The 121,896-nt window shown below is 40.2% G+C and overlaps 6 protein-coding genes across 6 annotated transcripts; 1 reads left to right on the plus strand and 5 right to left on the minus strand.

Annotated features, from left to right (window-relative positions):
* Nucleotides 1–15,946: 15,946 nt before the first annotated feature.
* On the minus strand, nt 15,947–16,876 carry LOC308350269 (olfactory receptor 4S1; the record flags this gene model as incomplete). The annotated part of the gene is made up of 1 exon (XM_080815406.1): nt 15,947–16,876. The coding sequence occupies one exon, from the start codon at nt 16,874–16,876 to the stop codon at nt 15,947–15,949; it is 930 nt and encodes a 309-aa protein (XP_080671532.1).
* Nucleotides 16,877–37,584: 20,708 nt separating this feature from the next.
* OR4X1 (olfactory receptor family 4 subfamily X member 1) lies at nt 37,585–38,514 on the minus strand (the record flags this gene model as incomplete). Its single annotated transcript, XM_080815401.1, has 1 exon — nt 37,585–38,514. The coding sequence occupies one exon, from the start codon at nt 38,512–38,514 to the stop codon at nt 37,585–37,587; it is 930 nt and encodes a 309-aa protein (XP_080671527.1).
* Nucleotides 38,515–48,498: 9,984 nt separating this feature from the next.
* LOC308350301 (olfactory receptor 4X2-like) lies at nt 48,499–49,431 on the minus strand (the record flags this gene model as incomplete). Its single annotated transcript, XM_080815438.1, has 1 exon — nt 48,499–49,431. Exon 1 carries the CDS (start codon nt 49,426–49,428, stop codon nt 48,499–48,501), a length of 930 nt encoding a protein of 309 aa, XP_080671564.1. The 5' UTR covers nt 49,429–49,431.
* A 7,784-nt stretch (nt 49,432–57,215) lies between these two features.
* On the minus strand, nt 57,216–58,127 carry LOC308350292 (olfactory receptor 4B1-like; the record flags this gene model as incomplete). The annotated part of the gene is made up of 1 exon (XM_080815428.1): nt 57,216–58,127. One exon carries the CDS (start codon nt 58,125–58,127, stop codon nt 57,216–57,218), a length of 912 nt encoding a protein of 303 aa, XP_080671554.1.
* A 16,115-nt stretch (nt 58,128–74,242) lies between these two features.
* On the minus strand, nt 74,243–75,172 carry OR4B1 (olfactory receptor family 4 subfamily B member 1; the record flags this gene model as incomplete). The annotated part of the gene is made up of 1 exon (XM_080815410.1): nt 74,243–75,172. One exon carries the CDS (start codon nt 75,170–75,172, stop codon nt 74,243–74,245), a length of 930 nt encoding a protein of 309 aa, XP_080671536.1.
* A 27,504-nt stretch (nt 75,173–102,676) lies between these two features.
* LOC308350791 (olfactory receptor 4S2-like) lies at nt 102,677–103,711 on the plus strand (the record flags this gene model as incomplete). The annotated part of the gene is made up of 1 exon (XM_080816281.1): nt 102,677–103,711. The coding sequence occupies exon 1, from the start codon at nt 102,728–102,730 to the stop codon at nt 103,709–103,711; it is 984 nt and encodes a 327-aa protein (XP_080672407.1). The 5' UTR covers nt 102,677–102,727.
* Between the last annotated feature and the right edge of the window lie 18,185 nt (nt 103,712–121,896).

A 121,896-nucleotide genomic window follows, 5' to 3' on the forward strand; every position in this document is an offset into this window, starting at 1 on the left:
CATGGAAAGAAAATGTGATGAGCATGTGAAAGCCTAAATCAGCAGGTGAGCATCCAGACTCCACATCAGGCAACCTACTGGACCCTAGACCAGAGCAGAATGACAGAATGCAGACAACACTCACAGATAAATGTGAGAGAGAGCTTGAGGTACTCAATGTGACTGATAGCAGATGATTTAATGAAATCTCCTTCCCAATCACACACTCCCACTTCCCACTTCACCATTCCAAAATGGTACCTCACAGAATCACAAAACTGTAAAGGACTTTAAAATCATCAAATTTTATGTTACATATATTTAATAATAAAAATGAATGAATACCCCAAAGATATAGGTGTAGTGAAAAGAAGGGGCACCTGTACCCCAAAGTTCATAGCAGGAATGTCCACAATAGCCAAATGGTGGAAGGAGCAGTGATGCCCTTCAACAGATGAAAGGATAAAGAAGACGTAGTTCATATATACAATGGAATATTACTCAGCCATCAGAAAGGATGAATACCTACCACTCACATCAGCATGGATGGAACTGGGGAGTATTATACCATATGAAATAAGTCAATCAGAGAAAGACAATTATATGGTTTCATTTATATGTGAATATAAGAAATAGAGCAAAGGCTCACAGGGGAAGGGAGGGAAAACTGAATGGGAAGAAATCAGAGAGGGAAACAAACTATGAGAGACTCTTGGCCCCAGGAAACAAACTGAGGGTTGTGGGAAGGGAGGTAGGTGAGGGGATGGGGTAACTGGGTTATGGGCATTAAGGAAGACATATGATGTGATGAGCACTGGGTGTCATACGCAACTAATGAATCACTGAACGCTACATCAAAAACTAATGATGTACTATATGTTGGCTAATTGAATTTAAATTTAAAAAATGAATAAATGTGATTCTTAGCCTCATCCTCTACTCACATTCCCCAAAATTTCTTCTAACCAAACCACCTCATTAACAAATGAAAACTCGTGGCTTAAAAAAAGGAACTGTCCTCCCCCAACATCCTACAGCTGACTTTGTACCAGCCATATCACCTACCTTTAGATCAGAACATCTGGTGTGGTTTTGTTCCACCTTAGAACAGGGAATTAGATCAGATGGATCTCAAAATACTCAAGTGCAAGTATGAAAGGAGTCACTCAGTTGGAATAGCTCATTCTCAAGGTGATGATCTGGTTGGGAAAACTAAAATAGGTTGGAGCATTGGATTCCTCTCTGGGAATCCTGGTCCCTGGACAAGTAAGGTGCTTTGGCTAATAGTCCCCACCCAGCTGATTTTTCACTGATAGGCCCAATGAGCAAAGTCTAGGTCACACTCAACTAAGCCCCTGAGAGTGGTGCCAAAAATATTTAGAGACCTTTTACTCTAACTTCCGTTATTCATAGTGAAGTGACAGAGGCTGAGAGGTTCATTGCTTCCCAAAGCCACACACTAGGTATTTCCCAAGCTACTAAATCAGAAATCAGTGTTCTTTTCATAACTCTAAGCTACCATTAGAACATGCCAGGTGGCTGTTACTGTGATTCAAGAATCAGATCTTGCTCCCAGTAAGAAAACACCATGTTCCAGGGAGCTTTTAGAAAATAAATAGGTGGCATCTATGATGAATCACAAAAGAGAAAATTTTAGAAGATCTGGGTCTGGGTTGATATTTGGATAATATCGAAGAAGTAAACAAAAGCCACATAAATCAGCAAGCTCAGAGAATTTAAGATGCTGTTTTTCATGCTGAAAACAAAGCTACCCACTGAGAGTCCAAGGGTTCTATTAAATGCTTAGATCCTTGAACTATTGAAAATAAATTAAGCCACACACTATAATCAAGGGAAAAACTCCCCCCATGGAATTTCTTTTCTCTTGGGTGAAACACTGCCAAACAAACTTTGATTAGGAAAATTTCAAAATCTGTTTCAATTAGTTTAGTGTGATTTCTGTAAAGTTTTTGTACCAAATAATTAGGCATAAAAGAGAATATAAATAATAATAAGGAGAAGAAAGTTGAAGGAAGGACATAAAGGGAACTTATTTCCAGACTGAACTACTAAGAATGGAAAGGAGAATGAATAGAGAGGAAAGCAAGGACTTGACAGGGCCAGGACAGCTGGGCACTAGCTCTGGTCATAACTGATTAACTAACTGATAATCTAACTTGAGTGCATTATTCACCTCTCCACTTCTCACTCTTAACTGGTTCTGCTTCTATATAAAATGACCGAGTTCAGCTGGATTATCCCCATCGTACCTTCCAATTCTAACAGATTTATGTATAAGTTGCTTAGATCCTAGTGCCTCACCCTCTATCAATGTCTGGCATATAATACATGCTCATTAAGTCTTGCTGACTTAGTCCATACTACCCAAAGCAATCTACTGATTCAATGCACTCCCTATCATAATTCCAATGGCATTTTGCACGGATGTATTTAAAAAGTCCCAAAATTTGTATGGAAATAAATAACAACCAACTGTTAGAATGGATAAATGAATTCAGTAAAGTTGCAAGATAAAAAAATATACAAAACTCAATTGTGCATCAATGCACTAAATAATGGAACTATCTGAAAGAGAAATCAAGAAAAAAAATTCCATGTATGATAGCATCCAAAAGAAAATAATACTTAGGAATAATTTTAACCAAACTGGTGAAAATCTGTGCACTGAAAACTATAAGACATTGATGAAAAACATTGGGGACACACAAAAATGAGAAGATACTCCATTCTCATTGATTGAAACAATAAATATTACTAAAATATCCATACTACTCAAAGCAATCTACAAATTTAATGCAATCCCCATCATAATTCCATGACATTTTGCACAAAAGTATAAAAATCAGTCCTAAAATTTGTATGGAAACAAATAAACCCTCTACAGCCAAAACAATCATCAGAAAGAACAAAGCCAGAAGCATCATTTTTATTTCAAACTTTATTACAGACACATAGATCAATGGAACAGAATAGAGAACCCAGGAATAAACTCATGCAGACATGGTATTTAATTTATGACAAGTCACCAAGAATAAACAATGAAGAAAGGAAAGTCTCCCTCAATAAACAGTGTTTGGAAATCTGGATAGCCACATAGAAAAAAATGAAACTGGGCCCCTTCCTATAATACATATATGTCAACTCAAACGTATTAAAAACTTAAACATAAGACCTGAAACCATAAAAATCCTAAAGGAAAACATAGGAGACTACTCCTTGACTTGGGTCTTGGCAATGTTTTTTTGGATCTGACACCAAAAAACAAAAAACAAACAAAAGAAGCAAGCAAAGACAAAAAAGCAAAAATAAACAAGTGGGACAATATGAAACTAAAATCTTATGTACAGTAAAGGAAACTAACAAAATGAAAAAGCAACCAACAGAATGAGAGAAAACATTTATAAATCCTACACCTGATAAAGAGTTAGTATCCAAAACATATAAAGAACTCATTCAACTCAATAGCTCAATAAATAAACACACAAATAAACAAATAAATAAATGTTGACAGAGAAATGAATAGACAGTTTTTCAAAGAAAACATACAAATAATCAACAGGTACATAAAGAGGTGTTCAACATCACTGATCACTGGAGAAATGCAAATCAAAACCACAAAGAGCTATGGCCTCACACCTATTACCAAAAAGACAAGAGATAACAAGTGTTGGCAAGGATGTAAAGGGAATCTTTATGTGCTGTTGGCAGGACTGTAAAATGGTACATGCCACTATGCAAAACAGTATGAACAATCCTTTAAAAAAATTAAAAACAGAATTACTATATGAACCAGAAATCTTCCTTCTGGGTATTCATCCAAAGAAAGGAAAACAGCCTATCAGGGAGATATCTGCATTCGTGTATTTATTGCAGCATTATTCCCAATAGCCAAATTACAGAAACAATCTAATGGCTGTTAACAGATGAATGGATGGAGAAGATGTGATAATATAATACACAATGGAATATTACTCAGCCATGAAAAAGAATGAAATCTTGTCATTTCATCAATATGGGTTGTTCTTAAGGACATTATGCTAAGTGAAATAAGTCAGAGAGTGGAAGACAAATAATGTGTCGTATCACTTACATGTAAATCTAAAAAAAAAAAACTCAGAAACCACAGAGCAGTGGGTATGAGGGGCTGGGGGATAAAGGAAATGGAAAGATATTTGTCAAAGTGTACAAACTTTCAGTTAGAAGATTAACAAGCTCTATAGATCAAATGCAGAGTATGTTGATACACTTAATGCTGTTTGATACACTTGAATGTTTCTAAGAGTAAATCTTAAATGTTCTTACACAAAAAGGAATTTAAATATATGACAATATGGAGGTTTTGGCTAATGCTATGATGGTAATCTATTTGCTTATAAATGTGTCTTACCAACACCTTGTACACCTTAAATTTACACAATGTTGTATGTAAGCTATATATAAATAAACCTGGAAAAAATAAAGATGTTATTTATTTACAATAGCAACAAAGCCGTAAGTGTCCTAAGAATACATCTAATCCAAGGAACTGGGTGCAGAAATTTATCAACTTGATTTAAAACATTAAAGAACACCAAAATAAAGAAGAGCATGGCAAAGAATGTCAAGGTCTGTCCATATCCTTGTCCATATCTCTTTCTATCCCTTTTTATTTTTAACCCATAACCTTTACGTACTTTCACTGCCAACAGTTGCCACATTGCCCCTGTTCTGGAGAAACTGAGAAATTCTTGCTAAGTTCACAATCCAGAGACAAAGACTCACTAAACACACTTACAATAGTGTCTTACATACTAGAATAATTCAGTCACTTTTATCACGCACATAAGCTTCAGGAGTGCAAGGCTTCTTTCCTTCCTTCCATCCTCCCTCCCTCACCTTCCCAGCCAGGTGGAGCGTTTGGTTCCTGGACTTCCATAGGAAGGACACAGGGGAGAAAGGACAAGGGGCTGGAGGTGGAAGCAAGCCCAGGACCTGTTCCTCGTGGACGCCTTCACTGCCTCCTCCCGCCCTGCAGCCTGCTGGAAACAGGGTCAGATGTGGGCAGCTAAGGCCGGGGGCCAGTGTCTCACATACACCTTCACCCCACCCCAGGCTCCATCCTAGTCCACACTCCCACCTCAGCGGCCTTTTTTCGTTCCCCAAGTTCAGCCACCTCTGTGAAGAGGGGCTGGGTGGCCTGCATTTGGCTAAACACAAACCCAGATGGAAAAAAACAAAAGAGCATACTTACCACATGCTACGTGATCAGTAAACACTGAAGGAGTGAATGTATCCATCTGGTATTTAGAAGAGTATTAAGGTATTCTGGGTTTTAAGAGAAAAGGCAGGAACACGGGAATAGGAAGACAAGAAGGAAGAGAAGACAAGGGCCTAAAGAAAGAGTTGGCAGCCACCTCACAACAGACCCTGACCCAGGACTTGACAAAGCAACCTTCCCAAGCTGGTATTCTTACTGTCTTCACTGGAAAACATGGAAATTGACACCCAACGGGGTCATTAACCATTAATGGTTAATGGTCAGTGGAGAAGGTCATTGAGGTTAATGGTCAGTGGAGAAGGTCCCTAAGAGGTCATGGTCACTGGTTGACCCTAAGGCTAGATTCAGGCAAGTGGAGTCTCCCCACCACCCCTCTCCTTGGAATGTCCGCTCTGCCCACCTTCCCACAGCCGCAGCCACTTCCAAGCACTCACCTTGAAGAGTAAGGAGTTAGTGAGGCCATCTGGACTGAACCCAGGTACAGCCTCTGTATAAACTTTTAAGATTCTGGCAGCGGGTGTAGAGATCTACTGGCCTGGGTGCCACTGAAGTCTGCCTCGTACATAACTTCCCTGGCTCGTTAAACCTACCATCTACTGATCTGGAGTGGCCTGTCTCTTTCTTCCGTCTCTCCTTGCCCTCCATCTACAAGGGTTGGTTTGTGAACCAACAATAATTAAGCAAGACATCCCGTGCAGCTCTCCTAATTCCACCCTGCATAAGCCTGGCTCCTTCTAGCAGCAAAAATGAAGGAAGACAGAGGGGGGTGATTGGGGACCACAGTCCCTGCTCTGCTGGAGAGAGAGAGAAGGGCTGAGAACTTAGCTTTCCCTGGCTCTGCTCTCCATTCCCACATCTCACCACCAATCCTCCCTCCTTCAAAACTTCCTGATCCCTCCTACTCAGTGTCCGTTCACTGTTAACCTTGAAAATAAAACTGCCAGTTATCATACCAGCAAGAGTGGGTTTACACCAGCATTTGAAAACTCTTTCATAGAGGAAGGGGTGGGGTGACTCCTGTAAACAGAAAGTTCATTAGAGTAAACTGAGAGTTTTAAGCATAGTGTCCTTTCATCGGCTGAGCTGTGACCTCGCTTATTGGCTGGGCTGCTGTCCTGGGAGAAGGAAAGCCTGTCTTTCTTCTTGGGGGATGGTGAAGTAGTATTGATGTGATTTGGAGTACTGTTGTTGGGGTCTGCAGCCACTAGCCAAGAAGGAATTCTTGAGAGGTCTTTGGTGCAAAAAAAAGTGATTTTAGTAAAGGAGGGGAACAGGACCCATGGGCAGCAAAAGCTGCAGCCAGTTTCTGCCCAGGATTGTGAGGGGCAATTGAATATACACTTTGGGGTTGGGGGAAGTAAAGATAAGGGAAGTTCCAAAAGTATTTTCATCTGCTAAAGAAGACTCGCAGAATACCAGAGACCTTCTATCTTCCCACCAAGGTTATTTTAATGCCTCTAGCAAGGCGTTAAAACAGTCGAGAAGTTAAAAATAGAGCTTCCCTATGACCCTGCAATTGCACTACTGGGTATTTACCCCAAAGATACAGATGTAGTGAAAAGAAGGGCCATCTATACCCCAATGTTTATAGCAGCAATGGCCACGGTCTCCAAACTGTGGAAAGAACCAAAGTGTCCTTCAACGGACGAATGGATAAGGAAGATGTGGTCCATATACACTATGGAGTATTATGCCTCCATCAGAAAGGACGAATACCCAACTTTTGTAGCAACATGGACGGGACTGGAAGAGATTATGCTGAGTGAAATAAGTCAAGCAGAGAGAGTCAAGTATCATATGGTTTCACTTATTTGTGGAGCATAACAAATAATATGGAGGACAAGGGTAGATGGAGAGAAGGGAGTTGAGGGAAATTGGAAGGGGAGGTGAACCATGAGGGACTATGGGCTCTGAAAAACAACCTGAGGGTTTTGAAGGGGCGGGGGGTGGGAGGTTGGGGGAACCAGGTGGTGGGTATTAGGGAGGGCACAGATTGCATGGAGCACTGGGTGTGGTGAAAAAACAATGAATACTGTTATGCTGAAAATAAATAAAATAAAAAAATAAAAAAAAACCAGTTGGGAGCTTCCTGGAGGAACTACACTGCCGCCTGCCTCAAGTATTTGTCAATGAGTTACAGGTTGTAAGGACAGTTACCTTATCTGCGTTTCTTTCTGCCTTTGTTTCCCACATTAGGGTAGCAGGAGAACTGGTCTTTTCCTGTGGGCTCTGCATTTGAGGACAGAGGTAGGTATGGCATGAACGCCCTGCCCCCAGCTGCCCTCCTGACTCCATTATAGTGAGGTCTCCCCTTCTTAATTTTCACACAATCTTTGTAGAGGAGTTGGGGTGGGGAGTGTGAGGCCCTACTTAGCCAGAGCGAGCCATTTTGTTGCTTATGCAGTAAACTTAGATTGACCCTGCCCCGCTCCCCCCCCAGAGGAACTTACTTAGAAACAAGTCTGGGAAACCAGTAAAATATGACTGACCAGCCCCTGATAACAGAGCACATATACCAGGATGTGTCAGGTCAGGAGGAGGTATCAGAGCCCAGAACGCAAGGATGAGTCAAGCCAGGTGGAGACATCCAATCAGGAAAGCACCTCCCTAACCACCCAAGAATGAGGGCCCTGCCTTTTGGGCACCTTTTGGGTGCCAATTCTGACCAGAGTGATAGGCTAGTTCAAATAGCTACTATAGGCTGAAATGTAATTCAATTGGCCACCTGTGTGTGGCCAGGCTCAACCACATGGCCTTTACTCTATAAAAGTTAGTCTGTGAGGCTGGGAGGGGTTGCCTCTTTGCAAGAGACAGCTCTGGCCTGTCAGTTTGATTCTCGATGCTTGGTGCAAAATAAAGCTTTGCTTGACCTTTGATTTGTATCAGTCTCACTCCTTTGACCATGGACCCAATATTGGGGGCTCGTCCATGATCAAATGACGAGAACAGAGCCAGCATCAGAATTTCTGGGAAAAGCTTCCAGAGGTAAGATCTCAAGACCCATTCTTTGAGACCCTGTCTGCTTGTCTGTCTGTATGGTTGCAGAGCTCCAGGGTAAAGCCCACTGGGGAGAAGATGGCTGCAGCACTGCTCTCCAGGGCTGGAGTGGATGCAGGGACACCTCATCCCTCCAGGGGGGGATCGCCAGTGGGTACAGGACCTCCCAGGTGGTTAGGGGACCTGCCAGGGGGTGCGAGTCCCACTAGGTGGTCAGGGGACCTGCCAGGGGGTTCAAGTCCCCCCAGGCAGTCAGGGGACCGAGAAAATCCCCACCAGCGGGTGTTTGCAGGGGACCAAGAAAATCCCCACTGGCCGCTGGGTCTGTGGCTGTCTTTGTCTCATCTTTTTGTTGTTTGTTGTGTTTAAAGAAATGGGGCAAGCAGAGAGTAAGGGGACTCTGACTTTTATCTCTCCGTTCCTCCTTATAGATGTGGGGCTTCTCCCTTACTCATTTCTTGTGTTAGTGGCTATAACTAGAGCCAACTGTGGTTAGTCTAACTTGAGACAGAGACTTTAAGGAATATTCCCAAGCAGCTGCCAAAACTCCCTTTGTTTCAGGGAAATTCCTTGCCTTCTCTGGCCCGATGTGGACTGCCTAGCCCCTCCCCCTTGCTGGCAGGAAAGCATGGTATCTGCTCCTCTCTTGGAGCTGATGAGCTCTAAAACTGGGAACCCTTTCTCTGCCTTTTGGCAGCACTTTGTTCTTCTTTCTCCCCGTTCTGTTTCTGCACCAACTTGGGTGTGACCTGCATAACTGGCCTCTAGACCATCCTCGGTGCTTCCTGCACCACAGCTCCTTCTCTCCTCACTGTTGGGAAACAAGAAGAGCACTCCCTGGACCTAACATCCCCCACTCCGGATCTTCCCACCCGTGTCTCAGGTAAACATTCGAAGTGGAGTGGGCCCAGGTGGAACGTAAATCAGTATTTGAACTAAGTTCAGTTTGTTGGTTTAATTAAGATAAACATGTCTTTGAAGTTACAGCAGTAAATATGAAACTTCAATCAAAGTTTACTTAAGGTCAAATAAGCTCGTGTTATTTGTGTTAAAATCTATGTTAAAATATGTTAAAATCTGTGTTAAAATCTATTAGCAAAGAGATGACTGAACTGGTGGTTAATTGTCTGTCTCAGAGTTTTAATGGGTAATTGTTAAAGTAGCTTTCAAAGTCTTTGGTAACCTAAAACTTTAAAATTTTGGTTGGATGACAAATGGAATTAAATTATGGACATCTAGGTCTTAACCAAACAGGATAAAATGCTAAGTCATTAATTACTGGATGTAGGTTTGTGCTTTTGACTTCTTACTGCAAAGAAACTAAGAATATTTAAATCTGTTGGTAAACATGTTTTCTGCTCAACTGATTCATAAATTTGCCATCTAAAGAATTCTGTTGTAACAGTACACAATTGGTTTATATTTAGTCTTCACTAGAGATTAAGGTGTTTCTGAGATTACAAAATTCTGCTAAGTATAACTAAGACTGATGGAAATAAGGGAAGCAACTCTGTATGTAGGAAGTAGGAGATATGTAAGAAAGAGATAAGGAATGGGAATACATTTTGTTAAAAGTAAGAGAAGTAAAAGTAAGGAATGGGAATACATTTTGTTAAAAGTAAAAGAATTTTGTCCTAAATGAAATGGTTGTTTGGAAGAAAATGACTTGGGACAAAACCTGAATGTAAAGGAAAATTATAGGTTTGTGAAGGAAAATCTTCAGGAGAAAAAAAGATTTTTAGATATGGTCAGGATGGACTAAGAAAAAAAAGAGAAAAAGACCAGGTGCCTGATCCTGTTTGAATAAGAAAAAAAAGAAAAACAGCCCCCAAGGTGATTTAGCACTCTCCTGACATACCTCCACATAGATCATACTTCCAAATGAAAGGGCCATTTGGCCTTGAGAGATTGGGAAAGCACCCCAGCCTTGAGAGACTGCAAAAACACCCTGTTACCATCCCCCATTGCCTGTAACCATAGAAACTCACTCTTAACCCTGTCGGGTACTCAGTCTTTGGGAACAACCCCACTGAGCCCACCAGCGTTAATAAAGCTGTGTTCTCCCATCTCTCCATGTGCCATTTGGGTTTCCTCGGTCACCTCGGATTTTCTACAACATTTGGTTCCCTGACTGGGAATCCCAACCGCGCTGGCCCATTGTATCACCGGTGTGGGACAGGAGATGGGCCGCAGAGGGCAAACGGAGCACCTGCCCTAGGGTTTAGGTTCGCCCCTCTGATTTCAGCGGACCCAAGCCTGGGGTCTCCTGGGCGGCAGTGGCTCGCCTCCGCCCTGCTGAACCAACAATAGGAGGTCAGGGACAACTGATTAGGTCCGCCCATTGAACCAGGAAAGCCCCGGGGCCACTGTCTGAGCCAGATCCATTTGTAAAGAATGGAAGGGGAGACTGCTCACCTCTCATTAGCCAGGGATACCCAGAGGGGGGTGTCCAACCTGTTTAAATCTGAAGAGTGCCTGACTGTGTGAATCTGTATGGCTCCACCGCTTTGGCTACAGAGTCTGAGTGGGCTGCACCCTGAGTCTCACAGGGCGTCATATGGCATAATGGTCACCTACTCCATGGAGTAGCCTAGTCCGGGGCTTATATGGACGGACTTAGCTAAGACGCTCCTAAGTTCCCGAGAGGGACTCAAGCAGGACAGCATCTGAAAGATCCCGCTCCCTTTTGTCTGCGACATCATTCACGAGGGGAGGGAAACCCAGCAAACCCACTATCTTAAGACTGCATGCTTAAGAAAAAAAAAAAAAGGAAAGACACTGGTATAGAAAAGCTGGTTTCCTCTCTGTTTAAAAGGGCAAAGTTTTCTTGGGTTAATTAATCTGTTAAAAAAAAAGTAAATGGTTTTCTCTTTGCCTGCCCAGAAAATTCAGTTTCTATGTTTTGTTTTATCAGGTGTTTAACATCCCTAACTATATTTAGGCATGTGCTTTAAAACTTTCTAAGGTTTTAGTAATTGTCGACATGATTTAAATTGTAAATAAGATCTCTTTGATTCATAATGCTTTTCCTTGGTATACTAAGTTACTCAGTAAGTACTGCTAAACCAATAACAAACCTTGGGTTACATTTGGGTAAATGCTGTAACTACTCTAGAGATTCTATACATTTCCTAAAGTTTTAATGTTTTGAGAGGGTCATCACCTGATAATTTAACCATATCTATTCTGAGTTCTTGTCATTTGTAATTGTTTTAATTCTCTTATAAAATAAATTCTGCCTTAAAAAAATTCGTATGGGAAACTTTCAGGACAAATACAGGTCTTTGATATGTTGAAATCCTGGAACTAAAATGGATAAGAATTTCCAGAAGTAAGAGCTGCATTCGGACTAAACCAAAATTAGTAACATGGGACTAGATGAACTGAAAGATTGTAATGTTGTGTCTCTTAATGTTTTGTCTTATTTTAAACAATTACTGGTTCTGTAATGTTTGCTCCTCCAGACTAGAGAAACTTTTTCTTAAGTTATCTGTAACTTACAGAGATATAAAAGTATTCATTTATAAACAAATCAAGGCATTCAACTTTTCTGTCTAAACCCTCTGAAACTCAAAAGGTCTCAGTAAGTATTCTTTCTTCCATGGCAATCAGTCATTTGCATAAGTTCAATAAGAATCTGTTCTCCTTGTAACAAGACACCATTGGAAACACTGGTTCTTTTACCAAGGCTTTGACTGGAATGTCATATTCGAGAAAGACATGCATAGACTCAGATATGACCAGACGGCTTAAAGAAACTAAGGTTGACTTTATAAAACCTGGAGCTGTAAAGCTCTTTGGAACTGTTGGCCTGATACCTTGCTTACAGAGTTCCCAGCAGCTTCACCAGGTGAGTAAAGAATGTCACTTCCTGGCAGGTACAGGAACCTCAGGATACTTTGGGGACCTCAGAAAGAGGAATTCGCCCAAATTAACAGGTATTGCAGACAAGTCTGATGGCGAGCACATGGCTTGGCTTCTGGCCTGGAGAGGCTACTAAAAGTTCAACCTAGAGATTCCTTATAAAAAGTTCCAGCAAAGCAGATTCTAAAAGATCTATATGATCACTCACTGTTCTTGCTGAACTTATGTAAATAATTAGGCCAAGTTTGTTAAAACTGGACTTGTTTTTCAAATGAATTAGTCCTGATTTGGCTATCTCTGGACATGAGGGTTATTTTAGAGAAAAAAATTATGCTTTAATAACACACCTTTATGGATGTTAAATTCTAGATTTGATAGTCTTTAAATGTTTCTTTACCTAAACTAGACAACTTGAGGTAAACTTCAGAGAAGTTGCACGATAGCTCGTTTAGATGATCCTGCCTTTGCCAGTCAGTCAGCCCCAGATATAAGGAGGGAACTCCAGAAAATTGAAGGATTTGAAGGGAAGAGTCTGACTGAGTTAGTGGGAATAGCAGAAATAGCTGCTGAGAACTATGAGTCATGCTTGCGGGGGACAAGAGCTCTCTTACAGACTCTGCAGGAAAAGGGTATTGGGTGTCAGCAAAGAAAGCACAGCTTTGTCAGAGCCACACTACTTATTTTGGCTTTGAACTCCATGAGGGAGTGTGTTCACTGTCTGAGTCCAGGAAACAGGTGATCACCCAATACCCCCTCCCCACCATGCCCCAACAAGTGAGGGAGTTTCTGGGGACGGTGGGCCACTACAGGCCGTGGATTCTGCGGTTCGCAGAGATTGCCTGACCTCTCTACAAACTAACTAAGGGAGGACTACTATGATAGAGTGGACAACCGAGGCAGAAGGAGCATTTCGGGAATTACAAACAGCCTTACTGAGTGCCCCAGCATTGGCCATCCCAGATGTTACCAAGCCCTTCCATTTGTATGTGGATGAAAGGGCAGGGGTGGCCAAACTCTAGGGCCTTGGCAAAGGCCAGTAGTCTATCTTAGCAAAAAACTAGATCCAGGAGTGGCTGGGTTCCCCCCTTGCCTCTGCATAATCGCTGCCACGGCCCTTCTGGTCAAGGATGCAAGTAAACTGACTTCAGGTCAAAATCTCATCTTGACCACCACTCACGCTATCGAGGACCTTCCCCAGACTCCACCAGACCGGTGGATGACAAATTCCTGAGTGGCGGGATATCAGGCCCTCCTCCTCAACAAACCGAAAGTGACTTTCTGGCCCCTGGCAGTGCTAAATCCAGCCACGTTGCTGCCAGAGGAGCTGGCTGACCACCCACACGACTGCGGGGAGGTCCTAACCCAGGTCACAGGAATAAGGCCGGATCTTAGACACCCTCCCCTCCCAGATGCAGAGATGACTCTGTTCACAGACGGGAGTAGCTACATGGTCGATGGAAAAAGGTATGCAGGGGCTGCGGTGGTTTCTCCTGAGCAGGATCTCTGGACGGCGGCCCTGCCACACGGAACCTCGGCGCAAAAAAAGGGGGAACTGATTACACTCACCAAGGCACGGCAGATGGCCAAGGGTAAGACCGCCAACATCTATATGGATGGTAGACTGGGTAGAGGCTTTTTCTGCCAAACATGAGATAGCAGGAGTAGTAGTCAAAAAGCTACTAGAGGTTTGGGTTACCTCTCAAGATGGGGTCAGACAACAGCCCTGCATTTTTTAGTTCAGTCTCACAGGCATTGGCCAAGGCCATGGGCACTAACTGGAAACTACATTGTGCCTACCATCCCCAGACTCCGGACAAGTAAAGAGAATGAACCAGACTCTTAAAGAGACTTTGACAAAGCTAATTCTGGAAACTGGCGGTGGATGGGAGGATCTTCTTCCATTCGCCCTCCTCAGGGCACGATGTACACCCTACTTACACAAGATGACCCCATTTAAAATAATGTTCGGGAGAACCCCCCTCCCCCCGCCGTTCTGGCCCTGGCTATGAGAGGTTGCCCTAGCAAAAATGACTGATCAGTCTGCACTCCAGTCACTGCAGGCATTACAGTCTGTCCAGCCCACGCAGGGATCCGAACTTCCCACACGGAGATGGAGACGGAGGTGGAACCACATCCTTACCAACCCAGGGACTTGGTTTGGATACACCACCACCAAGTGGGAAACTTGGAGCCTCACTGGAAGGGACCATTTACTGTCATCCTGACCACCCCCACGACAGTAAAAGTAGAAAGCATCAGGGCCTGGATTCATGTGGGTCACATCAAATGAGCTGAGGACAATGACGCCCCCCCCCCCCCCAGAGATGAAAGCCACTGCCAATGGACCCTGCTGACCGTGGACTAAAGCTAAGACTCAAAAGACTATGAGTTCATTGTCGCTTCTACTGTTACCTGTTTATGTAAAAGCTTCTAAGTCACCTCATAAGACAGAAAAGTATAGGTGAGAAATTAGACAAATGGAATTAGGAGAAGTGAAAAGGTTATGCAAAACAGTGAATGGCTAACTTATAAGCCAACTTGTGCACTAATGTTACTTTTTGGCCCCTGCATTACAAATGCCCTAATGTCATTTGTAAAAATAAAATAAAATAGAGCAATAAAAATGTTAGTCGTACGTGCTCAATATAACCCCTTACAACAGAAGAACATAGAACTGGCTGAAGTCAACTATTTGACTAATCTCCAAAGAAAAGGGGGGACTGTAAGGGCCTACTTAGCCAGAGCGAGCCATTTTGTTGCTTATACAGTAAACTTAAATTGACCCCGCCCCCCCCCAGAGGAACTTACTTAGAAACAAGTCTGGGAAACCAGTAAAATATGACTGACCAGCCCCTGATAACAGAGCCCATAGACCAGGACGTGTCAGGTCAGGGGGAGGTAACAGAGCCCAGAATACAAGGATGAGTCAAGCCAGGTGGAGACATCCAATCAGGAAAGCACCTCCCTAACCACCCAAGAATATAGGCCCTGCCTTTTGGGTGCTTTTTGGGTGCCAATTCTGACCAGAGTGATAGGCTAGTTCAAATAGCTACTATAGGGTGAATTGTAATTCAATTGGTCACCTGTGTGTGGCCAGGCTCAACCACATGGCCTTTACTCTATAAAAGTTAGTCTGTGAGGCTGGGAGAAGTCACCTCTTTGCAAGAGACGGCCCTGGCCGGTCAGTTTGATTCTCGATGCTTGGTGCAAAATAAAGCTTTGCTTGACCTTCGATTTGTATCAGTCTCACTCCTTTGACCCTGGACCCAACAGGGAGAGCCCTGAAAGCCGACTTAGGGGACCTGGATTCTGGCCTTCACCCGGCTCAGGAATTATTTCATGACTTAAATCCTGTAACCTCTTTACACTTACTTATTCACTTGCCTGCTGAGAGCTTGAAATGCAGAACTTTGAGTAAAAAGCCTTGAGTATCATGAGCGAAGAGAATAAATGTCATTGAGCACTGTGTTAGCCACAATAAAGGAATTATCTAGTACTATTGTCCATGGCGTAGATGAGATACTCAACCTTCCTAGACATTCCCTCATTGGTAAACCTCACGGGCTTCCTGAATGAGCCCTTAAGTATCACCCTAAGTACATCCTGGACTGTGACCCCCTTGAGGGTAAAGACTACATCTTGCTCTTATTTGTATCCCCAGTGCCTCACTCATTGCAGACAATCAATTAATATTTAATGAATGGAGGCTTAAAGGAGTATGTGGGATTATCATTATTATTATACAGTTGTCATTACAAGCATTAAATTGGAGATGCTACAAAATGGGAAGTTTCCCAGGTTCCAGGCTGGATGAGATTCCTTGGACTGTCACTTCTCCCCCATGCTCCCCTCTACTCTAAACAGCTTCCTCATGGCATTTTTCACTTCATTGTTCCTCAACGTGTAGATCAGAGGGTTCAGCAAAGGTGGCATGACAATGTTAAAGAGGATGACAAGCTTGTCAGCAGCCAGGGTAGTGGAGGGACGAATGTACATGAACATGGGGGGCACAAGGACCAAAAGGACAGTGATGATGTGTGAGCCACATGTGGACAGAGCCTTGCGCCGGCCCTCAGATGACCGGCTTCTCAGGTTCAATAAGATGACCACATAGGAGATAATAAGGATAATAAAGGACACCAAGGAGATCATGCCACTGTTGGCCACCACAATGAGCCCCACCACGTAAGTGTCTGCACAGGCCAGTTTCAGCAAGGGATGAACATCACAGAAGAAGTTGTCGATCTCATTGGGCCCACAAAAGGGCAGTTGGACTGTGAGGAGGGTCTGTAAGATGGAATGCCCGAAGCCAGCCACCCAGGAGGCCCCAGCCAGCAGGCCACACTTCCACCGATCCATGATGGTCATGTAGTGCAGGGGCCTACAGATCGCCACATAGCGGTCATAGGCCATAGCTGTAAGGAGGAAGATCTCAGTGCCACCAAAGAAGTGAGCAGAAAAGAGCTGGGTCATGCAGCCATTGAAGGAGATGGTCTTGCGCACCACAAAAGTGTCAGCAATCATCTTGGGTGTGGTAGCAGATGGATAGCACATGTCGGCAAAAGACAGGTGGCTGAGGAAGAAATACATGGGAGCGTTGAGGGTCTTGCTGGCATTGATGGTGATGATGACCAGAATGTTCCCCAGGACAGTGAGCATGTGGAAGAGGGAGAATACCACAAAGCACACGTGCTGCATCTCCCTGCTCTGGAAAAGGCCGAACAACACAAACTCAGTCACGTTGTTCTTGAGTCCCATGGCTTCTCTGCCCTGAGCACCAACAAAGTACTTAGCTCTGCAAGGACACAAATTGTGTGACATAAGAAAGTTTCCCAAATCCAGAGAATCAGAAAACTATATTCAGGTCTAATAATGATTCTGACACCAAATTGCAATGCAGGGAGAAGAGTTCCCCACACCTACAAGCAATTCTCAGAAACCAGATGGCTGTCCTACAACTCAATTCAATTCTGACACTATGTGTCTGGAGATAGTTTCAAATCCCACAGGTTAAGAGTTCAGGCCGAAAAGATTGGACCCTGCCCCGCACTGCAAATGTCAGTTGCAACCCAGGTTATCACCTGGGCTTCTGACCTAATGGCTATAGATCAAAGACTCCAATGACCACGTTCTTTGGGTTAGGTTAATTTGCTAGAACAGCTCACAGAATTCAGAAAAAGATGTATTATAAAAGGTTATAACTCAGGAATTGCCAGATGGAAGAGATCCATAAGGCAAGGTTTATGGTAAGGGCATGGAGATTCCATGCTCTCTGAGTTCACTGTCCCCAAATCTCCCCCTGTTCACCAACCTAGAAGCTCTCCAAACCCCATCCTTTGGGGTTTTTTATGAAGGCTTCCTTACTTAGGCATGAGTGATTCATTGGCCATCGGCCATCATTCAAATATTAGTCCCTCTTCCTTCCCCCACGTTCCAGGGAGGGAATTGAAAGTACCAACCTTGCTGTCACAGAGTTGGTTCCCCAGGCAACCAGCCCGGATCCTTAGATGACCTATGGGCATTCCAAAGGTCACCTCATTAACATAATGAAAGACACCTTACCTCTCACCACTCAGGAAATTCAAGGGTTTTAGAAGCTGTGTGCTACAAACCAACCACACTGTCGCTAGGTCCCAGCTGTGCTATATACTAACTGTGAACTTTGGCAAATCAATTAACTTTTCAGGACCTCAGTTTCAAAGTTTAAAAAAGAGGCAGACTTCCATGGTGGCCTAGGAAGACTGAACCCACATCCTCTGCCAAACGCACCAAATTATAACTATTAATAGAACTATTCCAGAAGAGCTGGGGGCTGACTGAACAGCTACTAAACAAGCAAAGGTAGCATGGCAAGAGGACAGCAAGAGAGACGGAGATGTGGTTACAAAGAGAATCCCACCCCTGATGCTATAAGTAGGAGAGGGGAGGAATAGTTCTAAGGGCCTTGGAACAAATCCTTCTGGCCTTGGGCACAGAAAAAAATCCTGTGGTTTTAAAAAACTAATGATGTACTGTATGGTGACTAACAGAACATAATAAAAAATAATAATAAGTAAAATAAATAAATAAATAAAAGAACAGTTAGCGTCAGAGGCAGTTAATTAGGTTCTAACAAAATACCTAGAGGCCAGTAAAGAAGTCATCGCCAGGTACTGGGAAAGTCAGAGGCCAGTCCTGGCAGCATTCCAAAACAAAGCCACAAGAAGCCAGATCAAACCAGATTGACCCAAAAACTTTCTCTAAGAACAAAAGATAAAGGAGTTAATCATCACTAAAGTAGCCTTACAAGAAATGTTAAAGGGGCTTCTTTTTTTTTTTTAAGGGGCTTCTTTAGGTGGGGAAAAAAAATGGCCATAATTAGATATTTAAAGACTATGAATAAAAAGATGTAACATATGACAGCTTTGTATAAAATGTGGAGAAGGGGGCACCTGGGTGGCTCAGTCATTAAGTGCCTGCTTCCTGCTCAGGTCATGATCCCAGGGTCCTGGGACAGAGTCCCACATCAGCTGCCCCTCCTTCCCTGTGCTTCTCCCTTCCCCACCCACCCCCACCCTCCCCACCCCCCACACCCCCTACCCCACCCCACCCCACCCCATCTGGTGCTTGTATTCCCTCTCTTGCTGTGTCTCTCTCTGTCAAATAAATAAATAAGATCTCTTTTTAAAAATGTGGAGAAGGAAGTAAAAAGGAAAGAAAAGGGAAAAAGAAAAAGATGTATCCTTTTTCTGTTTTTTTTTTTTAAATATAGAATGTGAACTGATGAATTACTGAACTCTACATCTGAAACTAATGATGTACTCTATGTTGGCTAATTGAATTTAAATTAAAAAATAAAATAAAGTCAAATAAATTAAATAAACACAAAACGTGTTTGAATTTAAATGACCATAAAATTAATATTCACTGCTATTTACTTAGGATGCTATACATGAATCTTATGATAATGACAAATGCAAAACCAATGATACATACACAGAAAATAAAAAGAAAGCCAAACAAAACACTATAGGTATTCATCAATCACAAAGAAAAAGCAAGAGAAAATGAAAGGAACAAAGAAGAACTATGAAAACAAATTTTAAAAATAGTAATAATTACATAGCTATCAATAATTACTTTGAATGTAAACGGCCTAAATGCACTTATCAAAAGACATAGAGTGATGATATGGATTAAGAAAACAAGATACATCTATATGCTGCCAATGAGAAACTCGCCTCAGACCTAAAGACACATACAAACTGAAAATGAAGGGATGGGAAAATATTCATCACGCAAATGGAAGTGAAAAAAAAAAGCCATGAGGCAATACTTATATCAGACAAAATACATTAAAACAAAGGTGGTAACAAGGGACAAAGAAAGGCATTACATCATGATAAAGGGATCAATCCAACAGGAGGATACAACAATTGTAAATATATACACACCCATCACTGGAGCAGCTAAGCACATGAAACAAATATTAATGGATGTAAGGAGAGAAAATGATGGTAATACAATGATAGTAGGGGACCTCAATACTCCACTTACATCAATAGACAGATCATCCACACAATCAGTAAGGAAACAATGTCTGTGAATGACACATTGGACCAGATGTACTTAACAGATATATACAGAACATTTCATCCAAAAACAATAGCATGCACACTATTTGTTTTTAATTTTTTATTTTTTATTAACATATAACTTATTATTAGTCCCAGGGGTACAGATCTGTGAATCGCCAGGTTTACACACTTCACAGCACTCACCATAGCACATACCTTCTCCAGTGTCCATAACCCAACCATTCTCTCTGTAGCCCCCTCTGCCCAGCAACCCTCAGTTCTGTGAGATTAAGAGTCTCTTATGGTTTGTCTCCTTCCCAATCCCATCTTGTTTCATTTATTCCTTTCCTACCCCCTAGCCCCCAACGTTGCTTCGCAACTTCCTCATATCAGGAAGATCATATGATAATTGTCTTTCTCTGATTGACTTATTTCCCTCAGCATAATACCCTCTAGTTCCATCCACGTTTCACAAATGATTTCATTTCTTTTGATGGCTGCATAGTATTCCATTTTATATTTTATATATATATACATATATACACATATATGTGTGTGTATATATATATATATATATATATATATATACTGCCTCTTCTTTATCCATTCACCTGTTGAGGGACATCTAGGTTCTTTCCATAGTTTGTCTATTGTGGACATTGCTGCTATAAACATTCGGGTGCACAGCATACACACTATTTTGAAGTACACGGAGAACATTCTCCAGAATAGATCATATATTAGGCCACAAAACAAGCCTCAATAAATTTAAGAAGATTAAATCATACCATGCATCTTTTATGACCATAATACTATGAAACTAGAATAACAAGGAAAAGAAAAACTGGGGAAAAAAAAAAACACAAAAAAACCTGGAGACTAAACAAAATGATAATAAACAACAGTGGTTCACTGAAGGTGTCAAAGAAGAAATTAAAAAAAAAAATACACAGAGAGAAATGAAGATGAAAACACAACAGTCCAAAATCTCTACGACACAGTGAAAGCAATTCTAAGAGGAAAATATATAGCAATACAAGCCTACCTCAAGAAACAAGAAAAAAAACAAATGAACAATCTAATCTTATACCTAAAGGAACTAGAAAAAGAACAAACAAAACCCAAAGTGAGTAGAACAAAGGAAATAATAAAGATTAGAGCAGAAATAAATAACATAGAGACAAAAGCAAAAAACAAAAAATGAAACCAAGAGCTGGTTCTTTAAAAAGATAACCAAAATTGACAAACTCTTAGCCAGACTCATCAAGGAAAAAGGGAAAGGACCCAAATAAATAAAATCAGAAATGAGAGAGAAGTAAAATTGACACAGCAGAAATACAAATGATTGTAAGAGAATACTATGAAAAATTATATGCCAAAAAACTGGACAACCTAGAAGAAACGGAACCAGGAAGAAATAGAAAATCTGAATGGACCAATTATAAGTAACAAAATTGAGCTGGTAATCAAAAAACTACTAAAAAAAAAAATAAACAAAAAATAAAAGTGCAGGATAAGATGGGTTCACAGTGAATTTCTGCCAAACATTTAAAGGAGATTTAGGGGCACCTGGGTGGCTCAGTTGGTTAAAGTGTCTGACTCTTGATTTTGGCTCAGGTCATGATCTCAGGGTCATGAGATCAAGCCCCACATGGAGATCCACGCTGGGCATGGAGCCTGCTTTGGATTTTCTCTCTCCCTCTTCCCCTCCCCACCACTCATTTTCTCTCTCTCTCTCTCTCAAAAATAAATAAGTAAATAAAAATAAAGAAGAGTTCATCTCTATTCTCCTCAAACTATTTCAAAAAATAGAAGAGGAAAGAAAGCTTCCAAATACATGCTATGAGGCCAGCATTACCCTGATAACAAAACCAAAGACACCATCAAAAAAGAAAACTAGGGCCTGTGGGTGGCTCAGTGGGTTAAGCCTCTGCCTTCAGCTCAGGTCATGATCTCAGAGTCCTGGGATCGAGTCCCGCATCAGGCTCTCTACTTGGCAGGGAGCCTGCTTCCTCCTCTCTCTCTCTCTGCCTGCCTCTCTGTCTACTTGTGATTTCTCTCTGTCAAATAAATAAATAAAATCTCAAAAAAAAAAAAAAAGAAAACTATAGGCCAAAATCCCTGATGAATATGGATGGAAAATATTAGCAAACCAAATCTGACAATACAGTAAAAAGAAAGATCATTTGCCACAATTAGGTGGGATTTATTCCCAGGATGCAAAGATGGCTTAATATTCACAAAGCTGTCAACATCATACATGGCATCAATAAAACAAAGGATAAAAATCAGATGATCATCCCAAAAGACACAGAAAAAGCATTTGACAAGATTCAACATCCATTCATGACAATAACCAAAAAACAAAACAAAACAAAAAAGAAAACCTCAAAACAAAATAGGAAGAGAGAGAACATACCACACACCTCAACATAATAAAGGGCAAATATGAAAAACTCACAATTAACATCATACTCAATGGTGAAAAACTGAGCGTTTTCCCTCTAAGGTTGGGAACAAGAACAAGGACGTCCACTCTTGCCACTTTTATTGAATACAGTACTGGAAGTCCTAGCCACAGCAATCAGATGAAGGAAGGAAGGAAAGAAGGAAGGAAGGAAGGGAGGGAAGGAGGAGGGAAGGAGGGAGGGGGCGGAGGGAGGAAGAAAGGAAGGAAGGAAGGGAGGAGGGGAGATAGGGAGGGAGGGAGGAAGAAAGAAAGAGAGAGAGGGAGGGAAGAAGAAGGAAGGAAAGGAATGGGGGGGAGGGAGAGAGGAAGGGGCATCTGTATCAGTAAAAAGAAAAAGTTAAACTGTCACTATCTGTAGATAACATGATACTCTACATAGAAAATCGTAAAGACACCACCAAAAAACTACTCCAAGTAATAAATAAATTCAGCAAGGTGGCAAGATAAAATATTAATACCCAGAAACCAGTAGCATTTCGGTACACTAACAACAAAGTTGCAGAAAGAGAAATTTTAAAAATACCATTTACAATTACACCAAAAAGAATAAAATACTGGAAATAAACTTAAAGAGGAGAAAGACTTGTATTCCAAAAACTATAAAACACTGATGAAATAAATTGAAGATGTCACAAACAAATGGAAAGATATTCCATGCTCATGGGTTGGAAGAATTAACATTGGTAAAATGCCCAAAGTACCCAAAGCAATCTACAGATTCAATGCAACCCTTATCAAAATACCAACAGCATTTTTCACAAAGCTAGAACAAATAAAACTAAAATTTGTGTGGAACCACAAAAGACCCCAAATTGCCAAAGCAATCCTGAGAAAGAAGCTGGAGGTATCACAATTCCAGATTTCAATAAGTATTGCAAAGGTAGTAATCAAAACAGTATGGTACTGATACAAATATAGACACATAGATCAATGGAACACAGCAGAGAGCTCAGAAGTAAACCCACATTAATGTGGTCAATTAATCTATGACAAAGGAGAGGCAAATATACAATAGAGTAAAGACAGGCTTTTCAAAAAATGGTGCTGGGAAAACTGGACAGCTACACGTAAAAAAATAAAATTGGACTACTTTCTAACACCATACACAAAAAATAAAGTCTAAATGGATTAAACACCTAAACATGAGACCCAAAACCATATAAATCCTAAAAGAGAACACAGGCAATAATTTCTCTGACATTGACCAGAGTGACATTTTTCTAGCTACGTCTCCTAAGGGAAGGGAAAAAGAAGTAAAAGTAACCTAGTGGGACTACAATGAAAATAAAAGACATTTGAACAGTGAAAGAACTATCAACAAAACAAAAAGACAACCTACTGAATAGGATAAGGTATTCACAAATGATATATCCAATAAAGGGTTAATGTGCAAAATATATAAAGAACTTCTACAACTCGACACCAAAAATAAATAAATAAATAAATAAGAAGTGGGCAGAGAATCTGAACACACATTTTTCCAAAGAAGACATGCAAGATGGCCAATAAACACATGAAAAGATGCTCAATATCACTAATCATCAGGGAAATGCAAATCACGACAATGAGATATCACCTCACACCTGTTAGAATGGCTAAAATCAAGAAAGATAAGAAACAGCAAGTGTTGGCAAGGATGTGGAGAAAAAGGAACATTCATGCACTCTTGGTGAAAATGTAAAATAGTACAACCACTGTGAAAAACAGTATAGAGGGTCCTCAAAAAATTAAAAATAGAAATACCATATGATCCAAAAATTTCACTATTGGGTATTTACCCAGGGAAAATGAAAACTCTAACTCAAAAAGATACATGCACCCCTATGTTTATTTCAGGTTATTTACAAAAGCCAAAACACAGAGGATACTTAAGTGCCCATCAGAAGATGAATGGCTAAGGAAAATGTGATACACACACACAAACACACACACACACACACACACGGACTGTTACACAGTCATAAAAAAGGATGAGATCATGCCATTTGAGACAACATGGATGGACCTAGAGGATATTATGCTAAGTGAAATTAGACTGAGAATGACAAAAACCATAAGACTACGCTCATATATGGTATCTAAAACAAAATAATTAAATGAAAAGCAGAATCAGAAATATAAATACAGAGAACAAACTGATCGTTGTCAAAGAGGAAGGTGATGGCGATTTGGGCAAAATATGTGAAGAGGAGAGGAGACACAGGCCTCAGTTATGGAATGAGTAAGTCACAGGAATAAAACGCAGAGAATAAAGAATACAGTTAATGAAATTGTAATAGTGATATAATGGGATAGATGGTTAGCTGTACTTTTAGCAAATATAGCTTCATGTATAAACTTGTCAAATCACTAAGTTGTACACCAGAAACTAATGTAACATCATGTGTCAACTATACTGAAATAAATATTAATTAATTAGTTGATAGTGTAACAATGTTCTATGGTGCAATCTGGTGACTATGCGTATGGTGTGCATTGTGTAATATACAGAATTCTTGATTTACTGAGTCGTACACCTAAAACTAATGTAACACTGTATGTCTGTCCACTATTCTTCAACAAAAAAGAAGTCCCAGAAGGAAGAACAGAATGCATGAAAGCTGGTTGAAATTTAAAGAAATAAATGTGGTGAAATTTCCAAAAAGAAAAAGAAAAGGTTTAAAAAGATAAGGATATTCGTCAATTCCTCTATGTTCCATTGCTTCTGGGGCACACTGTCATGATGATGTTTTGCTCTAATTGTTCATTTATATGCCCCCACTAGACTCTCAGTTGCTTGATAGCAAGGCTTCTGACCACTTGTGTATAGATAATGTTCAATGTCTGCATACAATATGCACTCACATGGTGAGTTCAGGGTGTGTTTGTATAATAAACTAATGAATAAATACCTGCCCTGTGTACCTCAACATGTCCAAAAGGAACACCTGCCCTCTCCCAGAAATCATATTCTTCTGACAGACTTCTATCTGATGTGACCGTGCCTTTCTGAATGGTCAGCCTAAAAATCTGGGAGTCATCCTTGTTTCCTCTTTTCTCACATCTCACACCTATTCAGTTAAGACTTATTTTGTCTTTACCTTCACAGTGTAATGAGAATCTACTTCTACCATGTCCACAGCTTCCTCCCTGCTCTGAGCCACAACCACCTCTCCCTTCCTTCCTAGTGGTTCCCTTAATTGTCCTCTACCACATTCTGCTCCCCGAGTCTGCTCTCCTCATGACAGCTGGAGCACTCCCCCCAAGCCCTTCCATGGGTGCCCTTCCATTCAGAGTAAAATCCAGGACCTCTGCCACGATGCACAGTGCCCTACATGGGCCCATCCCCACTGCCTCTCTGACCTCATCTCCTCTGGCTCTCCCCTCCATTCCCTCATTTCAAGCACACTGGCCTCCATAATATTCATCAAACACACCAGGCATGCTGTCACCTTGGAATCTTTGCTCTGGTTGTTCCTTCTACGCAGGACATTTTTCCCTTAAATATTTATTGGCTAACTCTCTCACGTCCCTGAAGTCTTTTTGCAAATCACACTTTCTCAAGACAACTATTTCATCACCCTGTTCAAAATTGCAACATCTCAGCACTCCCAATCTTCCTTACTCTGTTACACTTTTTCTTCCTTCCATTGCACATATTGCTTCCATTGCACATCTTATATAATCAATTTATTTATTATATTTATTTTATTGTCTGCATCCTCTATTAGAATATGAGTTGTATGAAGCAGGGCTTACTGTCTGTTTGGTTATCTAATATATCTCAAGTGTTTAGAATATGCCTGGCACATAATAGTTCTAAATTCACATTTTTTCATTAAATGAATGAATAGATAATAGCTATAGAAGTCAAAAATAAGGGTAACAACCTATACATATACAGGACTTCACAACTGCAAGTAATCTTATTTCATTGAGCTCATGTTAACTGACACTAACATGTGCCAGACAGACTTGGCTCCTTGCATATATTTTTTTTAATTTTTTATTTCTTTTCAGCATAACAGTATTCATTGTTTTTTCACCACACCCAGTGCTCCATGCAATCTGTGCCCTCCCTAATACCCACCACCTGGTTCCTCCGACCTCCCACCCCCTGCCCCTTCAAAACCCTCAGGTTGTTTTTCAGAGTCCATAGTCTCTCATGGTTCACCTCCCCTTCCAATTTCCCTCAACTCCCATATATTTTTTTAAATCAACACAATTACCTTTAAAAATGCATTTTATTTATTCCTTCATTTTACATAGGCAGGATCTAAAACTCACAGTTATTTTCTCAAGGTCACACATTGTCATAACCAGTACCCATAACACCCTCTTTATGCCATAGTTAAAATAATGTCTATAGAAAGCATTTAGTTATATAGAAACTGTGAGGTTCCATGTAAATGTCTACCCCAGCTGGGATAGACCAGAGGCAGACCTGGAAAAATCATGAAAGCATGCTGAGCAAGGAAATACGTGAAGAAGTAAGTGAATGCATAGGCAAATGACATTGGGCAAGTCACCTGACCTCTCAGAAAGGTAATTCCCTCATATGTCAGGTGCAGATAGTAATACATATCACCTAAGGTAACTATTGTGAGATAATGTAGAAATAGCACAGTGCCCAGCATTTGGTAGGTGCTCACGACATATCAAGCATTACTAGATCTCAATGGCCGCTGGTCAGACTTGGTCGGGGGACTGGTTTACAAGGGCAGTGTCGTAGGATTTATTTCCAAGGTTCTTTCCCATTTCCATTTATTTCAAAACTTTTTTTATTAAATATCAAATACAAAGAATCATAAAACTAGGGATACCTAATGGACAAGGTACTCAGCCACTGATTCTTATAGCCAATCTCTCTAAGTTTAAAGAGCAAACAACATGCTTCTCCACAGCATGACTTACCCTCCCTTTCCTTCCATTCAAGAGATTCTATTCTGACCTAGACTTTCCCAGGGAAAATCATCATCATCATCTGTGCTTCACTTTCATGATTTGTATTATACAATAATAAAATAATACATGCCTTATGTTATTTCATTCTCAAAACATTCTTATGTATTTACCATTCTTAGCCCCATTTTACAAATAAGGAAAGTGAGGCTTAGAGAGATTAATTTGCCCAAGTTTATACTCATTTCTGTCCTTGTTTCCTCCTCTCTCATACGTATCTTATTTACTTACATACTTACTAAATTACTCCTCTCTCATACCCTCATGCCATCCTTAAACCATCAACATACCCTTAGACCTCGTAGTTGGTGAGGATATGAATCAGGATGACGGAGAATGTAAGGGATCCCTCCTCCTGCTATCACCCCATCACCATTGCAGAGCTGCTGTAGGCCAGACTCACCACAACCTTTAAGCTGACTATTATAATATGCTCACTTTAGAGATGAGGAAAAGGAAGCTCAAAAAATTAGTATTTAAGTGACTTGCGAGTTCCACCAACAAGTGGAACTACAGTGCAGTCTGGGAGATGCTGTAGATCATCTTATCAGAGAGTTCTCCCTATCCCTCCTGCAGGGCTCTCTTCCTGCCCCTCCCCTTGCAATGCCGGTGTGCTACACCTTCTTTCCTTCTCTGGCCTCCTACTACTGAAAAACTTCAGAGATTGACAGTAGACTTAACATTGCCCAAAGGAGGTAGCATGTCACCATGAAAAAGACACTGGTCTGGAAGCCAAAAGACCTCGGTTTTAGTCCCAACTTTTTCACCGGTAGCAGAGTAACCTCGAACAACTCCCTCTCTCTGCTTGGTGTTGTATTTCCCTACCTATACATAAAACAGCTGGATTAAGTGTTGTGATTCTAAACTGGAAAAACAGAAATACACCAAACAAATTAATTTCACTGACAATGATAATCAATACTTAATGAGTTAAAAAAAAAAAATAGCAGCTCCCAGGTGGCTCAGTTGGTTGGGCATTCAACTCTTGATTTTGTCTCAGGTCATGATCTGGGGTCTTGAGATCAAGCCCCACCTCAGGCTCCCTGCTCAGCATGGAGTCTGTTTAAGATTGCCTCTCTCGGAAGAGGAACCCTCCTACAGTGCTGGTGGGAATGCAAGCTGGTGCAACCACTCTGGAAAACAGCATGGAGGTTCCTCAAAAAGTTGAAAATACGGGCGCCTGGGTTGCTCAGTGGGTTAAGCCTCTGCCTTCGGCTCAGGTCATGATCTCAGAGTCCTGGGATCGAGTCCCGCATCGGGCTCTCTGCTCCGCAGGGAGACTGCTTCTCCGTCTCTCTCTCTCTGCCTGCCTTTCTGCCTACTTGTGATCTCTCTCTGTCAAATAAATAAATAAAATCTTTTAAAAGTTGAAAATAGACCTACCCTACGACCCAGCAATCGCACTACTGGGAATTTACCCTAAAAATACAAATTTAGTGATCTGAAGGGGCACGTGCACCTGAATGTTTATAGCAGCAATGTCCACAATAGCTGAACTATGAAAGAACCTAGATGTCCATCAACAGATGAATGGATAAAGAGGAGGTATATATAAACAATGGAATACTATGTAGCCATCAAAAGAAATGAAATATTGCCATTTATGACAACGTGAATGGAACTAGAGGGTATTATGCTGAGTGAAATAAGTCAATCAGACAAAGACAATTATCATATGATCTCCCTGATATTTGAAGTTGAGAGGCAACATGGAGGCCTTGGGGGGTAGAAAAAGAATAAATGAAACAAGATGGAATAGGGAGGGAGACAAACCATAAGAGACTCTTAATCTCACAAAACAAACTGAGGGTTGCCCTGGGGGGAAGGAGGGTAGGGAGAGGGTGGTGGGTTATGGACATTGGGGAGGGTATGTTCTATGGTGAGTGCTGTGAAGTGTGTAAACCTGGCAATTTACAGACCTGTACCCCTGGGGCTAATAATACATTATATGTTAATCAAAAAATAAAACATTATAAAAAAATTAAAAAAGAAAAAAGATTCCCTCTCTCAGGGTGCCTGGGTGGCTCACTGGATTAAGCCTCTGCCTTCCACTCAGGCCATGTTCTCAGGGTCCTGGGATTGAGCCCCACATCAGGCTCTCTGCTCAGCAGGGAGCCTGCTTCTCTCTTTGTCTCTGCCTGCCTCTCTGCCTACTTGTAATCTCTCTCTCTCTCTCTCTCAGTCAAATAAATAAATAAAATCTAAAAAAAAAAAAAAAGATTCCCTCTCTCCCTATACCCCTGCCCTTCCCTCTGCTCATGCTCACTTGCATTTGCGCTCTTTCTCTCTCTCTCAAAATAAATAAATAAAATATTTTTAAAAAATAGAAAAAGCAAGTAGGTAGCTTTCTGTCATTACTAATTCTTTTCACTGCTTTTTCTGGGGTTGGTTGGGGGTTAAAGGTCCATGTTACATGTTTGCAATGCCTTACACTGTATGGGACCCCTTACCAGTTTTCAGATACACTCTCTGTCTTGAAAGAGAGAGAAAGTTTATAATGCAATCTAGAAACATTCCTACTTTAAAAGATTAAAATGTAAATAAATCTTTTTTAAAGATTTTATTTATTTATTTGACAGAGAGAGAGAGAGAGCAAGCACACACAGGGGGAGCAGCAGGCAGAGGGAGAGGGAAAAGCAGGCCTCCTACTGAGTAAGGAGCCTGATGCAGGACTCAATCCCAGGACCCTGGGATCATGACATGAGGTGAAGGCAGATGCTTAACCAACTGAGCCACCCAGATGCCCCGTAAATAAATCTTCTAAGAGTCCTTCATGCTTCAGGTATCAGAGGATTCATTTACAGGGGAGAACACCTTGCCGGGTGGGCCTGGGCTTCAGGAAAAGGGTGCCAAGACTTCACCTCAGTGAAAAACACCCTGGAACTGCTCCATCTCCAAACTGTTATGTCGTGTCAGGGACCACATACAAGGACAGCCTGTTTGAAAGGCTGGGGAAGCCGGCCAGCTCTGTGGACTCTGACCTCTGCACTCTCCTGGGCCATGAGCAGTAACCCCACCATGGTCTGGGCAGTCATATGACAAGCCTCTAAGGAATAAGATTTGTGTGGAGGCACCCTCTGGGCAGAGGGAATAGTAACCATAGCGGTATTCGGTGTGCTTTCATCGATAGAGCAGATCTGTATGCCAGGCCCTATACAAGGTGATTTAAAGGCATCATCTCACTTAATCAACACAACATCACTCTGAGGCACTACTGTGATTGCTCCTATGTTTTCAAATGAGGAAAATGAGGGTCAGAGTGAATGAGTGACTTGGCCACGTTCTTGCATTAGGAAGCGCCAGAGCCAGCAATGCAAACCAGGGTTCAAAAGCACCTTCTTAATCACTAGACAACACTCCTGACTTGGGAAGTAGGAGCATCTGATCACCAGAGAGGACGTGTCCTTAGCAGCTAAAGGGTGAACAAGAAAATGGCTGATGGAGGAGGATTCCAGAGATACAAGAAAAAAATCGACCAACTTACACTTGATGCATTCAAAGGCAGGAACCTGAGAAATACTCAGATACTGTGCAGCAGGACTGATACCTGGACACTGAGAACCAAACAGAGAGAGCAACGCCAGGGGGGACACCTGTTTTCTGTAAGGATCCTTGGACAGTTCAGGCTTATTCCTGCCAGAGAGTCCCCAGAACACCAAGACTCCATGAGAACAGACCTGAGTGAGCTCCACCCTCTTCAGTGGAGCCTCGGAAGTCCAGAAGTCAGAGAAGTGAAAGGCTGCAGTAAATTTTTAAACAGAAGGATCAGGGAAGTGCATGTGGAATCACGCCAGCCAAAGCCATTGCCAGACGTGAGCTCCTCTTCAGAAGCAAGAGCACATTCATGGTTAGCAAGAGTGTCTTGAGGCTTGCTAATCAGACCCCAGGGGCACTGCATCCCAATTAGAGGAGTGGGCCAGAGGGACAGCCATTCCCCCTTGTCACATTAACTTAGTGGTTCAAACTTGACAGGCCAAGGGAGCCACTGTTTTTATCCCCACTTTGGATTTCTATGCTGCATCATCCCAAATTCATTCATTCAATGGCAGTTATTAAGCAGTTACTATACAAAGGACAAGGTTTTATGCCATCTATTTGAGGAGGTATTAAATATAATATATATTATATGGAAATATAGAAATATAAGTAGCTGGTATTAAATAGGAATGGATTTTTTATTGTTTTTTTTTTTAAGTAACAGAGACAAGTTTAAACTAAACTAGACCTTAGACTCTTGCCTTATGTTAACATAACGTTTTGAAAAGCATTTCTGCCCTGTGAGGAACATAAGACAGACAAGGGGCAACATAATAGGGTGCTTTAAAGTATGAACTAAGGAGTCAACTTGCCTTGTTTAAATGCTGACTTTGCCACCTGGAGATATATAACCTTTAACAGGTGGCTTAAGATCTCTGATATGCCATTCTCTCATCTGCAGTGTTTTCTGTCTTGGACTGAAAGAAATCTGTATACAATTCCACAATAATAGCTAGAGATTTTAACACCACCACTATGACACACCCCAGCAAGCAGAAATAGGATTCAATTTTAAAAATCACTAAAAACATAGATCCAAACAACATCATATGAACCACCTTAACCTACCTGATATTTGTAGAGCATAGCACCCTAAAACTGAATACCTACTCTTTCAAGCATATGTGGTACGCTCACCAAGACAGACATTATGACAGGCCATGAAACAAGTTTCAAATAAATGTAAAAAGAATGACATCATTCACAGTGGAATTAAACTAGAAATTAGGGGGCACCTGCACCCTAAGATTCATAACAGCAATATCCATGATAGCCAAAGTGTGGAAAAAGCCTAGATGTCTATCAACAGCTAAATGGATTAAGAAGATGTGGTGTGGAGGGGCGCCTGGGTGGCTCAGTGGGTTAAGCCTCTGCCTTCAGCTCAGGTCATGATCTCAGGGTCCTGGGATCGAGTCCCGCATCAGGCTCTCTGCTAGGCAGGGAGCCTGCTTCCCTCTCTCTCTCTCTCTGCCTGCCTCTCTGCCTACTTGTGTTCTCTCTCTGTCAAATAAATAAATAAAATCTTAAAAAAAAAAAAAAAGATGTGTGGGAAAAAAAAAAGATGTGGGGTGTGCGTGTGTGTGTGTGTGTGTGTGTGTGTGTGTGATGGAATATTATGCAGCCATCAGAAAGGATGAATATTACCATTTGCATCAACACGGACAGGACTGGAGGGTATTATGCTGAGTGAAATAAGTCAATCAGAGGAAGACAATTATCATATGGTTTCACTCCTGTGAGAACATAGGAAACAGCACAGAAAATTGTAAGGGAAGGGAGGGAAAACTGAATGGGAAGTCATCGTTGAGGGAGAAAAAACATAAGAGAGTCTTAACTATAGGAAACAAACCGAGGTTTGCTGGAGGGGAGGTGGGTGGGGCGATGGGGTAATTGGGTGATGGGCATCAAGAATGGCACGTGATGTGATGAGCCCTGGGTTTTACACACAATTGATAAATTGTTGAACACTACATCTGAGACTAATGATGTACTATATGTTGGCTAATAGAATTTAAACAAAAAAGAAAAAAGAAAGGAAAAGATAAACTAGAAATCAGTAAAAGAAGATATCAAGAAAAAAAACAACTATTTGGAAAATAAACTTTGCACTTGTTAACAATTCAGTGGTCAAAGGAGTCATTTTTAAAAATTAGAATACATTTTAACTGAATAATAATGAAAATACATGAGAAATTTTGTAGGAGGCAGCTAAAGCATTGCTTAAAGATATTTTACAATTTTGGGGCACCTGGGTGGCTCAGTTGGTTGGGCAACTGCCTTCGGCTCAGGTCATGATCCCTGAGTCTAGGGATTGGGTCCCACATCGGGCTCCTGACTCCAAGGGGAGTCTACTTTTCCCTCTGACCTTCCCTCTCATGCTCTCTCTCACTCTCTCTCTCTCTCAAATGAATAAATAAAACCTAAAAAAGATATTTTACAATTTTAAATTCTTTTATTAAAAATGAAAAAAGTGTAAAATCTGTGAACTGAGTCTATACCTTAAGAGATAAAAGAAATAAGAGTAAATGTAAATACAACCAAACTAGAAGGAAAAAAGGAAGATAGGTATTAATTACAGAGAAAATGAAAATAGAAAACATTTTTTCTAAAAGTCATACAATGATTCTCTGAAGATGTCAAGAAAACTAAGAAATCCCTAAATAGGCTTTGAATTAAAAGAAAAAGACAAAAATAAAATGAGAAAACACAAATTTTTAATTTGAGAAAGGAAAAGATTAGCACTATACATTCTTCAGAAAATAAAGGGTATGAGAGCATATTATGAATAACCTTAAGTTTTAATATTGTCATCTGTTGACTTAAGTTCATCAAATTCTACAGCTCAGGTTAAAGTATAAATCCCCCCCCCCGAAAAAAATACAACTCACATAACTGACCCAAATGAGCCAGAAAACCTGAATAGCCCTATATCTGTTAAATAAATTGAATTCACAGTTTACAAACACACACACCAAAAAAATTCCAAGCCAAGACCACTTAAAGGAGAAATAACACCAAATTTACACAAATGTTTCTAAAAATAGAAGAGAAAACTTCCCATGTTATTCATCAGAACAGCATAACTCTACCACCAAAACCTAACCAAAACAAATGTTTTAAAAAGGAAATCACAAACATCACTCATGAACATAGATGCAAAAAATTCTGAATAAAATACATTTAAATCATATGGTTTCACTTATTTTTGGAGCTTAGAAATAACACGAAGGACATGGGGAGATGGAGAAGAGAAGGAGTTGAGGGAAATTGGAGGGGGAGATGAACCATGAGAGACTATGGACTCTGAAAAACAATCTGAGGGTTTTGAAGGGGCGGGGGTGGGAGGTTGGGTGAGCTTGGTGGTGGGCATTATGGAGGGCATGTATTGCATGGAGCACTGGGTGTGGTACATAAACAATGAATTCTGGTACACTGAAAAGAAATTTTAAAAATAAAATTTAAAAAAAAAAATGGTCTGAAGACATGAATAGACATCTCTCCAAAGAAGACATCCAGATGGCCAAGAGACACATGAAAAGATGCTCAACATCACTTAACATCAAGGAAATGCAAATCAAAACAACAATGAGATATCACCTCACACCTGTCAGAATGACTTAAATCAACACAAGAAACATATGTACCCCAATGTTCATAGCAGCAATGGCCACAATCACCAAAGTGTGTAAAGAGCCAAGAGACTCTTCAGCAGAAGAATGGGTAAAGAAGATATGGCCCATATGTACAATGAAATATTACACCTCCATCAGAAAGGATGAATACCCAACTTTTGTATCAACATGGATGGGACCGGAAAAGATCATGCTGAGTGAAATAAGTCAAGCAGAGAGAGTCAGTTATCATATGGTTTCACTTACTGTGGAGCATAAGAAATAACATGGAGGACATTAGGAGAAGCAAAGGAAAAGTGAATTGGGGGAAATCAGAGGGGAAGATGAAACATGAGAGACTGTGGACTCTGAGAAACAAACTGAGGGTTTGGGAAGGGAAAGTGGTGGGGGGATGGGTCAGCCTGGTGGTGGGTATTAAGGAGGGCATGTACTGCATGGAGCACTGGGTGTGGTGCATAAATAATAAATCTTGGAACACCAAAAAAATTAAATTTTAAAATTTTTGGAAAAAAAATAAAAAATAAATCAAATGCAGGAATGTATACAAGGGCTAATAGACCATGTGGCGTTTATCTCAAGAAAGCAAGGTTGTTTCAACACTCAAAAATCAGAGAGGTGATAGGGCGCATAGGTGGCTCATTCAGTGAAGCATCTGATTCTTGATTTAAGCTTAGGTCATGCCAGGTCAGAAGATAGAGCCCTGCATTGGACTCTGCACTGGGGGTGAAGCCTGCTTGAGATTCTCTCTCTCCCTCTCCTTTTTGCATGTTCATGCTCTTTCTCTTCAGAGAGGGGGTTCAAGACAGCAAACAGGAAGATCCTGAACTCACCTATGAAGAATTCTGGACTCTGAAATATAGTTGACAAATAACTCATGTAGACAAAACATCAAGGGCTTTGGAAGAATCTTTGACCTGCATTTTCCTCCACTGCAAAGTGAACATTGTAGCACCTATGGAGCAGCACTTTTCTGAGATTTAATTTTAGGAAATTTATTTGTGGGTTCTCAATTCACATAGGTTTTTTTTTTAATAAAATTTTTTATTTATTTTCAGCGTAACAGTATTCATTGTTTTTTCACCACACCCAGTGCTCCATGCAATCTGTGCCCTCCCTAATACCCACCACCTGGTTCCCCCAACCTCCCACCCCCCGCCCCTTCAAAACCCTCAGGTTGATTTTCAGAGTCCGTAGTCTCTCATGGTTCACCTCCCCTTCCAATTTCCCTCAACTCCCTTCTCCTCTCCATCTACCCTTGTCCTCTATATTATTTGTTATGCTCCACCAATAAGTGAAACCATATGATACTTGACTCTCTCTGTTTGACTTATTTCACTCAGCATAATCTCTTCCAGTCCTGTCCATGTTGCTACAAAAGTTGGGTATTCGTCCTTTCTGATGGAGGCATAATACTCCATAGTGTATATGGACCACATCTTCCTTATCCATTCATCCATTGAAGGGCATCTTGGTTCTTTCCACAGTTTGGCGACCGTGGCCATTGTTGCTATAAACATTGGGGTACAGATGGCCCTTCTTTTCACTACATCTGTATCTTTGGGATAAATACCCAGTAGTGCAATTGCAGGGTCATAGGGAAGCTCTATTTTTAATTTCCTGAGGAATCTCCACACTGTTCTCCAAAGTGGCTGCACCAGTTTGCATTCCCACCAACAGTGTAAGAGGGTTCCCCTTTCTCCATATCCTCTCCAACACACGTTGTTTCCTGTCTTGCTAATTTTGGCCATTCTAACTGGTATAAGGTGGTATCTCAATGTGGTTTTTTTTTTTAAAGATTTTATTTATTTATTTGACAGAAAGGGAAAGAGAGATCACAAGTAGGCAGAGAGGCAGGCAGAGAGAGAGGGAGAAGCAGGCTCCCTCCGCTGAGCAGAGAGCCCAATGCGGGGCTCAATCCCAGGACCCTGAGATCGTGACCTGAGCCGAAGGCAGAGGCTTAACCCACTGAGCCACCCAGACACCCCATAGTTTTTTGACTCTTGTTACCCATTTCCAATCTGCATGGTATTCTCAAGAATGATACTGTTTTCAGAATTATGTCATTAGAAAAGAAAAAAAAAATCTGTCTTTGGCCAGCACATTGAGTTTTAAACTCATGCATTAGGTAATTCTTGCAGTTCAATGCCCATGTTTTGCCTGCACTAGAAGAGGACCTTGAGCTGAAAGAAGCATCATATCTTCCTAATTTCCTACCTTCTACTTCCAGATCTGGCATCTCAGACCCTAGTTTTCTATGGACCCAAAAATCCCTGTGAACACTCATAAGGCAGTTCATGCTACATAGTTTTTAAAAACACTTTTTATTTGCTCTGAAATGATTCTGGAGGGAAATACCTGACAATAAGGAGAATATCAGCCCTCAGATTTGGAATTCAGAGATTTAGAAGTATTTATGCTCGGTGATCTCTAAGGAGAAGCAGAGGAATGCACACAGAGAGCAAAGGCTTAGAAATCAGGCAGACCTGGGTTTGAACTTAGGCTGTGTGACCTTGATCAAAACATTGATCTCCCCAAGATTCAGTCTCTTCATCTATAAAAGAGGAGAGTCATACCCACCTCACCACAGTGTTTTAGGATTAAATGAGAAAAAATATATGAAATCTCTTGGTTAATAGTAAAATATACATATACATACATGTTCCTTGTTTATTTATAAATATTATTCTCAGAAACAATATCAAGAGTGAGTGTTTGTGTTCAGTGATGTAATATTTCTATCTCAATTAGATAATTGAGAAGAAAAGAGTGACATAACAACCACTTTTACATCTGAAGCTCTACTGACTACTGCTCCATGCACTAAACCCTTCTAGGTCAGTTGGGATGCCCAGAATCCACCGGGCAAATCTTCAGTATATCAAGTTAATAAAATGTCTAAGCATTTGAGTGACTTCTGTATCTCTCCCTACCTTCCTCCTCCCCAAATCCAAAGGTTCAAGCTCTTCCAACACAAAAGACACATGGACAATGACCCCAAGGCAGCCCTCCTCCTCTTCTACTAACCTCTTCATTATTCCCAGAAAGAACCCGGTTTTCTAGAAGAGTTCATTCTTTCAATAACAGCCAACCTTCCTCAAGGTCACTGTCAAATGTGAAAATGCATCAGTAGAAGACCTCTAGACCTCATTCTAGAGGCTTCTTCAGTCCTGTCCAATCCCATAAAGATGAGAAAACTGAAATTTAAAGAAAAAAATACAAGGTGACTGGACCAAGAAAGGCCAGCCCATCAATTAAAGGTAGAGGCAGAGTGATATCTCCCTGCCCCAACTCCCCATCCCTTGTTCCTCCTATTTCCCCCAACGAAATCGTCTACTTCTCTTCCCAAATCACTGTCCTCCTCATCAGTCTCTTCATGGCATTCTTCACTTCAGCATTCCTGAAGGAGTAAATGAGGGGGTTTAAGAGAGGTGTGATCACTGTGTAAAACACAGCAACTATCTTATCTGCAGGGAGGGTGACACAGGGCCTCAAGTAGACAAAGGAACAGGGAATGAAGAATAAGCCCACAACTGCAATGTGAGAGGCACAGGTGGACAGCGCCTTGCGCCGACCATCTGAGGTCCGCGCCCTCAGCGAGCTCAAGATGACCACGTAGGAAGCAAGTAGTACCATGAAGCTGACCACTGAAATGGTGCCACCATTGATGATGATGAGCACACCAATGAGGAAGGTGTCTGAGCAGGCCAGCTTCAGCACAGGGTGGACATCACAGAAGTAGTGGTCAAGGACATTGAGGCCACAGAAGGGTAGCTGGAAAATGAGGAACGTTTGCCCAACAGAATGCAGCAAGCCCCCACCCCATGCTGCACCCACCAGGAGGCCACACACACGCCGGTTCATGATGGCGGTGTAGTGCAGGGGTTTGCATATGGCCACATAGCGGTCATAGGCCATGACTGTCAGGAGAAAGATCTCAGTGCCACCAAAGAAATGGAGGAAAAATATCTGGGTGATGCAACCCTTGAGGGAAATGGTTTTCCTTTCAATGAAAGAGTCAAGGATGAGCTTGGGGGCTGTGACAGAGCAGTAACAGATCTCCACAAAGGACAAGTAGCTGAGGAAGAAATACATGGGGGAGGTGAGCCCTTTGCTGGCCATGACTGTCACCACAATGAGGCCATTACCCAGCACAATGGCTGTGTACATGAGGAGAAACATCACAGAAATGGTCTTCTGCACATCCTGTTTGGGGGAAAACCCCAAGAGAATGATTTCAGTCACATTGTTTATAGTTGCCATGTTTTAAAGGACAGGGGCTAGTGGACTAGAATCAAAAAATCAAAGAACTCTCCTCCAATACTTAGAAAAATCCTTCTCAGGTGTTGAAGACAATTTTCATTCTTCCTCTCTTGAGTCCCCTCTCAGCCTTGGGCTCCTCCAAAACATGTTCTCCTTGAGACAAGTAGACAAAACAACAATCATCAAATGTTTGATATTGGTCCCAAAATAGGACTGAGTTTGTAATAATACTGCCTCGAAGGGTTTTCTCTAATGCAGACACACCTACATTAGCTAAAGAATTCTTACAACAAAAATGAGAGGGTATTTTCTACATGAGAAAATTGAGCCTCAGAGATTCAATCCTCCTCTAAGTCCTCACAGCTCATACCTGAATTGAGATCTGAATTCTTCAAGACTTAAATGCTTCCACTAATCTTAATCAGGTCAGTCTTATCTTATACCTTCATGTGGAACCCATTTTTTACAGAACTTTTATAGATCTTTTATTTTTTTATTTTTATTTTTTATTAACATATAATGTATTATTTGTTTCAGGGGTACAGGTCTGTGAATCATCAGTCTTAGGCCTTTTATAGACCTTCTCAACCTCAATTATCCCACAACCTGTGGAACTAACCAGGCTCCCCTGCAGTTGTTTTTAAAAAGCTAGAGGGGGGAAGGACAGTCACCAACTTCAACCATTGTCCATAAAGGGAGAGATGGTAGAGGGAGATGTGAGTGACTAGAAGACTGTTTCAACAGTCCCGACCAATGTCTAAGAAACAATTCGAAAGTCAGGCACGTTCCACAACAGCCTACCGTTCCACGGGGATGGCCCAACAGATGTCCCAGCATGCGTAATCAGGGCCTCAGAGCACAGCGATTCCACAAAGGGAAAGAGCCTGAAGTGGGTGTCAGGACTGCCTCTTGAAGCAAAGGCATGCTAGAGAGACCCCAACATGCACTGCAGTGGCCTCCAAGGACTGACAGAGGGTGATCAGACACAGACGATCCACGATCACAGCCTCCCAAGTGGTGATTCTCACAGGGTGAAACAAGTCAGTCAGCAAACAGGAAGGTATCCAAAGTAGATATTCCCGCACTTGACAGCCAGCTTGCCATCCAGGCCAGCCCTCCATGAACGGGAGAGCAGCCGTGGCACTGTGACCTGGCCACAGAACCCTGAGTTTGGAATCAGAGGTCCTGGCTACAATCATAGCACAGCTGTTTCCTAGCTGTGTGACACTGAACAGTACAGAAACCCTAGAAAGCCTGGAATTTTCATCTAACAAACAGAACTAATAATATCTTTCCATGGTGCTGTTTTGAAAGCTGAGTTTAAAAACAAATTATAACTCTGTAGGAGTACAACTGATAAGAGTGTCAGAATGTAATTGATTATGCTTTAACTCTGCTTTTCACCCTGTCAGTGCAGTGTGTGATGGGGCCATAGTAAGGGCCCCCGTTTCACAAGGTCAGCTTGCCACCCACCTTTGCTTGGATAGTCTTGCAGCATTTGGGTTCTGAGTTAAGCATCTTACAACAAGCGTACAAAACAAAGGGCTACCTAATGAAATGGGACTGAATATGCTAAGCAACATGTCAAGCCCGTCCCCAAAAGAGAAATACTGCAAGAGTCCACTTACACGGGTCCCTAGGGTATAAGCTCATAGACACAGAGGGTAGAATGGTGGTTGTGAGGGGTTGGGGGAGGGGATGTAGAGTTAATGGGTTCAGAGCTTGGGCCAATGACAGTTCTTGAGATGGAGGATAGCCATGGAAGCACAACATGAATGTACCTGAAAACCACGGAACTGTACTCTTCAAAACAGTTTAGGTGGTAAATTTTTATGTTATGTATGTTTTACCATTTGTAATCAATTAAACAAATTCATATGACTCACATTCCCCCTTCTATGTTCCCATCTCCAAGGACAATGGTTGAAGATTGGCAACTTTGTTTCCCACCCACCTTAGCTTCTGTCTTACCCCTGTTAGGAAGCCTGGTTAGTTTCAGAGGATGCAGAATAGTTGAGTTTGAGAAACTCTGATACTTACTGTAGAAAATCCATTCCACATTATGGGCTAAGGCAAGACAGATAGGATATCCTTGTTAGGCAATCAACATACAGCAGTCTTCAAGAGTAAGAGAGACTGTGGAAGCACCTGCATTTTGGAAAACACACACCTCAGTTCAAATATGAGCTGTGTTGTCTTGGCATACTTCACCCCAATGGGAAAAATGGCTCTATTACTAGGCAAATACCCTGTGAAATTAGATTTGAAGGTAAATGCTGTCTGTTTCTAAAATTCCTTTTGGTATCAGAGAGTTCCTTTCAGAGAATTGGTAAGGACAACTTTAGATTTCAGATTTTTTAAAAAAAAATTGCATTTCTTTCCAAAATTATTGAAAATAATTCTCTTATTGAAAATAAGAGAGCAAGATGTTTACATAGAGTATGTATCTATATGTATGCACCATGTAACCAACAAATTTTTCTCTAATATGTTACAGTTTTTAAGTCTTTACAAATGGAAGAAAGAAAAGGAAATTAACATTTTCAAAACTCTGAGTAGAAATGGAAAACATTCAAGAGATATTTCATAACGAGATCATCAAAGTGGTAAACCACCAACAGTGCAGAGACATGTCACCTGTGTGGTGACTTTAATTCCGACTTTAACTGGCAGAGCCAAGGAAGAGACCCTGAAAGTTAAGCACATGTTCTTCTCAACCAGCAAGTAACTGCAAGCTTCCAGGTTTTGTGGTTAAGAAAACCTAAACTGGGATACACCTGGAAGCCTTAGACAGAGTGCCCTCGATACATGACTACTGTGAGCATTTTTCAAATCTTCACAATAAATCTGCCCTATCGTATATTTTCTCATTATACATTTCCTGTCACAGAACTCCTTGTCCTGTGGATTCTGACAAATAAAACTGCTCAGACCAGCCTTGTCCAGCATCCTTTGCTTGCATGCTGTCCTCCAATGACATCCCACACCGGAGGAGCCAGGCAGGGTCTCTCCTGCTAGTTCCCTCACTGGGTCATCACAAGCTGCTAGATTTGGAAGGAAGCTCATGGATTCCTCCTCCCACAGAGGGGAATCTGGACCCAGCACCAGGTAGCTTGTCAGGCAGAGGCTAGACTAGACCCACTTCACTCTCCTCTCACCCACTGGCTCCTCCCCTGCTGCCCACCCATGGCCAGCTTTCAGAACAGGAGTAGGGGTCAAAGAGAGAGATTACTACTTGTAATAATAGCAAAGCAAAGCTAGAACAGGATCTGAAAATATATACAAGCAAGAAAATGAACAATAATCTGTTCGTGCTCAGTTCTCCACCTTCCTGAGGTGTAATTTCTGTGCAGAGAGCCTGAGCAGAGCTCAGAGATCCCAGTGTGGAGAGGATATTTCCAGAGTCAGCCAAAGTGAGCTGCCAGGGAAAGAAGCCTGTGCATGCCAGACATGCCTTGGTGACAGGAGATCTTAGCTCCAGCACTTTGTCACCAAGGATTATATTACTCTCTAGCAATTTCACATGCCCCCATCACATCTCTCCAACATAATCGAGACTGTAAACTTTGAAGGTTTTTGAAGTGTCTCTTATGGCCTGTGTCATTACAGGCCAGATTACAGTCAGAGTTCCAGATCTGGGAACTCAGATGTATATGAGTTTTTATTTGATCCTTGCATCCTCCATCTGCGACTAAAACTATGTCAAAACCAAGGTATCACTGTGGGTGTCTTGTAAATAGCACAGAGGCTAACAGATATGTAGGGATATCAAGTATTAAAAAAATAAGGTGTCTTTTTGAAAATAATTCCAAAGCATGCTTCATAGAGATCAAGTGAATGAACCCACCTTGAATGTTGTTTATTGCCTTGATTCTTAACTTTACCTTCTGAATCTTTTGTAGTCAGAAGTCTGAATCACTTCCACAAGTCACCCCAGGAAAACATATTTGCTTCACTAACAACCTCTATAGATAAACTGATCAGAGAAATAAAAGGCGTATGTTAACGTTCATTGATCTAAATCTTGGAAATCTTGATTCAAGGTGGTCCTCAGTAAAATGTAGGCTTCTGAATAGTTTAATCTCCATCCAGGCTCAAGTGGGATGAAAGCCCTCATTTCTACAAGAAAAGGCCAGTTGTGAGAATATCTTAGGGCCCTTGAATTTTTCAAAAGAATATCTCAAAAATGTATGAGTCAGTAGTTAATTAAAAACTAGCCTTGCAAATGGCTTCACACTGGCCACGTTACTAGTAGCTCTGGTGAGAATCACTGTAACATCTGCTCTCAGCTGAGATGGAGAGTTACTTCCTCACCCTGTCATTTAAGTAGGCAGAAAAGACTCACAGGGTGATGTCAAAAGTCTGCCCCATCAACTGAAAGAGTAAGCAAATCTAAGAAAGCCTTTTATACATGTAAGTGTGGGGAAGCCAGAGTAACATCAAAAAGGATGCCCTTGTGTGTGTGAAAGACTCTGCCTGAGGGTCTGCCCACCCATGGTAAGGGCTCAGTGAATGAACAGATTCAGGATCTGTTCCACACGTAAAGGTGCCGTTAAATTCTGATCTTCCTCTGTGGACTCACCAAGTACCATCAATGCTACTACCTTCATGTGCTCCCAACACTTCGTAACCTTCTCACTAGAAAGTTACAGGGGAACAGAATAGGGCCATTCTACCCTAAAATCCATCAGAAGGATGAGGTCTGAGGAAAATATGTGCTGCACTGTGAAGCAGGGAGCATTTAAGGTGTAGGAGATGTAGACTTCAATCAGAGAATTTAATTCCCTAAACTTTTTAACATCTCCTGTCTGGGGAATTTCTGAGAAGAGCAAAAGTCAACTTGCCAAGTACTTCCTTCCAAGAGGCTAAGGAACATATCTGTAATTAATCCAATTATAAGGTTGGTACTTCTACTTTTCCCACATGATTAACCACCCTCTTGTCTTGGTCCCTAGAGGTTTCCCTCTGCATTCTCAAGCAAGTGGCAGAGAGAACTCAGTATCACAACATCCCTCTGTCCCCACCACAGACTTCTGCAAGAGGCTCTTGGTATCCTATTTTGACCTCGCCCCTCATTGGACCAATGATGCCAGTGAGTTCCAGGGAGACTTGAACCCAGTGGACCTGGACCCCTTCACACACATACTCCAACAGGTCACCTGATCAGAGAATGCTAGACATAGAAAGACCTTCTAGAGCCACCTTGTCCATACTATTCACTTGGGAAAACAACTGAAAAGCTAAAAAAAAAAAAAACAGCTCCTTCCTGACTCCTAGTACAAGGGTCTTCCAGCTGCTCATTCTTAAAGTTCTAAATGTTTTGCCACAAATTTTCAGCACACAGTTTTCATGTGCAAGGGCTTCAGGAAGATTAGAGCTCCCTAACTGCTCAGCATAGTCTCCTAGAAACCACACTTGTGTTGGGCAGTATTATGTCTTTCAACCTTTCTAACATCTCACAGATGGTCAGAGTAACAGTCTGCTACCGTACCCTACTATTGCCATTCAACAAATTCAATAAAAGAGGCTCAGAAAGATTAGGAGAATGGTTCAAACCTATGCAACTAATAAACTGTCCATCTGGGTTAAATGCCTGGGTATAACATTTCCTGCCCAAACAGGTGCCCCATTAGGAAACAAAGAGGCCAGTGGGAAACCAAAGTAGGAATTACCCCCCATCTGCTTGTGCTCTGTGTAGTATTGCTGCTTCACCAAAGTTTCATATCTTGGAGCAAACAAATTATGAATCTATGGTATACATGTGGTCTCTTCCTCCTAACCATGATCCATCTGAAACACTGCAAAAAAACTCAAACTTTTTTTAAAGCTCCAGGAATTGTCACTACTTTGAGAAACCTATGTTAATTCCTTCTGCATATACATCAGTAACTTCCTACTACTTCAAACTAAATGACACTGGCTACTGTCATAGGCTCAGCCTTTCTCAACTTCTCACTAAAGAAACACTGGAGAAGAAAATATTGTTGAAGATTCTCAATCGCACTGACAGCTGGCTTACAGTCTGAACCTAGGAAGGACTTCTAAGGGTAGCAAGGGTTGGAGGACTGGAATGGAGAAACACAAATAGTGACCCATGCATGCATTTCTGCTGGCCTGAAGGACATAGAGAGAGTGCACTTCTTTCCTGCCTTACATCATATCTCCCTGCCACACACCTACACATGCATGTGCATATGCACATGCACACACACACACACACACACACACACATATACACCATTTGCTTAGAAAGGTAATAAAAATCATATTGGGTTTATTTTAATTTTTCCAGCTTTATTCAATTGTGATTGACAAGTAAAAATTGTATGCATTCAAGGTGTACAACATGATGTTCTGATATATGTATATGTTGTGAAATGATTATCCTACTTGACCAATCAGAAGAAAGAATCTAGGAGTAGAAGACAGGGCTTTTGAATTTATGCAGTCAAAGGACAACACAGGGAAAAAAAAAAAGAAAAAGGTGTATAAATCCTGTGTGAACAACAGGATATCATTAAAAGAAACAGTCTAGAACTATTGCAGAAGGAGAAGAGAAGGAAGGTGGGGGGGAGCCTATTTAAAGAAAGAATGGTTTCATGTTTACCAAATATGGGGAGATATTCGGACATCCAAGTCCATGAAGCTAATAGGTCACCCAAAATTTCAGTACGAAATTATTTTCTCCAAGACTCTTATAATACATCTATTTAAAAGCAAAGACATTATATGTTAATAAAAAATTAAAAAAAAATAAAATAAAATAAAAGCAAAGACAGAATTTTAAAAGCAGTAAGAGAAAAAAAAAATTCTCACAAACAAGAGACCTCCAAAGCTATCATTGGCTCTCTCAGCAGAGACCTTCCAGACCAAATGAGAGTAGAATGGTATATTCAAAGTACTAAAGGAAAAAAACTGCCAACCAAAAATACTTTATTCAGCAAAGTCGTCCTTCAAACTGAAGGCAAAATACAGACCTTCTCAAACAAACAGATGTTGGTAGAGTTCCTCACCACTAAACTGGGCTTAGAAGAAATTCTAAAAGGAGTTCTTCATGCTGAAATGAAATATATACAATGAAATATTAAATTATTAGCCATGAAGAGGAAGGAAATATTGCCTTTTACAACTTCACAGATGGACTTGGGGGTATTATACTGAGTGAAATAAATCAGAGAAAGACAAATACTGTATACCTCACTTATATGGGGAAGCTAAAATGCCAAACTCATAAAAACAGAGTAAAGTGGTGGTTGTTAAGGACCAGGGTTGGGGAAAACGGGGAGATGTTAGTCAAAGGGTACAAACTTCAGCATAAGATGAATAAGCTGTGGTAAAATCATGTATAGCATGATGATTACTGTTAATAATGCTGTTTATTATATACTTAAAAGTTGCTAGGAACATAGACTTTAAATGTTCTCTCCATTAAAAAGGCAATTATGTGAGGTGATAAAAGTGTAAGCTAATCTTATTCTAGCAAACATTTTGTAATATATGTGTGTATTATATCATCACACTGTATACCTTAAACATATTCAGTGTTATACACCAATTATATCTCAGATAGCTAGAAATTAAAATAACACAGTTTTAAATATTTTTTAACTTTAAAACTCTACTGGAGGACACAAAAGAAGACATCCACAAACAGAAAGACAAACCATGGTTTTGGATGGGAAGACTCACATCATTAAGATTATGATTCCTTCTAAATACTTGTTATGAATGTAATATGATGTCAATCCTAAGTTCTCATGAGGATATAGAATAGGAAGAGAAGTAAAACTAAATCTAAAGTTCATGTGAAGAAACAGTATCCAGCAGAATTTTGAAAAAGAAGAGCAACAAGAAGGAACTAGCCTTTAAGATATGAAAGCATTTATAAAGCTCCCATATAAGAAACAGTACAGTCCTGGCTATTCTAGAAGCCACAAAGGGATATAATGATAATTACCTACACAAAAAGCAGACTTTTGTATATCAGAACACACACACAATAAACAAAGTAAAAAAAAAAAAATGACATGTGGAGGGGATCTGCAATTCATATCAGAAAGGGCAAATCTTTATATATAACCTGTCCTTGGAACATAATAAAAAGGACTACAATCTAAATATAGGAAAATGATAGAAACAGTTTACAGAAAATCCATGGCTTTTAAATATATAAAAATGCACCCAACCTCAGAAATAAGAGAGGTGTAAATTAAAATTTTTGGATCTACCATTTTTTCAACTATTACATTAACAAATTTAACAAAATATTTCATGGGAAAGACAAAATTGTTGAAAGTACAAATGGGTACACATGCTATGAAGGGCAATCTGATATTATCTATCCATTTATAAATACCCACATTTGAACAAGCAGTTTCATTTCTGGAAATAAATCCTAGTTTGGTTGCACATACTTAAGTCAAGGTTAGTTACTGTAACATTATTTGAAAACAGTCCAAATACTTATCAGTAGACAACTTTCATAAATGATGGTGCATCCATTTGGTGATTACCACAGACTTTATAAATAAGACTCAAAGCTAACTAAATATAAAATATTCCTATACACACATACACACACACACACACAGAATAAACTAAACAATAAGCTATCTAACTTGCAAAATATTTTAATTTTATAATTTAAAATAATTTCTGATTTACATAACATAACATTTACATAACATAAAAGTTCCAATAACACAAAGAATTATTGTATACCCATAACCAAATTCCCCAAATATTAATATTTTGCCAAATTATCATTCATTCTCTCAGTAGATAGGTAGGCAAACAGAATTTTTCTGAAATGTTTCAAAGTTGATGACATAATAATGCCCATTTCCAATCCGAGGACATTCTCTGACATACATGCACTACAATTATCAGAATCAGGAAATAACTCTGATACAAGTCCATCATCTCCTCTTCACAACTTGTGCTTGCTAATGACCTTCATTTAGTACAGAATCCAATCAAGGATCACAGGTCTCATTTAATTATCTATATCTGTATCCAGAATCTTTAAGTCTTCAATCTCTTGTTCATACTTTTGAAGAATGCAGGGTATTAATTTTGCAGAATGTTTTTCAATTGGGGTTTGCCTTTGTCATGGTTAGACTCAGATGATATATTTTGGGTAAGAAAACCACAGTATTTATATTATGTGCCTCTCCAGTCTCAATACTAGTGGTGTTTACTTGAGTAATTATTTAAAGGACGTTCTTCCAGTTTTCTCTACTGTAGAGTTATATTTTGCCTTTTGCAATTAGTAAGTATCTTGTGGAGGGATACTTTGAAACTATGTAAAATCTTGTTTCCCATCAAGAAAGTGTTTAATGACAGCATTCAATTTGTCAAGAGCACTTTCACAAAGAAGGTTATTACAATCTTTCATAGAATCAATTTAACACTCTACATAAAAATCATTATACCTCTTCGCACGGAAAATTTACTATAGCAGGTGAATCTAACAGAATTTCAGAATTCTGCTCAAGAATACTTCCACAGTGGGGCTCCTGGGTGACTCAGTCTGTTAAGCATCCAACTCCTGATTTTGGCTCTGGTCATGTTCTCAGGGTCCTGGGATCAAGCCCTGCATTGGGCTCCACGCTCAGAGCAGGATCTCCTTGAAATTCTCTCTCTCTCTCTCCTTTCTACGCTCTTCCCCCTCACCCTTACTCTTTCCCAAATAAATACATCTTTTTTAAAAATACTCCCATAGTGTTATTTATAGCAGTAAAAAGATTAGAAACAACCTAAACATCTAACATAAAATGCCTAATCAAGTTACAGTACATCCATAAGAGGAATTATCTTAAAAGTGATTAGAAGAGTTTCTGAAGATGAGACTGTTAGAATTACTCTAGAAACAACATTACTCTAGAGATAAAAACCCTGGGAACTTTCCTTCATCTCATTCTGCCCCTTCAGTTTGGACTCAGCACCACTCTACACCCAAGGATCAATGCCAACACTCGGCCTCTATTTCTCATCTAGCTTCATTGTCCTGATGCACAGCTTCTTCATGGCCTTCTTCACTTCGGCATTTCTCAAGGAGTAGATGACAGGGTTGAGGAGTGGGGTGATCACTGTGTAGAACACAGCCACTGTCTTGTCTATAGACAAGGTGGTAGAAGGCCTTAGATAGATGAAGATGCATGGCCCAAAGAATAAGGTAACCACGGTGATATGTGACCCACAGGTGGAGAGGGCCTTGCTCCGCCCCTCAGAGCTTCGAGTCCTCAGATGGAGCAAAATGACCACATAGGAGGCTAAGATGATCACAAAGCTGATCACAGACAAGGTCCCTCCATTGGCAACAATCAGCAGACCAATTAGGAAGGTGTCAGAGCAGGCAAGTTTGAGCAGGGGAAGGAGGTCACAGAAATAGTGGTCAATCACATTGGGACCACAGAAGGGCAAGTGGAAGATCAGAAGGATTTGGGCAAAGGAATGCACAAAGCCCCCAGCCCATGCCATTCCCACCAGGACAGCACATACCTGCCGGTTCATGATAGTGGTATAGTTGAGGGGCCTACAAATGGCCACATAGCGGTCATAAGCCATCACAGTGAGCAGGAAGATCTCAGTGCCGCCAAAGAAGTGCATAAAGAAAAGCTGTGTCATGCAGCCCCACAGAGAAATTGCTTTCCTTTCAGCCAGCAAATCCTTGATGAGTTTGGGAGCTATAGTTGAGGAGTAGGAGATCTCCACAAAGGACAGGTAGCTGAGGAAGAAGTACATAGGGGAACCAAGACTTCTGCTGGTCATGACAGTGAGCACAATGAGGAAATTCCCCAGCACAACTGCTAAGTACAAAAGCAGAAATAGCACAAAGAAAAGTTTCTGCACCTTCTGATTGGGAGAAAGTCCCAGAAAAATGAATTCAGTCACATTGTGTGTATTAGCCATGAAGTCACCAGAGGAGGCAATGATTAGAGTGGGGTGATCTGAAATGATACAAAAGACTGCTTCATCAAGTGCATGAATTACATAATAATCCCTTGTAAATCTGAAAAGTTTGCAAGCTGGATATTGAAAGATAAGTAGAAGTTAAAGTATAGAAGAAGGGAATATCATTCCAAAAAGTAAGAAGAGTATACAAAGCCACGAAAATCCACCCAAGTGTGGCTGAAGTAAAGGGCAGAAGAGCAAAGATAAAACTAGAGGCAGAGTTTATTACCAGTTCCTGAGGGATGGTTATGCACTTGGGGGTTTATCCTGAAGACAATGGGGACTCATCAGGAATGTTAGTCAACTGGGAAGTAAAGTCACTTTGTATGTAGAAGTTGGACTAATAGGAGCAGACCAGCAGAAGGGGCACCTATTAGGAGACGAATGCCTCCTTAGATGATGGTGGCAGCAAGGACAGTGGTGCTATCTCCATGTTAGAGGTCTCTCTATGGCCTTTGAATGCTTTTAGCTATCTTTTGCTGGCAGCTTCTCTTCCTCCCACTTCCTTTTGTTCCCTGTCCATCCTTGGTTTGCAGAATATGATTCTAACCTCTCCACTTACTCTTCAGACCAGAAAAGATGTCTCTTAACTCTCAGCATTCATTCTTATTTTTGCTTCTCCTAATTCCCTCCTTCTACTTGGTCACTTGGTGACCTCATCCCTTTCCAAGGGTCTAGTTCAATCCACACACCATTCTTTCTCTTTACTAATACCTCCTATCATATGTCCCCCAGTGGCAAAAGAAACACAAACACCCTCTGGCCAGACTGCGCACATATGCTCTGACACAATCTTTTCCACATCCAGCCTTCCAACACCTTGTGGCATCACCAATATTGTGCATTGACTGATTTGCACACTGTCCTCAGCCATGCTGGACTTAACTCAAGGTGGCTGAGGTCTGTATGTATCAATACAGTCCCTCCTACAGTGAGGTTCCTGGGTTCTGAGACTAAGAGTGACATGACATCCACTCCTGACACAAATCTTTCTTCCTCTAGCAACTGGGGCAGGCTCAGCTGATCAAGGACCATCATGACCAGAAGGGAATCACCAATAGAGTTTATGTCTTCAGAGACAAAGACAGTAGAGACCAGCACCAAACTCTCAGTTCAGCTGGGGAATTTTACCAAGAGGCCATTCAAGGAAGAAAGCACTGCTAGCATTCCAGACTCCCGTGTTGACAACAAGTTTCTTCGGGTGATATCTATGTGATATCTAAAAAGTCCTTAGACTCTCACAGATTCAATGTCCAAACAGCAGCATGAAGATACTACCTGCCTCACAGGTAGATTCCCATTCCCCAGCCCATCCCAGAACTTAAGTTCCCTTTATCTGTGCTGCCTTTAATTCTTTCCAGAAACCAGAAACCCTTAAAGTCAGTGGCCTTCTTTTCACAGGACATTTTCAAATCACAGCACTTTCTACACTAGGTTGTAATTGCTTTGTGACCATCAACCCCCTCCCCAATGAACTGTGAATTTTCTAGAGACAGGGATTATAGCTGGCTCATACTCCATCTCCAGTGCTAACTGAAGCACCGCCAACATTAGCATTCAGTGATAGATAGAGTGAATGTAGATAGAATGAACATTCCGCGAATGCAGGGAGAGGCACCTGGCTGGCTCAGTCAGTACAGCATGCAACTTTCAATCTTGGGGTTGTGAGTTCTAGCCTCACGTTGATGTAGAAATTACTTTTAAAAAAATAGAATGAACAGTGGATATGGAGGGTATAGACATTCCCTAGCTTTTTTAGCACAGTATTTGGTACACTATAGGTGGTCAGTAAATATTGAAAGAACAAAGATCCCCAAGAACCAAGACCATAGCTTCTCCATCCCTGAATCCCAGTACCCAGTACTTTGTCTAGCTTGTCTCAGGCAAAGACCAGAACTACGTGAGAGCACTTTGTAAAATGCCATGCACTTCATGTCAACATTCCCTTTCTTGTGCATTGAATGCAGAGATTTAAATAATCCCCAGAGAATAGGCAGGTCTTGCAGATTCCTCAGCTAGCCAGTTGGAAATATTAAGACCTGGCTACCAACCAGAGCTCATATATTGCAGGAGTTTCCAGATGGAGGATCTGCTCACCCTGTAGCTTCAGAGTTGGCAATGCTGAGACCAAGCCACTGAGTCTCAGTTCCATCTGATTTAAAATAAGAGGTAAGTAGACTTGGCTCCCAGGTATTCCTGAATTCTGGCAGCTCTTGAGTTCACACTGCTTGAGAAATACCAGGGGGGACGCCGTCATGATCAAGAAAAGATTGCTCCCAGAGAGCCAGCCATACCTTTCCCCTTCCTAATCCAGAAGACAACCCCATGGGAAGCAGGACCTGGATAATAAAATCTCATACATCCATGTAGGTAACTTCAGAATCATTAAGAAATGTAAAAGAATAAATTCACCTAGAGTTCGCACTTACTTACTCTATATAGGATTCTAATAGGACCCAGTTACAAGAAAGCTCCAAATCTTGAAGTAAAACATGTATTTATTCTCTAAAGATCATCATGAGGTTGAGGCTCTGTGAAAATCTGTCAGTCAAAATTTATTCTATATTGAAATATTCAGTTTAAAAATCTAAGGGAGATAATTTTTTAATGTGAGTCTATGAATATTTGTTATGGGAAACACATTTGTTAAAAACGTTTGTGGTATAAAACTGTCTGTTCACCTAAGTTTCATTTGTTATAAGAGGTTGGTTTTATTTCCTATCCTGGTGAAGATTAGCCCATTGGCTATGGGTTAATCCCTCCCTTCTCCAGTTCTAATCAAACCCCACCATTATAAATGATGCACAGATTCATTCAGAATTAGGAATATATCTATACATAGATCTTCCAAAAAGGTATTTTGCAGAATAAATAAATGGTTCATTTGGTTTATGCTTTTTTAAAAAATGGGAATGTCAAAGAATGTCAAAGAATCACAGCTTTTATTCATAACAAACAAAAACTGAAATCAAACTAGATGTCCACCAACAGGAGAATACATTTTCTTCTGTTGTGGTGTATGTATACAATGGAATACTATTCACCAAACAAAAAGAACAAACTATTTAACCCACATTGCAATGAATCTTTTTTTTATTTTATTTTTTTTCAGTGTTCCAAAATTCATTGTTTATGCACCACACCCAGACAACACAATGAATCTTAAAAAATACTATGTTGAGTAAAAGAAGTCAGGCACAATAGAGTACATGCTTTATGATTCTGTTTTATGAGTTTTTGAAGGGGCAAAACTTCCATGATGATAAAAATTAGATCAGTTGCATATGGGGAGTAGAGATTGCCTGGGAGGCGTCACAAGAGAAGCTTCTGGGGTGATGGAAATATTCTACCTCTTGGTTGGGAATCTTCTGGGGTGATGGAAATATTCTACCTCTTGGTTGGGACAAACTGGAAATATTTTCAGACACTAAATTCGTCAAAACTTATTGGGTTGTACACTTAAGATCTGAGCATTTCACCTAATATAATTTAGATCTCAATTAAAAAAAAAAAAAAAGAACAGCTGGGATGGGGAACCACAAAGGAAGGAACCTCAGATTCTGGTGTCAAAATACCCAAGTTTGTGCTCAACTCTTGTGCCTGATTTATTCAGAAGCAGAGATTGCTGGTAGGTTTCCCAACATTTGTTTTCTCCTTCATTCCTTCTATAGTTTTAGGAACTCTGAATTTTTATCTGGGCACAAACCCACCTGGAATAAAAATCACATTACCCAGCCTCCCTTGCAACTTTAAGAAAGAGGACATGTATTTATTTTGTCCCTTTCTCTTCCCTGATGCCAGGAACGCTGCCACTCTTCTTGCCTCTGCAGCACCATCTTGGGCCACGAGATGGCAACAAAAGCTATAAAGGATGAAGAAACAAGAGAGACCATTTCCATCCTGAACTGTCTAGCTCTTGACTTCTAGCTTGTTTTAGACTCTGTTCCTTACAGATAAATTCTAATCTAAATGATGTTTCAAGCTCCAAAAATGTCCACTGGGAATGATTTAGATTTCACTGACCTATCAGGATTGCTGTGAGACTCCAATGAAGTAATTGATGTGAAAGGTTGTGAAAGGCTGTGAAATATTTACAAAATGTTATGCAAATATAAAATATAACACTTGCTCTGCTCGTAACCCTGAGGATGGCTTTGGGGAATTTTCATGCATTTGAAAAGCTGTTCTATTTTCATTGCAACATAATAGATTAACATCACTTCTATGTTGCAACTAAAATTTACAAGAAAGAGCTTCTCTGGCTCCAAATTATCTCACATCTAGCTTAAGACTTTCCCAAATGATAAAGATAGATAATGTTGATACCAGTTTGATATATTTTATCCATTCAGTAGTTGTTGAGTGCCTATCCTCTGTCACTCATCATGCTAAGTACCAAAGCAGAGTAATCCTCCTAAAATCTTTTCACCAAGAAGTTTGCCAGTAGCTGAATTACAACAGTAAATTCAGAGAATTAACCAACTCAAAGATTTAGATATTAGGCACATGACCGAGTCACTGAACTACTAACTTATCAAAGATATGCTTCCACTTCTGATCTATTCTACTGCTTTTCCTATTAAATAAGAAGCCTTGGAAAATCTAAATTGTAAAACACACAGAAAATCAACTTTCAATGAATTCAGATCTACAAATCCATAAAACAGAAAAGAGAAACTGAGATATGCCAAACGGGAAATACTTTCAGACACTATTTCCAGATAGTTCAAATCAAGAGTAAGACCTTCAAGGTAGCAGGAAAGGACACGTCAATGCCCATGCTCAACAAAATAAAGAATGTGAGGTAAGCACGACTTTTCTGCTCTTCTTTGACGTGTGTATTTGCTATTCACCTCTAGTGAGTCTGTGCTGGAACCAAATAACCACAAATCCTCAGCAGTGTGTGACAATGAGCTTTTATTCTCACATTAGTGTAGTGTGTCTGCAGGTTGGCTGGCTCTGACAGCTCTGTCTCTGGCTGCAACTCAGTGGGTCAGGCGAAGTTCCACTCCATGTGTGTCATTCTGCTGCCCAGGCTGTGCAGCAGCTCTTCCCCAGCATCTTGTGGTGCTGACAGGACACAAGAGGCAAGAGACACTTGAGGCTCCTTAAATTTAGGCTCTAACTGGCACACTGTCACATCCATACACATTCTACTAGCCAGGCCAAGTCAGATGACTGAGGTCAGGGTCAAGGGATGGAGAAGTATATTCCATGTGTAGTGTGAAGAACTTCTAAATTATGTGGGAAAAGGCATAGATACAAGAAGGAGTCAAACGCTGGAGTGGATAATTCAGGAAGGCTTGGATAACACATGTGAAAACATGCCCAGACACAGTTCTTCAACTGTTCCCCATACCTAAATCCATTGCTCAAGAAGGTAAATCTAAAAACGAGAAGATACGGCAAAGTCGATTGACTAGGCTGAAATCTCATTTGAAAGAGAGAGACCAACATACGTAAAATGCTTGATATTTATTATTTCCAAAATGCTGAAATTTAAAATATCCAAAAATTCCTATTACTCATTGCAGGCTTCAGGAAAACATAAGTGCAATGAAATTTATAAAGGCTTAATAGAAATACGTTTCTGAAAAAAATCAAAAGTTTAGTGTTAGCAAATTGCTGGCTGGGGAATTAGCAAATTGCTAATTAGTATATTAGCAAATTTACTGAAAATTAGCAAACTGCATCTTGGTGACTTTATTTGCAGTAAATCGGCCCAGAACTCTGGGTGCAGGGATATATAGGCAAACAAGACCACTCCTCACCTTGACGAACTACAGAATGGTGTGGTTCCTATTCACGACCCTCAGGCACTCGCATGCCCTCATTCTCTGGAGGGAAATGAGAACAGATGTACTCCCTGGAAAACTGGGACATGATGGAACTCGGCCCGAGTGTCCTCGCCAAGGAAACCGGATCATAGAGAGTGATCGTTCCCTTGCCTGAGGTTGAGCCAGATTTCAGTCACTCTGGCACCAATTCAAATCCCTGCCACGACGTCCAAGTGCACCACCCTCCAAGATACCCATCTACCAACACTCCCCGTGGCAGATGTTTCTTCCTAATAACCCTGACTTTGTTTACATACCAATACACCCAGCCCAGGAGAACCACAGTGCCTAATCTAAACTGATAACATAATCCCATTCCCCTTTACCACGGTTCACTATCCATCCCAGCCTCCTTTGCATCTAGACAAAGACATGCAGTAAGAAATGTGAAAAATTTCTGTTCCGGTCAATAAGAAAAAAATAAGAAATGTTCTGAGAAGTCTCTAGGAGATATTTTCCAAATAAAATGAGAGCCCCTCCTTCCTCTCACGTGACCATATAATACCTAGACATGCTGTAGCCATACTGCAGCCATGAGGGGGCAGCCAAGAGAACTGAAGATGCACAGACCAGGTGCTTTGGCATCACAGAATTAACAAAGCAACCCTAGAAATGCTGGTCTCCAAACTTTTTGTGGAGTCAGGAATAAATGCTATATGACTTAAGCCAGGGTTGCCAAACTGTTTTGGAAAACAGTGACTAGTAAATATTTTCAGCTTTGCAGATCATACACTCTCCATACTCAGCCATGCCACTATACCACAAAGGTTACCAAGGAGAAAAAGTAAAATAGGTGGTACAATGGTAGTCCAATACCTATTTATGGACACTAAAGTTTTACATTCATGTAACTTTGATATATCAACAAATATTATTCTACTTTGATTTTTTATTTGAATTCAATTAGCCAACTTATAGTACATCATTAGTTTCAGATGTAGTGTTCAATAATTTTTTGGTTTCATATAACACCCAGTGCTCATCTCTATTTTGATTCTTTTAAGTATAAAAACCATGTTGGTTTGTAGGCCATACAAAACATACAGAAACAGGCAATGAACTAGTTTTGGCTTAAGCAATACCTCAGTGCCCAGATAGCAACTGGCTAGAAAGAAAAGGATCTTCTAAAATTGTCCAGATTAATGGTTAATAATAGCTTCGTTGTATTTCACATCCAAGAGACATTTCCATTCTTTTTTTTTTTTTTGAAGATTTTATTTATTTATTTGACAAACAGATCACAAGTAGGCAGAGAGGCAGGCAAGGGTGGGGGGGCGGGGGAGCAGTCTCCCTGCTGAGCAGAGAGCCCGATTTGGGGCTTGATTCCAGGACCCTGAGATCATGACCTGAGCAAAAGGCAAGAGGCTTCACCCACTGAGCCATCCAGGCGCCCTAAGACATTTCCATTCTAACAATATCTTATGCCTATGAAATAAAGTACCTACTATGGAATTTCAAGCATTAGAATCAGGTTAATAAGTAGGGTCCCAAATGAAGTATTCAAGCCTTCCTGGGACTCCCACAAGACCCCACAACATTGGAAGACAAGGACAAAGCAAAACATAAACTTCTGTCTCCAAGTGCCACAGACTTTCCACACACCATGGCATGCTAACACGAAGAGGCAAAATGAATAAACCCAAGGTTGCACAGGTAGAAGATGATAGGGTGGGAATTCCAGTCTAGGTGATCTTCTCCAAAACATTCTCCAAAATAAAGACATCAATGAATTAGTACAGTTATGATTAGTACAATGGAATATAAGGGACTCATCTAAATACTAACAGAAAAATATGAATAGGTTAACTTTTCCTCAATTCCTCATAGTTGACTAAAATCAGAATGCATATTTGGCCACCCTATACATGACAACTTTTTTGTGTTTTCATGTTTATTCCATCCCTGAGTTCACTTTTTCCCCCACAGCTTCCTCACTGCATTTTTCACCTCTGCGTTTCTGAGTGTGTAGATGATGGGGTTCAGCATGGGGGTGATCACCGTGTAGAACACGGCCACCAGTTTGTCCTCAGTGAAGGTGGAGGGAGGTCGCATGTAGAGGAAGATGGCAGGTCCAAAGAACAAAAGGACCACCATGATGTGAGAGGCACAGGTGGAGAGGGCTTTGCGCCTCCCCTCTGCAGAATGATTCCTCAAGTTGAACAGGATGACAATATAGGAGGACACCAGGAGGAGGAAGGAGAAGATAGAAAATAATCCACTGTTGGCCAATACAATAACCCCCTCCACAGAAGTATCAGTGCAGGCAAGCTTGAATAAGGGATGGAGGTCACAGAAGTAGTGGTCAATCACATTGGGACCACAAAAAGATAATTGGAGAGTGATAATAATCTGAACCATGGAGTGAAAAAAGCCGCCGAGCCAGGAGCCAGCCACCAGAAGGCGACACATAGACCGGTTCATGATGGTTGTATAGTGAAGGGGTTTGCAGATGGCCACATAGCGGTCATAGGCCATTACCGTAAGCAGGAAGATCTCAGTGACCCCAAAGAAGTGGAAGAAGAATATCTGAGCCACACAGCCCTTCAGGGAAATGGTTTTAATCTTGGCAAGTAAGTCTGTGATGAATTTAGGGACAACAGTAGAGGAGTAAGTGATCTCCACTAGGGACAGGTAGCTAAGGAAGAAGTACATGGGGGAATGCAGACTCTTACTGACATTGACTGTCAGGACAATGAGGCCATTACCCACCACTGTGGCCAGGTACACGAGAAGAAACACCACAAAACATACTCTCTGCACCTCTGGATCCTGGAAAAGACCGAGGATAATTAACTCAGTCACGTTATTTGTACTCGCCATGGAATCCAATTAGGTGTTCTGGACACAAGGTCATGAGAGACCTGCAATAAAACAAACATTGATTGTAACAGATTCACCTCATTTATAACACATCACACAGTGTAACCCACTTTACAATACACTAATCACCAACTCATTCATTTGGCCCATATGTATGCTAATCCTGAATACTGATTCAGGATTAAATATTAGCAATCTAACGAGTTTGTGTATTAGAAGAGTAAGGCTCAGGGAGACGGCTACGCACCAGGATCACACATCTGGTGAATTCTGGGCCTCAGAACCAGGCTTTTTGACTTCAGCCAGGATTCTTTCTAATTCACCAGATGATTTGAATTTGAGGAGCCATTCCGGTTTCTAACCTACACTTTTACCCTCTTCACTGTAATTCTCTTCTATTGGGGAATCACCATGACACACATGTACTCCTAACTTCCTTGTTTCCTTCGCCTCTGCCTCAGGACACATCTCTCCACTGATGATTCTTCCCTTTCCAAAAGGTCCTGAGTATGGTTTCCTTTGTTAAGTTATGTTATACCAGTTTTTATGTTATAAAAACTGGTATAACTGTTATGTTTCCTTTGTTAAGTTATGTTATACCAGTTTGTTAAGTTATACCAGTCTTCAACCCAGGTCAGATTCTTTCACCCGACTTCAGCATCAATGACCACGTCTGAATGACAAGTGCTCAAATCCTCTGGAGAGAATTCAACTTATTAGTTTGTCTTCGTCATTCACTACTACTTTCCCATCTCTTGCCCCACTAACCTAACTACTAGAGATCCCGCACTCAGAGCTTGTCCTCTGAAAGCATTGGTATGGCCAGACAGCCCGCCTGCTCTGGTTCAGCAGCCAAGTATATTGTAACCAGAGTTATCCCCAGGAACAGATCATTACTCTTCTACATCTACACACACTTCAGACGATACAGAAGATGCACAGATCACAACACACACTCATGCTAACAATGTCCTATGATGCAAAACAGTATTCTCTAGATTAAAGTGTCATCTTCAGAGCTTTTTTCTACCACATATGAGCCATGAGAAATAAGAAAGAAATAATATGAACATCTTGATTCTCTGCTACAAAATCTATCCTTATTGCATTTCCCTTTATCTCTGAAATTTTCAAGAAATGCTCTTTTGAAAAAGTAAAAGTGTACCTGAGCAGCAAGGAACTGAATCAACAGAAAAAATGAAAGTGTCTCTCCTTCTCTCTCTCTCTCTCCTCTCTCTCTCCTCTCTCTCTCAAATAAATAAAATCTATTTTTAAAAAAACTGGGGGAGGGGAGCACCTGGGTGCCTCAGTCAGTTAAGTGTCTGCCTTTAGCTCAGGCATGATCCCTGGGTCCTAGGATGGAACCCCACATCAGGCTCCTTGCTCAGTGGGGAGTCTGCTCCTCCCTCTCCTCTGCCCCTCTGCTCCACTCATGTTCTCTCTCTCTCAAATAAATAAAATCTTTAAATTTAAAAAAAAGGAGAAAAAAAAGGAGGATAAACAGATGGAAAGAAAACAGGATATGTCAGACATCATCAGGTAAGAGCACAGGCTGAAGCATGAAATATCCGGAGAGCAGATACGGAGTTCTCATCCAAATAAAAAAAATAATAATAACTATATGAGGCGATAAATATGTTAATTAGCTTAACTGTAGTAATCATTTCATTATGTTTATCAGAAAGTCAATTTGTAAATAGTAAATAGGTATAATTTTTATCAAAGAAAAAATGTTTAAGATTAAATAAAGTCATTGACCTGAAAACATTGAGGAACTAGTATTCAGAGCAAGAAAACAGTAGAAAAAAAGACCATGGCATTTCAGAGATGCAGAGAATATCCTTGATCCTTAACTTTCAATCTCTGATTCAGTCCTTTCTATACTTGGATACTAGAGACTGCCCCTTATTCCTCAAATAAATTCTCCTCTTTGCTTAAACTAGTTTGATGGGTTTCTGTTTCTTGAAAGCAAAACCTCCTAAGATATGAACCTAAGGGAAAAAGTGTTTAAAAACTGAAAACCATTGCAATAGTAAGAAAGCTCAAAATACAATTACTAGTTAGAAAACACTACTGAAAAAATATTCCCTTTACAATTGTCATATAGTTATGCAGAGAACTATGCATAAAATTGCCATATTTTTGTTATGCAGAGAACTATGCATAAAACTACTATGGGAACACAAAAAAATTCATGTATAAAAGAAAAACATATCCACCAAAAGCAATTTTTATAAACTCATGTTTAAGCAATAAAAGTCCACATAAAGATTTTGACTGTCCCTAAATTTATCTACAAATTTATGCAACTTCAATCAAATCCAACAGAATTTTTCCTTGTAATTTATATGATTATTCTAAAGGTCATCTGTAGGGTGGGGGGAGGTCAGCCATCTACCAAAGCAAAAAGAAACTGCCCATCCAAGAGCTAGTTTCCAGGAATGGAGGTAAAGCAAAGAAATTACACTGATACCCAGGCTAGGCACAAACAGTAGTGCTAAATTCACCAGTGCTGGGCTCTTGCCAATAGGAGTAGTGCTGTGGGTACCAAGCACCCAGAATCATTGGGAATATCTAACACCATCTCAGCACCTGGAACATGAAATGAATGAATGGTTAGAAGATAAGATTGTGAGACTCCTCAAGAATCACTTTTTATCGCATCCTCAGTCATGAGCCCAAGGAAAGCATCTGGAGAGAGATTAGGGTTGTAGCAAATGACACTAAGCTATGGGGGGAAAAGGAGACCTAGAGGCAAGTGTGACTTGGAAGATTTCTGATGACATCCCCACCCTCCAGGCTGCCCAGGTTGTAGCTCTGATATCACCTTTGATCCTTGCCTCCCCATCATGTCCACATCAGTTATCACCACACCTCGTGAATTTCTCATTAAACCACTTGCCCCCATGTGTCCCTTCTCTCCATTCTTTCGCCAACCCTTCTCATGTACTATCAGCAGATGTCTAAATTTCCAATGTCTATTCATCTCCAGATGCTCCTGCCCAACCATCCCCTGTACTACAGCCAGAAAATTGTGTCCTAGACCCTTCTTTCCTCGGATCCTTCCCTGCATGGGAATAGCTGGGGAGTGCGGAGGTGGGTCCTGAACTCCTCAGACTCACGTCTAAAGATTTTTCATACTGAGCCATCTCAGCAATCACACTCTTACCCACCAAGCTTTGACTCACCTCTGTTCACGTCCTCTCCATCCCACAGTCCAACCTGTTCTTTCCTACCACAAACCCTCACTTAGCCAGAAATGCTCTCTCCCTGTCCTTCCAAAACTACCCACTTTCCAACCCAGTGCCAGTCTTGCATGTTCAGTGAAGCTTGCCTTTAATACTCCACCCATCTGAACCTTCTCTTCCCTAAGCATTGGAAAATAAGTTGGGGATTCTCCGTAAATGCCTATCAAATCATACCTCTACCCTAAAATCTACCAACACCTCCCCATTGCCCATAGCATAAATTCCAATATTCTTGGCATGGATACCAGGTCCTTCTTGAAGTGGCCATTGCCTAACTTTGCACCCTTATTGTCATTCCCAAATGACTGTTTATAGCTACTTCCAAACCAAAGACGTCCTTTCTCCCTTCTGTGTGTTTAGTATTCCTTCTTTCTAATTGCAGGAACAACCTTACTATAATAAGAATAATGTATCCCTTGCTCTGTGTTTTTATAGTAATCTGTCATACTTCTTTTTTAGCAATTAATAGATTTTTTAAAAGATTTTATTTATTTGACAGAGAGAGAGAGAGAGATCACAAGTAGGCATAGAGGCAGGCAGAGGGGGTGGGGGGGTGGAAGCAGGCTCCCCGCTGAGCACAGCGCCCAATGCAGGTCTTGGTCCCAGGACCCTGAGATCAGGACCTGAGCCAAAGGCAGAGGCTTAACCCTCTGAGCCACCCAGGCATCCCCAATTAATAGATTTTTATAATTGTTGTCCTGTAACTATATCTTCTACTAAGAAATACAGTATTCAAAATTATCACTTACTATATTTCTTAAATTTGTATTTTTAGCCACATTTTGGTTGATAATCATGGCTAATATTTCAATAGTACCAAGTGCCACGCACTTTATAAGAACTCCATATACATTAATTCATTCAGTTCTCAGCACAAACCTGTGATGTGGGCTTTATTATTGTCACCTTGTGACATATGAGGAAAAAGAAGCGCTGTTATTAAGTGAATTAACTGTCCTTAAGTCACACAGCAGTGGAGTCAGGATTTCAACCTGAACAACCTCAGATCCTGTGTTTTTTAACCACTGCCCAATACACTCTCTAAGCACATAACAAGTAAGTGATAGTTAAAATTAAATATGTCCTTCTGCTAGAAGTCCAATTTTTATTTATTTGCTGACAAATATTTTTTTTATTGAAGCATAGTTGACATACAATATTAGTTTCAGGTTTATAACAGAGTGATTTATCATTTGTGCATATTATAAAGGGATCACCATGATAAATCTAGCTACCATCTGTCACCAGACATACACTATTAACTATATTCCCTGTGCTATACATTGTATCCCCATATTTTATTTATTTTATAACATAAGTGTTTACCTTTTAATCTCCTTAACCTATTTTCACTCAGTCCCCCAACCCCTTCCCCTCTGAAAACCGCCAGATCGTTCTCTGTATCTGTGAGTCTGATGACAAATATTTGTTATGAGCATGAACTCGATCCTTTTATGATCCACTAGAGAAATTAAGCAAAATATCCTAGGACCAATATGAAAGGTCGCTCAGAGATAAGAAAGGAATCTTAGAGGAGGATCCAGTTTTTCCAGCCTTCAACCCTAAGAGGAATAATTGATAGCCTTCCTCTATGAAAACCACATGTTCCTTTCCTATCATCTCTGTCTTTTCTGCATTTATTCCTCTCTCTGCTATCTACCACCAGCCATTCCCACCATCTCTCCCACAGAGCTGGTAAGAAATACCTCCTCTTGTATGTACTGCAATGAGCACTGTGTGTTAAACGCAAATAATGAACCATGGAACACTACATCAAAAACTATGAAGTACTGTATGGTGATTAACATGACATAATAAAAACATAATAAAATTAAGTAGACTACAAACAAACAAACATTAAAAAAAAGAAAAAAGAAATACCTCCTCTCTCCCCACAATGCTGCCTCACCAAGGGGCATGGAAAGAAAATGTGATGAGCATGTCAAAGCCTAAATCAGCACATGAACACGCAGACTGCACATCAGGTGACCCGCTGGACTCTGGAAAAGAGGAGAATGACAGAATGCAGACAACACCCAGAGGTAAATGTAAAAGAGAGTTTGATGTACCAATGTGGCTGATCTCAGATGACCTAATCACACACTCCCACTTCATCATTCCCAAACAGTACCTCACAGAATCCCAAAATTGTAAAGGAGTTTAAAACTACCAAATTTGGGGGCACCTGGGTGGCTCAGTGGGTTAAAGCCTCTGCCTTCGGCTCAGGTCATGATTCCGGAATCGAGCCCCAAGTCCGGCTTTCTGCTCAGCAGGGAGCCTGTTTCCTCCTCTCTCTCTCTGCCTGCCTCTCTGCCTACTTGTGATCTCTGTCTGTCAAATAAATAAATAATCTTTAAAAAAAAAAAAACTACCAAATTTTGTGTTTTATATAATCTCTCCACAATAAAAATAAATAAGTAAATGGAATTCATTACCCCCAAAAAATACGTATTCAAAGCAAACCACCTCATTTACAAATGAACACTTGGGCTTAAAGAGAGGAACTGACTTGCTTAATATCCAGTGGCTGCTTAGAGACTTTGCACCTCGTTTCCAGCCATGTCACCCACCTTGAAGTCAGAAAACCTGGTGTGGCTTCATTCTGCCTTGGAACAAGAAATTGGGTCAGATGGATCTCAAATATTCTCAGGTGCCTCCAATTCAGCATGAAAGTAGTCACTCTGTTGGAATAGATCATTTTCAAGGTGATGATCTGGTTGAAGAAACTAGGATGGTACGGAGCACTGGATTCCTCTCTGGGAATCCTGGTCCCTGGACAAGTAAGGTGCTCTGGCTAATGTTCCCCACCGAGCTGATTTTTCACTGACAGGCCCAATAAGCAAAGTCCAGGTCACACTCAGCTAAGCCCCTCTGACGGTGGTGCTGAAAATATTCAGAGACCTTTTACTCTAACTTCCTCTATTTACAGATGAGATAACAGAGGCTGAGAGAGTCTCATTGTTTCCCAAAGCCATAAACTAGGTCTTTGCCAGGCTACTAACTCAGAAATCTGTGTTCTTTCAACAACACTCAGCTACCTTCTGAAGGCACTGGGTGGTTGTTACTACTGTGATTCAAGGGTCAGACCTTGTCCACAAGAACAAAACACCATGCTCCTGGGGGCTTCTAGAAAACAAATAGATGGCATCTAAGATGAATCACAAAAGATGAAAATTCAGAGGATCTGGATCTGGGTGGATATTTGGATTTATAATATCCAAAAAATAAACAAATGTCACAGGAAGTTAGCCAATTCAAAGAATTTAAGATCCTGGTTTAGATGTAGAAAATGTACCCACCCACTGAGAGTCCAAGAGTTCTGAGTAAATACTCAGATCCTTTTATTATTTAAAATAAATTAAGCTACACACTACAATCAAGGGAACAACTTCCCCATGGAATTTTTTTTCTCTTGGGTGTAACTCTCAGTTAAAGTATAACTTAAGAAAGTTTCAAAATATGCTTCAATTAGTTTAGTGAGATTTCCATAAAGTTTTGACACCCAATTATGAGGTAGTAAGAGAAGAAAGTTGAAGGAAAGACATAGAAGGAACTTCTTCCCACACTGAACTGCTGAGAATGGAAAGGAGAATGAAGAGAGAGGAAAGCAAGGACTGGACAGGGGCCGGGACAGCTGGGCACTGGCTCTGGTCATAAATGATTACCTACTAACTTAAGCACATCATTCACCTCTCCACTTCTCACTCTCCCTGGCTCTGCTTCTATATAAAAAGAGCAGAGCTGAATTATCTCCATTGTATCTTCCCATTCTCACATTCGTGAATTCATGTACGAATCACTGACAGTCTCAAGTGCCTCACCCTCTCCTTCAATAATGATAGTGGTGATAACAATGCAATCTACAGGAATTCCCTGAGAAAGACATGTCATCATCTGTCCATCCATCCATTCATCCATCCATTCATGCCTTCATTCAACAAACAGTACTGGGTCCTTAGCCTGTAGAATGTAGCCAAGCACTATTCGAGGTGCAAGAGATTGGAAGTAAAAAAAAAAAAAAAAAAGTGGTTCCTAGTCTCACAAATGTTAAATTCTTCATATCCCCAACAGACATAATGGAGGTGGAGGCAGACAATAAATAAATAAAAGTTGATCTGTAAGGCAGATAGTAATAAGTCCTATGAAGAAAATAGAACAGGTTAAGGATGATAGGGAATGCTGGTGGGCATTACATTATTACAGTAGTAAGCAAAGGCCATATTTTGCCAAGATCTCTGTCTGCTGTCTTGAGAAGAAAGAAAGGGAGTGAGAAAAGTAAGAAAACCAGTTAGGAGAACATCACAATAATTCAATCAAGAGATGCTTATGTCTTGGGCCAGGACAGTAGCAGTGAAGGTTTTAGGAAGTGGTCAGATTTCAGACATATTTTGAAGGTAGAATAATGAGATGTGCTGATGGTTAGATTGAGAGGATAAAGAAGGAGAGAAATTAAGGTTATCTCCAAGGTATCAGGTCAGACTTGCCATTTACTGAGATGGGAATGGCTGCCGGAGAACCAGAATAGCAGGGAGTAATAAGAATTCTGTTTGGGACATTTTAAATGAAGTTGCTGTTGGTACACAACCTCAGGAGGTTCCCAGGTGAAATCTGAGAACAGCCCTTATACACGGAGGATAGGGGGAGACCTAAGAAAGAGGCAGACCACTCCGTATTGGTAAATGGAAGATTTAATCCACAAGGGAACTTCCACACAGGGCTTGTCTTAGGCAGTCACAATACAAGATCTTCACAACCACCTGCCAAATCTTAGAAGTTTAGATAGAGACTTTAACTAGCTTCAGTCACATATACTGTCCAGGTGGCCTTAACGCCATATTGCTCTCTCAAAGCTGTGTCCTTTGGCAGCTTCTAGCTCAGGGAAGGCACGTGGAACACACACTCCCAGGACAAGGACAGGGGAGCATCTTGCAATTGCTGGGGTCCAGCTCTCTGTCTGACCAACCAGCAGTCACATCCTCTCAATGACCTCCTCCAACCATTGCCTTTCAAAATCCCCAGTAGACTGCATCAAGAGAGTGACAGAGTTTATTCCCAACCTCAATCCCTCTCACAGGAAGGCCAATTAGCAACTATCCATAGACAAAACATCACTGTGTAAATCCCAGAACCCAGAGGTGAAGCTGAAATACCAACAACAACAACAGAGGCCAGGAAAAACAGAGGCCTTAGCAAGATAAGATGAGCAGTTTAACCTTGACTGCATTGCCTCCCTCCCAAGCCAGCACAGCTACACCAAGAGGCCTCCCCTGGGCCCACAGCTTCTCCAGCAGGAAAAAGAAAACCCGAGGTGGACATGCAGCTTCTGAAGTGTTCTGAGACACTTCTCAGGAGCCCCACTTGCTCAGCTCATGGGGAACACTGTGTGAACCTACAGAACTCAAACACTGGAGATGATATAGAGACAGGGAAGGGGATGGGGCTTACAGCAACCAGCATCAGATCTTGGATGACCAAGTTCCTGCTCACAGTGGCCCCTGCCTGGCCAGGAAGTTCAGTTGGCAGTTCTGCTTAATTCAAATCCCTAGCCAATGGCCAAAACAACTATAGAGCCCATACTATGACCCTGCCTGGGCAGCTGAGCAAATTCCCAGTCCCACCCAATTGCAGAACATAGTCTCCAATGCCCCTTCTGGGATGCAAGGCCACAGATAACTAGCAGTGGTGGAGCACATACTCTGGCTCACCAGGGCAAAGGAAAAAATTCATAGTTCTGCCCCAATACTAAGGATAGCCTCCAGTCCCACCACTCTGGGAAGCATGAACACAGACACCTAGGAGCCATGAACACATCCTATGGCCTGACCAGGCAGGGAGACAACCCAGCAGCCCTGTCCAGTTATTGAGTATACCCTCTGACCTTGAATAACTAGGGACATGAACAGTAACAATGAACAGCCTTGGAGCCCAGCCTATAGCACCACCTAACCATACAGCCCAGGCTAAAACCCCACCCACCAGCAGAGTCTAGCATAAAGGCCTACCTGATTGCTAAACACAGCCTGTGTCCTCAACCAGGCAGAGATCCAGCACAATCACAGATCATAGCCTGCAGCCCCACCTAACCAGACAGCAACCTCACATGACCTTGGAGCACAGTCTCCAGCCTCACCCAACTTCAGAGAGCAGCCCACTGCCTAACCTAAACACAGAGCAGTCAGTGGCACCTTCCAGCCTGAAGCCACATCTGACCACAAGCTATTGGGTAGTATATTACAAATGTTGAAAGAACAAAACTGCCAACCAAGAATACCATCCTCAGCAAAGCTGTCCTTCAGAAATACAGAAGAAAGACTTTCCCAAATGAAAAGAATTGAAGGAGTCCACCATTACTAGAGACACCTCACAAGAAATGCTAAAGAGCATTCTACAAGCTAAAATGAAAAGGATGCTAACTGACATGGTAAAAAACATATGACTGTGTAAATCTCACTGATAAAGGTAAATAAAGTCCAAGTCATATTCTTGAATATTGTGATTGTGTTTCATAAATCAATTACAAGTCTAGTTTAAAAGTAAAAAATACAATGGAATATTATGCAGCCATCAGAAAGGATGACTACCCAACTTTTGTATCAACATGGACAGGACTGGAAGAGATTATGCTGAATGAAGTAAGTCAAGCAGAGAGAGTCAATTATCATATGGTTTCACTTACTTGTGGAGCATAAGGAATAACACAGAGGACATTGGGAGAAGGAGTGGAGAAGGGAGTTGGGGGATATTGGAGGGGGAGATGAAGCATGAGAGACTGTGGACTCTGAGAAACAAACTGAAGGTTTTAGAGGGGAGGAGGGGTAGGGTGATGGGTGAACCTGGTGGTGGGTATTAAGGAGGGCACATATTGCATGGAGCACTGGGTGTGGAACATAAAAAATGAATTTTGGAACACTGAAAAGATAAAATTAAATTTTAAAAAAATTTTTACAGGCACCTGACTGGCTCAGTCAGTAGAGCCTGTGACTCTTGATCTCAGGGCTGTAAGTTCAAGCCCCACATTGTGTGTAGAGATTACTTAAAAGTAAAATCTTAAAAAAAAAAAAAAAGTAAAAAATAAATGTATAAAAACAACCATAACTGTGATACAGTTTAAAAAGCTGGCTCAAAGAGATAAGATCTAAAAGAATCAGCCACAGACCAGTCAGGATCCCAGGGTGCAGAAGCAATCTTGCTCCTGATCTGAAGAAATAGCTACAAGTTTGCAGCAGAAGTAAAAACTGAAGTGTGTGGACCCATGCTATCCAATATGGTAGCTACCCACCACATGTAGTTATTTAACTTTAAGTAGAAATTAAAATAAATAAATTTAAAATTAAAATAAAAAAAATTAAAGATTCAGTTCTTCAGATTGCTAGGCATATTCAAAATACCAATTAGCCACATGGAGGCACTACCATGTGTTAGAATAGATATAGAATATTTCCATCATCACAGAAAGTTATTTTTTTATTAAGTTCAATTAGCCAATATTATAGTATATCTTTAGTTTCTGATGTAGTGTTCAGTGATTCATTAGCTGTGTCTAACACCCAGTGCTCATCACATCGCATTGACAATGCGGATCTAGACCACAGCAGCTTCAGAAAACAGAATGTTTACATCCATGTAGGCAGAAACTTCCTCCATCCTATATGTCACTGTGTATCCCTGGCACTTAGAGCAATGCAGAGCACATAGTACATGCTCATTAAGACTTATTGAATAGAGACGCCTGGGTGGCTCAGTGGGTTAAACCTCTGCTTTCAGCTCAGGTCCTGATCTCAGGGTCCTGGGATCGAGCCGCACACTGGGTTCTCTGCTCAGCAGGCAGCCTGCTTCCCCCTCTCTCTCTGCCTGCCTCTCTGCCTACTTGTGATCTCTGTCAAATAAATAAATAAAAATTAAAAAAAAAGACTTACTGAATAAATTATTAAGTAAACCTAATAGCCCTGAAATGGGTGAATGATTAAGTAAACTATGCTACAATTAGACTGTTGATATTATCAAGCCATGATAAATAACTTTTTATGAAAATTTTTAATTGCTCAGGAAATTGGTATGTAATAGCCTGAGAATATATGCCAATACATATACCCATTTCCCCTTCTCTATTTTTTAAGTTTTTATTAAGTTCCAGTTAGTTAACATGCAGTGTAATACTAGCTTCAGGCATATGATGTAGTGATTCAACACTTCAATACAACACCCAGTGCTCATCCCAAGAATGAGCCTCAATCCCCATCACCTATTTAGCCTATCCTTCCAGCCACCTCCATTCTGGTACCTATCAGATTGTTCTCTATAATTAAGAGTCTCTTCCTTGGTTTGCACACACTCTCTCTCTCCCTCTCTCTCTCTCTTTTTTCCCCTTTTTCTCATTTGTTTTGTTTCTTAAATTCCATATATGGGTGAAATAATTTGTTATTTGTCCTTCTCTGACTTATTTTGTTCAGCATAATATTCTCTAACTTCATCCATGTTGTTGCAAATGACAAGACTTCATTCTTTTTTATGGCTAAATAATATCCCACCATACACACACACACACACACACACACACACAGACACACACACATGTACCACATCTTCTTTATTCATTCATCAGTTGATGGACACTTGGGCTATTTCCAAACTCCCCTTTCTCTTTAGGAACAAAACACCCTGATCTTAGCTAAACATAATTCCACTTAAAATAAAAGATTATACTTTCTGGTCTCCCTTGCAATTAAGGGTAACCATGTGATTAACTTCAATCAAATAAGATGAGAGCAAAATTGCTATGTAGCACTTTTGCATAATCTCAGAAAAGAGGAAGTATTCAGGGGCTCTCAGGTGGCTCAGTCTGTGGTGTCTCTCAGTCTGTGGTGTCTCTCCTTGCCTCAGGTCATGATCCCAGAGCCCCAGGATCAAGCCCTCATTGGGCTCCCTGCTCAGCAGGGAGTCTGCTTCTACCTCTGCCCCTCATCATGCTTGTACTTCCTCTCTCTAGCTCAAATAAATAAATAAAATCTTTTAAAAGAGAGAGAGAGAGAGAAAGTGATCTTTTTTTCCTCCCCTTCTTCCCTTTCCTGCCTCCTGGGATATAGATGAAATGCTAAGAGTGATGTTGTCTAACATGGCATCTATTAGTCACATTGTAGCTTTTTTTATTCTTTGAGGGGCAGGAGGCGCAGAGGGAGAGAGAGAATCCCAAGCAGGCTCCAGGCCCAGTGTGGAGCCTTATGTGGGACTCAATCTCACAACCCTGAGATCATGACCTGAGCCAAAAATCAAGAGTCAGAGGCTTAAATGTCTGAGCCACCCAGGTGTCCCACCACATGTAGCTTTTAAAATATAAACTCCTTAAAATTAAATAAAATAAAATTTAAAATTTAGTTCCTTGGACTCACTAGTTCATTTCACTGCTCAACAGCCACTACAAATTTGTTCAGCACAGACACAGACCATCTCCAGCATGTCATAAAGTTTGACTGGATAGCAGTGGTATGGAACATTAGAAACAGTGAGGTCATGAGGTTCAAGCTGTGTGCTGAAGATGGTAGAGTCTGGATTTCTGATAATGTTGTTAGACCTCCACAACCATGCTGGATTTTCTACCTCTATACATTTGTACTTCTGCCTCATTCAGTTGCCATTCTCTTTCTGCCACATGTAGTGAAAACTATACCTTTTTGAAGGGGTGGGGGCTGGGAGGTTGGGGGAACCAGGTGGTGGGTATTGGGGAGGGCACGTATTGCATGGAGCACTGGGTGTGGTGCAAAAACAATGAATACTGTTACGCTGAAAAGTAATTTTTTTAAAAAGTAACAAAAAAAGATTAAATAATAAATGATAATAGTATAAAATTCTATATGCAGAGAAGCTTGCAACACTCTCCTAACTTTTAATCTTTAATCTAAACTTTTCTTTATTTTATGTTTAATACACTTTTTTAATGCTCAGACAGAATCAACAGTTGAGAACTAACTACACGTCTTCACTGCTAAGTGGTATAATTAGACTGTTACACTTCTGTGAATTGAGAAGTTGTTTTTAATGTTTCACAACATTCTCTGGCTCTTAAACAATGGGGGGAAATGCTTTCCTTTGATTCCTATGTTTTTCCAGTGAGACCAGAACAAAGCAAGTAATTAGTTCTCAATAGACCCACCAAGTCTCAACCCTCAGTAGGTGAGGTAATCCCTGAGAATTTTGACAATTCTGTTAGTGTGACTGTTATCTGCTCCTGCAGTATCCAATGACTCAATTGATTGATGATGTTCTTTTCCAAGCTCTCAGCAAAGAACCCAGACATGTACATGACTAAGTCGCTCCCATCACAGCCTACATCCTAATGTCCCAGCCTTCTGCAATACAAGCAAGACATTGAGAGAGAGATAGGGGAACTCCACCGAGCTTAGTTCTGGACCACATGCTTTAAAATATGTATTAACAAAGTATAAGCATATTTAGCATAAAAGACAATGTGGAGCCATAATCTTTTTTTAATTGAAATATAGTTGACATACAATACAGTCAGCATCTATTTAATAAACATTTATTGAGCACCTACAACATGTCAGGAACTGTGCTAGGCCCTCAAAGGCAATTACGAGACAGAGAATGTTGAGCCCAAAGCAGCCTCAAAACAAAAGAATTAAACTGTCTTTAAATGCTTGAAAACTTTTTGGTATGGAATCAGGGCCTATTCTCAGTAGCTCAAAAGAACTAAAAGAAGACCTATGTGTGGACAGACATGTAGTAATTTTGTAAAATAAAATCAATGACCAGCAGCAATAATAATGAGATGATGACTAATATTTATTGAGGCCATGGTAAAACTCTACCCTGTTATTTTCTAAAAGCTTTACATATATCATTGTGTTTAATGTTCAGAATCATCTTGGGGATACATGTTATTATTAATCTTATTTTAATTGTTCAAAACAATGTTCAGAGAAGTGAAGTAGCTTGGATCTTGGATTGTGGCTATCGGCAATTGGAACATCCTACTAAATTTCAGAGCTTGAGCTCTTAAAATTTTAACAGGAAGAGATGTGCTCTTCGCCATGAAAGGGTTCAGAGTGAATCAATAAGAAATAATAAAGAGAGGACAATGCATGGGCATAAAGGGTTAATTCAACAAGCACTTATATTTTTTTCAGCAAGCACTTACGGAGCACCAGTTACATGCATATTTAGAGCCACAAAGAGGGGACAGTGAATAGTCTTGCCCTTGAAAAAAACACATGTAAAATAATTATAATCAAAGTGATAAGGCAATGATAAAGGGATACAAATATAATCATGGACAGGAGACACAAATTCAACACAAGGAGGAAGGAAGTCAGAGAAGGCCTCATAAGGGAGATGACTTTAACCGTCTTAAAGGATGTATAGGATTTTGCCATATGGAAAAAGGTGGTAAAGTTATTCTGGGCAGAAGTATTTCCTCAGGGTTTAATGATGATGTCATCCCTGGCCATGATTATTGGAGAAGTGAAGGAGATTTCCTGGTGCCTTTAAAGCCACTATTCACCTATATGTTCAGTCCGCTCCTAAGGAGCAAGAGACAAGTCCCTGTGGCCTATAACACCACCTGTGATGCTCCATCCCTCTACAGGGAAGCTGCCTGAATTCTTTCACCTGATCCTCAAGGAGAGGTGAAAGGATGGAGTGCAAATGCAAATCCAGTCCTTGTAATTCCAAAGCCAAAGAGGCAAATTTCATTATATTTTCTAAACTGTCCACAGTGATATGAGTCAGTTGGGTGAAGCAGAATTTCAGAGAGGTGGAAGGATATATGAGGTCACCAAGATGAGGAAGGAGCAATTAAACCACTGTTGGCCAATACAATAACCCCCCTCCACAAAGGTGTCAGTGCAGGCAAGCTCAAATAATGGCTGAAGATCACAGAAATAATGGTCAGTCACACTGGGATCACAATAACAGAGGCACAGACTGTCAGAATGAGAACTTCACAGAGAAACACTAATAGGCAAGAAAAGAAGTGGACATGGCATGGTCATTTAGAATAAAGGACAGAAGTCTGGAGTAGAAACATGCATGGACAGTATTTCCCTCCCTTTCATCCTTCAAGCTAAGCCTAATAAGAATCTTCTACATTCTGTGTTTATTTATATTTGGATAAGCCTAAAAGTAATCTTTCCATTAAAACATTGACTTGATCTTTCCCCACTGAAAGCTAGAACCTATGCCATTTCGATTATTTTTTTAATTTATGGATGCTGGACATCGTGAAAGGGCTTGTGAAAATTGAAGAACTATCTTTCGTACCAACATGTCACAAGAACTGAAATTGCCCCAGAGATTTTTTTCAGTACTTGTAATCAGATGGTCTATTTTACAAGATGCCAATAACCAATCAGAAGAACAGAAAAATTCTTGGATACGATTTTCAAAGATACACTTCTCCATATTGGAAGGTAAGATCACATTGGTACCCTCTTCAAATAGCCCATGATAATTCCTCTCTTTGGTTTTCCTTCTTAATGAAATACAGGTCATTATTAGGTTGAAAAAGGAAGGGAGAAGAGAGGGAGAAAGGAGGGAGGGAGAGAGGGTGAAAGTATGTAATAGAAGTACTTTAACCTGTCAAAATATTCTCCTTTCCATTTGCATTTAATTTAAGTCTCAATACTACCCAACCCCATGACATGGTTGGATATCATGGAGCCAATCTGATCTCTGTCCTTGGAACATTATACCAGGATACCAGCCAAGTCTTTAGTTCTAAGAAGAATCACAGAAGCAGCAATATTAAGTCCTTACATTTGTTTCTGCCATTCCTGAATGTCTCAATGAAATCAAAATCTATTTCAAAAACAGAGAATAATCAGATATGTGTTTTTCTCTATCACTTTCCCATTTTTACTCCATTCCTGGGTTCTTTTTGCCCCACAACCTCCTCATGGCAATCTTCACCTCTGCATTTCTGAGTGTGTATATGATGGGGTTTATCATGGGAGTGACAACTGTGTAGAACACAGCCACCAGTTTATCCTCAGTAAAGGTGGAGGAAGGTCGCATGTAGAGGAAGATGGCAGGTCCAAAGAACAAAAGGACCACTGTGATGTGAGAGGCACAGGTGGAGAGGGCTTTGCGCCTCCCCTCTGCAGAATGATTCCTTAGGTTGAACAGGATGACAATATAGGAGGACACCAAGATGAGGAAGGAGCACAGAGCAATTAAGCCACTGTTGGCCAACACAATAACCCCCTCCACAGAAGTGTCCGTACAAGCAAGTTTGAATAATGGCTGAAGATCACAGAAGTAGTGGTCAATCACATGGGGACCACAGAAGGGCAACTGGATGGTGATGAGAATCTGTATAATGGAGTGAAAAAAGCCACCAAGCCAGGAGCCAGTCACCAGTACATGACACAGTGGACGGCTCATAATGTTCATATAATGAAGAGGCTTGCAGATGGCCACATAGCGGTCATACGCCATTACCACAAGCAGAAAGATCTCAGTGACCCCAAAGAAGTGGAAGAAGAATATCTGAGCCACACAGCCCTTCAGGGAAATGGTTTTAATCTTGACAAGTAAGTCTGTGATGAATTTAGGGACTACAGTGGAGGAGTAAGTGATCTCCACCAGGGACAGGTAGCTAAGGAAGAAGTACATGGGGGAGTTCAGACTCTTACTGACATTGACTGTCAGGACAATGAGGCCATTACCCACCACTGTGGCCAGGTACACGAGAAGAAACACCACAAAACACACTCTCTGCACCTCTGGATCCTGGAAAAGGCCAGTGAAAATTAACTCAGTCACATTATTTGTACTGGACTCCATGTGGAGAAGATGAATCTCAGAGAAGAGTCCTGTGACAAAACAAACATATCATAACACCAATTATGCATGCTTATTTAGTACTTGCTGTTAATAGAACCCTTTCGTACATAACATCTTACTGGTTTATTTTACTTACTTATTTGTTAACATAACCAATATTTATCCATTCACTACCCAACAGCCCACTCCATACAAAACACTATGCAATCTATCTCACAGAAACTCCACGATCCCCATTTCACAAGTGAGAAAACCAAGGCTCAGAGACGTTGTGAATTAGCAAAGCCTCCCAGTAAGAAGTGGACCCAGAACAAGAACCATATCATTTTATTCCAACTAGTATGTTATCTCAAGTATACCCACACTGAAAATAATAATCAACATTTTCAGCAATAATAGGTATCCCTATTACCAACAATTCTTATCATGCCTTAGCAAGAGAAATTCTCAAGTGAACTTCTGCTCCTTAATCCCTTTTTCCTCCATTTATTCCTCAGAAATGCCAATCTCATTAATAGTTCTCCCTCACTAAAGAGTGCCTTCAGTGTTATCCTTACATGATATTATCAAAGTTTCTGAATTTTTCAGGCCCTATGGTTTTGCCCAATCCCACATCTTCATGAAATGTTACAAACATTTTGAGAAAATTGTGGCACCTGGGGTCAAAGTGGACATCTGGACGCTGTTGAGAACATAGGTCAGTATCAAACAATAGTTCACATATAATATATGGGGATTTACCAGTTCGGTTGTTTCTGTCTTCCAGTATTCTCACCTTGGTCAGCAGGAGGTGAGGATTTATTTCAAGCCAGTTCTTTGACCAAATGTTTTATTAAGCACCTACCATGTGCCCAGGCAATTCAGGACATATGAGGGAAGAAAGAAAGATGGCTCTCACCCTCAGGAAGCTTTTTGCTTCATGCAATTCAGTAGCACATTTATGAAACGAGGCAGAGGGAAACTCTCGAAATTTTCTCTGCTTTTGAAATTACTCTGAAGTTGTCAGTCATGATGTTGTATGCCTAAAATTAATGTAACATTTTGTGTCAGTTATAGTTCAGCTAAAAAAACAAGTACAAAAAAAAAAACAAGTACAATTACTTTGAAGTATTGCTTATTCCTTTTATTTTTCCTTCTTCCACTTGTGCTTCCAAACTGAAAAAGATTAAGTACTTCCCCCCTCACCAATTTCTCTCACAGTAAAAATTAGATGTGCACAAGGTAACAATATGCTGAGAGAATCCTCAGCAAGTTACCTGGCTAGAACTGGAGGAAGAAATGGGGGGTTGCATGGCACGAAAGAAGGGTACCCAAGAAGAACAACTGAACAGGAGAGGGAAAGCAAGAGGAGGTCCCCTTACTGGTGCAGAGGAAGGGAAACAATGAAGGCATCAGAAACCACCACAGAGGATGTAAAACAGTCTGGTGGCCTAAGGGAAACTAAAGTATGTGTCTACCTGATATTCACCATTGTCATTGTTATTGTCATCCCAACAGCCAGAGCAGCAGACACTGCTGACATTTAGTTAGTATCTACTGTGTGCTGGACTGTGGTAAGCACTTTATCATTGTCCCCTCAATTAATTCTTCCTGTACCACTTTGAGGTAGCTAATTGATAGGTGAGTAAACTCTGACTCAGAGAGGTTAAGTAACCTGTCCAAATACACACCGCTTGTGAGTGACTGAGCCAAGGCTGGAATGCAGGGCTTTCTAGAAAGGGAGGGAGAGCTACCACTCCTCAGCCAGAGAAGAAAGGGGTTAGCCACTCCGGCACCTTAGAGAAATAACACCAAGACCTATCATTAATACAAAACTTGTCCAATTATGCCTTCCCTGTGAAGAGCAGGAGCATTCCAGTGAACTCCAAGTTACCGGGAACATTTCCATGCCACCACCTCTGGAACAAAAGAAACCAAGAAGCTGTGTGGGATACTGAGGAGAGTGTGAGACTTGGAGATGCCCCTTCTTCCTATGCCCCCATGGCATGGATTCAACCAGGGGTTAGAGCTGCAGCTGATGGCGCTGAGTTGTGGACTCAGTATCCCCCAGCAGGGGGGCCCTGACAGACTGCTCTTCTCAGCTGAGTCTTACAGCAGCACCATCATTTTGCCTGGTCCTCAGGCTTGATTCTCTGAAGTTACCTCTAACTCATCCTCTTCTGCATTTCCCACATTTACAAATCCCCACATCCTGTTGATTTCACTAGGTTTTTCCTCCACCTCGTCCTGCAGCCTCCATCTTCCTGCAGGATGTAAGTTCATGTGAGGATTACCACAATTCCCCCCATGCTCCAACTGTCTCCAGAAGTCCCAGGTCTTCAACCCCTCGATGTGTTCTGTATACTGAAGTCAGAATTCTTCCTGAGTCTCTCTGCTCAGATCACTCAGAAACGACCAATGTCTCCCAGGTGCCTGGAAATCAGCCCTCAGTTCCTCCAAGCTCTAACTTTCTCATGCTCCTTCTCATGCTCCTTCAGGCCAACTTTACTGACAACTAAACAACACATGTTATTGTCCTATTTAGAGGTCCGCTCACCTTCTCATCAAGGCAACCTGACAACCACCACAAGAGCATCTCTTACTTTTCACATTCCATGGCGTGCCTGCCCCTCCGCCTGCCACTCCAAGTCCTACCCTCTCTACGATGTCCACTGTCTAGGAAGCCACCCTGGTCACTTCCACACTAGTTCATTCACCTCAGCTCTTGACTCTGGAAATGAGTTTAAGTGATCATGCGTTAAATGTAGTAACCCATGTAGTACTCAGTTCATAGCAAACCCTCAAAAAATGTAAGCTATTTTTATCATAGTTTTTAATACTTCTAAAATGCAAATCTAAACAAGTTATGCATTAACTTAAAATCTATTAACAGCTTCCCACTGACTACAAGATTAAGTCCAATAGTATTAGCAGGGCATATAAGCACTGGATCCTGATCACCTTTCTAGTTTCACTTGCCAAGACTTCCTTTGGAGCCTATTTTTCAGCCATTCTGAAATATATATCATTCTCCCCAAATTGTCCATTACCCATATACTCTTAACATTTTATGTGGCATGCACACCTTGGCTTTCTGATTCGTGTTTATTCTTGTTTTAATGCTTAGATCAGACACCACTTATCATTCCACTCCAGCCAACACTTCTTCTATGTTTTTTACATCTTTCTACTGGAGTATTTAGCAAATTTTATTATAATTATTGTTTCTGTATCTGTCTCCCTTACTAAGTTGAGCTTATTCACGTCTGAATCTTCAGAACTAAATACATAGTAAGTGCCCAGTAAATGGTCATTGAGTTGAATTTCAAAATGAAAATATTCTCTACTACCTGCAACTGGAACCATACAATTCATTACAATTGATTTTTATATTGACTTATTGCTTCCTGTGGTTTTATGTTGCTTATTTGTCTTCAGTTCATTACTCCTTAAACCCACCCAGCACCTAAGTGTCAATCTTACAGATGGGGCTCAGAATATATGTAGACTTCTGATTGATGATAAACTGACCAACCAGGAGAACTGATAAGAAAGAACTAGATTATTTATTGCTATCTGTATACATTTTCCTTTCAGCCTATCTTGACCACATATAACACAGGTGTGACTCTTTCACCAAATAGTTAAGGTTGTGAATAATGTAGATCATTTCTATTTCAGAAACAGACATTTTACTGCACAGGGTCAAAGCCACATGTGTTACAACTTTGCAGTAAAGTTCACTGTGAGCTGGGTAGCTAAATCATTATGTTCCATAGAAGATATTTGTTGTTCTTTGTTTTGTCCAGTGTTGCAAGGACACGAATTGTCTAATTCTCATTAAAAGACCAAATCTCTTACACATTCATGTACATATCATATCTGAGTTTGTATGTTGAGATTACCATTTGGATCACATGGTATATATTTTAAAATACAAACAAAAAATTCATTAGGGGAATGTAAGACAGTTGTATCAGATGAGTGCATGGGATCACTGTGAGACACACAGGTGATGAATTACTGAAGATCAGAGGTGACCCAACTTTGAGTGGAGGGAATAGTTCCAGGTTCATGGACCTCTAAAGGGCTGGAGAAAACAAAACAAGAACACCTGCTGAACTGCTTTTCTCTCTCCTCAGGAACTGATCTACAATAGGGTCTATGGGAACAAGCACTGCAGTTGGCAGCCCATTCTTAGCTCTATCACCTACGTATCATATGTCCCTGTAAGATTCTTTTTTTTATTATTATTTTATCGGAATAGCGTAAAAATTCATATCTGGCATGGTTGTTGCAAGAAATAGGCCTAAGATAAAATATATAAAACACTCAAGAGGGTTGGCTGGCAAATAGGAAGCTCTCAATAAGTAGTAGCTATTATTAGTTCAGACTTCCTGGTATTTATTTACATTTCTCTCCTTTCTCTTCCCCCCTTGTCCAAAAGAAAGACAATTAGTAATAAATTATCTCCTCTTCCCCTCAGCACTTCCCAAATAAAACCCTCATCCTAGGATCACAGATAACAAGCTAATCATCCACGGATTACATCTAAGCCTAGGTAGATAAATGATGTTCTAGATCCTAACTAGATAGAATTTTATCCTCTAAAAAAAAAGCCACAATGAGAGAAATCTGACAAGGGCAAAATAATAAGTGATAGAGAGCCTGAAAGACCTATTGCAATGAACTTAAAGTCACATCACAAGGGCTCTTTCCCACAACTGATGCTAGACCCCAAGTGACACTTTATGGAATCCCAGAATGTGAATACCAAGGAGAAATTGAGGGCCCATTCTGTTCAGCCTCCTCCTTTTTACAGAGGCAGAAACTGAGGCTCAGGGAGGAAAAGTGATTCACTCTAAATCATACAGTGATTTGGAACCTTACACCCACATTCAATCAACCTGAGACATCCTTCTGCGTATGTCATTACCTACCTTGTTTGAGTAATGCTCAGACTTACAGCAAAGATTTGAACATAAATGTTCTTCTCCTTAGAATTAGGAACAATTTCTCCCTCTGTTGCATGAGCTCATCACTCAAAGGAATGTCCTGGGCTGAAGAGACTAAAGGAGTGTGCCCTGGAACACGGGAGGCTCTCCTGAAAACAACTGTTCCACCAGACTTCTTCCTCCGCATAGAAGACCCCCCAGTGGGCTAAGCTGCTTCATCTCAACCAAGGCACCAGATGAAACAGAAGAAACCTTAGAGCTGAAAGGCAATTTAAAGACTATTAATACAATCTTCTTAGTTTACAGATGAAGCAGCTAAGGGAGAGTTTAATTGACTTCTGAGTCACACAGCTAGTTACTGGTCAAGTTGCCGATGCAGTTTCCACAACACTGGGATTCCTTTCTAGTGATTTTGATTTTGTGATTGTTATTGCCAGTTAACAGTGCCAGTCTTGCTTCCATACAACAAAGTTCCATCTGTTCTATGATAATTTAGAAAATGAACAGCCTATGGGGATGCAGATAAATCACAAAGGGAAGGATTCAGGAAATCATCCCCATGGCCAGTCTTTAGGTCATCTATTTAGAAACAGAAAAATAGGTACAGACAGCTAGCCAGAGAGTTTAAGGTCCTGTTTTTTAGTTTAGAAAACCCATTCATTCACTAGAAGACCAAGGATTGTTTTTCAATATTGAGATGCCTAAACTATTTAAAATAAATTGAGCCTCACAGTGTGATGAAGAGCCACATTCCCCATGGAATTTGTTGTCTCTAGTGTAAAACTCTACCAAAAAATTGTGAGTTAGGAAAAGGCTCAAGATGTTTTTCAATTATTTCAGCTGGAGAACTTTAAGAAGTTACAAACACCTAATTATTATGCTCTGAGAGAGAAAAGCTAAAGACATGTCAAATATATTCATGGATACGAAAATAAGATGTTGCACTAGAAATACAAAACCCAAAAACAAAACAAAAAAAATTTTAAATCAGAAAGGAGTTAAATGAGAGTTGATTAAACTCAGGGAAAAATAAAATAAAAAGACAAAAAGCATGTCAGAAATGAAAATTAAATTACCAAAAGGAGAAGAGTCTAATTAAAATATAATAAAGAGCATGAAAGTAAGTCAGATAATCAAAGGAAATAAAATGACATTTTAAAGAAGTTAGGGGAACCGGGGTGGCGACACAGTTAAGCATCCAACTCTTGATCTTGGCTCAGGTCATGATCTCAGGGTCATGAGATCAAGCCCTGCATCAGGCTCCTTGCTCAACACAGAGTCTGCTTGAGATTCTCTCACTCCCCTCCCCACCTCATTCTCTATAAATAAATAAATAAATAAATGAGTAAATTCTTTAAAAATAAAAAGTTAAAAGGGCCAAAAGAGAGGGGTGGAAATGGTAGTTAGACCAAGGAGGCTTAACACACATATAATTGATGTCCCAAAAAAATCAAAACAATAAAATAGAACCAATATTTAAAACTACAATCCAAAAAATATTTTATAAATTTAAAAACACCTAAAGCTACACATTGAAAGGATCCACTGGGTGCCAGGAGAAATTAACAGAACAATCAACCCAAGATGTATCCTAGTAATACTATTAGACATTAAAGATAAAAAAAGAAATCCTCAGGAACTCTAGGCAAAATTATGACATAACTTACAAAAACAAAAGACTTGTAGTGGCATTCAACTTCCCAAAAACAATACAAAGCAGCATTTTCAAGAATATTAAGAAAGTCTAAACCAGAATATTATACTTAGCCAAGCTGTCTTTCAATAAACAAAGTTTTGATCAGGTAATAACCCAAAAATACTGTACATAAGCACCCTTTCTGAAAAATCTACTATATAATGAGTTTCACTGGGAAAACTTCAATAAAAGGACAGTCATTCTATCAGGTCTTTCTTTTTTATGTGTTTCCAAGACTTTGTTGTTAGGTGCATATGCTATTAGGATTATTATGTCTTCTTGGTGAACTGAACCATCTATCACCTATGTAATATCCTTCTCTTTCTTCAGTAATATTCTTTGTCCTAAAGTCTGTTTTGTCTGATACCAATATATTTTCTCTAGCTTTTATTGATTAGTGCATTTATTATGTATCTTTTTCCATAATTTTACTCCTAATGTATGTATGTCTTCATATTTGAAAAAATGCCTTACAGGCAAGATAAGTTTGGGTTTGGTATTTTATACAATTTAAATATTTTTAATAAATGTTTAAGTCATTATATTTAGTGTAAGTATTGACTGGTTTAATTCAAGCATCTATAATATAATATATATTATATGTTAAATGTTATTGTTTTCTGTATGTTCCATTGTATTTTGTTATCTTATTCCTCATTCTCTAATTTTGAATTAGTTTATTTTTATGATTCCATTTTACCTTACTACATATTATTTGTTTCTTTTTAAAATATTTTAGTGGTTGCTAACATATATGTATGCATATACAATATTACAGAGACTATATTATATAACATATTATGCCTTTCATTTATTACCATCTACCTTTAAGTACTTTTATGGAACTTCAAACAGTCTAAGGACCATATAGCACTACACGTCCAATTCCTGCTTCCCATTTCTTGTGATATTTTCATATAATTTACTTTTGCATATACTACAAACCTATAACATATTGCTCCTACTTTTGCCTTAAAAATCACTTAGGAGTGGGGCACCTGGGTAGCTCAGCGGGTTAAGTCTCTACCTTTGGCTCAGGTCGTGATCTCAGGGTCCTGGGATCGAGCCCTGCATTGGGCTCTCTGCTCAGTAGGGAGCCTGCTTCCCCCTCTCTCTCTGCCTGCTTCTCTGCCTACTTGTGATCTCTCTGTCAAATAAATAAATAAAATTTTTTTTTAAAAATCACTTAAGAAGGATGCCTGGGTGGCTCAGTCAGTTGAGCTGCTGCCTTCGGCTCAGGTCATGATTCCAGGGTTCTGGGATCTAGTCCCCGCATCAGAATCCTTGCTTGGCAGGGAGCCTGCTTCTCTCTCCGCCTCTGCCTGTCACTCTGCCTGCTTGTGCACATGCTCTTGCACTCTCTCTCTCTTTGATAAATAAATAAAATCTTTTAAAAAAAATCACTTAAGAGCAACTAAAATAAAAAAATATAATCCTTTATATTTAGCCTTTTTTAAAACAATTCTGAAGTCTTCACTTGTTCATATATATTCAGCTTTCAATCAAATAACATATTATATTGAAAGATATAGCAGATAACAGGAGTAGAGGACCCTATTTCAACCAGTCCCCTGAATTGAGCTGGATATCTATCAGACAACTCTGAATACCCACAAAATCAGCCTGAGATGTAAAAAGGTATATCCATATCTCTACAAACAAAATATCTCCAGCAATTGATTTCAAGGCATGAGGTGGGGTGTGGGAGGCACGTGCATGATTCTGGGGGCAGATTTTGGAAGATAAATGTAAGGGGGAGGGAGCCTCCAGGATCCTGTACTGTCTGAGTGCAAAAGGCTCCCACACTGGAGACTGGGCACAGACTCCCAGACTGCTAGCAGCGGGGATAGGACTTTAGGGTAACCCTCCAGACTGAAACCTGGAGCTGTGGGGGCACATGTTCAAACTGGGGGCAGCTGGCAATTTAGAAGCACAAAGGGCAGAGATGTGCCTGGACCTGGAAGCAAGGGCTTGGAGTGCTGCTGTGGGATGCATAACCCAGGACACTGTGGTTTTTAGTAGCACAGACAAAAACAGAGTCAGTGTGGCCTGAAGGGTTCTCTGGAGAACAGACTGCAATCTTTCTGTTCTGAGACAAGTTTGGATACAGTCACTCCTGCTCTGACTCTTGAAAGAGATGCGGAAAGCTGCAGGGAAAGTCCCCAGAGAACAAAGCCCTCCCAAAAAAAAGTGGTTCTCACTGAGCCCATCCCCCCCCCCCCACAGGAGGAGGACACCCTACCCAAACAGGGTTGCCTGAGTAACAACACTGCAGGCTCCTCCCCTAGAAGACAGTCTGGAAGAACAAGAGGGTGACAACCCTAAGATCCCTATAACAGGTGCATCTTATTTCAGTTGTCGTCAATAATCTGGACTCTGTACATTCCCTCAACCAACCCTCAACAGAATGACTAAGAGGAAGAACTCCCAACACAGGAAAAATTCAGAGACTATGACCCCTGCCACAGAACTAATGGATACTGATATAAGCAAGATGTCAGAAATAGACTTCAGGGTAACAGTTATGCGGACAATACCTAAGATGGAGAAAACCATTAATGATAACATAGGCTCTCTAAGGGCAGAAATGAGAGATGATCTAGCAGAACTTAAAAATTTTATCAATGAGATCCGATCCAATCTAGATAGTCTAATAGCTAGGGTAAATGAGGCAGAAGAATGAATTAGTGATCTAGAAGACAGACATAGAAAAGAGGGAATAGGAAGAGGCCTGGAACAAACAGCTTAAAATCCATGAAAACAGAATCAGAGAAATAAATGACGTCATGAAATGTTCCAATGTCAGAATTATTGGGATCCCGCGGCGGGGGGGGGGAGAGGACTAGAAGATACATTTGAGCAAATCGTAGCTGAGAACTTCCCTAATCTGGATATGAAATAAACATTCATGTCCTAGAGGCAGAGAGGTCCCCTCCCAAGATCAAGGTGAACAGACCGACGTCCAAGCATATAATAGTTAAACCAACCAAATCTTAAAACCAAGGAATCCTAAGAATTTTAAGAGCAAGTTGAGGGAAAGAGACTCCTTACATACAGAGGGAGAAACATCAGAATAACATCAGACCTGTCCACAAAGATCTGGCAAAGCAGAAAGGACTGACAAGACATATTCAGGGTACTAAATGAGAAGAACATGCAGCCAAGAATACTTTTTCTGGCAAGACTGTCATTTAGAATGGATGGAGAGATAAAGAGCTTCCAAGACCTTCAGAAATTGAAAGAATAGAGGCGTCTGTATGGCTCAGTGGGTTAAAGCCTCTGCCTTCAGCTCAGGTCATGATCCCAGGGTCCTGGGATCAAGCCACACATCAGGCTCTCTGCTCCACAGGGAGCCTGCTTCCCCCTCTCTCTCTACCTGCCTCTCTGCCTACTTGTGATTTCTGTCTGTCAAATAAATAAATAAAATCTTAAAAAAAAAAAAAGAAAGAAACTGGGGCGCCTGGGTGGCTCAGTGGGTTAAAGCCTCTGCCTTCAGCTCAGGTCATGATCCCAGGGTCCTGGGATCGAGCCCCACATCGGGCTCTCTGCTCTGCAGGGAGCCTGCTTCCCCCTCTCTCTCTCTGCCTGCCTCTCTGCCTACTTGTGATTTCTGTCTGTCAAATAAATAAGTAAAATATTTAAAAAAAAAAAAGAAATTGAAAGAGTATGTGACCACTAAGCTGTCCTTGCAAGAAATATTAAGGGGGGTTCTATAAAAGGAGAAAGACCCCCAAGAGTGATATAAAACAAAAATTTACAGAGACAATCTATAGAAACAAGGACTTTGCAGGCAGCGTGATGACAATTAATTATATCTTTCAATAACCACTCTCAATGTGAATGGCCTAAATCCTCCCATAAAACAGGACAGGGCTGAAGATTGGATAAAAAGACAGGACCCATTCATATGTTGTCTACAACATATGACTAATTTGACTAATTTGGAAAGATGCATCCAGACTGAAAGTGAAGGGGTGGAGAACCATCTTTCATACCAACAGACCTCAAAAGAAAGCTGTCATAGCAATTCTCATACCAGACAAATTAGATTTTAAGCTAAAGACTATGGTTAGAGATACAGAAGGACACTGTATCATTCTTAGAGGGTCTATCCTACAAGACCTAACAATTGTAAATATCTATCCCCCCAACATGGGAGCAGCCAACTACATAAACCAACTGTTAACAAAAATAAGGAGACATATTGATAATAATATGTAGATAGTAGGACACCTGAACACTCCACTCTCAGCAATAGACAGATCATCTAAGCAGAAAATCAACAAAGGAACAAGAGCTTTGAATGACACACTGAACCAGATGGACTTCATAGATATATACAGAACATTCTACCCTAAAACAACAGAATACTCTTTCTTCTCAAGCACACATGGAACTTTCTCCAGGATAGACCACATACTGAGTCACAAATCAGGTCTCAACTGATACCAGAAGACTGAGATTATTCCCTGCATATTCTCTGCATATGTGGCCTGCATATTCTCAGGCCACAGTGCTTTTAAACTGGAACTCAATCACAAGAAAAAGTTTGGAAAGAAATTCAAACACTTGGAAGCTAAAGACCATCCTGCTCAAGAATGTGTGGATCAACCAAGAAATCAAAGAGGAGCTTAACTCATGGAAACCAAAGAGAATGAAAACACATCAGTCCAACACCTATGGGATACGGCAAAGGCGGTCCTAACAGGAAGTATATAGCCATCCAAGCCTCACACACAAAAAAAATAGAAAAATCCCAAAAGCATAAACTAACTTTACACCTTAAACAATTGGAGAATCAGCAACAAATCAAGTCTAACCTATGCATGAGAAAGGAAATAATTAAAATTGGAGCAGAGATCAATGAGTTAGAAACCAGAAATAATGCAGTAGAACACATTAACAAAACTAGAAGCTGGTTCTTTGAAAGAATTAATAAGATCGATAAACTGCTAACCAGTCTTATCCAAAAGAAAAGAGAAAGAACCCAAATTAATAAAATTATGAATAAAAAGTAAGAGATCACGATTACCACTAAGGAAATAGAAACAATAATCAGAAATTATTATCAACAGATATATACCAATAAGTTAAGCAACCTGGAAGAAATGGATGCATTCCTGGAAACCTATAAACTACCAAGGCTGAAACAGGAAGAAACTGACAACTTGAATAGACCAACACAGTAACAAGATTGAAGAAGTGATCAAAAACTTTCCAAAAAACAAGAGTCCAGGATCTGATGGATTCCCTGGGGAATTCTACCAAACAGTCAAAGAAGAAATAATACCTATTCTCCTGAAGTTGTTTCAAAAAATAGAAATAGACGGAAAACTTCCAGACTCTTTATATGAGTCTAGCATTACCTTGGTCCCTGAACCAGGCAAGGACCCCATCAAAAGGGAGAATTTCAGACCATGAATATGGATGAATATGGATGAATATGGATGCCAAAATTCCTGATGAATATGGATGCCAAAATTCTCAAAAAGATCCTAGCTAATGGGATCAAACAGTATATTAAAATGATTATCCACCAGAACAAGGTGGGATTTATCACTGGGATGCAAGGTGGTTCAACATTTGCAAAATCAATCAATGTGATAGAATAAATAAAAGAGGAGAAAAGAACCACATGGTGCTCTTAATTGATGCAGAAAAAGAATTTGACAAAATACAGCATCATTTCCTGATTAAAACTCTTTGAGCATAGGGATAAAGGAAACATTCCTCAATTTCATAAAATCCATCTATGAAAAACCAACAATGAATATCATTCTCAATGGTGAAAAACTGAGAGCATTTCCCTTAAGATCAGGAATACAACAAGGATGCCCACTCTTGCCACTATTGTTCAGCATAGTACTATAAGTCCTAGCAACAACAATCAGACAACGAAAAGAAATAAAAGATATTCAAGTTGGCAGAGAAGTTAAACTCTCTCTCTTCACAGATGCCATGATACTTTATGTGGAAAAACCCAAAAGAGTCCACCCCTGAATTACTAGAATTCATACAGCAATTCAGTAATGTGGCATGATACAAAATCAATGCACAGAAATCAGTTGCTTTCCTATACACTAACAATGTAACTGTAGAAGAAGAAATTAGATAATTGATTCCATTTACTATAGCACCCAAAACCATAAGATATCTTGGGATAAACCTAATCAAAGAGGTGAAGGATCTATACTCTAGAAACCACAGAACACTTATGAAAGAAATTGAAGAAGACACAAAATGATAGAAAAACATTCCATGCTCATGGATCAGAAGAACAAACATTGTTAAAATGCCTATGCTGCCCAAAATAATCTATACTCTCAACACCATCTTGATCAAAACACCAATGACATTTTTCAAAGTGCTAGAACAAACAATCCTAAAATTTGTGTGAAACCAGAAAATATCCTGAATCACCAAGGAAATGTTGCATTAAGAACAAAAAAAAAAAAAAAAAGCTGGAGGCATCACGTTGCCTGATTTCAAGATATATTACAAAGCTGTGATCACCAAGACAGTATGGTACTGGCACAAAACCAGATATATAGACCAATGGAACAGAATAGAGAGCCCAGATATGGACCCTCAATGCTATGGTCAAATAAAATTTGACAAAGCAGGAAAAAATATTCAGTGGAAAAAAGACAGTCTCTTTAATAAATGGTGTGAGGAAATTGGACAGCTATGTATACAAGAATGAAACTCAACCATTCTCTTACAGCATACACAAAGATAAACTCAATATGGATGAAAGCCTCAATGTGAGAGAGGAATCCATCAAAATCCTAGAGGAGAACATAGGCAGTAACTACTTTGACATCAGTCAAGGCAACTTCTCTCAAGACATATCTCCAGTACCATGCTGTCTTGGTGATCACAGCTTTGTAGTAAAGCTTGAAATCAGGTAAAATGATGACCCCAGCTTTGTTTTTCTTTTTCAATATTTCCTCAGGGATTCAGGATCTTTTCTGGTTCCATTCAAATTTTAGAATTGTTTGTTCCAGCACTTTGAAAAATGCCAGTGGAATTCTGATTGGGATGACTTTACTACAAAGCTGTGATCACCAAGACAGCATGGTACTGGCACAAAAACAGACGTATAGACCAATGGAACAGAATACAGAGCCCAGATATGGACCCTCAATGCTACGGTCAAATAATCTTTGACAAAGCAGGAAAAAATACACAGTGGAAAAAATGATCTCTTCAATAAATGGTGCTGGTAAAATTGGACAGCTATGTATAGAAGAATGAAACTCAACCATACTCTTACACCATACACAAAGATAAACTCAAAATGGATGAAGACCTCAATGTGACAGGAATCTATCAAAATCCTAGGCAGTAACTTCTTCAACAACAGCCACAGCAACTTCTTTCAAAACATGTCTCCAAAGCCAAAGGAAGCAAAAGAGAAAATGAACTTTTGGGACTTCATCAAGATAAAAAGCTTCTGCACAGCAAAGGAAACAGTAAACAAAATAAAGAGACAACCCACAGAATGGGAGAAGATGACACTCAAAAATGACACTACAGACAAAGGGCTGATGTCCATGATCTATAAAGAACTCCTCAAACTCAACACACAAAAAACAAATAAGTCGAAAATGGGCAGAAGAGGGGGGAGGAGTCAAGATGGCGGAGAAGTAGCAGGCTGAGACGACATCGGGTAGCAGGAGATCAGCTAGATAGCTTATCTAACCATTGTGAACACATACAAATCCAATGGGAAATTGAAGAGAAGAAGAGCAACAATTCCAGAAACAGAAAATCGATCACTTTCTGAAAGGTAGGACCTGCGGAGAAGTGAATCCAAAGCGACGGGAAGGCAGACCGTGGGGGTAGGGGCCGGCTCCTGGCAAGCGGAGGACCAACAGAGCACAAAATCGGGACTTTTAAAAGTCTGCTCCATGGAGGGACATCACTCCAGAGGCTAAACCGGGGGGAAGCCCAGGCAGGGTCAGCGTAACCCCAGGTCCCGCGGGGTCACAGAAGGACCAGGGGTATCTGAGTGCCGCAGAGCTCGCAGGTATTAAAGCAGGGAAGATGGCTACAGCGACAAAGCCAAGAAGTGAGCTCTCAGCCCGGGGTTACCTTGTGCCGGTCGCAGGCTGGGTGGCCTCGGAGCGCGGCTGGAGGCCACAGAGACGGAAGCGACTGGACGCTTTTCTCAAGTGCCAGCAATTGACTGCTTTCCTCCAGGGGCGACCACAGCCCAGGGAGGCGGGGCGGTTGGGCGCTTTGCTCTGAGGGCGCGCTGAGGAGCGGGACCACAAGCTCTCGGCTCCTCCGGGCCGAGAGATTGGGAGGCCGCCATCTTCATTCCCATCCTCCAGAACTCTACGGAAAGCACTCAGGGAACAAAAGCTCCCGAAAGCGAACCCGAGCGGATTACTTAGCCCGGCCCCTGGCAAGGGCGGTGCAATTCCACCTGTGGCAAAGACACTTGAGAATCACTACAACAGGCCCCTCCCCCAGAAGATCACCAAGAAACCCAGCCAAGAACAACTTTGCTCAAAAAGAACAGCAGAATTCTAGAGGAGGAGAAAGCAAATCTTATCTGGACAAACTGACAAGGCGGAAAAACTCACCACAGAAAAATGAACAAGAGGCCGTACCGAAGGCTGGGGACCTAACCAATACAGACATTGGTAATATGACAGATCTAGAGTTCAGAATGATGATTCTCAAGGTTCTAGCCTGGCTTGAGAAAGGCATTGAAGATATTAGAGAAACCCTCTCCAGAGAGATAAGAGCCCTTTCTGGAGAAATAAAAGAACTAAAATCTAACCAAGTTGAAATCAAAAAAGCTATTAATGAGATGCAATCAAAAATGGAAGCTCTCACTGCTAGGATAAATGAGGCAGAAGAAAGAATTAGTGACATAGAAGACCAAATGACAGAGAATAAAGAAGCTGAGCAAAAGAGAGACAAACAAATACTGGACCATGAGGAGAGAATTCGAGAGATAAGTGACACCATAAGACGACACAACATTAGAATAATTGGGATTCCAGAAGAAGAAGAAAGAGAGAGGGGAGCAAAGGTATATTGGAGAGAATTATTGGAGAGAATTTCCCTAATATGGCAAAGGGAACAAACATCAAAATCCAGGAGATGCTAAGAACGCCCCTCAAAATCAAGAAAAATAGGTCCACACCTCGTCACCTGATAGTAAAATTTACAAGTCTTAGCGACAAAGAGAAAATCCTGAAAACAGCCCGGGAAAAGAAGTCTGTTACATACAAGGGTAAAAACATTAGATTGGCAGCGGACCTATCCACAGAGACCTGGCAGGGCAGAAAGAACTGGCATGATATATTCAGAGCACTAAAGGAGAAAAACATGCAGCCAAGAATACTATATCCGGCTAGGCTATCATTGAAAATAGAAGGAGAGATCAAGAGCTTCCAGGACAAACAAAAGCTGAAAGAATTTGCAAACACCAAACCAGCTCTACAGGAAATATTGAAAGGGGTCCTCTAAGCAAAGAGAGACCCTAAAAGTAGTAGATCAGAAAGAAACAGAAACAATATACAGTAACAGTCACTTTGTAGTCAATATAATGGCACTAAATTCATATCTCTCAATAGTTACCCTGAATGTTAATGGGCTAAATGCCCCCATCAAAAGACACAGGGTATCAGAATGGATAAAAAAACAAAACCCATCAATATGCTGCCTACAAGAAACTCATTTTAGACCCGAAGACACCTCCAGATTTAAAGTGAGGGGGTAGAAAACAATGTACCATGCTAATGGACATCAGAAGAAAGCTGGGGTGGCAATCCTTAGATCAGATCAATTAGATTTTAAGCCAAAGACTATAATAAGAGATGAGGAAGTACACTATATCATACTCAAAGGGTCTGTCCAACAAGAAGACCTAACAATCTTAAATATCTATGCCCCTAACTTGGGAGCAGCCAACTATATAAACCAATTAATAACAAAGTCAAAGAAATACATCGACAGTAATACAATAATAGCAGGGGACTTTAACACTCCCCTCACTGAAATGGACAGATCATCTAAGCAAAAGATCAACAAGGAAATAAAGGCCTAAATGACACACTGGACCAGATGGACATCACAGATATATTCAGAACATTCCATCCCAAAGCAACTGAATATACATTCTTCTCTAGTGCACATGGAACATTCTCCAGAATAGACCACATCCTGGGTCATAAATCAGGTCTCAACCAGTATCAAAAGATTGAGATCATTCCCTGCATATTTACAGACCACAATGCTCTGAAGCTAGAACTCAATCACGAGAGGAAATTTGGAAAGAACGCAAATACATGGAGACTAAACAGTGTCCTTCTAAAAAATGAATGGGTCAATCAGGAAATTAAAGAAGAATTGAAAAAATTCATGGAAACAAATGATAATGAAAACACAACAGTTCAAAATATGTGGGACACAACAAAGGCAGTCCTGAGAGGAAAATATATAGCAGTACAAGCCTTTCTCAAGAAACAAGAAAGGTCTCAAATACACAACCTAACCCTACACCTAAAGGAGCTGGAGAAAGAACAACAAAGAAAGCCTAAACCCAGCAGGAGAAGAGAAATCATAAAGATCAGAGCAGAAATCAATGAAATAGAAACTAAAAAAACAATAGAACAAATCAATGAAACTAGGAGCTTGTTCTTTGAAAGAATTAATAAGATTGACAAACCCCTGGCCAGACTTATCAAAAAGAAAAGAGAAAGGACCCAAATAAATAAAATCATGAATGAAAGAGGAGAAATCACAACCAACACCAAAGAAATACAAACAATTATAAGAACATACTATGAGCAACTCTACGCCAACAAATTTGACAATCTGGAAGAAATGGATGCATTCCTAGAGACATATAAACTATCACAACTGAACCAGGAATTAATAGAAAACCTGAACAGACCCATAACCAGTAAGGAGATTGAAACAGTCATCAAAAATCTCCAAACAAACAAAACCCCAGGGCCAGACGGCTTCCCAGGGGAATTCTACCAAACATTTAAAGAAGAATTAATTCCTATTCTCCTGAAACTGTTCCAAAAAATAGAAATGGAAGGAAAACTTCCAAACTCATTTTATGAGGCCAGCATCACCTTGATCCCAAAACCAGACAAGGATCCCATCAAAAAAAGAGAATTACAGACCAATATCCTTGATGAACACAGATGTGAAAATTCTCACCAAAATACTGGCCAATAGGGATGCCTGGGTGGCTCAGTTGGTTAAGCAGCTGCCTTCGGCTCAGGTCATGATCCCAGCATCCTGGGATCGAGTCCCGCATCAGGCTCCTTGCTCAGCAGGGAGCCTGCTTCTCCCTCTGCCTCTGCCTGCCACTCTGCCTGCCTGTGCTCGTTCGCTCTCTCTCCCTCTCTCTCTGTCAAATAAATAAATAAAATCTTAAAAAAAAAAAATACTGGCCAATAGGATCCAACAGTACATTAAAAGGATTATTCACCACGACCAAGTGGGATTTATTCCAGGGCTGCAAGGTTGGTTCAACATCCACAAATCCATCAGTGTGATACAATACATTAATAAAAGAAAGAATAAGAACCATATGAGGGCGCCTGGGTGGCTCAGTGGGTTAAGCTGCTGCCTTCTGCTCAGGTCATGATCTCAGGGTCCTGGGATCGAGTCCCGCGTTGGGCTCTCTGCTCGGCAGGGAGCCTGCTTTCCTCTCTCTCTCTCTGCCTGCCTCTCTGTCTACTTGTGATCTCTCTCTGTCAAATAAATAAATAAAATCTTTAAAAAAAAAAAAAAAAAGAACCATATGATACTCTCAATAGATGCCGAAAAAGCATTTGACAAAGTGCAGCATCCCTTCCTGATTAAAACTCTTCAAAGTGTAGGGATAGAAGGCACATACTTCAATATTATCAAAGCCATCTATGAAAAACCCACTGCAAATATCATTCTCAATGGAGAAAAACTGAAAGCTTTTCCGCTAATGTCAGGAACACGGCAAGGATGTCAGTTATCACCACTGCTGTTCAACATAGTACTAGAAGTCCTAGCCTCAGCAATCAGACAACAAAAAGAAATGAAAGGCATCCAAATTGGCAAAGAAGAAGTCAAACTATCACTCTGCAGATGATATGATACTATATGTGGAAAACCCAAAAGGCTCCACGCCAAAACTGCTAGAACTTGTACAGGAATTCAGTAAAGTGTCAGGATATAAAGTCAATGCACAGAAATCAGTCACGTTTCTTTACACTAACAACAAGACAGAAGAAAGAGAAATTGAGGAGTCAGTCCCATTTACAATCGCACCCAAAACCATAAGATACCTAGGAATAAATCTAACCAAAGAGGCAAAGAATCTATACTCAGAAAACTATAAAGTACTCATGAAAGAAATTGAGGAAGACACAAAGAAATGGAAAAATAGTCCATGCTCATGGATTGGAAGAACAAATATTGTGAAAATGTCTATTCTACCTAAAGCAATCTACACATTTAATGCAATCCCTATCAAAATCCCATGCATTTTTTTAAAGAAATAGAACAAATAATCCTAAAATTTATATGCAACCAGAAAAGACCTCGAATAGCCAAAGGAATATTGAAAAAGAAAGCCAAAGTTGGTGGCATCACAATTCCAGACTTCAAGCTCTATTACAAAGCTGTCATCATCAAGACAGTATGGTACTGGCACAAAAACAGACATATAGATCAATGGAACAGAATAGAGAGCCCAGAAATAGACCCTCAACACTATGGTCAACTAATCTTTGACAAAGCAGGAAGGAATGTCCAATGGAAAAAAGACAGCCTCTTCAGCAAATGGTGCTGGAAAAATTGGACAGCCACATGCAGAAAAATGAAATTGGACTATTTCCTTACACCACACACGAAAATAGACTCAAAATGGATGAAGGACCTCAATGTGAGAAAGGAATCCATCAAAATCCTTGAGGAGAACACAGGCAGCAACCTCTTTGACCTCAACCGCAGCAACTTCTTCCTAGGAACATCGCCAAAGGCAACAGAAGCAACAGCAAAAATGAACTATTGGGATTTCATCAAGATCAAAAGCTTTTGCAAAGCAAAGGAAACATTTAACAAAACCAAAACACAACTGACAGAATGGGAGAAGATATTTGCAAACGACATATCAGATAAAGGGCTAGTATCCAAAATCTATAAAGAGCTTAGCAAACTCAACACCCAAAGAACAAATAATCCAATCAAGAAATGGGCAGAGGACATGAACAGACATTTCTGCAAAGAAGACATCCAGATGGCCAACAGACACATGAAAAAATGGTCCACATCACTCAGCATCCGGGAAATACAAATCAAAACCACAATGAGATACCACCTCACACCAGTCAGAATGGCTAAAATTAACAAGTCAAGAAAGGACAGATGCTGGCAAGGATGCAGAGAGAGGGGAACCCTCCTACACTGCTGGTGGGAATGCAAGCTGGTGCAACCACTCTGGAAAACAGTGTGGAGGTTCCTCAAAAAACTGAAAATAGAGCTACCCTATGACCCAGCAATTGCACTACTGGGTATATATCCTAAAGATACAAACGTGGTGCTCCAAAGGGGCACGTGCACCCGAATGTTTATAGCAGCAATGTCCACAATAGCCAAACTATGGAAAGAACCTAGATGTCCATCAACAGATGAATGGACAAAGAAGCGGTGGTATATATACACAATGGAATACTATGCAGCCATCAAAAGAAATGAAATCTTGCCATTTGTGACGACGTGGATGGAACTAGAGGGTATTATGCTTAGTGAAATAAGTCAATCAGAGAAAGACAACTATCATATGATCTCTTTGATATGAGGAAGTGGAGATGCAATGTGGGGGGGGTTGGGGGGAGGTAGGAAAAGAAAAAATGAAAAGATGGGATTGGGAGGGAGACAAACCATAAAAGACTCAATCTCAAAAAACAGACTGAGGGTTGCTGGGGGGAGGGGGGACGGGAGAGGGTGGTGGGGATATGGACATTGGGGAGGGTATGTGCTATGATGAGTGCTGTGAAATGTGTAAACCTGGCGATTCACAGATCTGTACCCCTGGGGATAAAAATACATTATATGTTTATCAAAATAAAAATTTTTAAAAAACGGGCAGAAGACATCAACAGACACTTCACCAAAGACATACAAATGGCCTCTATAGAGAATATCTTACAAGTGAGCATGAACTCCCCTTGTGTCTGTGGCTCTCAGGCATTCTGTACTCTCATACTAGCCCACATATGGCCTTTAAGCAATTCGCTTTTTTTTTTAACTTATCCATATTTTTCTTATGACTTATATGGCTCTTGGCATTTCTTCCTTCAATGCTTCCCAGTGAAACAATGCTGTGTTTCATCTCTGCTTGGAGGGGTCTATATTTCAGGATATTTGGTTGCTCCAAAACCTCACCTTTCTAATACAGTACACAAAAAAGTTATGAATTTATTATTTATCTAGATTTTCCTGTTCATGGCTACAAAAAAAAACCCTTTCCAGTTTTCTACATTCTAGGCAAAAGTAGAAAGCCTATAAATAAATCTTCAAACTGTTTGTAAGACCCCCAACACTGAAAATTAGAAAACATTTAGAAAGCATTTAGAAAAATTAAAGAAGACCTACATAAATTAAAGGATGCACCATTTAATATTCAAGGTTATTAAAGTGCCAAATACACTCAACTTCAATAGGTTTATTATAATCCCAAATAAAATCCCTGAAGATATTTTGTGGAAATTTATAAGCATATTTTAAAACGTACATGAAAACACAAAAGGCAAAAAATAGCCAGCCCACCTTTAAATAATCAAAGTTTGTGGCCTTACACTACTTATTTTCAAGAGTTATTGCAAGATTACAGTTAGTAAGACAGACATTGATGCAAAGATAAATTGACCAACAGTGTAGTGTACAACCAGAGGCAGACGTGTATGTGGACATCTGGTTTATTACAAAGGTGCACAGAAAAGCCATGGATAAAAGGCAAGCTTGACAATAAATGGTTTTAATTCAGTAGGATTTTCATATTAATAAATCTGTCTTGGGGCGCCTGGGTGGCTCAGTGGATTGAAGCATCTGCCTTTGGCTCAGGTCATGATCTCAGGGTCCCGGGATCAAGCCCCACATCGGGCTCTCTGCTCAGCAGGGAGCCTGCTTCCCCCTCTCTCTCTGCCTGCATCTCTGCCTACTTGTAATCTCTGTCTGTCAAATAAATAAACAAAATATTTAAAAAAAAATTTTTTAATCTGTCTTGTCCCCTCCCTCACAAAATTAATTCCAGATGGATTTTAGATCTAAATGTGAAAAGTAAAATAATAAAGCATCTAAATATTAATGTAGGGAATAACTTTATGAACTTGGAATAGGGAAGGATTTCTTAAAGAAGACATAAAAAGTACTATTGTTTTAGTCCTTTTGGGCTGCTATAACAAAATACCAGAGTAGATAGATTACAAACAATAAAAATTTATTTCTCATAGTTCTGGAGGCTGGGAAGTCCAAAGCCTAGTCTCCAAATGATTCAGTGTCTGGTGAGAACACATTTCCCGGTCCAGAGAAGGCATTTTTTGCTGTATCTTTATACAGTGGAGGGGATGAGAGGTTTCCTGTGGTCCCTTTCATGAGGGTGTTGTCCCTATGACCTAATCACCTCCTAAAAGCTCTATCTCTTAATAACATCACCTTGGGAGTTAGGGTTTCAACATATGAATTTTGGAGGACACATTCAGTCCATAACACATATCATAATGGGAAATACTAATAAATTAGAATACATTAAATTAAGGATCTCTAGTCATCAAAAAATATCACTAAAAGAGAAAAGACAAGCTAAAAAATTAGAAGAGGAGATGCTATAGATGTACCAATAGAGAGAGAAAGAGATGACAAAGGACTTTTATGAAGATTATATAAAAGCCAGATTATATAAAAAGAAACTCTACAAATAAATAAGAGATAGATAACCCAAAACTGAACCCCCCCCCAAAAAAAAGCAGTCACCTTAAGAAATTATCCAAATATCATTCAAGTCATGAAAGAATGTTCAACTTTGGTAAAATTTGAATTTAGAACACATGAAAATACGCATTACAATATCTTTAACTTCCTGACATTCAAGGATAGGCAATGGGTTGAGCTAGGGAAAGGCATGCACAGGTAGATGTAATTTATCCACACTGTGTAACTGATGGATTACATTTTGGTTTATAGTGATTTATTAAATTAATACTGAAGTATGTCATGCATAGAACAATGGTGATAGTGAGCCTCAAACAACAGTCACAATTACTTCATGTCAACTCAACTGAAGCCCTAAATATTAAAGAAACTGTGGAATGCATGTAAATTGCTTATGGTAATGGAGGACACATAGTAAGTGCTTAATCAATAGAATCCACAGTTGTGAGATTAAAGGATGGGAATCAGACAGGAAATCCAGGATGATTCACCTCTACTGGCATAAAAACAGAGGAATCCACTCTAAAAAGCCTTCTCCCAAGTGGCCTCACATTTGGCCAATGCAGTGAGGAAAGTTACTTGTATCTCTGGTAAGAACTTTCAACAGGGGAAGCAACTCAAAGGCTCATAGGAGCTCATTACTTAAGACAATGACACAGAACACTGTATCCTCTGGGTATCAGGGGGCTTTTCTTTCTCCTTCCCAATCCATAGAGTTGGGATTTGAAAAGCCTTTGACTGAATTTACACTAAGCTGGAGGACAACTCTGGATATCAGGGAGAGAGTAAGTTAACCATCATGATGATCCCCAAAGTCACAAGTTTCGATCATACTTACCCTCTGTCCTCACTGTTTACTGAAACCTGCCAAGACCTTAATGTAGACTTATGTTTGCTTCAAGTCCAAGACAAATAACTTTGCTTTTTGACCCAGGCAGCAATTCTACAGAATAAATGGGGGGGGGGACAGACTATTTTTCAAAAAAACATACATGCACAAACTACAGAAATTGGAATAGGGATGGTGTTTGGAGGGGTCATAAATGGGTAGAGGATTCATAGGGCCCAGAAGTAGGAAATGATGGGAAGGAAGAGCTTCACACTCTCCAGGTAAGTGAAATCACTTTTATCACTTTTTTTTTTAATTTTGTGTTTCCCATATTTATGATGTGCAGGATAAAAATTAGAATAACTAACATTTTAAGTGTTTCTTATGGGCCAAAAACTATGTTAAGCACTATATGCATTTGCTATGTTTTTAAAGATTTTATTTATTTTTTAAAAAGATTTTATTTATTTATTTGAGAGAGAGCAAGAGAGAGAGAGAGCGCGCACACAAGTTGGGGGAGGGGCAAAGGGAGAAGCAGGCTTCCCACTGAGCAGGGATCCCAATGCAGGGCTGGATCCCAAGACTCCAGGATCATGACTTGAGCCCAAGACAGATGCTTAACCAACTGAACCACCCAGCACCCCTATGCATTCACTATGTTAATTCTCACACCAACTCAGTGAGCTGAGAACTATTTATCCCTATTTTACAGATTAAGACAATGATTAAATAGCTAGACTAATTGGTTAAAGGCACACAGCCAGCACTGGTGTGCCTGGGGGTTGACAATCCAGCTCTATCTGATTTGGTAATTTTAACCAATATTCTACGCTAAACAATAGGTAGTCTGAAGCCAGACCATCTAGAGAGATTCACAAGCTGGTAACTCTCATTTTCTTTCTTCCTCTCTCTCCTTCCTACAAAATTTACTGAGTACCTAACATATGTGTCTGGCACTGGGTCAAGTCTTGAGGAATGGTCTCTGCATTTAAGTGACACAATCTATTGGGGGAGACACACACATAGTCTAAAAGACAGAGATTTTAAATATTATGATAAAAACAAACAGAGGACATCTACAGGGGTCAGGAAATCCCTCTACCGCAGACTTTTAGAAAGCCACCTCTCTCAAGAAATGTCTGTGGATAAATTTTTTCAGTGAGTCAGCATTTAGTCAAGGCACTGAAATTTAGCATTTAGTGATGCCTAAACTCTCATCATTAGATTTTTGCCTCTGTCCTCATTCTAACACAGATTGAAGGGTACTAATGTATTCTGGTTTGTGAAATAATCCATGTCTAGGCCCAGCACCACATGCCAGGATGACAGTGGGGGGAGGAACAGTGAGACAAAGGATCCTACTGAGACCCAGACTCTAGATGGAGAAATGACATTGAATATGCTTTGCCATAGTCTGTTCCATTTTCTGAGATTGTTCCTAGCCTGTAGCAGAAACTACTGTTTGGTGACAAGGCCGATGGGTCTTCCAAGAACACAGGACATCAGAAAGTCACTAACTTATCAGAGTACTGGCGTCTATCTTGGTGAATTAAGTTTTGTTTGAAGTTAATTAAAGGAGCAATTCATATCCCAGAAACATTAAAATAATAAAGAAGATCCCAAAGCTATTATCAATATTTTTTAAATAAATGCCAATGGAAATTGTACATTTATGATATAAAGTAGCATATGCTAAGAAAATGTATCAAGGTTGAATCTGTGTTTCATCAATGACTAGTTACATGACCATAGATAAAGCTAGTTTAACTTTCTGGTTTTTATTCCTTATGTGAAGAATGGGAATAATTCTACATACTCTATATAATTACAAGAAATAGTATGATTAAGCACTTAGACTAGAGCCTAATCCCCAGTACAGCTCTGTGTGATAGAAACATTATACAAGCAGGAAAGGATGCTGTATTTTGTCAAATGCTTGTTCTGCATCAACTGAGAAGACCATGTGGTTCTTGTGTGTTCCCTTATTTATGTGTTCTATCACATTGATTGATTTGCAAATGTTGAACCACCCTTGCATCCCAGGGATAAATCCTACCTGGTCATGATGGAAGCCACACTGTCATTTTAAATGTTTTGGTAGCCACATAAAAGAGCAAAACAAGTAGGTAGAATTGATTTTAATAATATTTAATATTTTATCTAACCCAATATATCCAAATTTTATTATATCATAATATTTTACATTGCTTTAGGTTTTTTATTTCAATAAATTGAAATAATTTAAATAAAACCAAAACTTCAGTTTCTTAGTCCCACTGTACACATTTCAAAACACAGTAGCCACAGTGCACTACCCTAGCACATGGAACAGATATTGTAAGCACTCAACTAAGCACTGTATGGAGAGACAGGAGCAAAACATGGCTCCAACAAACCAGGAATGGGTTGATATCAAGCAACTCCTGGTAATTTTGTTAGATGTGATTGAGCCTTACCTTCACATGAGAATATTCCCCAGAAATACAGAAAATGAAGCATGTAGTGGTTAAAATGGCATGATGACTGGGAATGACACTAAAATACCCTAACAAAAAAATGAAGAGGGAGGGATGATGCAAATGTAGTACAATATGGATCATTTTTTAATCTGAGTGATCAATATATTAGAGTTTATACTACTGTTATCTCCATTGTGTATACATTTGAAATTTTTCACCATAAAATGTGTTAAGTACTGGTAACCTAGTTAGAAAATGAGAGGGCATAATTACTGGGTGCTTACTATATGTCAGGCTAGGTTTGGTATTTAAAATATCTCTCTTGAAGCATTCAGTAGTGTTTCCATTTGAAGGATGAAGAAATTGAGGTTTAAATGAATTGTCAAACTTATGAGAGTAGTATTTGTATTCAGGCAATACAAAGATAAAGATACACATTGTCTCCCTTTCACACATCTTTTGGTTCAAAGGAATACAGGGATAATGAAACAAAGAAACTACATTCAATGACAATGATCCATCACAGTGAAATGATCATCCCAAAGTCCATGACATAGGCCAAAGCAGAGGAGACCCTGGTGTATGCATGTAGAGGTTATACCAATGACCAAAGAAACTGGGTCTCTATCAATGTAAGTAACTTGTCCCAGAACTCACAGTTGGTCATTGTTAAGATCTAAAAGATCTAAACCTACTTGAGAGTTAATTCGTTTCCATATTTTATAACAACTAATGTCAACTAGGATCTGAAGTCTTAGCATCTTGAAGATGGTAGTCCCTTTTCATGAAGACTCTATACATGTTTCCCAACTTTTAGACATATAAGAAGGGACAAAGAGTGAAGTTCTGGAATAATCAAAAATATGACAAAGCCAGTCAGTCTGTCAGGAATTTGGGAGCCCAAGGGGTCTCATAAAAAGGTAATTACAATTGCATGGAGCACTGGGTGTGGTGAAAAAACAATGAATACTGTTACGCTGAAAATAAATAAAAAATTTAAAAAAAAAAGGTAATTACATCCTGGGTTTGACTCAAAGTGCACATTTTAAGACTTACATACATATGATCACAAATGTGTATGTGTGTGTGTGCTTACTTTTGTAGATTCCATACACCAACTGGAAAATGGATGAAAAGCATTCTCAAATGAAGAGACTAGAGGTTACCACTTGGAACCTTGATTTAACACAGAGATTTAATTTAAATTCTGGTGCAACAATAAATTGTGTCGGACAACTGACACTTAAGAAGAGAGCCAAGACTACATCACTAAATCTGTTCAAAGCCTATCAGATCTTTTTTTTTCCTTTCTTTCTCTCTGTCTCTCTGTCTCTCTGTCTGTCTCTCTCTCTCTCCTCCCACCAGCTCCCCTATCCCTGGTAATTTTAAAGAAATAGACCATTGGGGAGGGTGTGTGCTATGGTGAGAGCTGTGAATTGTATAAGACTGATGAATCACAGACCTGTACCCCTGAAACAAATAATACATTATATGTTAATTTAAAAAAAAAAAACAGACTTTACCCAAACCAGTACCTTAAAGTGAGAAAGAAATTTTGAGAATAGTTGTTTTTTTTTTAATAACAATGTTGTGATACGATGTGCCCAAATCTAATTATCCTTCTTCTTTTTTTTTCCTATAGGTAAAGTTGCACTGTATTTCTCTCTTGTGAATTTCCCAGGTTCCATGGAAAATAATGTTACTGAATTTATCTTCATGGGTCTTTCCCAAAATGAGAAAGTACAGCAACTATGCTTCTTTTTGTTTTTACTCTTTTATATGATGCTCATGACTGGAAATTTTCTCATTATAATGACCATTCAAAGGAGTCCAAATCTCAACTCTCCAATGTACTTCTTCCTTAGTTTCCTATCCTTTGTGGACATCTGCTATTCCTCCGTTACAGCCCCCAAGCTGATTGTTGATTCCCAAGCCAAAGTCAAGAGCATCTCTTTTGTTGGTTGTATGGTGCAGCTTTTTTTCTGCCATATCTTTGGCTGCACAGAGATCTTCATTCTCACAGTGATGGCCTATGACAGGTATGTGGCTATCTGTAAGCCTCTACGCTATATGACCATCATGGATCGGAAGGTCTGCTCCATACTGGTGGTAACCTGCTGGTTAGGAGGGTTTGTGCATTCCTTTATCCAGACTATCCTCACTGTACGACTGCCTTTCTGTGGCCCCAACCTGATTGACCACTATTTCTGTGATGTCCACCCTTTACTGAAGCTAGCTTGCACAGACACATATGTGGTAGGGCTCATTGTGATAGCCAACAGTGGCATGATTTCCCTGAGCTGCTTTGTCATTCTTGTAGGCTCTTACATTGTCATCTTGCTTTCCTTTAAGACCCGTTCATCAGAGGGGAGGCGCAAGGCCCTGTCCACATGTGCTTCCCACATTATAGTGGTGATCTTGTTTTTTGTCCCTTGCCTCTTCATCTACCTAAGGCCTTCCACCACTTTTACTGAGGACAAGATGGTGGCTGTGTTCTACACCATCATTACACCCATGTTAAACCCCCTGATCTACACCCTGAGAAACATGGAAGTGAAAAATGCCATGAAGAGACTGTGGATGGAGAGGTTGTTGGTCAGAAATAAGAGAGACTCTGGTATGAAACTCAATGGGATTGCTATAGCCTCAGTTCTACCCATTTCCACATGAGTTGCTGGGAACAAGTCAACCATCATCCCTTAAACCTTATCCCATGAGAAACAGTTAAATATAGCATAGTTCTGGATTTAAAGTCTAAAGACCTAGGTTGAAGGGCCTATTCTACCAGTTACTAGTAGTCTGATGTTAGGCAAAGAAATATACTCATCACCCTGAGTGGATTAAATGTTTCTACAGAGAACTCTGACACCTAAACACAGTCCATTACATAATGTATAGTACTGTTGCCTCTGAGTAATATCTCTAACTGATGTGGAATGTCAGGCATATGTATTCTAATAAGGTAATATAAAGAAATAATATCAAAATATTGGAATGATATTAAAACATAAAGGAATGATACCAAAAACAAATGTTGACATTGATCTTGCTATCCTTTGTCTTTTCTGTTTTAAATCTCATTTTAAAATGCAGATAACTACATTTCCTACCACTTCCCAGGGTTATATAGAGAATTACATGAGGTGAAATTGAAAGTAAACACATTTTGTCAATGGTAAGGATCTCTGAAAACCAACAAGGCTTGCATCCATGAGACTCCAAAATTATAGCAAAGAAACAGTTAATGGGCTCATGAGAACACAATGAGGCTATTTCCCCAAGACTCAGCCAGAGGAAGCAGACAGAAATGTCTATCTCCAAGTCTTTCCCTGAAAGAGGCTTAACTGCATACTTTAAAAGCTGATGCCTAAGCATCAGGCTTCTAATTTAGCACAGTAGGGGCTGACTGCAATCTTCCCCAGAAACCAAGAAGGCCACTGGACACCATCTCCACCTTCACCCTCTGGCCCATTCCAAGTCATCAGTGTCTCCCTGGCTAGAGCTTATACACATATCTGGTGCCCAGGTTTTGAGGCTGCTCCCCAGAGTACACCCCCTTCCACCACCTGACTCTGGTGGGCAGTGGAGCTTGAATTCACTGGTCCCATAGGACTACATCAAACAACGAAACACTTCTTAACCAGCTAGCCCCAAGAAATGCCCACTTCCCAGCCTTTCCCTGAAAGGGGCTTATTTCCTTCCTCTAAAGTTGCTGCCTGAGGATCTAGTTTTCAATCTGTTTCCTGAAGCTGATGAGATCTTCCCTTTTGGGACACTTACAGGTCTTGGCACACACTCGTCTACTGAAGGCTACTAAACACAAAGAAAGCATCCTGCTCACAGATTTGAGAAATGACCAAAAGCTCAGGCCAGACTGAATGAGTAGGTTCGTTCCCTACAAAACATCATTTCATCAAAACTAGGAGAGGTGACTACATCAAAAACTAATGATATACCACATGTGAGCTAATTGAACATAATAATATAAGTAAACATTTAAATAAATAAATAAATAATCTTTTAAAAAGTCTAGGAGAGGTGGTGGTTTTATCTAATGCACAGAAACCAAGAGAGAGTCAAGAAAAACAGATAAACAGAGGAATGTGTTCCAATCAAAAAAGCAAGATAAAACTCCAGAAACTGGTCATAATGAAATGGAGTTAAGTGATTTATCTGATAAAGAGTTCAGAATAATGTTCATAAATATGTTCACCCAGGTTAGGAGAACAATGCATGAACAAAGTGAAATTTTCAACAAAAATATAAGAGAGTACCAAAGAGAACTCACAGAGCTAAAGAATGCAGAAACTGAACTGAAAAATTCAATAGAGGTTAATACGAGACCACATCAAGTAAAACAGAGAATCAGTAAACTCAAAGAAAGGGAAGTGGAATTCATTCAAACAGAAGTAAAAAGGAAAAAGAATGAAAAAGAGAGCATATAGCATAAGGGACTTATAGGATATCACTAAAGAGACCAATATTCTCATTACAGGGGTCCCAGAAGAAAATGAGAGAAATAAAGGGACAGAATGCTTATTCAAAGAAATAATGAAAACTTCCCTAACCTGAGGGTGGAAATAGACATCCAGATCCAGGAAATTCAGAGAGTTCCAAATAAGATGACTCCAAAGAGACCCACACTGAGGCACTTTATAATTAAGTTTTCATAAGTTAAAGAATCTTTAAAGCAGTGAGAGAAAAACACCATGTTACATATTAAGGAACCCTCACTAGGTGGTCAGCATATTTTTCACAGAAACTATGCAGTCCAGAAGAGAGTGCGTGATATATTCAAAGTGCTGAAAGAAAAAAACTGCCAACCAAGAAAATTTGACTTGGCAAAGCTGTCTTTCAGAATTGAAGGAGAGAGAAAGAGTTTTTTGGACAAGTAAAAACTGAAGGAATCTTCACCACTAGACCAGCCTTACAAGAAATGTTAAAGGGAGTTCTTTAAGCTAAATTGAAAGGACACTAATTAATAACATGAAAGCATAAATCTAAAAACATATAAATCTAAACGGCAAAGGTAAAATACAGTTAAATTCAGAATATTCCAGTGTTGTAATGGTGGTAGGTAAATCTCTTATAACTCTAATATGAAGGTTAAAAGACAAAAGTACTAAAAATAACTATAACTACTATAATTCATTAATGGATCCACAAGATAAAAAGATGTAAATTGTGACATCAAAAATATAAAATGGGTGGGGATTAAAAATGTAGAGCTTTCATATATATTTGAACTTAAGTTGGTATGAGCTTAAAATAGACTATTATTAATACAAGATGTTTTATGTAAACTTCATGGTAACCACAAAGCAAAAACCTATAATTAATACACAAAAGATAAAGAGAAGGGAATCTAAGCACACCATTATAGAAAATCATCACAAAAAAGGAGCAATACAAGAAGAAAGGAAGAAAGAATTACAAAGAGCCAGGAAACAATTAACAAAATGGCAATAGTTAGTCCATACCTACCAATAATTACTCTAAATATAAATGGACTAAGTTATCCAATCAAAGTGATAGAGTGGCTGAATGTATTAAAAAATAAGACCCAACTTTATAAGCTGCTTACAAAATTCTCTCTTCAGCTTTTTTAAAAAAATTTCAATATGTTATGTTAGTCACCACACAGACCTAAAGTGAATGGATGGAAAAATATTCCATGCAAATGGAAACCAAAAGAAAGCAGGGGTAGCTATACTTTCATAAATAAAATAGACTTTAAGACAACGACTACAATAAAAAACAAAGAAGGTCATTATGTAATGATAAAGAAGTCAATCCAATGAGAAGATACATTTGTAAATATTTATGCACTTAACATAGAAGAATCTAAATATATAAAGCAAATATTAAAAGACCTGAAGGGAGAAATAAACAATAATAAAATAATAGTAGGGGATTTCAGTATCCCACTTTTACCAATGGAAGATCATCCAGACATAAAATCAATTAGAAAACACTGGAGTTAAACTGCATGTTAGACCATCAGGACATAATACATTTGCAGAACATTCCATCCAACAGCAAAAGAATACACATTCTTCTCATGGAAACACGGAATGTTTCCTTAGGAGAGATCATATGTGAGACCACAAAACAAGCCATAATAAATTTGAGAAGACTGAAATCATATCAAGCATCTTTCTTGACCACAATGTTATGAAACAAGAAATCAATTATGAGAAATGAAAAATTCACAAATATATGGAGATTAAACAATATGCTACTGAATAGCCAATGGCTCAAAGAAGAAATTAAAAGAGAAATTTAAAAAAAATCTTTGAGACTGCAAAACAGAAACAGAAACACAACATACCAAAATGTATGTGATGTAGCAAAAGCACTTCTAAGAGAATTCATAGTGAAAATACCTATCTTAAGAAAATAGAATGGGGCACCTGGGTGGCTCAATGGCTTAAGCCTCTGCCTTCAGCTCAGGTCATGATCTCAGGGTCCTGGGATCGAGCCCCGCATCAGGCTCTCTGCTCAGCAGGGAGCCTGCTTCCCCCTCTCTCTCTGCCTGCCTGCCTCTCTGCCTACTTGTGATCTCTCTCTGTCAAATAAATAAATAAAAAATTTTTAAAAAATAGAATGATCTCAAATAAACAACCTAACTTTATACCTCAGAAAACTAGAAAAAGAAGAACAAACAACATCCAAAATTAGTAGAAAGAAGGAAGTAACAAAGATCAGAGCAGAAACAAGCAAAACAGATACTTTGAAAAACAATAGGAAAGGGTGGAGGAGCAACATGGAAGAGGAATAGGAAACCTAAATATCATCAGGTCCCAGGAGCTCAACTAGATAGTTCTCAAACCATTCTGAACACCTACAAACTCAACAGGAGATTGAAGAGAAGAGCAGCAATTCTAGGAACAGAAAAGTGACCACTTTCTAGAAGGTAGGATATGTAGAGAAGTGAATCTGAAGCAACATATGGAAAGATAGACCATGGAGGGAGGGGTCGGCTCCCAGCAAGCAGTAGAGCTACAGAGCACAAAATCAGAACTTTTAGAAGTCTGCTCCCCTGAGGGACGATGCTCCAGAAGGTAAGCAGGAGCTGGAGCCCTCACAGGGACAGGGTGGTCTCAGGAACCACAGGGTCACAGAAAGATCAGGGGTGTCTGAGTGTAGCAGAGCTCCCAGGTATCAGAGCAGGGAATCCAGCTACAGAGACAGAGATGAGGGCTGGGCTCTCAGCTCAGGGTTACCTTAAACCATGATCCAAGGCATAGTTAGGCCACTGCTCTTCAAGCAGGAACCCCACAAGTGGCAGATCCAGGGAGATCCCCTCCTTCCTCCTCCAGGAGGAGGAGCACAGGAGTGTGCTGCAGGAATCTGATGGGTTTAGACACTCCAAATGAGGCTGTGCGCCAGAGATAGAAACAGTGGGTCACAGGCTAGGTGAGCACGGAAAACCAGGGTGACAGGAGTGATTGACTGCTTTTCTCTGAGGGTGCACTGAGGAGTGGGGCCCTGTGCTCTCAGCTCCTACAGAGCCGGAGATTGGGAAGACACCATTTTCATTCCTGTCCTCCAAAGCTGTATAGAAAGCATTCAGGGAACAAAAGCTCCTGAGAGTAAAACTGAGCAGATTATTTAGCCTGGCCCCTGGCAAGGACAGTACAGTTCCATCTCAGGCAAAGACATTTGAGAATCACTGCAACAGGCCCCTCCCCCAGAAGTTCAATGAGAACATCCAGCCAAGACCAAGTTCACCAGTCAATGAGGACTGCAAAACTTCAGAGCTATGGAAATACAGCACAGAATTCATGGCTTTTTTCCCATGATTCTTTAGTTTTTCATTTAAATTTTTTTTATTTTATTTTTTCTTATTCTATTTTTAAAATTTTTCCTCTTTCCTATTTTAACTTTTTTTAACCATTTTATCTTATCAATACCCTTTTTAAAATCTTTTTTTAATTTTCATTGTAATAGTCATATTCTATCCCTTCATTGTATTTAACCTTATTTTTGTATACATACAGGTTTTTCTTTCCTTAAAATTTTGGGATACAGTTTCTTCTAACAGATCAAAATATACCCTAAATCTAGCACATGGCTTTGTTCTAGTCTCCAGCCTGATTACATTCTTTCCTTTTTTTTCTTTTTCAACCAACTTCTTATCAAGTCCTTTTTTAGAATCTTTTTTAATTTTCATCTTTACATTCATATTCCATCCTTTCATCGTGTTTACCCTTATTTATATATATATATAGATATATGTTTTTCTTTCTTTAAAATTTTAGGAGGCAGTTTCTTCTAACGGACCAAATACACCAAAATCAAGTGTGTGACCCTGTTCGATTCACCAATCTAATTAATATATATGTGTGTGTGTATATTCACACACACACACACACACACACACACACACACACAGATTTTTTTTTTTCTCTTTCTTCTCCCACCAGTTTTGGGTCTCTTCCAATTTGGTTAGTGTATATTTTTCTGGGGTCATTGCTACCTTTTTAGTATTTTGTTCTCTCATTCATTTATTCTTATCTGGATAAAGTGACAAGGCAGAAAAACCTCAAAAAAAGAATAGGAGGCAGTACTGACAGCTAGAGACCTAATCAATATGGACATTAGTAAGATGTCAGAACTTGAGTTCAGAAAGATGATTATCAAGGTGTTAGCTGAGCTTGGAAAAAAGCATGGAAGATACTACAAAATCCCTTTCTGGAGAAATAAAAGAACTAAAATCTAACCAAGTTGAAATCAAAAAAAGCTATTAATGAGGTGCAATCAAAAATGAAGGTTCTCACTGCTAGGACAAGGGAGGCAGAAGAGGATTAGTGATATAGAAGACCAAATGATGGAGTATAAGAAGCTGAGGAAAAGAGAGATAAACAACTACTGGACCACAAGGAGAGAATTTGAGAGATAAGTGATATCATAAGATGAAACTATATTAGAATAATTTGGATCTCAAAAGAAAAAGGGGGGGGCAGAAGGCATATTGGAGCAAATTATAACAGAGAATTTCCCTAATTTGGTGAAGGCAACAAGCATCAAAATCCAGGAGGCATAGAGAACCCCCTCAAAATCAATAAATATAAGTCAATACCCCATCATCTAATAGTAAAACTTACAAGTCTCAGTGACAAAGAGAAAATCCTGAAAACAGCTTGGACAAGAGGTCTATAAATTCAACAGCAGAAATATTAGATTGGCAGCAGACCTATCCACAGATAGCTGGCAGGCCAGAAAGGACTGGAATTATATATTTAGAGCACTATATGAGAAAAATATGCAGCCGAGAATACTATACCCTGCTAGGCTGTCACTGAAAATAGAGAGATAAAAAGCTTCCAAGACAAAAACTAAAAGAATTTGCAAACACCAAAGCAGCCCTACAGGAAATATTGAAAGGGTCCTCTAAGCAAAGAGACAGCCTAAAAGTAACATAGACCAGAAAGGAACAGAGACAATATACAGTAACAGTCACCTTACAGGCAATACAATGGCACTAAATTCATATCTTTCAATAATTACCATGAATGTAAATGGGCTAAATGTCCCAATCAAAAGACACAGGGTACCAGAATGGATAAAAAAAAAAAAAAAAGACCCATCACTATACTGTCTGCAAGAAACTCATTTCAGACCCAAAGACACCTCCAGATTTAAAGTAAGGGGGTGAAAAACAATTTATCATGTTAATGGATATCAAAAGAAAGCTGGGGTGGCAATCCTTATATCAGACAAATTAGATTTTAAGCCAAAGACTATAATAAGAGATGAGGAAGGACACTATATCATACTTAAAGTGTCTATCCAACAAGAAGATCTAACAATTTTAAATATCTATGCCCTTAATTTGGGAGCAGCCAACTATATAAACAAATTAATAACAAAATCAAAGAAACACATCGACAATAATACAATAATAGTAGGGGACTTTAACACCCTCCTCACTGAAATGGACAGATCATCTAAACAAAAGATCAACAAGGAAATAAAGGCTTTAAATGACACACTGGACCAGATGGATATCACAGCTTTATTCAGAACATTCCATCCCAAAGCAACAGAATATACATTCTTCTCAAGTACACATGGAACATTCTCCAGAACACATCACATCCTGGGCCACAAATCAGGTCTCAACTGGTACCAAAAGATTGGGATCATTCCCTAAATATTTTCAGACCACAATGTTTTGAAACTAGAACTCAACTACAAGAGGAAAGTTGGAAAGAACTCAAATACATGGAGGCTAAAGAGCATCCTACTAAAGAATGAAGGGGTCAACCAGGAAATTAAAGAAGGATTTTAAAATACTCATGGAAACAAATGAAAATGAAAACACAACTGTTCAAAATCTTTGGGACACAGCAAAGGCAATACTGGGAAGAAAGTATATAGCAATATAAGTCTTTCTCAATAAATAAGACAGGTTTCAAGTATGCAACCTAACCCCATACCTAAAGGAGCTGGAGAAAGAGCAGCAAATAAAACCTAAACCTAGGAGGAGAAGAGAAAAATTAAAGATCAGAACAGAAATCAATGAAATAGAAACCAAAAAAACAATAGGACAAATCAATGAAACCAGGAGGTGGTTCTTTAAAAGAATTAATTAAGTTGATAAACCCCTGGCCAGACTGACCAAAAAGAAAAGAGAAAGGACCCAAATAAATAAAATCATGAATGGAAGAGGTGAGATCACAACCAACACCAATGAAATACAAACAATTATAAGAATATATTATGAGCAACTATACACCACAAATTTGACAATCTGGAAGATATGGGTGCATTCCTAGAGACATATAAACTACCAAACTGAGCCAGGAAGAAATAGAAAACCTGAACAGACCCATAACCAGTAAGGAGATTGAAACAGTCATCAAAAATCCCCAAGAAATAAGAGCCCAGGGCCAGACAGCTTCCTAGGGGAATTCTACAAAACATTTAAGGAAGAATTAATACCTACTCTCCTGAAACTGTCCCAAAAAATAGAAATGGAAGGAAAGCTTCCAAACTCATTTTATGAAGTCACCATTGCCTTGATCTCAAAGCCAGACAAAGACCCCATCAAGAAGGAGAACTACAGACCAATATCCTTGATGAACATGGATGCAAAAATTCTCACCAAAATGCTAGCCAATAGGATCCAACAGTACATTAAAAGGATTATTCACCACGACAAAGTGGGATTTATTCCTAGGTTCAAGTTTGGTTCAACATCTGCAAATCAATCAATGTGATACAATACATTAATAAAAGAAAGAACAAGAACCATATGATACTCTCAATAGGTGCTGAAAAATCATTTCACAAAGTATAGCATGCTTTCTTGACTAAAACTCTTCACAGTGTAGAGATACAGAATATATACCTCAATATGACCAAAGCCATCTATGAAAAACCCACAGAGAATATCATTCTCAATGGGGGAAAAAACTGAGAGCTTTTCCCCTAAGGTTAGGAACAAGACAGAGCTGTCCACTATCACCAATGCTATTCAACATAGTACTAGAAGTCCTAACCTCAGGAATCAGACAACAAAAAGAAATTAAAGGCATCCAAATCAGCAAAGAAGTCAAACTCTCACTCTTTGCAGATGATATGATACTTTATGTGGAAAACCCAAAAGACTCCACTCCAAAACCACTAGAACTCATACAGGAATTCAGTAAAGTGTCAGCATATAAAATCAATGCACAGAAATCAATTGCATTTCTATACACCAACAGCAAGACAGAAGAAAGATAAATTATGGAGTCAATCGCATTTATAATTGTACCCAAAACCATAAGATCCTTGAGAATAAACCTAACCAAAGAGACAAATAATCTGTACTCAGAAAACTATAAAGTACTCATAAAAGAAATTGAGGAAGACACAAAGAAATGGAAAAATGTTCATGTTCATGGATTGGAAGAACAAATATTGTGAATATGTCTATGCTACCTAAAACAATCTACACATTTAATGCAATCCCTATCAAAATACCATCTATTTTTTTCAAAGATATAGAAAAAATAATAAAAAAATAAATAAATAAAACAAATAATTTAAAAAAGTTATATGGAACCAGAAAAGACCCTGAATAGCCAGAGGAATGTTGAAAAAGAAAGCCAAAGTTGTGGCATCACAATTCCAGACTTCAAGCTCTATTACAATGCTGTAATCATCAAGACAGTATGGTACTAGCACAAAAACAGACACATAGATCAATGGAAGAGAATAGAGAGCCCAGAAATGGACCTTCAACTGTTATGGTTAACTAATCTTTGACAAAGCAGGAAAGACTCTCCAATGAAAAAAAGATAGTCTCTTCAACAAATGGTATTGGGAAAATTGGACAACCACATGCAGAAGAATGAATCTGGACCATTTCCTTATACCACACATAAAAATAGACTCAAAATGGATGAAAGACCTCAATGTGAGAAAGGAATCCATCAAAATCCTTGAGAAAAACACAGGTAGCAACCTCTTCGACCTCAGCCACAGCAACTTCTTCCTAGAAATGTTGCCAAAGGCAAGGAAAGCAAGGGCAAAAATGAACTATTAGGACTTCATCAAGATCAAAAGCTTTTGCACAGCAAAGGAAACAGTCAACAAAACCAAAAGACAACTGACAGAATGGGAGAAGATATTTGCAAATGACATATCAGTTAAAGGGCTAGTATCCAAAATCTATGAAGACCTTATCAAACTCAAAACCCAAAGAAGAAATAATCCAATCAAGAAATGAGCAGAAGACATGAACAGACATTTCTGCAAAGAAGACATCCAAATGGCCAACAGACACATGAAAAAGTTCTCAACATCATTTGACATTAGGGAAATACAAATCAAACCACAGGGAGATATCACCTCATGAGAGTCAAAATGGCTAAAATTAACAAGTCAGGAAATGACAGATGTTGACAAGGATGTGGAGAAAGGGGAGCCCTCCTTCACTGTTGGTGGGAATGCAAGCTGGTGCAGTCACTCTGGAAAACAGCATGGAGGTTCCTCAAAACATTGAAAACAGAGCTACCCTGTGACCCAGCAATCGCACTACTGGGTATCTATCCTAAAGATACAAATGTAGTGATCCGAAGGGCCATGTACACCTGTATGTTTATAGCAGCAATGTCCACAATAGCCAAACTATGGAAAGAACCTAGATGTCCATCAACAGATGAATGGATAAAGAAGAGATGGTGTATATATACATTGGAATACTATGCAGCCATCAAAAAACCAAAATCTTGCCATTTGCAACAATGTGGATGGAACTAGAGGGTATTATGTTAAGCGAAATAAGTCAATCAGAGAAAGACAACTATCATATGATCTCTCTGATATGAGGAATTTGAGAGGCAGGGTGGGAGGTCATGGTGGGTAAGGAGGGAAAAAAATGAAACAAGATGGGATCGGGAGGGAGACAAACCATAAGAGACTCTTAATCTCAGGAAACAAACTGAAGGTTGCTGGGGGGTGGGGAAGGGAGGGATAGGGTTGCTGGATGATGGACATTGGGGAGGGTATGTGCTAGGGTGATTGCTGTGAATTACGTAAGACTGATGATTCACAGACCTGTATCTCTAAAGCAAATAATACATTATATGTTAATTTTAAAAAAATAGGAAAAATCAATGAAACTAAGAAGTAGTTTTTTGAAATAACTAATAGACAAACCTTGAGCAAGACTTATGAAGAAAAAAAAGACAGGACTCAAAAAATTAGAAATAACAAATAATACCACACAAATACAAAGGATTATCAGAGACTACTATGAATAATTATATGCCAACAAATTGGACAACCTAAAAGTAATGGATCAATTCCTAGAAACATACAACCTTCCAAGACTGAATCATGAAGAAAGAGAAAATCTAAACAAACTAATTACTAATAAGGAGATTGAATCAGTAATCAAAGGCCTCCCAACAGAGAAATAACCTAAGTATCCATCAATAATTGAATGGATAAGGAAGATAATCATCAATTATTAATAATCATCAATAATTGAATGTGGTATATAAATACACAATGAAATATTACTCAGTCATAAGAAGGAAGGGAATCCTGCTATTTGCAACAACATGTGTAGACCTTGAGGCATTATGCCAAATAAAGTCAAATAAATACTGCATGGTATCACTTATATGTGGAATCTAAAGGAAAAAAAAGTTAAGTCGAACTCATGGAAACAGAGTAGAAAAGTAGTTGCCAAGAGCTGGTATTGGGGACTCAGGGACAGGCTGAGAAAAAGGAACAAACATTCAGCTACAAGAGGAATCAGGTCGGAGAATCTGATGGAAAACATGGTGGCTATAGTTGATAACACTGTATTGTATCATTGAAATTTGCTAAGAAAGTAGAACTTAAGTGTTCTCACACAGCACCCCCAACTATGTGAGGTTGTGAGGTGAAGGATGTATATCAGTAACTACACAGGGGAATCCTTTCACAATGAATGTGATTATGCATATCAAATCACCATAATGTACAGTTTAAAGATCTTACCATTTTATTTGTCAATTATACCTCAATAAATCTAAAATTTTTTTAAAACAATTAAAGAAATTTTTAAAAAAGAAGGATGCTATGGACTAAATTGTCCCCCCCAAAATTCATATGGTTGAAGCCCTAATCTTCATTGTGATGTGAGAGTGTTTGGAGATGGAGCCTGTGGAAGGCAATGGAGGTTAGATGAGGTCATGAGGGTAGGGTCCTCTTGATGGGGTTTGCAGCCTTCTAAGAAGAGGAGGAGAGAGAGAACACTGTGTCCCCCACACATACTTTCAGCACCATGTGACGACACAGCAGAAGGCAGCTCTGCAAGGCAGGAAGAGAGCCCTCACCAGGGAACCAGACCCACCAGCCCCTTGATTTTGTACTTCTGGCCTCTGGAGCTATGAAAACTAAACTCGTGTTGTTTAAGCCACTCAAGATGGTATTTGATACAGCAGCCTATGTATAATATTGAAAAAAATATATCAACTAAAAAAAAGCCGGTCAAACAAGAGTGCACAAACATGATAGTATAGAAGTAAAAATGATAATGACTTGTTCGAATCCACGTGTTCTCAGTTGTTTCCATTGATTCTCTGCAACACAGATATCAGCCTCTCTGCGTTTGGCAGAAAAAGTTCACTGCTGCTACAATCATCATCAAGGGAAGAAAAAGAGCTAATTAGTTCTCTGTTCTGTGCAGTCGATGATCAGTCCCTGCTTTCTGTGGCCCATGCCCAGCTTTATGACGTGATGCCTTTGGCAACTAATTATACTCTAAGGAGCTGAGGCAAAGAGTGAGGAAAAGTTTGCAAAGAAGCAAATTAATGTCATCCCTCAGGGGGTTTTCAGAGCTGAGTATTCTTTTACCTCTTTGAGATCCCCAGGAGCTGTAGGTAAGTAATTAAAGGCACGACTGGAGGCTGTGAGAACGCTGATGAGCCAGAGCCTGGGGTTCCAGGCTCCTCCCGTAACCACACCGTGCGCCCGAACCAGGACTCAACACCTCCCAGCACCTCTGTCAGATCCACAAAACAAGAGATTGAGAAGTAGCTGGGTTGCCATGCCAGTGCAGAAGCACAGAGGCCATTTCTTTCCCATCTCCTCCTTCCCCAGACACGTGTCTCTGGAAGGGTGGACGATACCACCATTTGTGGAATCCCTGCTAGGTACCAGGCACGGTGCTAAGCACTTTATCCATTGGATTGACCAATATGGCACAGAACGTCAGAGCTCACTGATACCTGCGGTTTTCTGCTTCCCGGGTAAACAGCTAAATGCTATTTCCCTGTCAGTGGAATGCAGGTGAAAGTGATACATGTCATTTCCACACTTGGCCATAGAAACCCCCCACACGGTGTCTTCCACTTTCTCTTCCTCATCTTCCAGCTAGAAGGTGACACTCTGGACGACCATAAGAGGTTTGGGTTAAAGGGGATGGAACCTGTACCAGCCTGGGTCCTTAAATGGTGCCAACCACATTAAACTGTGGCATGACTGTTAAGCCACTGAGAGCTGGGCCTTGTTTGTTATAACGGCAGTTAGTTTGCCCAAAACATCTATTTCACCATCTCAAAAACACAAATTAAGTCGCATCTTTTATTTACCCAACTAATGCTTCTAGGCGCACCTGCCTTATTAACAGAAGTCCACTATCTCCCACATAATGCTGAACCTCATCTCCATCTCAAATTGTCCAAGAACTTCTGAGGAACTCCTAGCCCAAAGGACTCCTGCTGCCAAAGACCATGTAGGAAGAGAGGAATTAAAAATCTGACTAGGCACCCTCTTTGGTCATTGCCATGTAACTGGACCTGTGTAATCTGATGGATATGGGTCTGCTGCCCAGGTCTAGACCACTGTCACGCCATGGTTAGAGTCCACATGTGAGCCCCAAGGTCATAGTTCTCTTTGTCCACTCTCACACGCTCAGCTCTTGTTCCCCAAAACACAACAGTCCAGTATGGCTGGACCCAAAGGGGTTTCCAGGCCCAGGCACATGCTGCACCAAATCAAGCCTCCCACATAAACCCTGGTGCTGAACCTATAATCACCAACACTGGCCCCTCTTTCTTTCATGGAGGGCTCCCTCTAGAGGCTTTTAATATTCATTTATGCTGATGGATCATGGTCAACGTTACCATGAACCACCTAAATAGGTTTCCTTAGTTGCAAATCTTACAGACCAAAAGTTGGGGGTTTGGGCTCTTTCTTCCCAGAAAGCCCCTTGCTCTGTATGAAAATTGTTCATACCAAGGGGAAGCACTTTTTACTCCACCTCTTGGAAAACATCGTAATAATTGGTCCCCACACTTACTATATCTCCATTACTAAGCAGCGCACTCAACTAACTTCTCAGAACAAAGACATCTACTCTAAGGAAGCTTCCTGCCTCTGTCTATACAGAGAAGCAGGTAGCAGTTAATCTTGAGTTTTGCACATAGTATCTCATTTAAAGCTATGAGTAAATGCTATCATATCACACAGCATTATGAGTCAATGCTGTTATTCCTACAAAGAACTAGATGTTCCAAGAAGGAAGTGGCTTGTCTGCAGGATCACAGCTAGTAGGTGGTCAGCAAGGCCACAAATCGTGTTCATTGGACTCCAAAGCTTAAAGCGGTTTCTGAAGATCAGGAACCCGGGAGGGGCTTAGCTGGACAGTCTGGTTCAAAGTCTCCCCCGAGGCCACAGTCAAGTTGTGTGCCTCTGGGCTGTGTGGCACTCTGGGTCCCAGAGAGCAAAGACCATTGGGGGTCATCTTGGTTGGAGACCACACAGGACTTCTTTTCCCCTCTTTTTTTTTAACCTAAATTTTATTTATTTATTTATCAGGGAGAGAGAGCATAAGCATGGGAAGCAGCAGGCAGAGGGAGACGCAGGCTCCTTGCTGAGTAAGGAGCCCAATGCAGGACTTGATCCCAGAACCCTGGGATCATGACCTGAGCTGAAGGCAGATGCTTAACCAACTAAGACACCCAGACATCTCTAAATTTCCTAAATTTTTTACCAAGAACATACGGTATGCCAGATTATAAAGAAAAAAGCTACCGAGTGCTGGCAAGGGCACTTCTTCAACCCTGTTGATTTTTAGGCATCCTATCTCTGCCTTCTAGTTCCTTTTCCAATCCTATTTTCCTCCGTTGTCTTCGCAACAGTTTAACCGAGTGCTGCTTCCTCTGCCCAATCCTCTGGCGCCATCTAGTGGCCACTTTCGAAATGGCTCCCCTGACAAAGTTTCTCAACTTTTGGATCCAAGGATTTACCTGGCCTTCAGGAAAGTGACTTGGATAGGATGTAACTCATAAGTCTAGAGTCTCGTGTTTTCCCTCAGAAGCCCCAGAGATCTTCAAGTCCAGTCCCAAAGGGAGCTGTGAAACCCCAGAAGGGACGGATGCGCTGTGAGAACTTTTGAGAACAGGGACTAAACCTGCCTCCTCCTTCTGCTCCCTAGATGCCAACCAGCCCTCCCCACTCCCAGACCAACATTCAGCCAGGAGCACGAAGGTCCCTAGTTTCCTCCAGCTTTACAGCTCAGAACCTAACTTCCAAAAACTTAACATTCTCTTTTAACAAACTGCTAGCAGCTGGGGGTGCTCAAAAAACAGTCTTGGGCTCACAATCATTTTAGAGAACTCTGTAAAACTTAACAAATATGTTTTAAAATATGTTATAGCTTTTTTTTTCTCATCAAGGAGAAAACAATATTAGGTTTGAATTAGTTGAGTAGTCACTGGAATAAAATAGAAAATTTAGGCAAGTAAAAATAAAAACAAAGCCACTCATAATCCCACCATTACATATTGTGGAGTTCTCTTTCTTCTATGCATTTATCTGCTTTTTAAATGGGATTATTCCCTACTTCAGTTCTACAAATTGCTTTTCTCAAACTTTACATGTCAGAAGAGCACAGGTGATTATCTGATGTTTATTTCCAATGATACCTCAGTTTCTTGGCTATACCTGAGTAATCTTTATCGAACTAAGTGTTAGAAGCAGAAAACACTTATATGTGAGACCACTTTTCCTTTTAGCCTGGTTTTTTAAAAAATCAGAATCAGAATATGAAGGTTTCTCGCATCCTCCTGCCTCACCCAAACCAAGAGGGTATGCAGAAATATTCTGGGACAACTTTGGCCTGAACCAAAGCATGAAGACTATGTATGCATTCTCCCACCCGGTGTTATCTCTAAGCAGAAAGTCTGGGAGGGCTAACTGTATCATAACCTTCAGCGAGGGCTTCTAGGATAGAGCTATCGGCAAATTCTGTTTTCTCTGGTGTGATAGATACTCCGGATTCTGTTTAGCATTGCCTGGTTAAGAAATGGACTGTTTTGGGACGCCTGGGTGGCTCAGTTGGTTAGGCCGCTGCCTTCGGCTCAGGTCATGATCCCAGGGTCCTGGGATTGAGTCCCGCATCGGGTTCCTTGCTCAGCAGGGAGCCTGCTTCTCTCGCTGCCTCTGCCTGCCTCTCTGCCTGCTTGTGTGTACTCTCTCTCTCTCTGGTAAATAAATAAAATCTTTAAAAAAAAAAAAAGAAATGGACTGTTTTAAGGTGATGTGTTAAGGAGTGCTCCTGTTATGATGAGACCAGGGTGATATATGGATGTATGGATATTGTACACCTGAAACTAACATAACACTGTATGTTAACTAACTGGAATTAAAATTAAAACTTTAAAAAATTGACTATTTTAAATGAAATCATCTGTTCTTGAAAGAGATGACTAAGAACCAAGCCTTAAAGTTGACTCAAATCCCAGCTTCACCAATTACTAGCTGTGAGGCTGTTTTGTTATTGCCACAAAAATGCTATATAATAGGGGCACCTGGGTGGCTCAGTTGGTTAAGCATCTGACTCTTGATTTCAGCTCAGGTTGTGATCTCAGGGTCCTGGGATCGAGCCCCCCGTGGGACTCCAAGCTCAGCGGGGAGTCTGCTTGTCATTCTCCCTCTGCTCCTCCCCCTACTCTCTCTTTCCCTCTCTCTCAAATAAATAAATAAAATCTTTTTTTAAATGCCACATAATAAATAATCCCAAAGTCATGGAGAATGGAGTAAATCATTCTCATGGATGTGTAGGTCAACTAGGGAGCAGCGAACAGAGGCAGGGTTGGACCAGGTGTCTCTGCTCCCAGGTGGAGCCCAGCTGGGCTTGGCTGGGGAAGCTCTGTCTGCTCCACACATATTCATTCTGGGGCTCAGGTTTACAGGGCAGCAGCTGCCCAGGGGAGGTTCTTTTCATAGCAATGGTTGAAGTACGAGAGAGTGAACAAAACCTTAAACGATCTAGGGTTGGCACTAATACTGTCACTTGTGCCCCTATCCACAAACCAAAACAAATCATCTGGCCTCATCCTGAGTCAAAGACAAGGGAGGGGAGTGTATTGGCCCACCACTGTCCTGTACACAATCGCCCACCTACCCCTCTGGCTTCTTACTGTGCTCTTACCTCCCCTGTCAGTTATGCTCCAAAGGCCACAGTCTCCTTGAACTCCGTTTAAAAGCACGGAATGCATTCCTGCCTCAAGGCGTTGGCACACCCTGCCACTCCCTCTGATCCTTTCTCATTCCAGCTACAATGTATCAGCAGGTAGGGTTAATTCCTTTTAAATTTCCTGTCTCTTCAATAGGCCCTAAAATTCCACAAGGGCAATGACCATGTCTGTTTTGTTCACAAATGTATATACCCAGGGCCCACCGCCAGCCCACAGTAGATGACCAATACAAATTTAGGTTGATAAATGAATAGATACCACTTATTGGATATTTCATATATCCCAGGCACTGTGCTGAGTGTCACAGCAGCAAAATTATAACCACACTCATATAGATAGAAAGTTGAAATGTCACCTCTTTTCTTACAGAACTTATCTTCAAGTCCCCTCTTTGCTGAGGGGCCGAGTCTGAAACATAGGGTAGGCCCAGAAACTTCCCAGTCGGACGTGTGATGGCCAAGACACCCTTGGGAAGATGCCCTCCTAGGGGCCTGAGTCTTTAAACTTCCTCAGGTTTGACGAGACATCAACCCACACCCACCTCTGCTCAGGCACCAGGGCTGTGTTTTCAGCAAACCCCAGATCCTCCACTCCTGACACTCCAGGCAAACTTCAGCTTTCTGCCACCTGATGCTCATCAGAAGCAGAACGTCTGTGATTTCCAATCAGTTCATTAGGGGAGGGGAAGAACTAAAGCTCAGGCTTCCAAAGTGGGACCTGCACGATTCTTTAACCCAACGTACATCCATCCAGAAGCATCTTTTCTTAAAGCAAAATGCTTTCTAGCCTCAACCAGGAATAATTAAATTATAATACACTCCAGATCTGTGTTTTTTGCCTAATGAGAAAAATAATTACAGCCGTGGCCTCGGGCAGACCTGG

The sequence above is a fragment of the Martes martes genome (assembly GCF_963455335.1).
Source record: "Martes martes genome assembly, chromosome: 10".
In the NCBI taxonomy this organism is placed as follows: Eukaryota; Metazoa; Chordata; class Mammalia; order Carnivora; family Mustelidae; genus Martes; species Martes martes.